Below are 115,159 nucleotides of genomic sequence, written 5' to 3' on the forward strand. Positions count from 1 at the left end.
TCACCAAGTATTAAAACTGATTGACTGGCCAGGTCAGGGTAGAGAAGTTGTGATAATAAGGCAGTTTCCCAGTAATTGGCATAGACTAAGAAAAATCCTTGTGCCAAGCACCCCGTGCAATGAAAAGGTACAATATATTCATCATCCGCTGGGCCAGGGCCAGGTTAGCTGAACAAAAACTCTCAGCACAGGACAGGCAAAAGTAGGCTTGGCCTCCCTTTGGTAGGACCATACGAAGCCAAACCTGAGCAGCTTCCAGAGCGTGGCATTAAATTCTCCTAAAAAACAAACTGCAGATCTCTCCCTCCTCCCCTGTAACTAGTTCCTGTTCCCGTGCTATGAAAAGTTTGGTTGTCTTCTCCTTTTTTTTTCTGGCTGAATCTTTCCACAGCAGTTAGCTGCCATGGTGATGGAAGTTACAGAAATTAGTAAGAAGAAGAGTCATAATTAACAATTGACTGACAGTCCCATCTGACCTGAGACAGCAGCTGAAAGCTGCCTCCCACTTCAATCTGCTTGCCACAAAACAGCCAGGAACACACAGATCTGCTAGCCAAGGTGGCTTGGCTACTTGGCTGTGTTCCTGCAGTGGCTGTCCTCGGCTGATTTGGTGCTCAGAGCACTGGTGGGGATGTGGCACCATTGCCCTCTTCTGGATCCACATCCCAATTTGCTCCCAGTTTTGGGGGATGTTGCTGTTTCACAGCGACAGCACAGGGTGACCCCAAGGAGGATGTTTCGTAGGTCACCATTGGGACCTCAGGCAGGTGCCCTGCAGGATTTCACCCCAGGATCCTGAAGTTCTCCTGTGTTTCTCCTCCCAGCATGGTGACTACGCTGGGTGCAGCTTTACAGATTCAAAGGGATGGAGAAGGGAGAAAAACTTCACCACTTAGCCACCAAATGCACCGCTGTTAGCGAAGATGCTGGGGCTTCAAAACCTCATGAGAACAGGGAGATTTCAGTCTCAAATGGCAGGAGATGTGTGGTTAAGCTGAAGGACTCCTTGCCACAGGATATTGCGTGAGCCAAAAATGTATATAAACTTAAGGGAAGTCTGGAAAACTTTGTGGAAGAGAAATCCATAGAGGGTTGCTAATTACATAGAACTTCTGCCCATTTATATAAGTTATAGTTCCAAATGAAATGCATATTTATGGAAGAAGAGTCTTCCTGGCCCTTCCTGGGTACCTGCTTTTGGGTTATATATGACAGGATACTAAATCAGACGGCCCTTTGCTGACCCAGTATAAGCACACTTCTTATTTTATGAATATGGAAAAGCACACAGATCTAATCAGGGGTCAGGTCCTGAGCTTCTGATTCAAGGTTTTATTCAGCTTGAGGCAGGCAGAGACTCAGTAATTGCTCAGCGACACACTTGGGGCCTGGCCCACCATCAAGCTCTTGAGATCTGGTGTTTTTGTAATGCACAAAATTATGCAGAAACTGCACTGTTTTATATGGGGAAGAAAATTAGCCAGACTCAGCGAAGCATGCTACTTACGGACTGAGCAAGGCAGTTTTTCACACTCAGCTGGAAAGCATTTCTCCCCTCGTCTCTCTGCTGGAGTACATGCAATATGGCAACAAGGAGCATCAAACCTAATTGATGCCCAAAATTATGGGGCCGTTGTCAGCATCCAAGGACTGTAAATAGGCAAAAATTGGGGTGCAGAGCCCCAGGAAACTGGTGAGGAGTTTCAGCAGCTTGTCCCAGCTCCATAATAGACTTTAGAGGCAAGAACAGGTTGATGATAGCTGTTAATGTATTAATGTATTTCCCAAACTGGGAGGAAAATGGGAGTGGGCATCTCCTCCTCCCCTCCAGAATGGGGGAAAGGAAAAATGGGGAAAATGGTGAGTCTCTGGCAGAGAAGTACAGAGAATGATGGGTGAGAGAGGCAGGGGATGTGCGAGTGCCTGACACACAGAAGGAGAATGGTAGACCCTGAGTGAGTGGGGACTGGTGGGGACATGATAGGAGGGCACATATATCCCCTATCCAAGGATATAGGGAAAAGGAGGGCACACAGACCTCTTGGATCAAGGGCTGGATCAGAAGGTTGTAGAGTGTCTCTGATATTGGACTGGCAGACTGGGACTATTCAGAAAAATATGAATGGAAAGCATAGTACTCCAATTCCAACACAGTCAGCCCCAGCATGAAGCTCTAAGTCTCAACGGTGGGTTAGAAAGAGAGAAACCCACAGCTGGGGTATCCCAATGTATCCCGATGGGTCACTGCCAGATGAAGACCCAGACACTGCACTGCAGAGCTCTGGAGAAGAACCTGTGAGATGGAGATTTCCCTGTTCATTTTTTAAGGGTGATAAATGGAATACAACACAAGCAGCACACAGCATAAAAGACCCTCGTTAGGGTCAGGATGACCGAAAGCGTGGCAGATAGATCGGGGGCCAAGAGTCAGAAATCCTGACACCTGTTTAAGCTTTGGCACGTGCAGATTTACATAGGACAAAATACGTGCTCTGTTCCACTTTCCTGCTTTCCAGTGAGCGTAGCAGTTGCTGCCTGCCCTAGCAAAACAGCATTCTCCATTCATGTTTGGGGAGCTCCTGGATAGCAGAAACCGTGCAAGTGCAGAGCATTATCTCGTCAGCATCCTGCAGGAGCACACCAGCAACACTTAACCTCCCCTCAAATCCGGTGGCAGGTCACAGCGATTGGTGGGTCTCGCATGTGTGTGACTGTGAGTCACTGAGCATTACTGATCTTCATATTAATCTATTGTTGTAAGTGACTTGGAGCTGCCTACAGACAATCCTTCAGAATACGGAACAATGGAGAGCCTGCACATCTGAAGAAAGCCTCCTCTGCATGGCATCTTATTGCCATCGTAACCAGCATAAACAAGAGCAATTAAGACAATTTCAGAGCATCACCTCCTCCCTCTGGGGTCTTAATGAGAGCACGCTCAGAAGGGGGCTGAAGAAGAAGCAAGCAAGGGCTGGGATTTGGCTTGTGTGGGAAAAGAAGGGTAAGAGAGTTTTAGATTCAGAGGGTTGCTTCCTCTCCACCCCATAGCATAACGCAAAGGGCAAGGAGGGGGAGAGATTAAAGCATCTCTGTGGTAGATGGAAAAGCTTCAGAGAAGCAGAGCTTTGCTGCTGCCTAACCCTCAAAACAGGAACCTGCATCTGGAGAAGGAAATTTTTGCTGACATACCCAGGTAACTAGAAGTAGCTAGGATGGGTGAGTGCCATGGGCATCACTCCGTATAATGTATAACAGGGTTCAGAGCCAGAGGTCTTGGTAGAAAACAGGGTAGGATTGGACTGACGGACTTTATAAGCAAAGCGTTAGGAAGAAGCTCTTCTAGAGATGCTGATTATCCATCCCAGAAAATAAAGACAAGCCTCAACACGGTGCTGTTGGATTAGCATTTGGGTTGTTTGCTCATGCTCTGTAAAGCTTTGCTATATGCTGGTGATCTACAAGCATTCAGATGACTGAAAAGCTGTTTGTGGGTGGCTATGCAGTGAGGAGAGAAGGGAAATTGGGACACTCTCCTATGAGGAAACTGCCAGGCAATGAGAGCTTATGTATTAGAGGAATTAATAAATACTCCAGGGAAGGAGAGAGGATGGCTCCTATCAGCTTGGTGATGACACCTGTTCTTTTGGCAATCTGGCTGCTTGCAAGGCAGAAGAAATGGATGGAGCTATAGAGCAGAGCTTCTCTTAAGGTACTGATGTGATCTAACACTGCAGGAACTATATGATTTTCAATTTACTCTTCTCAGGTTTAAGGCAGAAGTCAGAAACTAGGCTCTGGCATTCTTACTGTGTATAAATAGCCCTGATGGAAGTGTAACAGGAGCTCAGTTAAGTTTTACTCAGCACTGCAAATGATATATCATAGAGTCAAATATTTTGAGGATCACACATCTGGTCTGATAACCTGTACATAAAATAGCCATAGGATTTCATCCAGCTACTCTTGCAGCAAGCTCCCTAGCTTCTGTTTAATGTGTATGGAATGACAGCCACCCATGCCTCAGATGGATCACTGAGCTTACCCTAGAGCCAAAATGATTCCTTCCATTCTCTGCAGAGACAATCTTTTCCTCTTATCTTGAAATTTGTTATCACAGATTTGATTGTCTACTAAAAAAAAAAATAAAAATGTAGCACTTTAACTTGCAGAGAGAAGAGAGGAGCTAAATCTGAGACCTCTTATCTGAATCTTCCTGATGCCTAAGTGCTGGATAATTGGAAATGCTGTCTGAACCATAAACGCTGTTTTGCTCAGATTTTGCCAACCTCACACAGACTTCTCCTTTCTGCTTTCCTAGTACATCAGAACCCTGGTTCTGGGATCTCAGGAGATACCTGAAATTTTCTGACCTTCAACAGAGAGAGACTGTACAGAAAATTCCTATAAGCCAGCAGGAAATTAGTTGCAGTTTGAGAAACCCACTGGGTCTGTGGTCAGGAATTGTTCAGAAGCAAAGCTTCATGCAGCCAAACTACATGGACCAATTTTCCCTTAGCTAAGATTTTTGACAACTGTATTTCAAACCCTCTCAGTAAAAGACTTGCTATCATCATGTGGGTCTTTTGGATGGACATGTGAAATAGCCACACCACTGTTAATAGCAGTTCAGGAAACTGGAGCTATTTGATGTGGTCCTCCTTGTCCTGTGCTGGCTCTGTGTGCATCAGACTGGATGGGTGTGCAGAGCTAGAGTCCACCTGCAAAAACATGAGTGCACAAGTAGGAATAACTGTTAGAGGCTGCTGATGTTCAGGACAAGACAGCTTTCCCCCATGGATATCTTGTTTAGGTACTGCCTGGGGGGGAACTAGTGAGCACTCAGCAGTTCTGAACATCAGGTTACATATTTAGGAGCCTCGTTTCAAATGCCTTCCACAAAACAGCAAAAATGTCATTTGACAGAAAAACGGTGAGATGTGAACAGCTGAATCTGTTCTCTCCCACTGACTCACCCAGGGACGTGGAGCAAGTCACCTTATTTCTCCATGACTCAAGTACTCCTTTGTGAAATAAGGCCAACAGAAGAGCGGGTGCAGCATTTTCTGTAGCGCCCTGGTTTGTACCTGCTGATGTATGTGTCTGGCTGAGCTGGAGTACACAAGAGTTTTCAGTTCAGAAGAGAGGCCTGTAGAGACATCTGTGTTAATTAACCAGTGCTTTATAATTTGCTGATATCTGGAAGGGCAGAGCAATGTTTTTGTTGTTGGGATGGTGACCACTGTTTTCCTTATTAAAAGGAAATTAAAAATAAGAAGCGGTTATAATTATCATTTTGGACACCGTTCCAGTGGCATTATTCTCAACAGGGTGTCAGGATCATAATGTAGTAGCCAAGTGAATGCCACCCTACAATTCCTTTATTCTCTGTGAGCCAGTAAGATCCCCGCTATCTCCTCCCCTGACATCCAGCCGCGCATTTCCCAGTAAGGCCAGCTCCCTCTCTCTGAGGGCCATTGTAACATTAACAAAGGCAGCCAAGTGGTATTGTTAACATCCAGATGATGGAAGGGGACATGGAAAAACTCCCCACTTCTCTAGAGATGAAAACACTCAGCTTGCACCATTCCAGAGGAAGTGAAGAATTTCCCAGATAAAGATTTATCACCGTCCCCGTCTCCTGCTCTAGGGCCAAGTGCTGTTGCTTGTTCCAAGCTCTCCAATTTTGCATGCTGCTCCACGCAAGGAGGAGAGAACCTGCCTTTGAAATCTGCTAGCCTTCTGCATTGAAAACCAAATGAATGTTTTTGTTTGGGAAAGGCGTTCGCTGGGATTCATAAAAAGCCATTGTCGACGTGACAGGCCTTGTTATTGACTTGGAGCCAAACCTTGAGGTCCTTGCCTGAAGGATCAGGAGGGCTTGAACCCAGAACTGTTATTAGCCTTGACATCATCAGCTCCTGACATGGGATAGTTTTCCAGTGAACTTGCTTGAGATTGTTTAGAAATGTCAAGTGGCCGAGCCACAAGGGCACAAGAACGAGGTGTCAAATTCGCCCAATTGAACAGGAGAATTTCACTCCTCCCCTTTGCTCTCGTTGGCGATGGCAGCGCTGCTGACAACGTACATCAGGGTTACACGGCGTTATCAGACCTCCTCTCGGCGCAGCCATCCCTTGTCAGCACAGTCCACGTGTGAGATCCCTGCTAAGCAGGAGCAATGGGATCCCTGCAGAGCCTCAGAGACCCGTGAGAGCACTTTTTCAGCACTAAATGCGTCGTGGTGGATGGAGTTTGTACCAAACCTGTTTAAGCAGAGGATGGACTCTGTGTCAGCTGGACAGGGGCCTACAAGTTCTGGTTGTGTGGTAGCATCTTGCCAAAGGACACCCGGTATCATGTCATACTGCCAGCTTTGAAGTCAGGAAAGGAGAAGGGCAGAGGAAGCTAAAGAAGCCAGATAGCTGCAAGCGATCTGGCCTACAGGTGCAGCAATCCCTGCAGGTTTTCTCCTACTTCACAGAGGCAAGAGTTCAGTGTTTGAACCCCAGCTGAGGGAAGAAAGTGTGTTAAAACCTCTGGCCAAACTCTCCACACTGGGACCAAGCACAGCGCTCTCTGTAATACTTGCAGAGTACTTCAGCTCACCAGGGTTTAAATCAACCTTCTCAACATCCTTTTCCTTTCTCCACAGTTTTCACTGCCTTCAGTGCTGCCAGCTTCCCCTGGGTACACCCACAGCCTGCATTAGACAGCAGTCTTACCCCTGTGCTCATGGTCTCAAACCACCATGTTGACACTAGTCAAGGCCTAACAAATCTACCATCCACACCTCCCAAAACCTTACACCACAGAGGTGCCATTAGCTGGTGACAATCACATCATTTCAGGCAGTTAAAACCAGTTCCACTAACAAAAATGATAAGGGATCAGAACAGTTTCTGTATTGATCATATACCCACCTATCCATCCCGCCATCTCTCCGCATTTTCTGCAATCCTCGAGGGCACCACTTGTTTCTGTGCTACAGGAACTCATCCAAAACGCTTTAAGACCCCTAAACTAACCATGGAGGATTCACCTCCCTTTCCATCAGGGAAAAAAAAGTTTAAAATTCCAGGGGAGGGCTGAAATCTACCCAGCCGATTGGCTGGAAGATGCCTTCTCACCCACACATCCCGCTCGGTAACATTTCCAAATATTTTTGAGCAAGCAGAAAACAATTGTGTTGGAGGGGCAGAGAGGGCCTGCTAATACCCTATCGGTTTCACATTCCCAGGAGAGTTCCCAGCCCACCGATGTGCTGTCCTATATCAGGCAATCAGCCTTCAGCTGGAAACTTTACCCTGGCTCTACCTATTGTCCAACGTTTTCCTTCCTGCCAGATGATTGGAATCGCACCAGTTGTTAATTTTACACCTGCTGTTTGTTAATATCCCTGGGTGACCTTTCCGAGGACAGCTAGCAGAGGGGATTTCTCGGTGGAGAGATGCACATACGTGCATGTGGGAGCAGACAGAAAGGGAACAGGAAGGGGCCTCCCGATGAATGATGAGGGATTAAAATAGTTCTTGCTGGGGCCAACGTGGGATATTGGACGGCAGGAATGGTGAAGCGGATGTTTAAAACAGATTGAAGTGTTGATCTAAGCACAGAGGGCAAAATAGTGTTATCAGATCCCTTCCTCTTTGCAGCTCCCTCCTTGTGCCCAGTCTGCTGAGCAATGCCACCCATGGAACTTCTTACAAAAGAGGAATGTCTCCCTGAGATGCTGAAGCCAAGGTCTGGACAGCCAGAAAAGTTTTTAATTTGGGAAACAGAAAGGCATATCTGCCCTACGGCCCTATTCATCTCTTCCTTACCTTGGTGTAACTGATCTTACTGCTATCTCTGGAAGTTATTAATCACCCAGGAGAGGGATGTGTCAGTGCAGCATGAACAGGAAAAACCATTGGCTTCACAGTCCTGAATTCTAGCTGGTCTGAGGAAGTCACAGGTGCTCAGATATCACTGCAACCAGCTTTGGTACTCAGATTAGGTTAAACAGATCCAGCCCACATTAGAACTGCACTCTGGTTATTAAAAATGATTTACAGGGCCAGAGATGGATCAGTGGAGAAATTGGCCATGGGCCGTAGCCATGTCATCTCAAGGTCTTCTACAGCAGACAGGCTCAGGCCTAGCAGGTACTTGGCTGTAAGACATGGAGTTAATATATATGCAGGAGCAGGAGATGGCACATTTCTCTCTGAGGGAATACTGAGTATTGCATAAACATCTCAACACAGTGGTGGAGATCTGCTGAGTGGTAGCAGATGCTCAGGGACAGGCAAGCCTGACCCTTGCGGAGGAGAAATCACTGATGTATCAACACGATTCTGGGTGAGTGCTGCTCAGTCTCAGGCCTCCATCCATCCTTCCTGGTACAGCAGCAATCAAACAGCAAATCAAAGAGCAAATCTTGCTGTTCACACAGTTCCTCTGCCCTCTAAACAGGTCAAGCACAACTCAAACAGAAAAAGCCTTCTCAGAGCTGAAGACCAGGTCCAAAGCAAGCTGGAAGGGCCTGTGGCTGCAGCCCACAACTCCTGTAACTTGTCACAGCGACAGGATGAGGGCACCCTGTGCTCTTCTACATGCCAGCTTGCAAGTGAAGTTCTAACCACACCTAAGCCAGCTATCAGCCTCACCGCATCTTGTGCAAAATGGGAGATTTGGGAGTTGGCCACTTCCCAGATTGAAGGGCACCATTCCAACAATCTAAATTCCTGCTGTTTTTTTGACCCCAGAGGACATCACTCACATCTCCTCACCAGGTGTGGAAGACAGAGCTGTACCCTCAGAAAGCCTCTCTACCAGGTGAGTGATCTCAACTGACCTGTGATACGGCTCTCAGAAGAAAGGATGTTTCTGACTTAATTGTTTTGCTGTGGAGCTCTTGTGACTCCTGTTCCTGTGACTTTCAGGCCAGCAAACCATGACTTTCTAAATGCTTTTGGCCAGAAACTCACTCAAATGCACAGGCAGCTGCAAACAGTACAATGCACCACAGGCAGCATTGGAAGCAGTCTCCGTGTCAAGTTTCTCCAAACGCCAAAAAAAAAAAAAAAAAAAAAGCCTTCAGCTCAGTGAAACCCATCTTTGAAGATCAGGGATGGCAGATGAGCTTCTCTACACAGCCTTACAGATACACAAGCAGCCATCTGCATCTCTGGATCCAGTTCTGTCCTTGGCCAACTCAGTTTAGGAAAGATTTTGTTTTTCTTGGGCTGTTTTTGTTTACAGCTGCTTGACCGAGGCAGAGAGTTCACCAACAGCTGAATGCAGCCCAGGCTCTCCCAAGTGTAAGTTCTCCAGTGAAACATCTGGCTACAAGGCAAGGTCAAATGGGCCTGAAATGGAAGAGGGCCACAGTCTCTCCACAGAGATGCAGCCAGCTGGGAAAAGAACAGGCTTTTCTGGGTATGTTTGAGCATTAGGCTGGGAAAAATAAAAGAAAAAGAGGGAAGGATACTGCAGAAGAGCCAGGGATCAAGAGGTTGGTTCTTTTATTGGTTAAAAATCAAGACCACCCAAATTGCTACATGAATTGCTGAGTCTTATTTAGCAGGAATTGAGTTGTTCCCGAACTGGCAGAAGGTCTCTTCAAGTCCCTCATTTATACATATTTACCAGTGTACATACATGAGCTTCTTTCTTTCCCAGTGTCCTGGAATTACCTCAGGTAACCATGAAAGGTCAATAACAGAACGAGCAGCTTCTCAAGCAGAAGACCCTCTTCTCACTCTGCTCTCTCTGTTATTTACCTCTCATGATTGCACTAGAGCTGGAAGGACAAAGAAAGGTCTTGACCTGCAACCTACCACAGATCCTGATCCCTTTTTCTTTTGATCCTAAGTTCCTTAGGACAAGGACCACCTGGTTGCTCTGTGTCTGTACAGCATCCAGCACTGCTGGTGCCCATGTCAATGTCTGGTTGCAATAAGGACACATATCAACATTGTTCTTGGATGGCGCAAGAGAACCAAAGAAACCATTCAGGAAGCATAAAGAACGAATCCTTCCCTGCAGCCCCAGGGAATGTTAACAGCAATCTAACATCGAGGTTTTCTTTGTTTTTAAAAAAGAGTCTTGTTGTTCCTCTGAAGGAGAATCAGGATAACTCCCATGTGAACCTAATGACCAGGCAAGCACACACAACGCCTACAGAGAAAGAGCTTATCATGGAGACACAGCAGGAACTGTTTGGTGTGATTGATTTGTGGACTACCAAAAAACAGCAGAAAAGACTAAATTCACATTATAGTGCTTCTACTGCACAAGCCGACCAATCATAATAACAATAATCCCTAGCACATGATTTTCACAGAGAAATAGGTGAAGAATAATTGTCTGTTTCTGAGCTCTGCCTCCTTTAGGTACCTTCACTAAATCTCTCAGCCTTTTTTTGTGCTTGAGCATCCTTCTCTACAAGGATAAGGACAATAGCAGACACTCACCTACTTCACCGGGTAATGAATGATTCAGATAGCTCTCATCGACCTCTTCAAGTCCTATACACAACATCCGATGTGTCATGCAGCCGTTCGCATCAGCCAGAAAGCTATCGGTTCTTAATGGGACTGAGTTTCAAGGGTGATGGACAGGGCAAAGCCTGTGGAAGGACCTGGCCTCTGAAACTTCTTCCTCTGCCAGCTCTGTCCAAGCTGGGACTGGTTTGCAGCAGGATCCACTTTCCTGTGGGGGGAAGGAGGAGGGGAGGAAAGGGAGACAGCTCGCACTGAGCGTGTGACTGCTATTGCATCCGGACGTCAGGGGCAGAAGCATCTTTTGAGGCACAGCACATCAGCTGCTGCCTTCCTGCACCAGAAATACAGGGCTCCAAATCCAAACCTGGAAGCCAACCAAAATACCGAATGATCGTCGTGCTTCTCATGTGCATAATCTGATGCCTAATTTGCACTGCTTGTGTATCTTAATCCCAGTTTTCCAGAGCTGTCCCATCCCTGATCCCACCAGCAGATGGATTACATCTGCCCGAATGAAAGCCACAGTTTCACCCTACTCAGATGTTTCACACCAAACTGTTGGACTGCAGCTGTTGGGTACAGTTGGATGCAGGCCTCTGCCTTGTACAATCTTTGGTCTGAAGGCACAGATTTCCCTCCACAAGCTTGTTACCATTTCAGTCACCCTTCAGGCTGCCTGTACTTGAGCAAGCTCTGACCTGGAGTCACCGTGCTCCGGTGAACACAATCAGCAGCTCTGAGCACACAGAATTGCTAACATTTGCCTGGCTTGGAGCACAAATACTGCCCCAAAACTCACAGACTAGCCACTTATTGAGTTGTCTGTAAGGTACATCTGGATTGGAAATTTATTCAGACATGTTTGGGAACCCAATGTAGGCCATTTCTCATTGAGCACCCACCTTCAAAAGCTTGCTCGTAACCCTCCTAAAATCCAACTTTCTACACCCCTCATCCTATAGGTAGGATCCCAAGAAAAGAGGCATTTGCTCTGCCATCTGGTATCTGCAACAGTATTGGTGGAGTAAAATGAAAACCGGTCCCATACTTTTACCAGAAAGTCTCGGGGATAACCCAAGAAACCTATTCCATCCCCTAAATAACAAGAGCAGAGAGAATCCCACCCTCTGCTGCCACCCCTGTGGCTCTCATTCAGGAAGCACCATCCCTGATCTGAGACTGGGATACCTGTGGGTGCCCCTCCATCGGCTACTCGTACCAATGGTTTAAGGGCGATGACAAAACCTCCAAAAAACTGTGACCATGCAGCTGAATGCAAGCTCAGCTGCACTTCCATGGGCTAGGATCACGCTCCTGGATCGCGGTGTAGCCAGCCCTGAGCTTGCACTGGGCAAAATCCTCAGCTAGGGAAACAGTCCCCATGAGCTTGTTCCCTCTCTGGTTATTCACAGCAGGGATAAGTAAGGCCTCATCTATAATCACCTAAAAACCTCACATGATTCATGCTCTCACAGTACAACAGCTGAGCACGCTGCAGGATACACAGCAATATACACTGGTGATGCACCATTACCCACTTTCCCATCGCAAGCCCTGTTGAAATGCTGCCATCAAATTATTTCAACTGATCAAAGTAGGAAAAAAAATAGAATATTAAAGCCCCAGATAACAAATTAATAAGAATAAAAGCATGTAGGTGAGAATTAAGAAGGCATTAACATTCTGATGGCATCTGCTGCCTAAATTAAACTACAGGAAAAAAAAAAAAAAGGAAAAAAAAAAAAAAAAACGAGTTCAGCTGACGCTCAGGATCAGGACAAATAGTTCTCAAATGGAAATTACAGTTTTGAAAATTATGCACCAAAAAAGGATCCAATTTAGGACATTTCTGATTTGTGAAGTTCTTTCTCCAGGTGGGGATCTCAGGCTTGACTGGAGGGCTGGCAACACGATTGGCAAGATGCTGAAGTCGCTCAGTGCCTGCATCCCGCAGCAGGACCAAACTGGCCCGTAGCCCAGCTGGGCCAGTGTCTGGTCACATCTCCAGTCCCCGTGGGGCTCTGTCCCCTTTTGGAACAGGACCACAGGGTTTTGGTGTGTAAAGTGCATTTCATTCATGCAGACACCGACATGGAAAAGGAGGAGGAATTGGGCCTCGATTTTCAAAGGAGCTTAGTGTTAAATTATGTGGATAAGTGCATCTGTAATTTACATGAGCAGTTACTGTGACAACTAATAGTGAATGTCATAAGTAGCCAGTTGAGCATGTAATGACCTGAGTTATATGCACCATCATGTCTCCTTGGCACACCAAATTAGGTGTGCATACATATTTTGCATGCCCCAAAGGACTCCTAGCTCAGCAAAGAGCCCTAATTTCACAGCACAAGCCTGGTCTCGGCAGCCTAGCACAGCACAGACAGTTTATGCGATGCAAAGAGCTGGCACAAGCTCCACGGCCCAGGTTGGAATGGATCCTCAGACAGCTAATTAATTTTTACTGCTCCTTTGTGAACTGTAAATTACCCTTCCTTTCCTAGATTTCTGTCCCATTTTTTTCCCTGCCTTTCTCTAGTGAAGCAGTAAAAAAGGAAAAGTGCCAATAATGGGCTCTCGTCGTGATAAAAGCAGCCACCGCTCACTCGCACTTTGAACAGAGCTCTGCTTCTGACCAGAATACAAAGGCAAGCGGATTTCAAGAAGCTGTCCAGAGATAATGACTTTTCCTGGAGATGGGAGGATACAAGGGGTATTTAAAAAAAAAAAAAAAAAAAAGAAAAGAAAGAAAAAAGAAGGGGGGTCATTGTTTGTTTTTCCAGGACAAACACAACCAAGTTCCTCTCTTGTACGGGGTTAGAAACAAGATAAATAATCCTCACTTAGAGAACGAATTCATCAGTATTGCCTGCGCAAGAGCGAAGGGAAACTGCTTACAACGCTGAACGTTAACAGCCTCCCCTTCCCACTCGGAGAGGAAAGAAAAGCTTCTCTCCGAGAAGGAGTGACCTTCAGACCACACACACACCGCAGCCTTTAGAGCAGCCCCTGAGCAAGTGGTGCCGGAGCAAGGGTGGGCAGCTTCTTTTCACTGCGGCTGTGAGCTCAGCAGCTCAAGCTGCTGACTTTCTCCTTGAATCCTTGCACCCTGCCAAGGGAAGACCGACTAGGATAGACAAGATGTGATTCCAGCGTATTTTCTTTGCTGATGCTGCCGTCCTCCAGATGTGTTACCCATAAGAGGCAGACAAAGCTGCAGGGAAGAGATCATAACACACCTGAGATGAATTGCACAGGCTCTGCTGAAATTCGGGACTGCCTCAGCAGGGTGAGAACCACCACTTCAACCTTGTGTCAGGACACCAGTATCTGCGTTAAATCTGTGATAACAAGAAGATATTACTGGAATTTTCATGTGGTTGCATTTACCAAAAGCCCCTTGAAAGGCCAAGGCCGCAAGAACATATGGAAGATCTCTGGGTCCATGCTGTTGGGATGCTGCAGGAATGAGAACACAGCATTTCTGGGGTGCCTTTACGGGGCCCTCGGCATATTAGATACTTGTATTGCAAAACACCGCATTCCTCAGCTCTGACAGAGCCTCTTTTATCTCAGCTGCAGATTCCTGAGTCGAAATCGCTGCCAGATGACTGTACACAGCGAGTTAATGGCCACAGAACCTGAGCACCTCTTGCCTCAAGTCATTTATCCACAGCATCAGTGACGTTATCATGTTCAGCCCATATTTACTACAGCTACAAACTGATTCAGAGAAACCTGGAGTACAGGATTAATCATTTCTCTTGGGATGTTGAAAATGGATACCAGAACGGACTTCCAAATTAGGCATCTAAAAGTCCTGCATCTCCCAGGAGAGCCCCATTACATCTCCCCACTCGTTCTAATGGAATCTATACTATGTGAGCACGGCTTTGCCTCCCACCAGCCCTCCCTGCATAATTAGCCCCGGCTCAGGCTGCTGCTTTCCTTAATGGCTGGAGAACCACTTTCTTCAAGCTGCTGAGATGTACAGAGGAAATGTTTACTGCAAAGTGCAAGCCAACCACAGCCAGTGGGTCTGGGCCATGGTGGAGGGATACAGAAATGGCTTCATTTTTTTTTTAATATTTTTTTTTTTTTGCCTCAGAAATAGAACTCACTAAAAATAGCAGTTCCTCAGGAACAAGACTGCCTGAAAATAGCTGTTTCTCAGGAGCAGGGCTGGCTGCTTCTGAAAGAAGTAGCTATTAATGTATAATTGTCCCTGAGGCTGGTTTCTGAGAAAATGCTGTACATACAGAGGGCTGTAATGAGATATGTTCACAGGCGGGAAACATAGGCACCCCTCTCTTGTCAGAGGTCCTGTAAACTCCAACAGCTCACATAAGTTCATTTGACTCACAGATCTTAGTCACAGATCCATCACAGCACTGGGAGGTATTTTCCTCCGTACTGGTTACAGCAGCGCTCTGGGTGGCTGTTACTATCTAGACCAGTGAATGACAAAACCTCCATTGGCTCTAATCAGACTACAGTGGTTCTTCTCCCAGGATTTAGAAAGCTTTACAAGGTGGAGCCAGCGCTGTCTTTCCACACCAGGTCCAAGAACTTCGTGGACTTGCGGATTGTGCAACCTACTTCCAATTTTCTGCTCTTCTCGGCACTTAGTTTTTCCAAGCAGATGCTCCAGGGCAATAAATCTTCTGAAGAATGGTCCTACAGTTCTGCCACCATGGTTTTGCTTTATAATGAGAAAAGAGAACTTGCTTGTGAGATTCGTTGATTGGTTGGTTATTCCTTAAAATGTCTCACTCACCCCTCTCATCTCACCAGGAGTTCAACAGTTCATTTCTTGTGTCTTCTTTATCCTTCCTGGCACAACCAGCTGATGCCTGCATAAAGGCCATTCTCCTTCTCTTCTCTCCTTCATGAAAACTCTAGATGACCAAAAGATTATAAAAGAGATTATAAAAGGTCCAGAACAGGTGAATTTTGCAAAGTAACAGCTTTCAGGAAACAGCAGTGCAGATGAAGTTCAGGGGGCTCTGACTGGTTGCTGTCCTCATTTCAATCCTACAACACCAGTGCCAGACACCATAGCAGCCTGTGTTTAGAGCACGCTTGGATCCCAAAGGCTGGGTAGAACTGGGTTGTATCGTCATTAGATGGAAATCTGTAGACTGCCTCTCTTCCAGACTGTGTTGTGTTTCTTCAAGTAGTATCTCTCCTCTGTTCAGTGCTGACATGACACTTTAACAGTCTGGTAACAGCAGAAACAGCCTTCAGAAGGAAGTGTGAGGCTGAAGATCTAGCCACCAAGTAGTCCAAGGCAGCTCGTCTAGCTCAAGAAATTGTTCTCTTTGTCCTGACCAAATTGCAGCAAAGTAAATGGCACTCTGCTCGCAATTACGGCAGGCTGCAATCTTCATTATGGAAACTACCTTTAGTTTTGGGGGGTAGGTTTACATTGCAGTGTGCAACAAAGATGGGCATTCCCAGACTTAATTTTAACCCAGTTTGCTTAGGAGGGAGCACCAGAGAAGCTGCAGCCGCGCTGATTTCACATCCCCACTCTTGTGGGAAACTTGTAAAACACAAACTGTGTGGTGCCAGCATTCTGCTGCCTGACACGGCCAGGCAGAACCAGAGGAGGCACACATCCCCCTGCCACACAGCCGTGACATCTCTGCGAACTGATCTCTCCCTTCCCTGTTGCTAAGTGGTATTGTTATATAATCTAAGCTGCATACACAAAAGGAAAAATCTATAATATATATAAATATATATACACGTATTGGCCATGCCTTTTAATTTGTTAAAAATTTGGAAAATGCCTTGGGACCCTCAAACCAAATAGCCCATGAAAGACAGACTGCTTGGCATCGTTTCTGCTTGGTAGCAGCAGGGCGAGGATATTTTGCAGCTCAGATCGGTTTGATTAAACAAGCATTTTGTTGCAGCCGTCATAGAGCGCTCATTAAAAAATACTCTACATTTGTATAGCATTTATCATCCAAGAATCTCATCATGTTTTACACAATGTAATTAATTAAACTTTACAGCTCCCCTTGGAGAGGGATAAGGAAAAGGAGAGTTGCTTTAATCCATCACTGTAAGGCAGCAGACACTGGGTTAGAGGGAAGCAGCTGTTCAACAGCATGCAGCAGCTCTAGGACAAGAAGAGAAGACTCCAGGCAAAGTCACCCAGGGAATGCACTGCACACCTTGTGTTTGCCTGAATTGTGTGCTTCCACTGCAGCTTAAATCCCAGCTCCTGCAGAAAAAGAGTGATCCCCCCCAGACCTCAGGTTTACATCTGAGACACCTGCAGCGCGGCACGCCTTGTCTCTGCAAGAAGTATGCCACCTATTGAATCCCCAGCACTGCTAAAAAAAATAAAAAATAATTAAAAAAAAAGGGGCACTACAACCCTGGCCAGGACTGAGGGAGGCAGAAGACATAAAGCCACGCAGCCACAAATTGCCTCTCACAGTGCTGGAATGCTGTGCAAGCTGCTGCTTAAAGGGGAGGCAGGGTAAAGTCCCCTTAATCCCTCGCTTACTTCCCTCTCCCCTCCCCACCAGTAAATCCACACCTGTTAAAGGTCACCCTGAAATGAAATATATTCAGGCGCTGCCTGCTCCAGCTTGGCTCCCTGTCCCTGCTGCTCGCAGTCCCCCCCTAGGTCACAGAGCAGGAGGGGGACGGGGGTGCCCTCGTGACCTGCTTGAATGTCAGAGTCGCAGGGCTGAAATCCCACCCGACTCTTAGCTGATCTTTGGAGAGGAATCTCTTCCTCACCCTGGCTTTAAGCTCCTTTCTTGCCGAGCGTATGGGATAACAGGCCCACTGGGCAAGCCCGATTAGACAGATCGGTTGTGCCACTTCCACTACCTTGCAAAAAGCTGGAATCTGAGCTGCTGCAAGTCAGGAAAGGGGTGCAAGGCGTCGCTTGTTTGGGAGCAAAGTATGACAGCAAAAACACAGAGTGTGGGGAGAGAATAGTGAAAAGAACGACATGTGCATCCGCTCTGCACCCCAGGGCAGCACTGAGAAAAGTGGGAGCAGGTAGGCAAGTATCTTACCACCTCACCAACTAACAAACACAGCCGTGAGTCCTGTAATGGTGACTGCACCCTCTTTATTGGAGATGTATTGGAGAAAGAAGCCTGGGCTAACTCTCCAGATGTGCAAGCAGCAGACTGAAAGGCCTGGGATTTTAATATGCAGTGCAGTGACAGACAATTTGCTGGGGGGGGCTGAGCTGGGGCTCGCCCATTGCAACCCCACAAACCTCCTGATTTCTTAGTGTCTTCTCAGAAGATGCTTAGCTCCCTCACTGAGCTTCTTCCAAGATGCAAGCCAGCATCTTGAAAGAAAGAAAGAAAGGAAAAGTACAAGGATTGTGCTGGAGGAAGTGATGGTGGATTCAAAGATGGTAGCAAGGTGATTTTTTAAGCCTCCGTCACGTTATTTAATTGGTCTCCAAATCTTTCCCAGAAAATATGAGGCCTGTTCACACAGCTCTGCTTCTGGGCCATTCACCTGTAGCCCAAAACAGGCACATTGTTAAACTGGGCTTCATCACGTATGGTGCTCATGAACGCAGCTCTGCTTGCACAGATGGGATGTGTTCTTTGGGATTGATACCACCATGGTTCTCCCAGTGGGTACACCTCTTTCCTCTTTTCAGCATGAAGAAACTGATTTTCACTAGTCCTTGGTTTTATTTTCATGTTTGTGTACGGGAAGCAGGCAGCCTCAGATACAGCTGTCGCTGCAGCAGATTTATCTTAGTGAGAATTCCTGCTTTGGCTTTGCAAGTGTTTTAATTAACGTAAATTATTTTACTACACTTTACTACTGATAGCATGTAATTATCTCCCCACAGGTATAAATTTAGCTAACCAGACAGCTGATCAAAGACCTACAAAACTAGGTACTTCTGCAACTGACACCAGATACAAGCGAAGGCTAGAAAGACAGGACCAAAGGAGGAAGGAGGAAAACCCCTCCCCGGTTCCAAACACAGGGCTTAAATTTCCCCATTTAAAAAGATAATCATAACATTAACTTACACATCTTCTCAGAGAAGCATGAAGATGCATTGATACTTAAGTGCTGTGAAGGAGAAAAGAGCTATGTGCATGTTGAACTGTTAATTATTGGTAAGCAATCTCCTTTGCAAAGTGTTTTGAGGTTGACTATGGAAAATGGCTCTGTAATAACACAGAGCAAGCAATCCGCTTACAGTCATAGGTTAATTCTCTCAACTGCTTTTGCTGGGTCAATCCCTAGGTATTATTATCTGTGCAAGGGAATTCGTTTTCCTGAGGAAGTCTGGCCATGGAAGAGATTCCAAACTCCACACCCATTTCTCATCCTATTCATCTCAGCAGCCTGCTTTCCACTGCAAGCACATTTTTGGATGAATGAGGTTGAGACCTATGCAGAGCAGCTGTACCAAACATCAAACTGCTCATACAATTCAAAAATAACAGGTTGGATCAGGCTACCTGAGATGCCTGTACTTTTTCTCCATATTACCAGTTAATAAAACATGCATCTCTCCCTTGAGCTTCTGCAAGTGCTTGTAGCCCGTGATTTCTTCTCTTTGGTGGCTGCAGCCGCCTAACCTGTGAGAGTGGGAGGACACCAGATGGAAATAAATGTTTAGGAGCCAAGAGGCATCCTATGCCAAACCGCGTGTTTCAGAACTTTATCTGTCCACTTGTGTAGGTTTGATCCTTTATTAAAAGCACTGGGTGCTTTGTCATCAGTTTGAGTGGGCGTAGGATCAGTTAGGTAAATCCTCGTCTCTTGACCTTCCTGAAGGCCACTCTGTGCTACTTTATACACCTATGGATAGTGTCTGCATGTTACTTTAACATCACTGACCACCAGTCCCAGGTGAGACCCTTAATTTTCAAAGGGTGGCACACAATGAAAATATGATTCCAGCCTCTAAGATCTTATATTCCAAGGGAGGTTGTGTTATGTTTTTTGTTTCTCTTTTTTTGGCAACTTTAATGAAGAGTGTTACTTAACTTTTCAGCCCACAACTAAATCTTTGGAATGGAAGAGGCAATATTATGTGTTATGTTTGCCATTGGAAAAAGGAAGAGTCTTTCATATTTATTGACGTCCTTTGCAAAATAGTTTTTTTTTCTTCTTCTTCTTTTTTTTTTTTTTTCTCCTTTTTTTTTTCTGAATGACGTACTCCCTATTATTTCCATGCCATTACTTATAAATTTCACAGCATTTTCTGGAGGGGTCTTCAGCAAGATGAAAAAACCTCAGGGCAACAGTCCATTAGGCTTTTATTTTTATAGGTTGGGTTAAACCTTCTTGAAACTGGTATATTTAACTGCATTCTTTATTTAGGGTAGCTGAAGGAGACATTAAGTCCGTATTTCCACCCACAATGCAAGATTGCTCAAGTACCTGAAGGCTCTGAGGGGACGGTTCTCGGGTAGGATGTTAAAAGGAAAGAAGGTTTTGTGTGGATGGACAATATGGTTCAGGTGGAGGAGGAGACAGAAAGAGCATGCTGAAACAGTCAGGGAACGGAAACTCCAAACAGCCTGAATAATCACTGATACAAAACCTGGACTGAATACAAGAAACAGAGGGCTACGGGGTCACGATGCTGCCTGGAACAGGTGTGGAGCTATAAGCAAGGAAACTAGCTCTCAACTGTGTGATTTCTTCTGTGTTCAGGAAAGGAGGGCTGTGGGCATTCTTGTAAGTAAACAGAAATACATCAGAAATACCTTTCTTCATCACCTCGCCTCCTCCAATGTGGATCAACCAACAATACCTTGAATTTTGGCCAGGAGCAGAGGTCAAAGGGAGGAAACATGCTGCAAAACCTCCCACACATCTGTACCATTTAACTCTTACTGCTTGGTTTGGGATTAAAATGGCCTAAAGACTCGTCTCCCTTAGTTGGCCAGAGTGGGCAGTTCAGGCCAAGGTTTAGGACACTGCTGTCCCTAATTGCTTTGGAGTTGTATCCTTTTTATGGACTTCCATTCCTAGCATAACAAATCACACTTCCCCAGGCCTTGCTATAAGCAGTCTGAACAATTCTGTGTGCTCTTCTACTCTGCAGGGAACTCCTTAAAATGAAGCACCTGCCATTGGCTTTTTTCCTGTAGGTGAGTTAATCTGCCTTGCATGAGTAATCCTATTTACAACAATAGGTTGCCTTGCAAGAATGAGGGAAGCAAGTCTGAAGCATGCTTCTATGCAAGTTCTGTAAAAACGCCACACAGTAGTTCACGAGGGGACACTTCTGCAATAAAACTACAGTTACTGGTAAAGTGCAATAACAAAATAAAGAATAATTTAATAAAGGGATTTTTAACTCATTTAACAGCAACTAAATTCAGAACCCTTTCTTTAAGTGACCAGGCACACTGTATTCTCCTAATCCTACTTTCTGTTAATGAGTAAAAGAAAAATAGCAGGCAGTAATCTACTCCTCCTGATTCTATTTTTATGTCACGGGAGAGCATTATTCATGTAAATAAATCGATTTCATTAAGATAAAGGATCAAAATACAAGCTGGACATCTAGACCGGCCTTGGAGTAGGATGCATAATAGAGTACCATCTATATAGAAACGACAGAGGTCCCATGCCACAACTCATTTAATACCAGGTAACACAAACCCTACAGATTAAATGCAAGAATCCCGCAATGGCAGGAGGAAAGCATGTGGAATCAGACTCTTTGACCTAAGGGAAGTAAAAGCTTCAAAGATCGGGAGCTCGGTGTTTATGTAGGAGCCCCGCAGGCCCCCTACAGCATCCTTAATTTAGTCTTTATCATCTCTGATCCATTCTAACGGCACCCCAGCGGGACGGAGATTTAATATCTAGGAGGTTGACCCGCCAGACAGAGTGGTGGATGCCTGCTCCCCGTTTACTGCTGTATCACTTTGCTTTTCGGATCCAGCCCAACGAATGGCAAAACCCTAACGCTGTTTTATGAAGAAAGATGCGATTTGAATAAAGCCTCTAGAGGTCAGGCCGGCTCGCAGCCTCCCTCAGCAGAGGCATTGTGCTGCGTGCCAGTGACACCTGCTGGAGCCCACCCCCGGCCGGCTCCTCAGGTGCCCCTCGCCCCCAAGGGGGTCTGCGGGCACCAGAGCCCCCCCAAAAAAGGCAGAGGGTGGCGTGAAGGGGATCCTGGTGCCCCCTGCCCTCTGCGGGGAGGCAGGAGGTGGCTTCAGCCGCACAGCCTGGTGCTCGGCCACCTTCAGCGCTCTGGTTTGAAGCTCTCCTTCCATAGCCTCCCCTTTTGGTCTGTGACATCCCTCCAGAGGAAGAAGGACCCTTCGTGGGCACTGAAATGGGAGCACGCAGCCGTTTTGGCACCTAAACCGTTGTGTTTCCACCTAAAAGCTGTGGAAAATAGGGGCTGGGGTTCCTCCTCCACCTGACGAGGCCGCATGAGAGGGCTGCTTACCCCAGCGACCCCTCACAACCCACCTTGCAATGTATTGTCACAAATAGGATATATTTGTACGTGTGTATATGTGTATATATTTGTATATCTGTACGCAATGTATTTTAAGTTTACACCCAGGTGTGTGTTATCTCTGAATAAACGTGTACAGCACTAGGGCTGCAGCTCTGGGCCCCACACTGTCAGGCCTCAGCCCCGCGCCCGTGGCAAGCGAGGCTATCCCCGCAGCCCGCACTGCTGGCCACCCTCTATCCCTCAGGAGGCAACACGGCGACTCGGCGACAACGGGCTCGGTCGCGACATGACACCCCCTGAGGGAGGCGGCGGGGGGGGGGGGGGCGCGACACACCCAAGATGGCGGCACCCCCTCCCCCGCTTCCCTCCCGACCTTCTTCCCGTGAGCCTCAGCGGCCCGTTCCCGCCTCTCCCCGCCGCAGCGACAAGATGGCGCCGGTGCCGGGTGAGTGCCGCGGGCCGCCAAGGTGACCGCGGCCCCCGCCCGGCCCCTCGGCCCCTGACCCTGCCCTGTTTCTGTGTCTCTGTCTCTGTCCCGCAGTGCCCCTCAAGGACATGAAGCTGCTGGACGTGAAGCTGGGCCAGCTGCCCACCTGGCTGGCCATGAGGGACTTCACCCCCGGAGGCATCGGGGGGGCCCTGCGCAGAGGTGAGGGGGGATCCGTGGGGCCGCGGTGGTGGCAGTGTGTATAAACGTCGTTTATAAGTGTATAAATATCGTTTATGGGTGTATAAACGGCATTTATGTGTGCATAAACGTCGCCTGCTGCTGCAGCAGGTGTTCGCGGTGGCAGGCTGCAGGGGCTGCTTCACAATTTTTGTGTTGTTGAAACCTCGCCTCACGCAGTGCCTCGTTTGGCCTTTGTAAACCTGCTGCTCGCCTGGGCTGTGTGTGCCAGAGGTTTGTTTTCAGTGACCCTTCTTCTGTAAGGAGGAAATAAGGTCACCACATTCTCTGAAGATAAGTAGGGACAGAGGGCTCCTATGGATCATTTAGCAAAAATTTTGACCAATGCCTTTGCTATAGATGTAGATACGCCCTTTAGGCAGACTTAAAAATACCAAATACAAGTATCTATGTACTGCATGTATAAGTATTAAAGTATGTGCTGCATATATGTTCGTATTAAAGCATGAATTAATTCCTAAGCAGCTTGAGCTTGTAAAGTCATTGTAATGTTTTTGGGAAAATGATAAATAGCTCTATGTTAATTTTGCTTAACAAACACACTGGTTGCCTTTTCTCTGACTTGATTCTGAGACCTTTGCATGTTTCATCTGAAACACTTTTCCTGAAGCCCTGTGAATCCAGCGTGCTTCTTTCTGACACAGAAAAGTACACAGCCCCTCTGGCTGCTATGAAAACCGCTTTTCTCCTACACAGGGTATGAGAGGTATTACAATAAATACATCAATGTGAAGAAAGGGGGCCTCGGTGGTATCAGTATGGTGCTTGCTGGATACATTGTCATCAGCTACATGTGGAGCTACAGTCACTTGAGTAAGTAAACGCTGTACACCTGAGTGTGCACAGGGCAGCTTGGAAGGTTGCTTGGGGCAATTACAATTAAGTGAAAGACTGTGCTAACCATTGCCACTGCAATCTGAGACTGTCTGTGGGCAGGCAAAGCTTGTTTAGCTCTAGAGCACCTGAATAACTTTTAATAGATTATCAAATAGCCACTATTTTAGTGTGATGAAGAAAGCGTTAATCTTGCCTGTCTGACCTGATGGTGCTTAGAAACTGCACTTAAATTTCTTGTAGAGTGCTTTCTTTCCTGTAGTTTCAGTATTATTTTTCTTGTGACTTCAGTAAAATTGACTTGTTTTACATCGATACAGAGCATGACCGTCGCAGGAAGTATCACTGAGGCATGAATTTCAGAAAGTGAAGGTGCAGCTCCTGACTCTAGACTTGGCTACTGGAACAGTTACCCAACAGGAGACATCAGAACTGTTCATAACAAACTCTGTACTATTATGACCAATAATAAAGTGCGTACACTTTACACCCACTGAGCTGAGACTCTCCTAACTCGCTTGTTAATTGTACTGTGTGGGTTTGTCTTCTCAGCTTTACGTCCCTCGAGAAGTTTAGAGATGGCTGGAAAATGGTCGGTGTGCTATCTCGGCTGCAATATGAACTGGGAAAATTACTACAGCTGATTCATCCTTAACTATGTGATAAGAAACAATCCAATGCTTTTTTACTTCTAATGACCTAAGTGTTACTGATTGGACAGCTAGCTAAAAGGTTATATTTTAATTTGAAAGAAGAATAGCTGAGCTTTAAGTTTTCTTGTGGCAGATAATTTCTGATTCACAGTCTGGCTGTCACTTGGAACTGGAGGTATTAGAACAATTTTTCCACTGCAGAGCACTTTCTGAGATCAGTTTTAGCTTTGTTACCTCTGTTAGCCTATCCAGCTACTTTCCTTACTAAGAGAAGCTGGACAGTTATTCTGAGTGGGTATAAGCCTCAAAGACCACTAATGTAAGTCCATGGAAAAAAAGGAAAATCTTTGCTTACTGACTTAAAGGCAGGGGTGGGAGTACATGTACAAATGCAAGTTAGAGGAGCAGCTGTGTATTTGTCCTTCAGCTTCCTTGTGCACTTCAAGCGAGGGCACCCGAGTGCCACAGCACTACCTGCTGAAGCTTGTGACCAGCTGGGTGTTGCAGGTAGGACCTGCAGTGTGCTTCTGGCAATAGGAGCAAGAATGAAAACCACTTGTTACGGGATACAAAGAATCTCTTGAGCTTTATCAGTAACAGGAAGGCTTTCAGTTTCCAAAAACAGCAGTTCAGGGAGCGAAGACCTTAAACTTCTCTGGACTAGATGGGAAAGGGAGCTAGACACTGAAGGGTTTGTTCCTTTTCAGACATAGAGGTAACACATCTCAGTGTGGCTACTACTCAGCATCTGGGGGCACAAGATGTTATAAAAACTGTTTAATGGTCTGTCATACCATAGTCACTTAGTCTTGAAACTTGTATTTTGACTGACGTAATATCCACAATAAAACAACAGCTGTCATTCAAACCAACATAGGCTCTGGTCACCTCTCTTATATAATCACGTTACTCTGTTTAAAAAAAAAAAATCATAGCTTTTTCGATCAGTACATTTCAATAAAAACAAAGTATAAAGGCAGCCAGCAAATAAGAGAGGGGTTAGACTCAATAAGGCTCACACTGTAGGTGCAAATTTTTCTTTTTTTTTCTTTTTTAATTCACATTTTGTCATTGGCCCTTTTGAAATACTCTCACAAAATGAATGGGTTTTGGCTTGGAGTTTCTCAGAAGAATGTTCTACCACTTCTAGATGCAGTGTTCCATAAAAATACAGAGCTCCACTTCTTGAGTCTTCTCTTGGCTATGGAAATACCTGCTCAGTGTGAGCTGAAGGGTGGGTGCTGAGAAAAGGCTCCCCTATTCCTACACTTTAAGCTGTGTTCATTTCCTACCTGCTTTGCAAATGGAAAACGAGCACAGCTGTGAGTTTCCTAAAATCATTGCTCCTCATTGTCTGGCTAACCACAAGAGATGCCAATTTAATATCCCCCAATTTGTTTTCACCCAGAAGATTAACTCCTAACCTCCAGTATAGCAAGAAACATAGAAACAAAGTTAAGTGGATGAGAGTTTTGCAGCCTGGTGTGTGTGAGGCCTTAAGTCAGCCACCAGGACAGGTTTATCGGGATCTAGGAACACGACTTTGCTTTGTAAGATTTACGGGACAGCAGAATTCCTGCTTCCTCACTGAAGGGAAGGCATTTCAAGTATTAATTTTCCCAGTCAGTCTTCCTGCTTCCACAGGGAGGGCTGAAACGCTGCAGATTCTCCAAAGAGAAGTGGCAGAAGGAAAACACTTTAAAGAAACACTGGAGTTAAGATGAGTTTACGTTGAACGCTGCACCGGTGAGGGGTTTGCGTATCTATTTGCTTTTAGATCTACCTTTCAGCAGGGCTCAATGAAAGTAGACGGAGGCCAAAATCTATTTTAAAAAGGTTAAAACATAAAAAAAAAGTTGTGGACAATTACAAAAATCTTGCTTAGCAGCAACCAGCCTCTGACCAGTTCTTTCCAGTAATGGCATTAAAAAAAACAACCTGATTAATAGTTCAAGAAATAGTGCTAGGCAGAAACCTTTTCTCAGTGTTAATAGCTCCCTTGCGCTCTTCTTTCTGCTCTTTCACTGTCCACTGAGAAAGGCCAGATGTCCTTTGGTGCATCTGTTGGCATAATGACCTTTTTCACCACACTAAAAAAAGAAAGAGAGAGGTAAGTTAGGACGGAGCTACAGCTTTTTCCTCCTGCTGCCTTTAATAACATAGCCAGCAACTGTTCAATTCCAGAACTTTATCACACACAAGGAGAATTTCAACATTTGAGGCTTCCAAGACCACTCCACCTGATAAGCACTGCGACACAGATACACTGGGGGCTCTGCTGATCAGCTATCCCAGATTAGATTCATGACTCTGCACCTCAGGGCTACTCAGAGAGAAATGTCAGTATCTGATATTACAGCATTCTCCACATACGTAATTTATTTGCTTCCTTAAGTCCTAGCTCTACGCTGCTCATTTACTGGAGATGAAGTACAATAACATAGCCTCGGGCAGAGATGTGACTTTTGAAACCTGCAGTTGCAAAAAACGGGAAAGGCAGGATGAAAATTCTCTGTGCTTTCTCACTCACTGTAACATTTTGCTAGTTCCAGTTATAGGAGCTCACGTCTCTGAGGCTGTCACTGTCACAAGATGCCTTCAGTGGAGTGGGTTTATGTTGTCTGCATTTACTAAAACTTTGTTTTGGAACTGAATAAACAGCTACTAAAGGTTTTCAGTGAAATGGATCCAGCTTCTTAAATACCCTTGTCTGGTCGCAGTAACTTCTACCCAGACAAGCACATAAGACACAAAGTTGGCACACACAATGATGTAACTGTCAAAGATGATGGGAAAGAAAGGTGGTTGTTTTTTATGTTTGTTTGTTTTTTTTAATCTTTTCTAGTGGCTAGGGTTGTGGCTTTTGGGGAAAAATGAGCTGAGATGGAAACCCGATTGTGTCAAACTATTTCCCATGATCCTGAATGAGAAACCAAGGTGAACAGTTTATTTTTTGGTTTGACAGTGAGGGCTTGCTGAAATTACAGCTGAAACACTGAACAGTCTGAAACGGAACAGAAATTTCTGTTCATATCTGAAATTGAAATACTCAGTTTCTGTTACCCACAAGGACCTTCCACACCAAAGTCATTCCCCAGTCTCTGGGTGTAAGCAAATTAACTTGGCAGATAAAACTAATATTAATCCTTATTTTGAAGCCTACAGTTTGGCAGTCTCCTTTAACCATCGCTGTGGTAGGGATCCTGTTTATTAGCAGACAAACTTAAGTGTGTCCTCCAACAGTCTTAACTGCTCACTGCAAGCCTCTGAGCTGGCAAACCAGCTGTCTCCAGGCTTAAGAACTCAATAATAATTCCCACAGCTATATCCACTCACTAAAAGTGTGATGTTTAATGAGCAGGGCACATTTCACTGTGAAAAACCCTTTGCAGGACCAAGACCACAACCACACCAGTCCATTTCTTTTCCTGTGACAAGCAACAAGCAGCAAAGCAGCCTGAGGCAGTCCAGATGAATTACCTTGTAACAGGTTACTTGCTCCAACGGCCGGGGTCCTCTGTTCCCAGTGTTGTTATTTTGAGACTGCATGACTCCGATGACTTGGGGCGTCCTCTGTTGGTTGGGAGAAGAGTTCTGACTCGTTAAGTGCATCAGGCATGATGACCTTTACGGTTGTTATTTTGTTAAGAAGAAAAAAAGAACACCCCACATATCGAATGATCAATTTTCTTCCAAATCTATGTGTGGGTGATCTGCCAGCTGGAGCACCAGAGAGAAGAAATCAAAAACTGAGGCTTACAAAGCCCAGCAATCCTGCTTTTTCTCTGAAAAGCAAATTTAGAGTTGGTTTAGGCTGCTAAAATATCATTGCCATCACCGAGAGATGTCATGCAGATTCCAAAAACTGGCAGATTGTTGCACAACCATGTATGATGTGCTTCTAGGTAATGCAGGAGTGTTCTGTGACTAGATTTTTATGCAAAGTTGGAGCAACCTTCATGACTACAATGGCACGCAGGGCTGCTAGCTGCTTAATTGTTGTGTAGCACTTCCCCTCCTTCCAGGCAGCCCCCTAGGTAACAGAACTGCCACTGCTGGCCTCTGAGCTGAAGAATTGTAACAATGACTGAGAAAGTTGGCCAAGTTGAGGGGAGAAACAGAACAAAGCAAAACGTCACACTCCCAGGACAAAAGCAGCAGCAATCTGTCATGATCAGATGGCAGACATTAGAGGGCTGGGAGGAAGGCAGAGAAGGGGCAGTGCTTCGTGGTTCATTAGGATTTTTCTCTAAGTCCTTATTAAGTATATCACACACATAAATAAAATAGGAGAGGTTTTCCCTCATTTAGTGAGTGTTTCTCTACGTTTTTCCAAGCAAGTCAGATCCAAGAGTCCAGGTATCCTGTTTTGACCATTAGAGACCATAAATTCTTCTAAAACACTGTGGGGAATGCTTTGAGGGTGGGTATGAAGGGGAGGCAGAGAAATTGTGTACCTTTTGCTGTGTTTGTGTCGGCTGAGGCAGTGGTGGTTGCTCTGTGGTTCCCATAGGCAGTTCAAACCGAGGGCTGGTTTAGACCAAAACAAAAAGATTGATTCTCAAATCTTATGCCAACATTTTACCATCAGCTCAAAAAACACCGAAAAAGAAAACAAACATTCAGCTAATTAACTTAGTTTCATGGGAAATAGGCCTCCCCTCCCCACTTCTCTTCGCATTTTGATGCTCAGTACTTACGCATACTAAAATGCTAAACCAGTACGCAGCATCTCCCTCTAGCTGTGAAGTCTTCTGGAACCTAAACCCATGCAATCTCACTGCACTGATGGCATCCGAGCAGCACTCCAGAGGCCTACGGGTAACTAACTCCCTGAGGAGCCCCAGCCCCACACCCTCCAAGTGAAAACGCAACAAACTAAATGTTGGCCAACTTTCCAAAACCATTGGGAAGCACTAGGGCACCCTCATTTGACATATATCAGATCATGGAGGAAACGAGATTACAGGACAAGCCTGGAAACATACTCACTGCATGAATTTACAGGTAGGTCCCTCTGGACAGAATCCTACTAGGTAATTCACACAAATGACTCTTCGAGTGTGTCGGTGTCTGCAGAGGGGACCTGCAACACAAAGCTCCATGGTTCACGTATCATAAATGCGCACAGCAGCACTCACTAGCAGCAGGTACACAAGCAGATCATGCCAAGAAAGAATGGCAGCACCCTACCCTTGATTTACAGCCAGAGAAGCAGCAACTACACAACATACATACCATGTTTACAGAAGCCTCTGTCATACCAGGGACAGTCTTTGATCTTAGATTCCGGGTCGATGTGCAAGAATGGGCATTCTTTGTTACTGCATTCCCCTGTACCAAAGGCAAACACACTTCTTAGTCAATTGTACGAGTTCAAGATCAAACTGCTCCTAAACCATTACCTGGATCGTGTAGCTCCCACAAAGCTGTTACCAACATTTACACGTTCAGGCACAACAGTCTTACTGCCTGCCTTAACCTAGGGGATGAACACCAAGCACTCACCCCCGGTGAGCCAAGTTCTACCAGGCTGGATTGTTTGTGTGTGCTTTTGAAAACAATGTGGAAACTGAATTTGAAAGAGCAGTCATGATAACAAAAACCAAACATATAGTGCACCAAAAGTGTGGAGAAACTACAAATTGCGCACTAACCTCACAATCCAAGGAAACCTACAAGACTGTAAGTTTCTGACAGCAAGTTGCCTCATTATGTCCAGATCTCCAGAGCTGGAAAGCAAGTGCATAAAAGTTTTGCACCCCCATGCCCTCTGCTGCTCATCAACTCCCCAAAACAAGAGTCATGCAAAGACCACCTGCTCAGCCTACTCAACTCATAACCAAAACAGAAAATAAAGAATAACACCCAGAAACAACTTTGAACTTCCCCCCTCTTCCCCCAAGGGACAAGCTCTTGAGAGAGAAGACATCTACAATGCATGGCGGACTTAGGGGCATGAGATGAAGCGCTAACCAGATCTGAAAAGCTCCAGCCTAACAATATCAGCAAACTCAGAAGAACTGCAATGTTCTGAAGACCGTACAAGAAGGATGTACCAGGATCCTCTTCATCAGACTCCCACGCTTGCAAGGAATGCTAAGTAGGAGCTACAATGCCCCTTACCAAATTTGGAGTAGAAGTAACACTCAGGCATCTTGGTCATGTCGTACTCGTGCAGAAACTCGCACTGGTCTCCCTTTTTGCACAGTCCTCGTAGCCAGTGTTTGCAAACAACTGTCTTTTCCCCGCTGATGTGTCTGAATGGGCACATGCCTCCTGCAGAAGAATGGGGTGAGCAGAAGGAAAAAGAACAATTAAGATCTGCAGCACGAGCAGGCACACAGCAGCAACAACACTTCCCTCAACCTCTGCAAAAGGGGCTTTGGAAAACTTTGCTTTTTTTATGACTTTAGCATTTAATGGCAATGACAAAACAGGGACTTGCAGATAAGTCCTATTTTACCCTCTAACGAACTGAGCAGTGTAGTGTCCAGCTCTTAAAGCTGACAATCACAACCCACAGCTACTAATACAGACACAACCACACAGGTCTGCTTGTGGTAAATTCAAGCCTTCCCTCACTGGTAGATTTTCTCATTCATCTCCCAATTCCCACCCCCTCTCCCCCCCAAAAAAACAACACCACCACCCAAACTCCAAAATAAACAAACTATCACTTCACAGTTACTGGAGTTAATCCAGTATCCTTCGTTTTTATGCTCAATCTTCGTTACCTGGTGCTAGCAAATCTAATTATCTTACCCTTCATATGTGTTTAACAATACTGGACAGACTACTTGCCTTTTCCACAGGCCGCTTTTAAAAAAAATTCACAGACAGCTGCACCTGATTCTGTGGAGAGAACAAAGAAATATAATTAACGGCAACGAACTTTCGTAGCAACTTTCAAAACATTTCCTTTCCCAAGAAGCAGTCTGGTCCTCAAACCCAAAAGAAAAGCAACGTTTAGGTTTGGTGAGTTTACTCTCCCGCATGAATGCCTTGTTCAGCTCTGGCCTTCACAAATATCTCTGTTCTTGGTAAATACACAGGAGGGGAACTTGTGTTAGGTTGGTGGTGCCTGTTTGGACTTTCAGAGATTTAGGTTTTGCCTCTGCTCTTTAGTCATTCACTGCAGTGAAACTTGTGCTCACAGTCCTGACAACAACGGCCTTGTGTTCTTTGCCCAGAACGGCCTGAAACAATCACTGGGGTGTCAACCCTTGCTGATCACAACAGGAACCACAGTATTCAAGAGAATTAAAACACAGGAGTATTAGCCTAGCCAGAAATCTTCAACAAACATCTGAGTCTCCCTAGGCTGCTTGTGGCGGGCTATCAGGCTGCAGGACAGCCTTGTGAGACCAGGCCACGAACGCACCTCGAGATGAAGCTTCCCTGCCACCAAAACACCTCAGCTATCTGAAGGGAACGAAATAGAGGGTGCAAAAAGTCGTCTTTATTCATGTTAAAGCCTGAATTTCCATTTTCTAGGCCGGTGCAGTACAAATTAAGGCTTTAATTTGTGCTTCTAAGGGAGAATGGGAAAAAGAGTTGGTGTGAGACAAAATGTGGCCTCACAGAGAAACCTGGGGGGAGAGGGCTGAGAGAGGGGGAAGGGAAGGGAAGGGAAGGGAAGGGAAGGGAAGGGAAGGGAAGGGAAGGGAAGGGAAGGGAAGGGAAGGGAAGGGAAGGGAAGGGAAGGGAAGGGAAGGGAAGGGAAGGGAAGGGAAGGGAAGGGAAGGGAAGGGAAGGGAAGGCCCCCCGAGCCCCCACGCACTGTCCATGCCGGGAAAAGGCAGCGGCTGCGCCCCCAGCTGCTGCTCGACGGCCAGCTCCAGGTCGAACTTGATGTGGTCCACGCTGGCGATGAGCTCCTGCATGGTGGCAGCCGGGGGGCGACGGCAACGGGAAGGAAGGGGGGGAATGGTGGGGGCCGGCTGCGGCCAGGCCCGGCCCGGCCTGGCCCGGCCCAGCCTGCTCCGCTTCGGCAGCGCCTCGGCTGACGGGGAGGCGGCGGCAGCGCCGCTCCGCGCCGCGCCGCCCGCCTGGGGATGCCGGGAGCCGGCCTCTGACCCTCGCCTCACAGCACCGGGGCCGCCCCTTCCTCCTCCTCCTCCTCCTCCTCCTCCTCCTCCTCCTCCTCCTCCTCCTCTTTCTCTTCCCGCGCAGGCGCCGTGAGGAGCCCGAGGAACCCTCCCCTACCTTCCCCCCTCCAGGAAACGGGGCCGGTTCTCGGTTCCCGGGCTCCGTTTTCCCCTCAGGGTCCCCCCGCCATGAGGCGCGCGCCGCTCCGGTTCCTCCTCGCCATCGCCCCGAGGGGCCGCGGGCAGCCCCGCGGTGTCGCCTCAGGGTCCCCCGGTGTCCCCTCAGGGCCTCCCGGTGTCTCCTCAGGGTCCCCCAGTGTCTCCTCAGGGTCCCCCGGTGCCTCCTCGGTGCCCCCCGGTGTCCCCTCAGGGTCCCCCAGTGTCCCTTCAGGGCCCCCCGGTGTCCCCTCAGTGCTCCCCGGTGTCCCCTCAGCCCCTCACAGGGTCCCCCCCAGTGTCCCCCCAAAACTATGGGGTCACAGGGCACTGAGTTCATCGCCCGGACCCCACCACAGCAAGGATCAAGGGGAAGGAGAAAGCTTGGGAGGCTGCAGGGAGGACGATGAGGATGATGATGATGATGAAGGTGTGGAGTTCGGGACGCTCTCCACCAGGTTTTCCGCTAGGAAGTTCTACCACAAAGCCACATCGCGGAGCCGGGACTTAAAGCTGGAAGAAGAGGGAGAGGAGGACACAGGAAGGAAGCCCCGGCGCGGGCCCAGGAACACCCCGTACTGGTACTTCTTGAGGTGCAAGGCGCTCATCAAAGAAGACAAGGTTTGCTCTTTGCTCGTTTTTGGTAATAATATTTAATTGCTGCCAAACAGCACACTCTTGGGTTAGGATTAGAGTAGTTTTGTTGGAAAGGACCTGCAAAGTTCATTGATTCCAACCTTCTGACTGCTTCAGAGCAAGAAGTTGTAATCAAAAGACGTGCTCGCATCCTATTTACCTGAGTTCTGTTCACACCACCTTCCTACCTAATTTTTCCCTTTCCAAATAGGAATGGTGTTAACTAATCATTTTTGATGGTGTCCAGACAGTGACTTCTAGAAATTCAGCCGCTCCTCAGTGCTGTCTCCGCTCAATTAGACCAGTGTCCCCTCTGGCAGTCATGGCTTTAATATTTTTATGCCACCACCTCTCATCCCAAATCCCTGCAACACCATCTGTATCATCTTACGTGCTTCATTCATATCTTTACAGGAAGAAGCAAAAATTTGTGAGGAATCCTGTGCTCTGTAGGACTTTCACCACAATCTGACTACGGCTGAGGATATTGATATATTGTGACTGATTCTGTTGCTGCCTCGTAATGGATTTTCCTTTTTCCCATAGCTGGCAGAGGCTCTGGAGCTGTTTGAGGTGCAGATGCTGAAGGAAGAGCGAGTGCAGCCGGAAGAAAGCAATTACACCGTTCTAATTGGCGGCTGTGGCAGGGTTGGCTACGTGAAAAAGGCATTCAAGCTCTACAATGATGTACGTAGGTTTATGTTCTCTGCTCTCTCAAACCTTAACTTTTCTCAGCTAAAACTGTTTCTAACATTTGGTGTGTTATTCTCTCTCCAGAATGCCTTTTAGTGTTTACGTCTTCTTAGCCTGAAACTTTTAAAACCAAAGTAGGAAATTCTAAAACTTTTTTCCTAAAAAGTTAGTCCTGTGTTTTCTTGTCTTCTCTTAGATGAAAAAACGAGGCTTAAGTCCCACCGAGCCCACGTACACAGCCCTGTTCAATGCCTGTGCTGAATCACCGTGGAAAGACTCAGGCCTGCAGAGCGCCCTCAAATTACGGCAGCAGCTAAAGAGCAAAAACCAAGAGCTGAATCTGATAACGTACCACGCGCTGCTGAAAGTCTGTGCCCTCTGCTCAGATCTCAGGATGTGCTTGGATGTACTGAAGGTAAATACGTGACTTTTCTTTTGTCAAGTGTATTCTGCTCCAGTTACAGCTCCTGGGCTATTATCTGTAATTATCTATACTTAAAATGTTTCTATTTCATTGGTCTTTGGTTTAAAATCACTTAAATCAACCTGGCACATAAGTTTGACTAGATAAAACAAGGCAGCTACAGGCCTAAACAGAGGTTGGCTTTGAAACTCTGGTCAGGTGTGTCAAGAATTTATTGAACAGTTTTTCTGGGGCTCACAACTACTGTCCCCCTTTCCCTCATTTTGATGTATTCTGCAGCAGCTTTTCTCAGAGAGGCCAGTCTAGGAGTTGCTAAAAGGCTTGCTATCCCTGTGCCCAAATTCCCCATAGCTCCCCTAAGGGAGAAGCTAGGATCTATGCAGGCATTTCAGTTGTTTGTTTTTTGTTTTTTGTTTTTTATTCTGGAGCAATCGTTCTGCTCAGTGCTGGGAGCTCCCCCTATGCTTTGTTGTTACTCTGTCCCCAGAAGATAACAGCAGCATTTGAGCTTCACAGCTGGCTGCAATAAACTGGGTAACTGGGAAGTTCAATCCTCTCTCTGCTTTCTCTCCTTTTGTAGGAAATAGTGCAGAAGGGTCATGTTCCCACAGCTGAGACCTTCAGCTTCCTTCTCATGAGCTGCATAAAGGACAGTGAAAGCGGCTTCCGATACGCCTTACAGGTTTGTCTTCATGGACTAAATAAGGAAAATGCGCTTCTGTACAGTAACTTGTCACTTCAATATACAAAAAGCAGCAGGTTGCAACGAGCTGATGAAATCAGGAGGAGCTCAGCACCTCCTAGGACAAATTCTTTAAACTAGACTTCCATCAGGACATCCTGTAAGCCGGTGAGGTGCCCTGAATGATGTCTCAGGACCGTACTAGCTTGAGGTGGCTGCTCACTGCCACTTCACCTCTTCATGCTGTAAACTTTCTCCTTTTCTGCAGGTAGATACTGTACCAGTGGGCACTGTAAACGTGCTTACAACCTGCTAGAAGTGCTCCTGCTGTTCGCTGTTACTTACATTTGATGTTCATCTTCCCCTCTGCAGGTTTGGAAGCAGATGGCTAAGCTTGGAATAAAGGCCAACATCCACACGTACAACTTGATGCTGCGTGCTGCTAGAGACTGCGGAATTGGCGATCCGGTTGTGGCCTCCCAGGTACTGCTCAGCCCTGCCGATGGGAGCTCACCTCAGCTAAGGCTCGCACCTGGCACACAGAAGGTGAAAAACCAGAGAAAGAAGGGATCGGAGGGAGCGCCTGCTGTCCAGCTGGATGTGGAGGCCATGGAAAAGCAATTATTTCAGCAGAGTTTGGTGCAGCCTGAAGAGCTGATCAGGCAACAAAGGGAAGATGTGAATGAGGCCGAAATGAAACTAGTACCAGCTGGTCTCAACAACAGCACTGAAGCATTGGTGAGAGATCAGAATGAGCTAGAGCAGGACCAAGCATGCCTAAGCCAGAAACTGCATTTGTGCAACCTGCCCAACTTGCTGGATTCGGGGGTTCCTGATGCAGCCGTGGTCTCCTTGGGGACGGTGGCCACGCCATCCCATAGACTGGCTCTGATGGGGGATGTGGAGGGCTTCTTGAACAAAATGAAAGAGGACAACGCAGAACCCAACATTAAAACGTTCACATTACTGGCTGAGCTGGTGGAATCCCAAAGCCCGTCAGAATCCTCTCTTCTGGCACTCCTGGATGAGCATAAGGTGAAAGTAGACGTGACTTTCTTTAACGCTTTAATAAGGAAGAAAAGCAAACAGGGAGACCTGGAAGGAGCAAAGGTAAGGTAAAACCCAGAACCAGCCTCGTTGTTGCCTTCTTGTTTCGGGCCTCCAGTTGTGCTGTGTTTCATTGTGACACCTGCTTCTCTGTCCACAACAGAAACTGGGAATTTGGCACTGCTTTCCACTCAGCAGTGCTACAGCGAGGCTTTCTGGAAACCGATGTCAATATTTGTATCTTGCAGAGCCTGCTGCCAGCTCTGGCGAAGAAGAGCCTCTCCCCTAACCTCCAGACGTTTTGTAGCTTGGCAATTGCTTGCCACCGAGAGAAGGATGGGTTGCAGCTGCTCTCAGATTTGAAGGTAATAAAAATAAACCACTACTGCTTAGGGTTCAAGCTGCAAAAAGCAATAGAACTATTAATGCTTCTATAAAGTCCTGCTGAGGCTTCTAGGGTGTGATTTAATTCCCTAGACACACAGCTCTAGAGCAGCTGACAGCCTGTAGCTGCGCTGGGATAGGAGAGGTGTCAGGGGAAGAGAAGGTGCTGGAGCAAGAGCTGTGCTCCTTGTGTGAGAGGTGCCAAAACAAAAAAGGCACACAGGAAACCCTGTGCTAATTGGCAGCTAATTTGTTGTTTCCAGATGTCCGGAATAACTCCCAACAAGTACATCTACAGCGCCCTCATCGGTGCCGCCGTGAGGCAGCTGGATTACAGCTACCTCACAGAGATCCTGCGAGACATGAGGAATAACGAAGTGCCTCCTAACGAGGTCATCATACGCCAGCTGGAGTTTGCAGCGCAGTACCCACCAAAATTTGACCGGGTGAGTGGCCGTGACAGTCTGCAGGGTGAGAAACACCACCGAGGGAGGGGAGGTGTAAGTGCCCAGGCTTCTTCCTTGGGGTTTGTTTGATCTGGTGGCATTTTCTCAGCAGCATTTTACCTAATAACAGCCTGTAGCTGCTGCATGCTGGTATTATGAGCTCTGTTCTAATCAAATTCTTTTTTTTTTTTTTGTTGGTTTTCTCTTTGTAGTATAAGTCAAAGAACCCCTACCTGGCGAAAATTGATGGCTTCCGTGGCTACTACCACCGGTGGTTAAAAGTCATGGCAGGAGAGGAGACGCCCCACCCCTGGGAGAAATACAGAACAGCCAAACGGTCCGTGGGGGAGGATAAGGAAGAGGATGTGCAGGGGAAGCCACGCCAGGAGGCTGCAGCTGACAGCTAGGTCCTGCGTGTTCCGTGTGCTGGAAGAACTCAGAATTCACTCCCTTAAACTGCCTCCATGTAGGAAAGCTGTTTTGTAGGTCCAGGAACCCAAATTCTTATGATAACCACTAAATAAAATATTATTTGTCCTCTGTTCCAAGGAGAAGCAAACACATTTCCAGTGAGCTTCCTTAAGATACTTAAACAAATCACCTTAAAAAACAAACGCACAACCCCACATCCAACAGGAGAAGAGGGGCACAGATGAGTTTTGCCAGAAGACTGCTCCGGTCTCTCAGGAAAGCAGACTTTATTTTAAAATCAATGGCTACACAAAAAGCTACTCCAAAACAACATCCTTTATACCTAGCATCCAGGCGAGCACGTTGCTGGTTTAATCGCAGTACAGAGCTATCCAATCACGCAGGAGGTGGGTATAATTGCACTCAGAGTCCACGGTGCAGGACGAATTCAGAGTTCAAAAGGTAATATTTGGGTCTCGGTGCTTCACCCAGAACAACCTCGGCATCCGCAGTGAGTGCATTCAATGATTCTACCCTAGAAAAGAGACACGACAGCGATATTTCAGCCAAGCTCTGGTGGGCAGGCAGTCCCCCTGGCCTCAGCCTTGCTGCAGAGGCTGTGTTTTGAAGGGGTCTGTGTGAAAAGGCTGCCTACAGCCCGATTTTATATAGTTTTCTACACTTTAATAACTTGGAGCAACCACACGCCAAAGCTGCCAGCAGCTTTAAAGCACCCAGATATTAAATCTACCGGCAAAAGGTAAAAATTATTAGAACTAAAGGAAATTACCAGAAGGAAGAACATTCCCTCCCCTGCTGTCCCTGACCAGGGTGAGGTTAGAAAGAGCAGAAGGGCAGGGAGAAGCTGAGAACTTACCACTTCCAGCTTGCTTTTGGGGACCCTGCAGATGCAGTTGGTCCCGAAATTGGTGTCCCGCGTCTGGATGCAGCGCAGGCAGCAGAGGTTCTCGTAGCCCTGCTTCTTCCACTTGGCAATCAGGTTCTTGTCGGCGTATCCTTCCTTGATGCAGTACTCATAGAGCTCTGCAAAGAGCAGACGTTATTAGCACAAGTAGCTCCCAGGAAGTGTTTTTGAAAACAGCACGAGGAATTTCTAGCAGTGCTCACGAGCTGTTAGAGCTACGCAGGGGCTCCCTCCACCCTCCCTCCCTTCATCACCCCGGTTTGGGTGCACCCGCAGGCAGACACCTCACCGGGGGGAGGCATTTGTCCTTCTCACCTCTGCTGATGGCTTTTCTTTTGTAGAAGAGGTCAAAAATGTAACGTGTCTTCTGGTGGTGGATTCTGAAGATGGGCCAAAGCGATTCCACTTTCCTCTTCCCCTCATGGGGCTCAGTCTCCGCTGGGAAGGAACAACAAACATCAGATCCCACCAGATTTCAGCTGATTCTCCCAGATTTCCACCTTCCTCTGTAAGATTAGAAACTGCTCCAGGAACATTCCTGACTTTAACAACTTGGAATTAGGAACGAGCTTAATGGGAGAGGATTCCAAGGAGAGGGACGTGGCCTGGCAGGGTCCCTTTAGGAAATAAAAGCTAAATTATGAGGACAGGGGGAAGGAGGTGACCTGCGGAGGGACGGAGCTGACTTCATGGCTGATGGATCTCGTCGGACCAGAGCAACAGCACGGGCAGGAGCTACCGGTCCCTCTGCACGCATTGCTCACAGAGCACCCCACAACAGGCGCACCCCAGCCCTCTGCCCGGTGACCCAAACACACCCAAAAAAGCTCAGGACAACCCAGGACAACCCGGGGCTTGCCCCGTGTTTGGGGGGTGCCCAGGGTGTCAGGGACGGGCTGGTTTCAGGGCCGTTACCTTCCCGCATCTTCTGGTCCAGCTCATCCAGCGTGGGCTCGATCAGCTCCCAGCCGTCGGGGGGCGGCTTCCTGCTGCGCTTCACCTTCGGCATCGCCGCGGGGACGGGGGAACACCGGGGGCTGCCACCTGTCCGCTCCCCTGAGCGGGCGCCTCGGATCCCTCGGAACCGCTGCAAAGAGGCACGGGGGAGGCTGCGGGGATCCCGAGGGGCTCCGGGGCGCGGCCGGTGCCCCCCCGGTGCCTCCCGGTAACCTCCCAGTACCCTCCTGGTGCCGCCCTGGTACTCTCCAGGTACCTCCCGGTACCCCCCAGTAACTCCTGGTGCCCACTGGTAACCTCCCGGTACCCTCGATAACCCCCCGGTACCTCCCGGTACCCCCCGGTACGCTCCCGGTGCCCCCCCGGTACCTCCAGGTACCCTCCGGTACCTCCCAGTACCCCCCGGTGCCCTCCTGGTGCACCCCTGGTACCCTCCAGGTACCTCCAGGTACCTCCCGGTACCTCCCAGTGCCCTCCGGTGCCCCCCCGGTACCTTCAGGTACCCTCTGGTGCCCTCCCGGTAACCCCCCTGTACCCTCCGGTGCCCCCCGGTAACCCCCCGGTGCTCCCCCTGTACCCTCCGGTACCTCCCGGTACCCTCTCGGTAACCCCCCTGTACCCTCCCGGTGCCTCCCGGTAACCCCCCGGTAGCCCCCCGCGGCCTGGGGCTGATACCGGGACGGTTCCCGTTGGCCCCGGGCCTGGTTCTGGCCCTACCCTTGTCCCGCTCTCGGTCCCGCTCCGCTCCCGGCCCCGCTCCGGTCCCACTGCCGCCCGTGGGGTCCTCTTCCCCTCTCCGCGCCGCGCTGAGGTGCCCACCGCAGCGCCTGAATAAAAACCTCCTTTCTCCACGCCCTTCTCCGCCGTTCTCCCCTCCCTCAACCGGGACACCGTAAAAACTCCGCCTCAGCGTCAGGGCCGCGCGCTGTCTTCTCGTTTCGCACCGGGAAAAGACGCGGAGCGGCGGCGGACGAGGAGGCGCTGAGCGGGCAGCCCCGCGGCGGGGGCCTCGCGGGGCGGGCTCTGAGTGGGCGGAGCGGGCTCCGAGTGGGCGGGGCGCGAGGGGGGCGGCTTCCGCTTCCGGGTCGGCGCTGGGGGCCGGGGGGGCCGCGCTGCAGCCGCCATCGCCGCGATGCCGAAAGGAGGTGGGGGCGGGGCGGCCGGTTCGGCTTTTATTTCATTTTTTTCCCTTTAATTTATTTATTTGGGGTCATTTATGAGGCGTTGGGGGCCGGGCCGGGGCAGCAGCCGCGGGTCGGGGCCGGGCCGGGGCCCCCCTGAGGCGCTGGGGCCTTGTGGGGGGGGGGCTGGGCGCTGGGGGCTCCCCTGGGATGGGCTCAGAATGCCGGGTTTTGGGGTTTTTTGTTATTTTTTGTTATTTTTTGGGGTCTGTGTGGAGCCGGGAGTTGGGCTCGGCGAGCCCGCCGGGCGTCCTCCAGCTGGGGCTATTCCATGGAAACAAATACCGGATTATTTCAGCTTTTCCACCCGTTTTAATGGTTTTAATCGGAATTTAATGCTCCGGATTGACTCTGCAGGTGCGGAGCAGCCGCCCCTGTCACCGCAGCCCCCCCAGCATCTCGCTGTGTTCAAATAGTGCCCAGTGCGGGGGGCTGGGCGCCTCCCCGCTGTTTCACTGAGGTGCCCGGGGGGCAGCCCCACGGCTGATTCTCTCTGATTTGTTTGTTTGTTTTCAAGCTTTTCTGTAAACTAATTCATTTTGAGCTGCTTTTCCCCCTTGTATGGCTATATCCAGCAATCAGAGTTCTGTCTTCTCCAATTCTGGTCCTGGTGTAGGGTCCGGGCAGGGGGGCTGCCGGCAGCTGCTGAGCTTGTAGCGAGCGCTGAGGCAGGCCAGGTGGATTTTCTCAGCACCACGTGGGGTGTCAGGTACCCTGGCGGTGTTCCTTTCGGAGCGATGGCACTTGCTGGGCAGGGACGTGACGGTTCTGGTGCTGCCTTGGAGCTTGATTTCCCCACGTGTGTCAGTGGTGCCACGTGGGGCGGCTGGGAATGGGGAGAGCAGGGCTTGGGGGGCAGCAGTGCCCTGGTTGTGCTGGTGGGGGAGTGCCCGTGAGCTTCCAGAACTGATTGTAGAGAGTTGTGCTCCCTGCCCTTCCCCATTTAGTGCCAGAAAACCATCTCGGGGGGGCTCAGGAAGGCTTCAGAGGGGCGTTTTGAGAGAATTTCCTTCATGGCTCAGCTTTTACCAAGCTAAAACATACGAAAATTGGTCTGTGCTCATTTTCTGAGCCAGAACTGGTCAGAAAATGAATTCCCAAAACTCTCGGGGGCTGCCTCAAAGAGCCTGACAAACGCAGCCAGGCGTGGCCGTGACGCAGGGTCGGGCAGTGATGGGTCGGCCCCGTAAGGAGGGACATCGACGCCGTCCCTTTCCCCTCTCCACGCCGTTTGGAGGTCTTGTTGTCCTCAGCAGGTGGGAAGGGAGAGGAGCAGGAGGTTTTGCGGGCTGCAGGATGCCTGCAGGAGCAGGGCCCCCTCACACGGGCTGCTGGGCTTTTGCTGATCTCACCCAGCGGCTGCACCCCGCGCTCTCCAGCTTGCTTTTGCCAGCAGCTCTCGGCTCTGACGACAGAAGCAGAGCAGCCGCCTGCAGGAAGCATGAAGGGCTTCGCAATTCCACGGCAAAACCCCCAGCATCGTGCTCTGGAGAGCCGAGCGGGCCGCCCAGCCGAGCCCCCTCTCCCTTCTGCCTGATTTCTTCCGCTCGTTTTAGTGCTTTATAAGGGAAACCAAAAACATGGAGGCTCCTTTTACGAGTTGCTCTCGCTCCCATTCCCGAAGCTTTTGTCCAATTGGCTCCCCGGGCTCCCTTGGCACAGCCTCAGCTCAGGGAGGGGCCGAGGAGCTGCTGGGAGCTGCTGCCACCACACGAACGCACCGGGATCCCTGCCGGGGAGGGAACAGGAGCAGGGCTGGGGCTGGGAACAGCTCAGCAGCCCGGGAAGGGAATCAGAGAAGCCACAGGCTTCACCGAGGGTGGCAAATCCACTGTGACTCTTTTTTTTTTTTCCCTTTGGATTCTGTTTGGGCTTGTCCTGTGTGTGCTGAAAATGCAGAGCGTGTGCTGCAGGAGGAGCCAAGCTTTTTGGAAGCTCATCGCCAAACCATTTATTAATTCTTTTAATTTTTTTTTCTTGTACAGGTAGAAAAGGAGGCCACAAAGGCCGGGCAAGACAGTACACGAGTCCTGAAGAGATCGATGCGCAGCTCCAAGCAGAAAAGCAGAAGGCAAGGGTAGGTGCTCACTGTGAGAACTCCAGGCTTGATTTGCAGCTCACGATGTGAATTCTGAATACCAGTGCCTGGGGAGGCTGCAAGGTGGGATCCAGTCGAGCTCCTCATGGAAGTGAGGCCAGGCTGACCGTCTGTCAGCAATCTGAAGGTTAAAGGATGAGGAAGATGGTTGCACAGCAGCTCTAGGCATCTTTTCCTCCCGTAATTCATCGTTCTGGTCTTCAGCATAAGCTTGTTCCTCACTCCTGCTCTGCAGCTTGGCTGTGGAGAAAAGGGGCTCACACCCTGACAGCTTTCATTTCTTGAAAACAGCATATTTGACCCTTTTCTACTTTTAATGAACTAAATTCCTTTAACTTCTTTCTTTACACAAGGTTTTCTTGTTTGCCTCCGGGAGAAATACCAGATTTTTCTGGTGTGAGCTTTTTTTTGTGCATTTTAACCCCTAGCACGGGTTTGTAAGTCCGCCTTCCCCTGCAGCTACTGGGCTGGCGTTACAAAAACCACGACTGCTTTCTGCAGCACTTGCTCTCTTGCGTTGCCAAATTATCCCATGAACGATGCCACTCACTGCTCTTCTCTGAGACTTCCTGAAAGTGCTGCCTAAGCCTGAATTCACGATTCCAGCTGAAACCTCACGGCACTGACTGCAGCGGGATAATTATACCCTGTGTAGGAAACACTGATGAGTAAATCCCAGAAAAAGATTACCCATCCAAGCTGTTACGAGCCATATTGTTGACTCCTTTTGAATGTTTTGACCAGCTGTAACTCGAGATGATTGCGTGGTTTGCTGCTTAGCCAGATATTCCGACTTTGTGTCACATTTCTTACCCTGTAACTCCTCTCGGTTTGTTTTCTGATTCCACCTTCCTGGCTTCATGCCATCCTTGCAGTTACTGAAGCCACTCACGGTTCTGATCCTGTTTTCCAAAAGGAGTTCAGCTCCTTGCTTGCACGATGTCATTCACAGACTTTGAACTCACAAACCTTTCCTCCATCCAAGTCATTAATAAAAATACCAAGTGGGAACAGAACAGAACGAGCCGTGGCAGGGCCCCATGTGAGATGTCTGTCTGCTTTTATAAAAACAAAAACACTACAGCCCTCAGAGGACTGCTTTTTGAGGATTTTTTTCTGCTGTGATCATCCAAGGCACATAGTGATGGTTACATCCAGCCCAGTTTTATTAGGGGAAGTTTGTAAACACTTAAAATTAGTCCTCCTCCTGCCCATAGCCCCTCTGCTTTGCCAGTTGCTCTGATTAGGGATATTTAATAATGGTAAAGCAAGCTCTTCACACCCATGTTAGTTTCCCTAATCTCATCTTCTAATGATTTACAAATTAATTCCTAAATTATGATTAGCAAAAGCTGTGCTGGAAAGGCTGCAATTTCTTGTATTTCCACTAGAAACACCGTTCTAGTTGATGGCTGGCAATTTTCTCTTTATTTTTTTTTTATCTGGACCTAGGCTGGGATCCATCATGCCACATCTGAGTAGCTTCTGGTCCCTCAGAGACCGTGCAGTGAAAATTCAGGCCAAAATTCTCCTGGAGATCCTTCATTTGGGGAAAGTAAAGTGCTAGTTCTGTCTTGTACAATGGTTTTCCTGGCCTGTTATGTAGGGAGAGCAGCAGAATTGCTTGGAGGAGATTTGTTGGGGCAGGTGATGCTCACTGAACCATGGTGAGAATGAGCTCTCGTTCTGATAGAGCGAGGCAGCCTTGGTGGGCCGTGTCAGGAGCAGCAGTGCTCGGAGCTGCACATCATTCCCCCAAAATGATCTCGTTTAAGAGTCCCTGGGAATTTTATTGACGTGTTTTCTTCCTGTGATTTCTGTAGGAAGAAGAGGAGCAAGAAGAGGGAGGCGAAGGAGCAACAGGGGACCCCAAAAAGGAGAAGAAGTCTTTAGATTCAGATGAGAGTGATGAAGATGACGAGGACTATCAGGTAGTGAAATTCTCAGGGCATGAAATGCATTTGCTTGGAGTTCTCTTTCAGAGCTATCTACGGTAAATCTTCTATGGAATAACTACTTTAAGAAGCCAAAAAAAAAACAACCAACAGACACCTTACTTGACTCCGTTTTGTCCTCAGAGTGATAATTTTTGTATTTTTAAGTGAAATGTAAAGGCAAAATCATCTTCAAAGAACAGCGAAGAAGTTTGGTAGTTATAAATCCTGCCTCACAAATGGTTTTGCTGTCTGGTGGTGAAACCACTTCGAATTCTACTTTTGGGGTGTGGTGCAGGGTATTTGATGCCAGAATATGGCGGGACAGAGCTTCTTACCTTTCCTCTTCTTCTTAAACCTTAGCAAAAGCGCAAAGGCGTGGAAGGGTTGATAGACATCGAGAATCCCAATCGTGTAATTCAGACAACCAAAAAAGTAACTCAGCTGGACCTGGATGGACCCAAGGAACTCTCGCGACGAGAGCGGTGAGTGTTCCTGCTGCCTTGGGGGGAGCTGGCGTGGTCCTGGGGTTTCACACGTGCTGCTGGCAGCAGCTTAGTGTGGAGAAGTGTCTCCCTGCTGCCTGTTCGTTGGTGTTTCAGGGAAGCCCTTCATCCGTGTTGCCCTCTAAAGCTGACACTGAGCAGCAGCAAAGTGTCAGACAGGATTCACTTTGTCTCACCGCTTTCCTTACAAACTTTTCAGAATTCCTTTGTTTTCTGGGAGTAGCTGTGTCTACCCCGGGGCCCAGCAGCTCGGCCCGATGTGCTGACTGAAGTTTGTTGCTGTGGAGCAGACACAGGCTGTTTCTCTCCTGAAGATTTATGCCAAAAATCAGGTGTAACCAAAATCCATTAACCAAAGGTCACGCTGGGGTCTACTCTAATCTCGCTACAAGAGGTGCCCTAGTGGCAGGTGGCGGTTTCCCAGACTCCTGGGTTCGTGCTGAAATTTGTGCCTGATGAATAAGATGAGAAGCTAAATTTAATCTCCTGGTTTCATTTATTTGGAATAGATCGTTTAAGTTTGATTAGTTGGGATAGATTCCTTCAGGAGAAGTACCCTTGAGGTGTACTTCTGGGAAAAATGTTACAGTGCTGCGTAGCCTGGGGCTAATTCATTTGACCTCGCTGTGTATCAGTGCTCATATTTAGCTGAAGGTAGAAATTCCTCGGCTTCTCATCATCCCTGCAACAGATGTAACGCCCTTCAAAACTGGTGACAGGGTCCCCCAGCCTCTACAGGCAGCCCAGCTCTGTACTCAGCTTCCTCCCCAGTCAGAAAACCTCCCCTGGTGTCTGTCAGTGCCTGGATGCTCACCGGGGCTCTGTAATCGTTGGTGTGTTTCGCTCAAACAGGGAGGAGATCGAGAAACAAAAGGCAAAAGAAAGATACATGAAAATGCACCTAGCTGGTAAAACAGAGCAAGCGAAGGCAGATCTCGCCCGACTAGCCATCATCCGGAAGCAAAGGGAAGAAGCTGCCAGAAAGAAAGAAGAGGAAAGAAAAGGTTAGAGAGTAATTAATCCTTTTACTTCTCTTTTTTCAATGGCTGTGCTGCCGTGAGGTATGGTTTCTGCTATCACATGTCGTGGTCCCTCATCGCCTGAGACCGCGTGGTGTTGCTGAGTGTCCTTGTGACTCCTCTCATCAGAACCAGGTTCAGCTGGTTCACTCTTATCAAGCTCTAGGGTGTCTGAATAGGGAGCAGGCAAGAAGAGAAGGGAATTGCTCGATACCCACATTGTCCTCAGCCTCCCAGGCAATGCTAGCTCTGATTTGGGGATTTATCAAGTTCCTTCTGGCGGATGCACGCTGGGGATCCAGGCTGCACGGTGAATTTGCAGCTCTCCTCCCCTGTTGGGATTTCCTCTTCAGCTCTGATAGACGAGAACCAGAACCCTGATGGCTGTGTTCCCAGTGACCTCCACAGGGAAATTTGTGCGTCAGCATCGGGGTGGTTTGGGGAAGCCTGAAGGGAAGCCGGGCACAGGGAGGGCTGCTCCCGCTTAGCCTGGAGGGAGCAGGACTTAGTGGGGAGGGTCAAAACTTTTCCCCAGTTACTTTGCTGCACGTGGCTAGCAAGAATTCATTCTCCAGGGCTGCCACCAGCCCTGATGTGCGCCGTGAGATGCTGACACCTCTGTTCTTTCCCTCCTCCAGCAAAAGACGAAGCGGCGATGGCAGGTAAAAGACTGCAGTCCCTGTCCCTTAACAAGTAAGCGCGGGACGTGCAAGAGGAGGAATCGCCAGGAAGCCGTGCCTGGTGCCTGCCAGGAACTCTGTCGTGTTGCACACCACAGGTGCCACGCAGGGTACACTGCGGCACCGAAGCCACCTCCACCTCCAAGAGACACTGACGATGTGTTTGTCTTCATCCTGGCACAGATTTCCATTTGGGGTTAGGGGCAGCTGCTATCTTCGGTGCAGAACTGTGCTGAACAGCAATTCTCTGTAACAGTTTGAAAACCTGAATGTTTTTGCTGTTTTTAGGATTAAGAACTCATAGATTGGGGGGGGGGGTTGGGGGGGGGACGGGGGCAGGGGCGGGAGGGAGCTGTGCGGGAGGGGAGATGCTTTAAATATTAGATCGCAAGAAAATAGATTGTGGGGTCATTGCGGGGTGGGGCATATGGGGTGGGGAACTTTGACTTGCTCATGAAAACCCAAAGGATAACGTATCTGGGGAATCCTTTCGGGCAAACAGCCCATAAAATTTCGCTGCAGGGTGTTGCAGTATAACCGAGAGCCTGACTTCATGGACATCTGGAGTGCTGTTCCTTCCCGTTTTCATCCCTCCTCTCTTGCAGCCGGTCTCCCCCCTTTTCCCTCCTCTTCATTATTTTGTTTCTTCTCCTGATTAGGGATAGTGCCAGTTTTTAACCACATCATCCTTTGTTTAAAGGAAAAAAACAAAAAAAACACATCATTAATTGTATCAGACCCAGATGGGGAAAAAAAAAAAAAAAGCAGCTCGATAAAGGTGAAAAAGGAAAAAGAAACGACAAAACTTGTATATTTGGCTGATTAAAATGTAAATTATAACTGCTCTCTCCTTGTCTCGTGTGTGTGTGTGTAAACGGTGCCGCGTGTTCAGGCGGCTGCGATGCACGGTGCGGTGACAGCCTGGTGGTTTGGTGACTTCTGTGGCTGCTGCTTTGCCTCTTCTCTGCTCTCGATGGTGGTGAATTTGGCTCAGGGTTCGGGAGCTCTATCAGCGGGTGCAGCCTGAAGGCAAAAAGCTTTTCCTCTCCATCTCCTCTTGCACAATCTGGTTGCGGCGGTGGAGCAAACGATTTTACCTTCGGGCTGCCGCCTAGCCCAGTCAGTGTGGCAGGAGGGACAGCTGAGGATGCAGGAGGACAAACGCTGCCATTTATTGTGTGTGACCCTGCCGTGTCTGCAAGGACTCTGCTGGGAGGATGTGGCAGAGAGATGTGCCGTGGGGAACCTCACTGTGAGCTCAAACCACAGGGGGAATTTGCTTTCTTGGTACAGGGAGGCTGGGTCAGCTCTGCACGGGGATAAAGGCAGGGAAAGGCGTAAACCCAAAGCAAGATTTGAGAGGAACTCTTGCCTGGCCAACTTTTCCAAGCACTTAATCTCTACTTGATGCCCTGTGCTCATTGTTTAGCACCTGCAATCAAACCCTGTTTTGAAATGCACAAGTATTTATCCACTTTTCTTACAGCTTCTGAAAAGGATCCCATATCCTTGGCGCTCAGGAACAGCAGAGAGGCTTTGTTTTCCTGCTGTGATGAGGGACTGCTCGTATCCTGAGTGAGAGCTGGATTTAGCAGCTGGCCACACTGCAACCAAAGGTGCCAGCCGGCCCGTGATACCGAGCTGAAAAGGGCCGGGTTGGTTCAGCTTAAAAAAATTAAAAAAAGGAGCAAAACCATCGTTGGATATACACAGGAAAAAAAAAATCTCTGCTTTATTTTTTTTTTTTTTTACTTCTTTAAGCGACGTATGACCAGCATCAGTTAGGATGGTAACAAAAATAGTAAAAAATAACAAATGAAACCACCTTTATCTTCGTGTCAGAGCAGCCGCGGGGCTGGCTGGCAGCCGGGGGAGCGCGGGCGGCTCGCGGGGGGCTCGCGTGGCGCGGGGACAAAGCAGGCAGAGCAGCGGAGCAGGGGGGGGCTGGCGGCCGGACACCTTCCCGGCTGCCTCCTTCATTTGATCTTGAGGTCCTTCAGCGCCGACTCCAGGCTCTGGAACGAAACGAGGGGTCGGTGACCGCCTGCGTGTGGCTTTCCAAGGCAAGCAGAGCCCTGGGGGTGGGTGGGGGGTAAAAGGGGGCTGTCCCCTAGGGTGGCTGCTGCTGGTGGAACCGGGAGGTCCCAACTTGGTCTTGTTTAAGCCCATTTTTCAAGCCCTGAGGGCAAAAATTGAAGCCAGGAGAGGGTGCTCGATCCCTGCGCAAGGGGATGGATGCCCCAGCCCGGCTGGCTACACCCCCCCTCTGATGGTGAGCAGGAAAGTGCCCCCCACCAAACCCCGGCTCGAAGGAGATCCCAGCCAGGACCCCAGGGACAAGACGCCCCCTTCCTGAGCGCACCGAGGGGGCACTGGTTGCAATTAGAGCTCCGCCTGATGAGGGTTTGGCGCTGGATGCTCCCAGCTGGGGGGGGGGACAATGGGGACACCTCACCTTGACGTCCCAGATGCTCATGCCACCGTCCATCCCCGTGGTGCAGAACTGCGAGCAGTTGGCTTTCCCCCCCACCAGCACGGAGATCTGGCTGTGGGGCACAAAGAGGCAGCGGGGGGGTCAGCTTGGAGCCCTCGGGGCTGCCCAGACCACCCCAAATCCCCCCAGGGCAGAACAGGAGCACAGCCAGGGGATGATGCTCTGGTTTCAGCACCCTCAGGGTGACCCAGAGCCAAATCTGTCCCCCCCCCAGCCCTCCCCGTCGTGCACCTGATGCTGTTCTTGTGCACGGTGTCCAGCGTGGCGTTGGAGGTGTCCGAGCTCGCTTTCTTATCCAGGTTCTGGAAGCGCTCGCGGGCGGTGAGGCCACGCTGGGAGCTCTGCTTGGGGACGTCCAGCTTCCCCCCGAAGGTCAGCGTGCCCTGGCCCTCCTCGTAGGTGAACAGCATGGGGTAGCAGTCGTGGCCCTGGTAGGGGGGGAGACGCAGCCCCGCTCAGCACCACCCCGGTGTGGCGCCCGCCCTCAAAGCCAGCCCGGACTCACCGCGGCCACCAGGCTGTTCTCGGTGATGAAGGTGACGGCCAGGAGGGGAAGGGTCTCGGTGCAGAGGGAGGCGACGCTGCGAGGGAGAGCAAGCCGTAAAAAGGGAGATAAGGCCCTGTGCTGAGCCTGGCACAGCTTGTGACACGGGTGGAAGAGCCTTCTTCTCCTCCTCCTCCTCCTCCATCTCCATCCAGCACTACTCAGTCCCTCCCCACCTCCCCATGCCACCTCCATCTCCCCATCACTTTGGGGTTCACCCCAGCTCCCCAAACCCACGCAGCCACACATCCCCACGCCCCGTAGCCCACCCCGTGGTGGCACCCACGGCAAAACTCCCCCCACCAGCTCCCCCCCGTGCCCCCCAGCCCTCCTTACGCCATCTTCTTGTTGGCGTCGGCGAGGCAGAGCGTGCTGTCGTGGCTCACCCAGGCCACGCGGGCGCCGCTGGCCGAGAAGCAGATGCTGTGCACCCACCCGCAGCTGCTGCTCGACTCGAACATCAGCTCCCCAAAGGGCATCTTGGAGCCCCACGGCGTGGGGCTCGGCCGCTCCTCCACCTCCTTGATGTAGGCGGAGAAGATCCTGGCGAGGGGAAAGAGAATGAGCCGTGAGGTTCCCCCGGCCTCTGTCCCATGCTGTGTCGGGATGGGGACCCCCTGCACCACCCCTGGGGTCCCCCCCTCGCTGTCTCCCTGCCCCTCACCGGCACTTGAAGTCGCAGGAGCCGGCGGCCAGGAGGACGTTGTTGGGGTGCCAGTCCAGGCTGAGCACCGTCGAGCGGATGGGCTTCTTGATGTGCTTGCAGACCCACCTGCGGGGAGAGCAGCGGCGTTGGTGCCCTCCCAAAATAGCCCCCGGGCACCCCCCCCTGTGCTGGCGGAGGGCTGGGGGTGGTCAGGGCTCCGGGTGTCCCCCCAGGAACTGCTCTGGGCCACCAGGCTGTGACAGCAGCCAGGCACGGGGAGTGCAACAACCCCAGCAGTGGGTTTTGGGCACCTCCTTCCATCTCCCCATCAGTCTCCTCATCTACGTCCTCCTCCATCTCCCCCATCTCCTCCTGTATCACCTCCACATCCTCGTGTCTCCTACCACCCAACCCAACCCAACCCAATGAAACCCAACCCAACCATCCATCCATCATCTCCTCATCCACCCACCCCTCTCCCCACCCACCTATTTCCCCCGTCCCACCCCAAAGGACCCCACGAGCCCCCGGCCGAGCCCCACCAGTCGTTCTCCTGCTCGAAGTAGCAGATGGAGATGAGCCGGGAGCCGCTGCCCACGGCGAATTTGTTCTCCTTGGGGGACCACTTGACGCAGCGGGCGGCCCGGTTGATCCGCAGGATGACCAGGGTGGGCTTCCAGACGTTGCCCTTCAGGGTCCAGACGTAGGCGTTGCGGTCGGTCCCGCAGGTCACCAGCCGGTTGCTCTCAGGGGCCCAGTCGATGCCTGGAAGGCAGAAGGGGAGGTGGTGGCACGGGGGGAGCCGTGGGGATGGGATGGGGACAGGCCACGTGGGGATGGAGGCCACCCGAAGGCAGAGATGTTCTGCCTGCTCTCTGACCCCATGCCGTGCCTCCCACCTCTTCCCATCACATCCATCCCGTCCTGTCCCATCTCATCCCATCCCATCCCTCCCACCTCTTCCCATCCCATCCTATCCCATTCCATCCATCCTGTGCCATCTCATCCCGTCCCATCTCATCCATCTCTTCTCATCCCATCCCATCCCTCCCACCTCTTCCACCCCACCCCATCCATCCTGTCCCATCCCACCCCATCCCATTCCATCCATCCCGTCCCATCTCTTCCCATCCCTCCCCAACCCATCCCATTCAATTCCATCCCATCTTATCCCATCCTATCCCATCCCATCCCATCTCATCCCATCCCTCCCACCTCTTCCCACCCCACCCCATCCCATCCCTGGGCACCCTCTGACCCCCCGGATCAGGCCCCAGGAGCACCACACTCAACCAGCTCCCTCTCCACCCTCTCCGCCACCCCATCCCGAATCCTCTGCTGCCACCGAGTGGGGCTGGGACCCGGCCGTCCCCATCCCCATCCCCATCCCCTCAGCCCCCGGTTCTCACCCGTCACCTGCCCGTTGTGCTCCTTCAGCTCATGCACCTTGCTCCACTTGGCGCCGTCCTTGCGGTAGATGTGCACCTCGTGGTTGTTGGGGCACAGGGCGATCTCTGGGGAAGGAGGGAAACAGTGGCCGGGGCAGGGCCCCCACCGGGGTCACGGCTCTGCTGGTGACGGGGACAGGCTCCCTGTGTCCCCAGTGTCCCCGTCACCCCGGCTCGGTGGGGTTTGCCCGGCCCCATGGGCCCTAAAGCGGCGATGTGGTCCCAGGGGACCCGTGGGATGGGATGGGACAGGATGTTTTGGGATGTTTGGGGATGTTTTGGGACATTTTGGGATGTTGTTTTGGGATGGCTGCGGGTGCTCATCGCCTGCCTGGCCCCATCCTGCCCCGCCTGCCCGGCACAGAAAGCCCTTTTTGTTCTCTCCCACATCCCCCGCTCCGAGGCCGGGAAATGCCATCGGCCATGAATCACCCACAGAACTCCTCCGCTCCTCTCCGCTCTCCTCCTCTCTCACCATCCCTCCCCATGCTGACACCCCCTGCGTGGGCTCCGTCCCATCAGCGGGTCCAAGGCGGGGAAGGGGGGACACCTCCCATCCCCAAAATCCATCCACAGCAGGACCCACATCCCCAAGTCCAACCCCACACCATCCTAGGGGACATTGCTCAGCCCCGGTGGGGATGCGGGGTGCCTGTGCCCACCCCGGTGTATCTGACGATTCCCTGGGGATTTGGGGATTTGGGCCTTGGTGTGAGGAGGTCCCAGTGGGGTTGGGGTCAGTACTTACGGGTCCGATCCTTGTTCCAGGCGTGGCAGCTGATGGGCTCCAGCAGGAAGCTGTGGTAGGCCATGGCGAGCTCGCTGCGGGTGGGACGAGAGCTCAGGATGCTCCTCCGGCCACGGGGACAACCCCAGCGGGAAACGTCCCCTTTCCACCACCCCAAAAAAATTCCCCTGGAAGGGGCTTCCCAAGCTCACCGCCTGCCTGAGCAAGGCCAGGACCGACCCCCCCCAGCCCCACAGTCCCTGACAGGAGCCCGGAGAGGCTGGAGGAAGCGGGGGCTCCCTGATAACACCCTGATAACGCCCTGATAACGCAGGAAGGTGGCGAGGGGACGGCTCCCGGCCACTTCCTAACCACGTCGGCACAGCCAGCAGCCACCCGGGCACCCCGAGACCCCGCTGCCAGCCCCAAGCCCACCGTGGGGTCCCCAGGGTGCTCAGCACCCCCTCCCTCTGCCTGCTCCACCACGCTCCCTCCCCGCCTCTCATTTCGGGAGAGCCAAAGGCGCCGGGCGGCGGAGGCGCCTCCGTCCCATCCCGTGACTAATCCCTTCCCCTGGCCGCTGCCAGGAGCTGTGGGATGGGGCGGTGGCACAGTGCTGAGCTCCCCGTGCCTCCCAGAACGGTGCTGGGGGCAGCCCCTCGGCCACGGGGCTGGGGTAACGCAATGAATTTAGGGGGCACCCAGGCAAAATGTAAAGGGGGAAGGGTTTTGGTGTTTTGGGAACGCTCCCAGAGCGTTGCTGGTTTTATTTCAGCAGCTAAAAACCTGGCAGGGGAAGGAAAGAAGTCCCTCCTAGCTCCGTCCCTTGGGCGGAAAGGAAATCTGGAGCTCCACCACCTGAGCTCGCACGCAGAGAAATCCCGGTGGCGATAAAGGGTGTGCACCCTGCCCCTACACACCCCAAAAACACCCAACCCCACTGGGGATGGATGTGGGCATCCCCCTGACCCAGCCCCGCGGGTGCTGTGGGGTTTCAGGCACCCATGGGTGGGTGCAGGCCCCCTCCTGGAGCTCCCCCCTTGGTGCCTGCGAGCCTCGGAGGGTTTTTTTGCCCAGCTGAGCACCGCCACCAGCACCCGAGCGTGAGCCTCGCTTGGTCCCCCACAGCACACCCCGGTGCAGCTTCACCCCAAAAACCTCACCCTGAGCCCGGAGGAGACCTGGCAGCCCCCAAGGGGACGGAGCTGCACCACGAACACCGAATAAAACCGATGGACGGGGGCCATGCTGCTGGATTGCAAAAGGTCTGGAGCCAAAAAATGTGCTGCATCGGGCTGACAGCACTCCGGGGCGGGAGGCAGGGGCGTGAGGCATCGATTTCCTGCTGAAATGTGCTGTAAGGAAACAGCAATGCCTTCTTTTTTTTTTTTTTTCTCTTTTTTTTTGGTGGGTTTGGATGCTCCGAGGCCTGGGAAGCTGCCTGCTTCTCCCTCCTCCTCGCTGGGCTCATTTTTCACGCTCAGCCCCAGCTCTGCCGGGCAGGGCTCCGCTGCCGAGCCGTCGGAGCGGGGAGCGGAAGCTCTCAAGAAAGAAACTCGGCTTTCGGCCGCGGCTGCACCCGTCAGCAGCTTACGTCTCCTTCCCGCAGCGGCCGGGCTGGCAGCCTCGCTGCTCCCCTGCTCACGTCCCAGCCAGAGCTGTGCAGGGAGATGCCCCAAAATCCGGGGCTGCCCTCGTCCCCTGCTCCCCCTGCTCGGACGCAGAGGATCTGGAGGGAGGGAAGGGGCTTTTTGGGGAGAACAGAAGGCAGGACTGGGGCTGCTGCAGCTCAGTTATCTTCCCCACTCAGCCCCGAGGCGCCGAGAAGTTGGGAAACATCCTTGGAGGAGATAACCAAACCTTGGCAGGGGCCGAGCGGGAGGAAGCCGCGCGCTGGAGCTGCTCCGTTTTCACTTCTGCCCGAGCCACCGAGCCTGGCGTGCAGCCACCGGCCCCCCCCAGCACCCCTCATCCTCTGCCGAGCCCTGAGGCCGAAGCACGGCCCCCCCCTGAGCACCCTTCTCCTCCCCGTGGTGCCTGTGGGGTGTCACCCATCCCGGTGCAACCATCCCAGGGGGGACACCCGTCCCCGTGCCTCGCTGTCAGTGCGGGTACCCCAGGAGCCAGCCCGGCCTTGGGGAGCCATCGATGCCCCCCAGGCATGCAGGGGGCAAGCAAGGGGCAGCTCCAACCCTCCTCTTCCTCATCCTGGGCAAAGCTGGAGGCTGCTGGTGGCTGGGGAGGCGAGGACACATCGCCCCCAGCTCCCGCTCTGCTGCCCCCAGCCCCTCCGGGGGCACCCTCCCCAGCACCCCAAACCTCCCCAGCCTCAGACAAGACAACAACCCTCAAAACTCTCCACCAAAGCTGGAAACAACCCCCCTAAACACCACCACGGGGACAAAACCCAGCGGCGAGGCGCTGCCTCAACCCACCCCAGTCCCAAATTGGCCCCAATCCCATCAGGGCTTCGCCCCCTCCCCAAATTCAGCAGCCGGGGCGCGAGGTGCCCCCGGGGCGCAGCCAGCTCTCCTGACAACCTCCCCGCTCCTTACCTCGGAGTTCGTGGACTCTGGGCAGTCGACACGAACCGGGCAGCAGGCAGGGAGCAAGCGAGCGAGCGAGGGGGAGTTGCTGGCTGCCCCGCGGAGGCAGCCCGACTTCCCTTTTCCTCTCCGAGAAACGCAACCACTTCCTCAACGTGGGCGTTGGGGGAGCGCGGAGCTGCTCGGCGGCCGCCCTGCCCCTGCCAGCACCGAGGCCTCTCGGCCGCCGCACGTGGACGGGCTGCCGGCCACGCCGCCGCCCCGGGATGCTCCTGGAGATGCAGGAGGACCGCAGCCCACCTCGTGCCAGAGCCCACCCGCGGGGAGAAGCGCGTGGCAGCGTTGCACGGGGAGGTTTGGGGCTCAGCAGGACCTCGCCGTGCTGGGTGCCGGTTCCTGCATCCCGCTGGGCGCAGCGGGACCGAGGCGGCTGCACCGTGCGCCTACGCCCCCCTGCACCCCTTTATTTTTTCTCCTGTTTCAGGGCCAGCTGGTTTCAATCCCGTTCTCCGGGAGACTCCTAATTAAAGAGCTGGGAAAGAAGCGAGGCTTCGGCTTCTTGGTGCCTTGCTGTGAGCTGGGTGAAGTCACGCACGGGGACGCACTCCCCTCTGACCCCAAAAGTAACCAGGGAGGGGTTGATCGCATTGCAGAACCTGGACAGCAGCACATCGGGGTCTCACAGGGGGAGGACAGGGTCCTGGTGGCATTTCCCAGCTGCAAGAGGTGGATGTGATAACCTCGTAGTCGTTAAACCACAGAATTAATCCCCAAGTTACAGGTCTGCTGTAGGTAAAGCTCTGTGGGGTGGCACTGAGCAGGTAGCTCATCTCTCCCCTGATCCTAAAGCCCATTAGCCCCCTTTCTGAAGTTTTTCCTTCTGCCTGCAGATTTCCTCCAGTCCTCGCATGGCTATGAACTGCTCTGAATCTATCCTCAACCAGGAGAGTTCAGGTTTTTCCGGCATCCCGCTGCTCAGCCCTGCAAAGCCTCGTGCCAAGAGCAGCAGCTCTCCTCTGAGCAGGACAGGACAGGACAGGAGGGGACCTCACTGCCCAGCAGAGAGGAGCATCACCCTCACCCCAGCACCTCCTGCAGAGCACATCCTCATCTCCCGTGGCATTTCCTCGTTCCTTCTCGAGGCTGCTCCCGCTGTGGCTCTTCCCTGAGCTGCTCGGAGTCCCACGGGCTCCGAGCGCTGCTTGGGCTTCCCCGGGGTTCGGCCGCCCACGGGGGATTCAGCAAGTGCTGCCGAGCCCGGGGAGGAAGGAGCAGCCCTGCTGGATCTCTCCCCAGCTCCCACTCGAGGTCTGACTAAGCCACGTAACTGCTTTCACCACCGCCTCCTTGAGCAGAAGGATCCTCCTGCGCCCGCTTGTCGTGGAAAGCCTGGGGCCTCTCTGCAGAAACACCCCCTGTGCAGACAGGGGAGATGCCAGAACGTTTTTTTTTTTGCTGGGAATGATTTTGGAGGTGGGAAAAAGGGATGAAAAGGGGCAGTAATTCCCCATCTTTTTGTTCGGAGACGCGGAGTTTTCAGACGGGCTCCTGGGAACAGTCTCTGGCATCCCTGCTCGCGCGCAGCCCCGATCCCTGCCCCTAACAGTCTGCGAGCTGGCGCGGAGCAGCGAGCATATGCAGCCAGCAGCCAGCCTGTAATTAAGACTACAAAACCACCAGCTTTCTTGTGAAGTTGCTTTCAAGGGCACCGTTAACCCCAGCACATACAAGCAAGCACGTGCTAGCGAGCCTGGTGCTGCAGCTAGTTAAAATGCAGGGGTGAATCCTCACCGTGCTGGACACGAGGACACCCCGAGGGGGTTAGAGATGAGGGAGGAAAGTGAGAGAACGGCAGAGGCCAAACAAAGCAGCTGCCCTCACGTGGGGTGGCAGCAGGACATGCTGCCAGGCATCACCTCCAGCCCTCAGCCAGCACACAAGGTGCAGAGCTCTCCCCTCCCCACCCACGGGACAGTTTTAAGGTGAAACACTTATTTTGGAGTTGTTTTTACTCCCCTCGCTCTGTCCTTTTCTAACATAAAGATCTCCGCTCTGTTTTTAACCGCAGATTCCTAGCAGAGCCGTTTCTCTCAGACAGTAACCTAGGGCAGTTTCATCAAATGTCAGTTTGGTGGCTCCTTTTACCTTCTCTGGCTCGTTCATGCAGAAAAAGAACACGGCAAAATGTAGAGACCCATTTTCTTCACCATCTCTTTAGATGATTTTTTTCTCTTTTCTATTATTTGGGCCGTATCTTTGAGAACACAGTTTTTACTACATATCTTGGAAATTAAACTGCACACATTCAAAAATGACTTCAGAAACAAAATCACTACTTCCTGTGAGATGTAAGTGTCTACCACAGTCTGCAGAGATGAACAAATCCAAGCCCATGCCCTCTGTCCATCCTCCAAGGCTGGCAGTGTCACTTTGATCCAGAAGACATTTAACTCCATTAGTGCTGTGTCCTGGCTGATAAACCCAACGTCCCCCATATCATCGTACACAGCAGACCACGAGACTGCAAGCTGAGTAAGCAGTTAAAACAGCCGTTATTTTACATTTAGAAAGGAGAGGAAATTGCAAAGCCACATTTGATTGCCAGGGGAAGAAGGCGGGAGACAAAAGAAAACCGAAAGGAAAATAATCCGTGCCCTGGGTGCAACAAAAGCTGCACCTGAAAAGGATGCAGCTCTGCGAGGGACGTGGTTCACTCAGAACACGAGCAGTTGTCAGCTTTGTGAGCCTGCCTGCCACCCTTCCTCTTCAATCACTCAGAGCTAAGAAATGAGCAGTGTATGAAGAAACACTCCGGTTCCAGAGGAAGTGGTAAAATTTAGTCATAGGGTTGTGGTTTTTTTTAAGACACTTCTGCATTTTCAACAGAAGTGACAAGTCTTAGGCCTTATAAAGCAATGCTCTGAGCCAGGTAATCCCCTCCCAAGCACGGCCTGAAGCGAGCCTCAAGGCAGCAGTACAGTTAATCTTAACTGGACTGTGTGAATAAAATAAGTTATGTGCAGCTGCCTCAGCGAGCTACCAAACTGAACTGAGCTTCAAAAGACTGTCACCTGGAGACAAAGGATCTGTGCAGAAGCCAGTGTGTGCTGTTACCTCTGTTAAACGTGCTTCATTTCTCCACCGGTCATTATAAACACAGAGCTTTATGGGCTGAGCACTCGGCTCTAACACGACGTGCAGGTCTGTGCAGCTTCACGGGCTTACAAAGTGATTTGCTTTTTAATTTGTCTTCCCTAAAGATCCGACTCAGCAGATTTTCGCCTCACTTTCCACACGCAGCCTTCCACACCGTATCCTTGGCACCACGCTGTGAGCAGTCTTTGTACAACTCCCAGAGGTACCTACACACAGTTCTGGTCACTTGCCTTTGTAAAACCACGACCCACTAAGCAGACAATGAAAAAGACATTCAGGTTAATTTGCTATTATTATGACCGGAGAAAATGCCAGGCAGACAGAACTAAGAGTCAGTAGGACAAAACTGCTCATCCTCAAAGATCATCACCTCAAGGGAACGATTCCCCTGAAAGAAGCCTCGCTGAACCTTCACATCCAGATCTTCAGTACTTTAGATCTTCATCTGTTAACCTGAAACTTTCAGTTAAGATGAACTCTTCCTGTTTTAAGGCGATAAAACACCAGTTCAGGGGGTTTCTACACTCTTTATCTGAGTTTATTCCTGTAATATCCTTTTTAAAATAACTTAATGAGCACTGAAACACAAAGGATCTGTTTTTCTTTTTTTTATTATTATTATTATTTCTAGCAGACAATTTACATAAAATTCCCCTTTTAAGTTAGTGATTCATAACGTCCTGCAATAAACTACTTAAGGAGCAGCTTTGGTAAAGAATGGAATGAAACAACCAACTGAAAAAAATAAAAAAGAACAATCACAGCTGATTTTGAAACCAACACAATTCACCAAATTTAGATTCAAAAGAAAATCTGCCAAGCTGTATTTTCTCAGTGTTTCCAAATATTCCACCTTTCTCCTCCCTTTTCGGGTTTGTGCAGATGTGGGAGCTGCATTCTGTCAAGCAGTTTGTCCTGCTAGATCACGGAAATCCATCTTTACATGATTCGTAGACCTTGAATAGAAGACTCTAAGGTCTTGAAAGAGAGAAAATTTTAAATCACAGCCTGCTACAGTATCCGGTGTCAAATAATTCACTGTGAAGGGTGATGTTAAGAAAAATAGAGCAAAACAAACACAATACTTGAGATTACTCTTATTCAAGAGCCAGAAACCACTATAATTATTAATTTCAAACTCACACACATAGACCAATGGTTCCACCCCCTCCCCCTGAAACTGCATTCAGACAGTTCATATATTACTTCAATTTCTTATTTGGCCCCTGTGCCCACCACAGCTTTTTGGCATTATGTATTATAAACAATTATTTTCCTAAAAGCCAGTGCACAGCCTGGGGAGGCCAGCAGAGACCTCTGTTGGCCAGTCCTTGGCAAAGCAAGCAGGTGCATTAAATCCTTTTGAGGTTTTGAATACAATACTTAGCGTATTTTCTAATGCTTTGAGGTAACTTTTAACTACTTTGATGAGTTAATTAAGAGATGACAGGGCCCTGTTCTGCATAAAGACAGTAAGCAGAGTCCAAAAGGACAGGAGCAAGAAGGGACAGTGGGCCTTGTCATACCAATGATCATTCCAGCCCGACTGCGGCTAAGGTATGGGTTGGAAAAGGAAATAATTAGTGGGATTCCTACAGGGACACTAAGAGATCCCATTAAAAAATTAAGTCTGGATCAGCACCATCTGCTAAGCAAAGCATATCTGCATTTACACTGAATCTTGAATCTGTCTTCCTTATGCAATTCACTAATGGTCTTGATATTCCAGGCTGGATTTCCTGCTGCTAATAAAACTCACATTAGGGTTGAGCCCTGGAGGCTGATCCTAGAGATCAAAAAAAAGTCACCAGTGCAACCAGTTCACATAAACATGGCAGTAAAAGCATACCTTGAAATCCCAGATGGTCATTGCTCCATCAATGCCGGTGGTGCAGAATTTACGACAATCTCGTTTGTCTATCTCATAAATAGACACTTGGCTGAAAACAGAGAGCGAGAGCTGTAAGGCAGACACCCATTCCAGAGAGCCAAAAAGCTGGGAAATTTGGGCTGAATTCAACTCCTACTCTTCCAAAGGGAAACATGAGTATAAGAGAGCTTATGCTAGATCTTTGGTACAATGCTTCAGAAAAATAAGCAGAGAAAAAGGATGCTGAAAGCTTTTTTATCGCTTGGTGGCTCTAGTCTAAACATTTTCTTTGGAAAAAGACAAATTGCTTCAGAAACGTTAGCATCCTCTGGGCTCGTGTTCTTTTTTAAATGCAAGGATATTTTACTCGATTAACCTGAATCAGCCCTTTTGATAAATAATGCATACAGAAATAACATCTGAAGTAAGTTGGTATGTGAATTCCTGTTTCAGGTGAATACTCCTGACTGGATTTTGCAGTACTACCACCCTCTTGTGAATTATTTACATATTTGATAAGATAAACTGTGTTCAAGTTACAGAACACATTAAACACGAGCAAACAGAAGTAGCATGCATGCAATGTTAATGATTAACTTTACAAGCTTCCACAATTCCCAGAAACAGGCAGCTGTCAGTGAAAGGCTAAAATGGGAATGGGATACCAGCTACACCCCTATGGTATGGCAAATTCAAGCTCTCATAGGTTTTTTGGTATGTCCTGTGAAACCAAAGCGATGAGGAGAGCATTCCTTCCCCTCATCCTGACGGCCAAGACACTCACGTTATACTGTTTTGGTGCAGTGTCTCCAGGGTAGTGTTACGATCTTCTGTAGTGGCTCTTTTATCCATATTTCGGAAGCGTTCCATGGCGGAAATATTGCGCTGGATGCTCTGTTTTGGAATGTCTAGTTTCGAAATGAAGGTCAGCGAGCCACGGTCATCACAGTTAAAAAGCATCGGGCAGCAATCATGGCCCTGCAACCACACACCAGGAAAGCGTGAGAAGAAACACAACCACCAGAGCTTCTTTATTCTGCTGCTGTTAATTGCAGAAATGCAAAGACTGTCACTACGGGAGATCTTGCTTGTTACTAACTTTACAACGCATGGTGTTTCTCACTCTCCCAAATTCTAAAACGCTCTACAAGGAGGAAATAATAGACACTTACAGCTGCCACCACACTGTTCTCAGAGACAAATGACACGCTCAGGAGTGGGAGGAACTCTGTTTTCAGCTGCGAAACCCTGAACACAAGAACATTTGTTAGAGGACTTCAGTGAAACCTCACATCTTTGGCTCCAACAAAAAAAAAAATTAAAGAGACTGTTCCCACACAAGGATTATTGAAACAGAAGTCAGTGTAGCTCAGTTGTCCTGAGGTGACACCAGAAGGCTGCAATTTCTCATAAAAAGTTTTGACCTAATAAAGTGTCCTGGAAGTTCTATAAATAAAAAAAATCAACTTTTCCAAGTGAAAACATCTAATATTGTACCTAAACTGTGGCCAGAATTTAAAAAAGAATACCTTCCCCCCCCAAGTTTCAAATTGAAAAAGCTATTAGTTTGATTTGCAACAGAAAAGCACTTGAAGTTTTAGTGTTTGACATCATCTTTTGAGGAGGAAAAAGCCTGTATGTTAAATTAGGTCATTTTTTGTGGTTTTTATAATAAATGAAAAAGGAATTCTAGAACTTTATACTTAATTACATCCTTAGCCAGGTACTTACACAGCTATAGCCATCAGAACCACAATTCAAAATTAAGCACAGCAATGCCTGAATGATCCACCAGGTACCTCTGCTACCAAAATCTAAGTGGAAGCTCTTCCTTAGTTAGAAAGCCACAGAGACTGAGAAGTTATCAACATCAAGATGAGGAACAGAAGGAGAAATTGTTAATAAAATGCTTTGCTGGATTGGAAGGTGTAAGTAGAAACCCTGCAGCAGTGTCTGAAGGACAGTGGTTGGAATTAACATTTCATGAAATGAACAAATTATTTCCCAGACCCTGACTGGACACAGGGTCTTAGTTATGGAGCGAGCATGTTTCTGCAGGTCACTCGGATCCATTTACAAGGAAATAATTTGTTTCCAATATCACCAGTAGAACCCTTTTTTTTTTTTCCCAAATGCTTTTCTCAACCCCCCTTTTTTTTCAAAATCAAATGACTGTGCCCTCACTGAAGAATTCCTAAAAGAAACTAGAATTATATAATCTAAAACTCTACAAATTCTACCTTATTTACGTAGGCCTCAAAGAGACTCCTGGAACGTACGGTAAAACTGTCAAAACTGGAAATAGCAGTCACAGCTTCCCTCTTGTAGCTGCGAGCACAGCATTCCACATACTGCTTCTTTCTAGTGTCAAACATTTAATAGCCATCAGAAAGAGCATACTTACATCATATTTTTTGAGGCATCAGCAACTGACACAGTACTATCATGACTGACCCAGGCTAGGCGGTTACCGCTGGCAGAGAAACTGACACTATGCACCCATCCGCCACTTCCAGCGCCCCCAAATTCGGACATCAGCTGCCCAAAAGGCATTTTGGAGCCCCATGGTGTACTGGCTGGTTTTTCATCCACCTCCTTAATGTAAGCAGAAAACACCCTGCAAATAAAAAAAAAATCTGCATGAACACAGACATTAAAAAAACCTCCTGGGAGCTGCATATACATTTCACATTGGGAGCAACTAGACGCATTCTATTTCTACCAAAATAAAATACTGTATTATCTTTCAGCAGCTGGGAGGATTCAGTAGACAAGGAGAGAAAACAACAGTACAAAGGGTGTAACGTGTATAGGTTTCTCATAAATGCTCTATTTTTTTTTACCTCTCCTTGTTTCCAGAAGATGGCACAAAACCACACAATATCCTTACGTTTTCCACTCTGCTAAGATTTTCCCTTTCATCCTTTTGCACTGCTAATAAGCCTCAGAGTCAATTCTTCAGTTAGAGGAAAACCAAGAGGTACAATCACAGAATCATTTAGGTTGGAAAAGACCTCCAAGATCACCCAGTCCAACAACGTATAACTAGACACTAATACAAACACCTAGAAAATTACCCACTTTTTAAGAATATTCACTTCTCAGCAGGATTCCAGTGAAAAAAATTAAAAAAAAAAAAAGATGTTCAAACGCCAAAGGGGCTCTGAACTACCTTAATCTGGCTCATTACTGAAAGAATGCCTTGAAAACCTGAAATACCACCATGTTTTTATAGGTTTTTTCCCAGCACTACGATTTTCGAGATATGTTTAAATAGAAAGCCTCCCCCTTTCATCAAATTCCTTCTGCATGATTCAGACATGCCACAATATGGTGTTCTCCACTGTTACCATGGAAGTTACTAGGACGTCACAAACATAGGATTAGAGTCCATCGAACAGGAGGAACAAGTGAGCTATGCCATACTACTGCCAGAGAAATATTTCAGTAAAAAAGGAAAAAAAAAATAAAAATCAGTCAAACATTCACAGTTGCAGTCAAACACTAAAAGGAATTATTTTATAGTGAGTTTAACGAAACATTGCTTCCTCTACCACCACTCTAGTTGTGTTTTGTTTTATTTTTTTATTTAAATCTTTTACATGTGTGGGGTATGCACTTCAGAAGGTGCCTGTATTCAGTTTATTCAAATACAGCTGATCATTTGGTACATGAAGGGTTTAACTGCAGCTATATTAGGTACAGATTTTCAGAGAATTAAGTACAAAATTATGCTCAGCTATATCAGTTTAAATATAATCTAATGGTAATCCTTCAACAAACTTACTTTTATAGAGCTGTCTGAAAGGATGGTTCTCTTAATGTATGGAAATAGGACAAGATGTTTAAAGCAGCAGCCTTTGACACCAGGCAGAAAAAGCATTCCTAAGTAGTGAGAGACCTTGAAGATAACTATTGGTTTAAAAAAAGTCTCTTCGCTTCCTCAGCTTGAAGGCCCCAGCCTTCAAAGAATATTGGGAAATGATTTTCATTCCTGCAGCAACGTTGTTCAAGCAAGAATATAAAATTCACACCTATATGGTGCTGTTAGCTACGTGTATTACTAAAGACAAATGTAAGAGGAGCTCATCTAGGCCAGCCACCAAAAAAAACTGCTGAATACCTATCAACTTGGAGTCTCTTCTGCCCTCCATTCTTTTTCCAAAATGTCTCCCACTTAGCTGCTTATTAGCTGGCAGTGGCTCTGGCAGATCCATTGCATAATTTTATTCAGAACCACCTATCAGAACAGATGCATACTTCAGGCCCAGATATCTTTATCATCTTTAATATGTAACTAAACATTCCCTAGAACTGGAATTCTGGAGATTTTTATTCATCATTTAGCAGAGACAATATTCTTTCATGGGTTTGGGGAAGCAACAGAAACACAAGCTCAGTACCAATCTCAACTTTCCCTTTCTTCCTTTAGTATTTCTGTATGGAGATTTCTATACTAAAAGCAGCAATATTATTAAATGGTTCATCCTATGGTATAATCTAAATGAGAGCAGAAGGTTTCCCAAATGTTTTAAACCAAGATCTGTTTTAGTGTTTTTTGTTGTTGTTTGTGTTTTAAATATACACCATTTTCAGACAAAAGATGTAGGACAGAATGAGTTCCCTGATGGGAAACAATAGACAAAAGTAAGTCTTCGAGAAAACACACCTAGAAAATTGACAACCATGTCTTGACTTTCTTCAAAAAAAATTAAATCATAATGAACAGAAAATAATTCAATTCCAGTTTCTCAAAGTAGGGAAGAGGAAATAATCAGGGATCCAATGTACATAATAAGCACTGAACAAGGCTTGGAGACAAAACAGCAGAAGTCCAAAGTCAAAGACATATCAGCTGACCTAATGTCAGAATCCCAAGAAGCTTTATGAACACACATGAAAAAAATTCCTCATGTGAATAGCAGCTGCTTCTGGAAGATGAATGACTACTTTTTACATCACATTTTTTTAGTGAAAGGAAGTGAACATTCACAGTTTATTTAATTAAAACTGGAGATAAGGCAGGAAAGGGAGACAACTCTCCTCTTCTTGCCCAGCTGCCATTTAACCTCTCTCCTTACATAAAAAGGTAACAAAGGATTGACTGTAGATGCACGTGCTTCATTCTGAAATAAGGAATGCAGTAGTTGGTCCCACCTCCCCCTCCCACTCCTTCTTAGTCATTTTTAGTACACACTTTGAAGCTTTAAAATTGCCCTATTACATAAAGAATTTAAGAAAAGTGGCTTTCATTATTATTCAAGGTACAAGTGGTTAAGTAAAATATGAATTAAAAAGTCAACCACTCTGCGTACAGTTCCCCATGCAGGCTTTGGTGCAGCATCCCCAGTCACAGAGCACAAAGCAACTCGCAGAACCTATATCCCTCATGGTGTAACTTCACAATCAGCTTGAAAAACTACCCCATCCGCCTCACGTGCCCATCTGCTTATACCAGCCTTCTTCCTAGTGTCCTGCAAAAATGGTGTTTTGTTGCACTGAGTTTCAGGTGGATGGATTTCTTGACCTCACTCAAGATATGGCTGCAAGAATGTTAGCACAGGAGAAGTGGAGTGAACAAGCAACTCAGGAAAGAGAAAGGTCAGGTACCTCCTCTGCAAGCTGCAGCATTAGGATGTTGCTTTTAATACTCTAAATAATTAGTAGTGGTGTTTTTCTACAAGATAGGACCTGTAAGTCTAATTTCAGACTAACAACTCAGCACTCACTGCACATATAAGAGTGGTATTTCTGTGCACTGCTAGCAAAGAAACCCACCAGTTCACCAAATTAAGGTGTACCCCCCAAGAGATAAATGTTAGTAGCCAAATTGTGCATGCAGTAGCAGCCAGGTCAAAATCTCTTAGGCTGAACATTTTATTCTGGTAATGACATCAGTATGTGCTGAGCTGTCTTCTATTTTGATAGCAAATGTGTGATCAACATGCTCGTGTTACTAGCCAGCCCGTGACCTAAACTCATTTACTGGTGCTTTATTCTCTCTCACCTGCACTTGAAGTCACAGGATCCAGCAGCCAGCAAAACGTTGTTGGGGTGCCAGTCCAGGCTGAGGACAGTGGAACGGATGGGCTTTTTAATGTGCTTGCTCACCCACCTAATTTAAAAGAAAGGAGAAGATTTATAGATGAAAATATTTTACCTGATTCCCCCAAACCCAAGAACTGTGCCTCAAAAAGATCACCTCTTGCCAATGACTAAACACATCAGTTTAGCACAAGAACTCACGTTATGCCCAAATCCTTCATATTCCCTTCTACAGCCCACAAACTCTATGTGGTTATCTAAATTAAAATTGTGAATACCACCACCAAATGTTAGATATACACATCTTCCTCTGAATCCTTTTCTCCTTCTAACTAATTTTTATAACACATCAGAGTGAAGTCCTTAACAGTTTTGCACAGCTTTGACTGCGATACTGAGCTAAGGAGCATTATTTTATTAGATCACTGAGTACACTTCCTCTCCAGCTCCTTCCAAGAAGTTTTACAGTCACCTCTCTTGCTTGCCAACTTTTCTACTGTTTAATAGAACAATAGTTATAAAGACCAACACATAAATGGGTGAACTGCCAATGATTTATCTCAATTATTTCAAGTATAATAAAAAATGGTTTTGTTTGAACCATTTACAAAGTAGTAAGGAAATCTGTTATTCACTGGATGGCCTTTGGGATAATGGTGATTTTTCTTTGAATTTACTTCCATCAAGCGGAAGCAGTTTTAAGGATCACATTAAATTATTTGTCTTCAGCACAGGAGGGGTTTGATTCTTCTGCAGGCAAGTGAGGCAGAAAAAGCATTAATAACTGAATATACTGGAAAGCAGAGAAGTCCACAACAAGCTAAAGAGAATTTTGCCAATGGTCTCATTGTTTAACATCTCCATATGGGAGAATGCACACAGAACTCTGGGAACAGAGACCTGTGTTTTTATACATTTACCCAAAATAATAGATACTTAACATACTGATTTCACCTACAGGTGATGCGGTAAACGTAGCTCCAATATGTACAGCTATAGCTGTAGATCCATTAAAGACCAGAAGCACTACATTAGGTTTGAAAGAGGAAAAGAATGTCAATGGTAGAAATTTGTGCTAATCCTGTCTGAAATCTATGAACGGTAACAATAGATGACAGAACGGGTAGGTGACAAGCTTGAACATCTTCTAATAGACCACCCTGGAGATAACTGACAGACTTGAATTCTTTAATGACAATAAATGATCCAAAATAATCAATATGGAAGACTTTACTCATTCTGGAAAGGGTGTGGAGCAAGAGAAAGCACTTCTTTTTTTTCAATCACACAGCTGTGCTAAAGAAATTTCTACTCTGCAGAAATTCTAGCACTTTTAGAACAGCAACATATGTTTATGGCAGTCAATGAGAACACACCCATGCCAGCATGCAAAACCTGAAAACAGGCCAAGTCAAAGGCCTGCAGGTGCTACGCTACAGAAAAGAAGTAAAAATCCTTTTCCCTAGGATGTAGAAGTCTGTGAAAGAACTGATGAAGTCTATCCCCGGCTCTGTTTCATGAAAATTTCAGAATTATTAAAAGAGTAACCTGGTTACTACCACTAATCACCAGGCTTTAGTTTTCCCAAGCTGACCTTAAAGGTATAAATGGAAATAAAGCAGCTCACCAGTCGTTTTCAGATTCAAAGTAGCACACAGATATAAGTCGAGCTCCACTTCCTACAGCAAATTTATTCTCCAAGGGAGACCATTTCACAAAGGTGGCTGCACGATTAATTCTCAGGATCACAAGTGTTGGCTTCCACACGCCATCTTTCTGACTCCAGACGTAGGCGTTACGGTCGGCTCCACAAGTTACGATGCGATCACTTTTGGGAGCCCAGTCAATACCTGCAATTCAGACCTCACGTTAATAATCTTTCCCATTTCTACTGTTTGCTTTATAGTAATTCAAAACAGAGAAAATCTTGTAGCCTTCTCCCTCAGAGACAGTTAATAATGTTACGTTACCATTCCCCTTGTTCACTTATTCTCCAGGTACCATTTCAAAGCATTGTGGATATCACGTTCTCCATCTAGCTTTCATCAAAATCACAGCTCCCGAGTTTCTGGATTCCACAGAGAATTTGCCCGCTAAGGAAGCCAGCTCTGACAGCTGGCCAACAGGTGGAGCTCTGCAGACTGGCTAAAATCCGTCCACTGGCACTCTTCAAATCACTGACTTCTTCTGCAAGAGGCTGCTGCAAACAGCTGAAACCCAGCAATTCTACAGCTCTGCACAAAGCTCTAGCAGAGCTGTCTGCGCAATGCCAGACCACAGTCATGAAAGTTTAGATAACGGGGTGTTTTTCGCCCAGTTAGCAGTTATTGACCTTTATGTACTGATACAATCCTTACATTTAGTCCCTGCTATTTAAGCTGTGCTGTGAGAAAGAAAAGTTTACCAAGCAAAAGAAACACATTCAAAGAATAAAACCAGATGAAACCTTTGATAAACCTGCCATTGCATCCTTCCCTTTCCTCTGCACCGAAGGACATTCTTAACTGGAAACTCTCAGGGCAGCATTATTTTTCATCTTTCTTTAGCATCCGTATTTGAGATGCAGGGTGAAATCCTAAACTCTCCTGCCACAAAATTAGATTTCGACTGTTTTCTGTGCTCAGTATTAAAAATCCAATTCTGAGACAGCCTGAAAACACAGTTCTACAAGTCAGTCTAGCACTGCTTATGAAGGAGAGACCATCGAGCCTCTTTTTATCCTACCACCTCCCCTGCACCAGCACCAGCGTTCTGATCTGTTGGCAAGTTCAGATTTTTAACTTAGCAGGAAACTAACCCTGCAAAAAGAGTGAATAATGTTCTTACTAGAAGTGAACAGAAGCAGCTCACCACCAATCCCTGAATCAAGACACAAGAAGGCCAGATCAGGGACCTCATCCCTTATGATCAGAAGTCAGAGTGGCAGCAGCCTCCTGTCAGAGGCAACAGGCAGTTTCATCAATCTCTCTCCTGTGTCTAACCACAATTTATGTCCACTCTTTAAGACAACACAGCACGTAGTATTCCAAAGGTACATGCCTTGCTGGAAAGCAATGTGAGCTCTTTTCCCAAGCCATGGTTATTTAGCTTCTCTCTAACACCAACAAGTAAAAGAAAAATGCAGAAAAACATCTTTGGGGAACAGCATGTCATTTGTAAATTCAGCCAAGTGGCTCTTCACAAAAGAGCACGTACAGTTGTGCTCTGACAGCAAAAACCAGACAAATTGAATAAAGGTCCTGCAAAAATGCTGTGGGGCAGACAGTTCCGCCCATTAACGAGTTGAGAACAGAATAAAGGATATTGCTGTTTTGGGCAGGTGCTTGTATTAATTACAGTCACTTCCTTAGAGAATAAAGCCCTCATAAAAGGATCTCTCACACACACAGAAGTAATATAAAAGACTACCATAGAACAATGACCTTTTAAAACTAACACCTTGTGACTCGTTGTGGCAGCCCTTCTTACATTTTCATTGGGGCTCTACAGATACCACGGGTCTGAAGTGAAACGTGCTCACTGAGTGTTTGCCTCAAGTCCAAGACTGAGCACTTTGAGTGGAATTATACCTCAGAATGATACTTTCCTTGAAAGACCAAATTTCTAGCCACCAATGACTAAGTGTCAAAATATGAATTATAATCAATACAATCTCTTCCCAAACATGGGCAAAAGAGGCTTTTTTTTGTTATCTTGCTTTTCACTTTGCAAAGTCAAGCCAGTTCTTAGAAGTTTTCTTTCCTCATGCACCTGACTGGAAAGGTGCTCCTCTTTTTGCTCACTGAGGATGCGAATTTTTCTGCATGAGCACAAAGAAAGGGAAAGACCGTTTCTCTTGGCAGCTGCGGTAATTAAAACACTTATCAACCCATTGCCAGAGTGCTGTAGCAAAGACGAAGGAAAAATGTACTGATATGAACTTGGTGCAATGAATCCCTACAAAAGGATATTTATTGCTGTCGGAAACCAGAAACCAACACTTGTATAATTCATGAAGTTTTAAGCCAGCACTCGAAAGGGAGCAGCATGTACCACCAGGAGAGTTTATGACATGACCAAATTACTTCAGGGGACTGAAAGCTTGATCTTATTACGTTATTGGGGATGAAAAATAAGCAATAATTAAGAAAGAAAGTCTCAGTTACTCTAGTCTGGAAACAGAGAAGAGCTTTTCTTCCTAAAGTTCACAGTACGCAGTCCAGGAAAATGCTGCAAAGCTCTCCATAAAGTGGGAAAGCCAACCTATAAAAAGATCTACTTACTCGACGCTTGCAGATTTCCTGTTCAGATGCTCAGCTGGGGAAAGCAGGGGGCGGACGCATTTAAAGTCTGGCACAGCGCGTTGTTCTCTTACCTGTAATGTGTCCATTGTGCTCCTTTAGCTCGTGAGCTTTTACCCACTGGTTCCCACTCTTCTTGTAGATGTGGACTTCATGATTATTAGGGCTAATGGCGATCTCTTGAAGAAGGAAAGAAACAATTTAGTAGTACAGAAGGCTTTTTAATACCATTAGACATGGAAAGATATATCCTTATACTATACACATCATACTTTTCCAGTCTAAAACCTGTCTTCTCAATTTTCAGGACAATTACGTAGGTCTTGTAACCAAACAGCTATCATCCCTGGATAATATCAAATAATCACAGTTTTAACAAGATCAGGAGTATACTGAACAAAAATACAGAGCATTTTCATCCAAATTTTAGTAGAAAAATATGCTATTAAGGTTAAAGAAAGTAAGGGCCAGGTCAAACTCTCATGAGCTGCAGACCAATAGGCACTAGCAAGTCTCTAAAAGCTCAGATTTTGAAGATTGTAGCATGCTTTTTTTGATTATAAATGGAGCGCTTAACATGCAGCACTGTACATCTGACCCCACCTTCCTTAAACATGATCCAGAACATTACAAGATCAACACACTGACGAAGAGGTAACAACAGGTGAAAGACTAAATTAAACCAGCATAGTACTTACGAGTACGGTCTCTGTTCCACGCATGGCAGGTGATTGGCTCCAATAAAAACTGATGCAGAGACATTCCGAGTTAAAGATGTTCCTATGTTGCAAAAAGTGAAAAAGCTGAAAGGTGTAAAAGTGAAAACAAAACTCTTCAAAATTTAATAGTTATCAGAACAAAAATCACTCTTCATCACAAGGTTGCTCCAGCCCAGCATAATAATTCAATGACACTTGCTCAGTAAATATGCTAAGACCTCTAAAGAGCTCCTTTTGCCACACTTTGATACCTTCAATAGGCCGATAAATTTTAACTGTTCTGCTCACTATAATTAATTTGCAACTGCTCTAAGATGCCCTTGCTTCTTGGTATATCCTTAGAGGTGAGAGAAGAGGTTCTTATGAACAAAACTAAAATTGTGGAACTACAATATTATAAATAAATAGATCTAGTGCCTTATCTCAGTGAATTGAATCAAAATCCTGATATGTATCAAGGCTCCCAGCACTACGGTGATATCTACTTTTGATAGGAAAATAGGGAAGTTAAACTGATGTGTCCAGAACACTGATGTGTAACTATAATCTGCTGATATGTTATTTGATTTTACATGTATCCTAGGGAAAAATAAGTAAGATCAGAAATAAATTAATTAGTAATTTCTTCAAATTAATCCTAGTACTTCACTGTTTTATAGTTAGGATTTTGCCCCCAAGAGATTCAAGCAGTGGAAGAACAAGCTGAGTTCTTCTCATCTGTAAATATATATATATATAGTTTTTTAATCTAAATACCTATTTTTTTCTTTAACCTATGGCTGTAAAAGACAGTGCTGAACATCTGCAATCAGAGGTGCACTGCCAAGCGACTACAAAGCTGTTTAAAATACCGTATCGTGTTCTATGTCCTGTGTTAATCAAGGGCAGCACGCACATATGGGAGATAACTCTGTAACGACTCAAGGTCACCTGTAATAATTAAAACGCGCGTAGCTCGATGCATACAACACAACTCGGATTTATCAATTCCTCCTTCCCTATATTCCACTCATTTTCAGGGCAATTTCTCCTTGGCTGATGGTACAAAGTCTTCTTCCCCCTACATATGCATCTAAAAAGAAAAATCTCTGTGATGTCACTCCAAGACATCCACACCCATTACAGCCTGAAATTACAACATAGCCAAGTATGGCCATGTTAGCAGAGGGTGGAGACTTCAGGACAAGGTAGGAATTTGGAAGCAAACAGGAAATGAGTGGCAGTCCAACAGAAACTCAGGAGTGAATGAGAGATGAGTAAGCCCGTAAGGAGCCGAGCAGTTACTATCACTCCGCTAGTTTAATAAAGAAGCTGAAAGTGCTGAGTCTTGGGGTCAGATGATACAATACCTCACCAATGCACACAACTGGAAAGGTTTTTTTCTTTTTTTTCTTTTTTAAAGAAATCGAGCACTGTTATTCTAAAGAAATCTGACTTACAGTTACACACTAAATGTATTCTAAATATAGCTTTTAGCTATGTGAGCTTGAAGTCCAGTTCATGATTTTAACTGGCATGGTTTTCATTTTTCTTCTAATCATCACGTTCTACAGACCAAACACAACTAGTAACTACACGCAGTCCTAAGCAAAATTATTATTATTTTTTAATTAGTGTGAGAACACTGACATAATCCGAGTTACCTCTGACCTTGGGCAGCCATGATTTGGGATTCCGTGTGTTAATATAAGCAAAACACGACTGCAAATTGCGTTTTCCACGATCTCGCTTTAGCACATGCCAGCATTCGGTAGCAGCACATTTCCATATACAGGAAAAGTTGAAGAGCTGGGCGACCAACAAGGAACGCTCAGCCTTTTCTACTCTTTCTGAAATAAAATGTAAAAATATCCCATCTCCCCTCCCCAAGGAATGCAGCTATTTCAAAACACTTTCTAATACAACCCTGGTATTTATTTCACAGGCTGGCCCTATGAACACCACTGTCCCACCCCAATAACTTCTAGCTCAGAAATTTGTAGTCCCTAACCCACAGGCTGTTCCCAAAGCTTCCATCTAGCCAAGGGACATGACCCCTTCTTGTCTCAAGCACCAGAACCTGTGGCAAGCTGTCTTCTGGTTTGGTAACAGGTTCATAGAAAAAAAGCAGTGATGGTAATCGAAAAAAGCACAATTTTTTCCATTCACCTGGTCTGACAGTTACAACAGGATTTTCTTTGGGAAGATAAATCTTTATGAAACCTTACAAACTGCATTTCACTAGAAACGTGAACTCACATTTCACTAGAAAGCGCAATTGGCTGTATAATTCTTGACATTTCATCTGTGGTAACCCCCCAGTATTTCCCTATCAGCCAACCTCAGCATCTCATTTAGGAAAGATACTGTTATGACAACTTTGTTAGCCAGGTATTTAATGCAGCCATCCCCGATCTTTTTTCCCCTTTTCCAAATGCAAAGCTAACTGTCCTTGAATGTCAATTGCTTTTTTAAAAGGGGAGAGAGCAGAAGCCTTGCACCTTCACACAGCACAAGCGTTTTGAGCATGCAGGCCGAGAAGCTGGAGGTCGGGAAGCACAGGACTCAGCTGCTGTCAGCTCTCAGCGGGGTGCAAAATCTGTGGCACGAGGCCATCCCTGGACAAGCAGCGAGCAAGGATGCTGATTCAGAATTAGAGACAGCGTACGTGTGTGTGACAGAGAGCGAGGGCAAGAGAGGAAGAGAGGGAAGGGGCTCTTTTTAGACCTCACCTCTTTTCAGAGCACTGACACCACTTTCAAACAGGGGGAAGAGAAGCACCCCTCAATAAAGGGCTGCCTCCTGCTGCTGTCACTCCCTCCCGAATCACCCAGCGCAGCCTTCCCACGGGGGTGACCCCTCGCGGGCCAGCCCCACAGCAACCTGAGTGTTACAAAGCTGCTTTGGGATGGGGTGGGGGCCGGCTGGCTGCGGCCCTGCCCTGCTCCCACAGGAACCGGGGGTGAAATGGGTCAGGGGGGCTGAGCTAAGGCAGGAGGAGAGGAGCAGGGATGGAAACCAAGGCAGGAGGGTCTGGGGGGGGCAAGGAAGCTGAAGCAGGAAGGTCATGGGGGGGGGGGGAAGGACGGTGGCAGCAGGGTCGTGGGGGGAATGAGGCCGAGGCCAGAGGGCCGGGGACTTGATGCTGAGGCAGGACCCGCCCGGCCGAGCCCCCCCCGGGCCCTGATCCCCCCCCCACAGCCCCCAGCCCCTCAGGAGGCCTCCCCCCAGCCCTCCCCTCCCCTCTCCTCTCTTTCCCTCAGCGGCAGGGCCGGGCCCGGCCTCCCCCCAAGGCCCTGAGGCGCCTCCCCGCCGCCATCCATCCCCCCCCCCCCCCCCTCAGCACCTGGGGGGGGGGGCCGACAACCGCTCCCCAGACACCGGGACTCACCTGAGGCGACGGAACCGGAGCGGGACTCGCGGACTCTGGGCAGTCAACGCGACTCCGCTCCGGGAACCGAAAAAAAAACCGAAGAAACCGGGACGGGGGCGGCGGAGGCCGGGAAGGGGGGGGGGGCGCTGGGGGGGGCGGCCCGGTCCTGACAAGGGAGCCAGGAAACGCGCTCTGCGCATGCGCGCCCCCCCGCCCTCCGGCCGCGCGTGCGCCGCCGCCGCCGCCGCTGCGGGGGCGGGGGCAAGGCGGGGAGCGGCGCGGTGCTGCAGTGCGCATGCGCGGGGTGGAGTGGCGGGGGGGAGTGGGGGGGGTTGGGGGGGGTGCGCGCGCGCGCCGTGGCCGCGCCTCATGCATAGACACAAAGGGAGGGGGCGCATGCGCAGTGAGGGGGGAGAGCCCTAATGTTAATTATCATAGAATCATAGAATTATTAAGGTTGGAAAAGACCTTCAAGACCATCTGGTCCAACACCCCACCACCAGTGTCACCCACTATGTCCCCAAGCACCAACCTCTCCTCAAACACACCCAGGGACGGTGACGCCACCACCTCCCTGGGCAACCCGTCCCAACGCCTGGCTGCTCCTTCTGAGGAGAAATATCTCCTAATTTTCAACCTAAACCTCCCCTGGCTCAACCTGAGGCCATTTTATTGTTGATACTTTTCAGGACACTTTGCTATCCAGAACACCAGCATCCCAGCTATGCGGCCAGCATTAAAGTAGCGCATGTTTGTGATCTCAACAAGCATTATTCTAATGGTCACTGCAATGGGACAAGGCAGCAAGGTGGAGATTTATGGGTGAAAATGCACTTTGGATGGTCCAATTCGTCTGACATTATTGTTGGCTGATGCTTGCACTCAGCCTGTGTCAGGGGAGTTCTGACACCTGGTTAAGCCAGCTACTTAATTAAACAAATAACCCCTCGCCTCCAGGTTTATAGGATTGGACTGGTTAGAAATGAAAATAAGTTTCTTATAAAATACTGAAGTGGGTCTGGCAATGCTTTTTTCTGATCTCTGAGGAAAATAAAGAGGTGAATAAAAAATAAGGAGGTGAATGCCACCCAGTGTGGCCTTGTAGTGAATGAACTGAGCCAATCTCATGTCCTCTTCTGGCACCATGACTGGGCTTGCAGACAGGGGTGAGGCAGTGCACGTCATATATCTTGATTTTTTTTTAATTTTTTTTTTAGTAGGACTTATGACACTGGCCTGCAGGATGTTCTAATAATAAACTGGAGAACCAGTTTAGGTGATACCGCTCTAAGGGAGTTGCAAAACTGGTTGAGGGAAAATGTACCTGATGCCAGTGCTTGTACGGGGAGCTACCCTGGCTCCATTACTCATCCGCAACGAAACAGGCAGTGTAATTGCTGTATTTGAAGGTGGGATCGAGTTTGAGGCTGTATCAAACAACTAGAATGCAAGATGGGAAGTCTACAAAATAAAAAAAAGGATGCAGTTATTGACAGGTGTGCTGCTGTGTACTCCAATGTCACTTCACGGTTATGAGATGAGGAGAACTGGGCAGCTGGCTGTGCTGCAAGGAAGGATGGAGGGGCTGCTGTGGGTTGTGAGCTGAATAGGCATCCATTTCCTTCTGCTGGAGAAGGTTTGAACACTGTGCAGGTCCCTATAGGTATGAAATCTACCAGCAAGATGCGTGCAGGAAGCCATCCTGCACTGCTGACCTGTGTTGGAAGCGTATGTCCAGAACTGGGCTCCACAGGAGATGAAATTGGGATCACTTGGAGGAAAAAATGGCAATAATGATATAGTTTTCGAGCACATGACTTTTATAGAGCCTGTTCAGAGAACAGAAAGCTGCGGAACAACGTGGTAAGTCTTCAAATAGATAAAAGGCTGTTGCCATGAGGAAAGGAACGATTTGTTCTCTTGTGTCCACTGGGGGTAGGGTGAGAAGCCATAAGCTAAAATAACAGCCAGGCAGATCTGGGTTACAGCAAAAAAATGTTTCGGTGATTCCTTTGAACTAGTCATGCGCTGTGTTGGACTGCCTTGGCAAGACGTGGGCTCTTCTTAGAGGCTTTTAAGAACAGATCAGATAAATACGTGCCATAGCAGCTAAAGCCCAGTATAAGATCTTACACTGAGGAAGGAGGTTAGATTCGATGGTCCCCTAAGCTAGAGTTACTGTGGTTCTGTAACCCCAAGATACGTAATCATTGCAGCCCTTATTGGCTTAACAATAAAACTAGATCAACTGCACAGATTAAAGATACTCAACTAGGCCAAGTAAAATTATGTAACAGGAATGAAATTGCGTTTAAGCATGGTTTTATGTTTTGCACCAGATGGGGTGAAAGTATCTAAATGAGGAACTCTGCAGAGCTTTAAAGCATTAAAGGCTAAGGCCTTGTCTCCAGCGTAGCTTTCCAGAGAATTTTCCACCTTTGTTCTTGCTGTATTGCTGATGCAATTAAGTGGTGGTAATCCAGAAAGGATGCCCATGTTTCTTGAGATTAAGGCCTCACTGGCTAGGCTGAACTGATCTTTGTAACAATAGTTTAGATACAAGCTGACCTTAAGATATACCTGGAAAAAAAAAAAAAAAATGAAATGGAACATCCTTTCTGTTTCTTTGTTATTTTTATTTTTTAAGCAGCAAGTACATGCAGTTGGTAGCAGCTAGTCAAAAAGAGGTATTTTGTAAGCGGGCTGTTAGATAAGTGAACTTGTATTTGTGGATTAAAACACTTGCCTTGAGAGGCATTCTAGACGTGTATTATCCACCCCAGCAGTTTCCAACACAGAGTATCATATCGTGCCTGGTGCTTAAAAGGAGGACAGAAGAAACGTCACTTTTCCTAAATGCATTCCTTGCATCTCTAGAACTGCCATCTAGATGCTAATAACTTATCAAAATTTAATTTGCATCAGTAATATTCTTGAATTGTCGAGAACATTTGTCTTAAGATCAGATGAAGCCACTGGTGATCTAAACAACTGCAAATTCAGGATTTCTAAGCATGGAAAGTCAGTGTGTCCAATTGTCCTGCTGGTTTTGCTATTAAATACGACGTCCTGCCTGACAACTGTTTTACCTTTGTGCAGTTTGTGCAATGGTCATAATGCAAACAGAAGGAAGGCAGGCTGCTTCCACTGCTCGCAGCTTGATCGGCCTTTCACTGTGCAGTCTTCCTGCATGCTGGTTTTCTAGGAAATGCCGAGCTTGATGCTGACTGCTTTTTCCTCCCTGCCAGAGGAGATCTGCAGTGAAGCAGGTAGGAGGCTGCGTGCTCAGGCTGGCTGCCCCGAGGCTTGGGCTCAAAGTGACCACCTCTAGAGCAAAGTGTCAAGTGTGTGATGCTTGGCAGCACCTGCCCTGCTGTTAGCCTGCCGTACAAAGGTTATGTGCCTAAATGCATTTGTTCTAGCTGTCCAGGCAGGGTTTGGTAAATAATAACAAGGTGATAGTGTTCACAGCACTGTGAACAACTTCATTTTTTTTTTCCATACAATAAGCTTTATTAAGACTATTAATGAGACAAATAATTTGCAAGAGACATTCCAGATCACACCTTCTATCGTTGCCTTAAAATCCAAAGATCTGTGTTACTACAGATACTTTTCAAGTAGTGATGATGTCCTCTGTTATTCAAGATATACTTGAAGTCTCAGGTCTCACACAGGTAACTTCTATCTGCAGGTTGTTGCACACTTTTTCAGTCTCTCCTAGTCTCCTCGTGCAGGCTTCTTTGCAATCTCACACCTGTTGCTGTAATCTCAAGCAGTTTTTCAATGGGTGGCTCTTGGCAAGGTGCTCAGTACTCTGGAAGAAACGAGATTAAAGTTGTATTGCAGCAGCATCTCATTTATCTTTCAAAATCTTGCTAGAAAGAAAGTAAAATGCTATAAAAGTTGTACTGGGTCTGGCCAGGACGGAGAACTTTCCTCACAGCAGCTCTCGTGGTGCTGTGTGTTAGATTTGTGACCAAAACAGTGCTGATAACACTGATGTTTTAGCTGTTGCTGGATGCTGTGTGCACAGTATCGAGGCCTTCTGTGTTTCTTACTCTGTTCCCACCCAGTGAACAGACTGGGGATGTTCAAGAGGTGGGGATGGGACCTGAAGGTACCAAAGAGATGTGCCGTGCCATGTAACATTGTGCTCAGCAATAAAAAGGGGAAGGAGTGGGTTTAGGAAAATCAGCCTTTTGCTCAGGAACTTTCTGTGCCTTGGTCTGCCTGGGCAACGTGGTGAGTGAGTGGTTTTTCATCACTTGTTTTGTTTTCTTTCTCTATTCTTCCACTTCTCGTTTGCTTATTAAACAAGCTTTATCTCGACCCACAGGTGCTCTTGCTTTTGTTTTTCCTTTCCTCTTCCCCTGTCCCACTGGGAGAGCGTGGGGTGGGAAGGAGCGTGAGCGGTGCTTGGTTGCCTACCAGGGTTAACCCACAACAAGTGTGTAGGCACGTTCCCATCAGACCTCACCATGTAAAGAAATCCATTCATTAAGCAACGATGTGGAACCCCTTGTTTTTTTCCCCTGCAGGAAGGCAGAGAGGGAGTAGGAGTTAGGTGGTACTTGCTTTGTGTAGTTTTGTCCTTTCCTTCCCTGCTAGACTGCTGGGGTGTAGGGAAGTGCCCAGGAGAACTGTGCCCCCCAGGTGAGGGGGACTTTTTCCTAAGAGAGGTCCTTGCCGTGCAATTCTGGTACCCTTAAGAAGATTTAGCTCTTAATGATCTTTTTTTGCAAGTAGTAGGATGCTGCTCATTTCCCCTTTCTGTTTTACTGTTAGGGAAAATACATCTGTACCACTCACTTGCCATTTCAGAGCTTATTTCCATGCATGAAAAGTGACAGATCTTGCAAGTCTGTTTATAGGGAACTGCATGAATCAGTTTCAAGAACACACCTATGCTTTCTTCATCTCAGTTCCACGCCCTTTTCTGCTCTAATAAATTCATGACAGGGGGTTCAGATATGAGCTCCAGCTTCAGAGCCGATTCCTGAACAACTTTAGGCACTTGGATGATCTCCCCAGAAGTGAGCCCTTTGCTTGCTGAGGCACAATTCCTGGTGTGCAGTCTTAGAGCTGACTCAGCCACCCCATCCCTCTCCTCTGTGTCATCCAATCTGTGTATGATCTTCCCCTACGTGGACAGGCTTTGGTTGGCCTCTTGTGCCTGTAGCAGAGATATGATTTAAGAAGATAATTGTTTGCACGAGAAAAAAACTGTCTTGGAATACGTCTGCTGTGTTCCTTCAGTACGACAGCAGGGTGAAGAATATGATCATGGCCCTAAAGAATGGTAGCTAATTGCTGTGATTTATATGCCCAAGTATGAGCACAATTACTGGAGACTGTGTTTGAGGTCAGGAAGTGGCTGCGAAGAAGGGAGGGGAGAGGAATTCTTTGTGAAGAATGCTGCATGGCTTGGGGTGAGCGTCTCCACAGGGGTGTTTGAGGCCACAATGGCCCTTATGCCTACAGGGAAGCTATCAAAGTGGACTGAATGTTGACGTCCTGCAGTGGGTGTTGTGGAGAGAAAGTGCCCATGGGGCATGAGGTGTGATTGTGTGATGGAGCAGTGAGCTAGAGCAGGGAGTAAATACAACTGTCTCAATTAGACTCTCCAAGTTTTCAGTTGTGCAGCTTCTCCAGCTATTCCTGCACGTGCTGGTTGGTTTCATTGCCGTGTTTTTGTGGAAGGTCAACTCGTTGAGAGGCCTCTTGTGCAGAATTTTCAGTCTGCACATGGTGTTTCTATTCAGAGGAGTCTAACGCGATATCCAGTTCTTTGATCTGAAAAGGAGCAGTTAGGATAAATAATCACAGAAGGGGCCTGAAGTGTTGATATGGAATTGTGAGAATCAGAAAATGAAACGGAAAGATGGTGTCTACCCCGGGAGTTTGGAGGTGCTCAAGCTCTAGGATTTTGTTGCAGCTCAAAAATAAACAGCAAGTCCTACCACTGCAGGCAGTACCCCTTGCAAATCTTCCTTTGTGGCTGCAGATCAGCTGCTGATACCAGTAGCTTGTTCCTGCTGTGTTCCAGTGCTGTAAAGCTCGTGATTGATGAGTTCTGCACAGGGCACAAAGTGCTGAAGTTCTCTTGCGCTCCAGTGGACTGAGAGTGTCCTACGTGCATCTTTTCTGCCTAGTCTGGTTTTCCTTTTCCCATTTTCCTTCGGGACGTGTTGGTTGTTAAATGGAAACATTCCTTTTCAGATATTTGTGCTGAATGTGGAAGCTGAGGTGCAGGAAAGAGTTTCACAGTTGCTCAGCTGGAATGAGCTGTCTAATATATTTGTACGTGTTTTTCTTAGCCTGGAGTTTTGTGACGGTTTGCTTTTCTTCCTTTCAGGCCTACCTGCTCAGCCTATTCAGTATTAAATTACAGATTTTTGTATTGCCATTTAATAGTTCTTAATTTCTTTCAGGTTCTTGCTGTGGTCCTGCTCCTGACATGGCTCTTTTGCCGTAGAGGAAGCCCATGAGGAAGGTATGGAACAGACTGACAGCACAGCTATTTATACAGAGCATTGAAAGCCAGATATGTAGACCCAATACCTGTATGTTGCTTTCTGAGATACTTTGCCTCATTACCTTTTCTGTGTCATAGGCTGCCTTTCTGAAGACTGGATCCATCGAACTCAAGGGAAGTAATCCCAGCTGACTTGGACAGCTCTAAACCAGGTGACAGCATGCTCACTGGAGGTAAGCAAAGGCATTATCCCTGTCTATTAAGTCAATAGCTTTGGTTCTAATAATACTTTGAGCTTTGATTTCTACCCTTCAATGGAAAGAAGGTGGCTTCAAATTGCTATAGATGGAAAGTAAAGATATTGTCTGAATGTGCTTAAAGCAGAAAGGCAGGAGGCTCATCCTCGCTCAGGGAGGAAACTGTGCATTAAATCCATAGCTAGTTATGATATTTTTGAAGTGCCAGCTGTCAGTACAGTGCCAACGGAGCAATCTGCTGAGTGCTGGCAAGTTTTCTCCCCTCTGTGCCAGTTATGAATGCCATTGACTAGCTAGAAAGGGAAGCCTGCCTACTCTTGTGTTGGAGGCCTTAGAGGTGTGATGAGTGGAATTGTGCAATAAGTGAAAGAAGGGATAACGAGAGAGGAAATGGAGGAATTCCTCAGGGTGCCATCTGTGATGTAGATTACGAGAGAGGCATAGAGGAAGTAGATTTCTTTTGTAGATTAATTTTGCCAAACTGCAATCAGTGAGCTAACAAGCACTCTGCTTTTTAGGATCATAAAGAGCAATGCAACAGCTAACATGTATAATCAGCAGTGTGCCCTACAAATAAGCACTGGAGAAAAATAATGGAATATATACCTCAAGGTTTCTAGCTACCAACATAAAGGGCAGAAGGGTGGGGAGGTGACTTGCATCAGCCACAGCTTTCTGTGCTTTCTCATCAGCTTTACAGTGCTTGCTGATGACTTCCTCATGTTCATTAACAGTGTGCTGAAGGTCAGATTCTAGCTTGCATTTAATAGCAAGCAGACTATTTCTAGAGGGCAGGAAGAAGTCCTGGAGACCCAGAATACGTTAACTGCTCAGCTCCCAAAGTGGTTTGCGGATAGGTTTTCTGCAGTTTGTTTTTCTCTAAACTTTTGCACTGTTAAGCCAAGTGGGATTCACCCCCTCTGTATCTGCATTACGGAACATTAGGACCTGCATATTTATTGTCATGTTAAATGAAAGCTAAAATAAGGATGTACCTTTGAGGCAGAGATAGACTCTGTTGTTTATGAAGTCCTCGAGCCTGAGTCTGTTTTACTGGATATTTGTGTGTATGGATTTGATTATATATACCAATATTATTTATTTCCAAGTGAAGCTGCAGTAGCAGCAGCTGGCTTTAGACCTGACTGAAACCATGTTTGATTGCAATCTCAACAAACGAATGTAGTTTCTGCTCCAGAATTTATGATATGTATGTCTTTTTATCTCATGGAAAATATGAGCTCCACAGCTCGTTTAGTGCTTACTGTTTGCTGATATGAATCATTGGAGGACTGTTGTTGCTGTAAAAATAATAATAAAAAAAAAATGAGCTCCACTCTAAGGAAGGAGGACTACAAGGGCTTTAACAGAACAACTGCATTCTAGCAACACGCCGCTCTCTAGCAAAACAACATCAAGTAAACGTGCCATTGTGTTCCAGAACACTGCGCAGGTTCTGAGCTTTATAGGTGCCGTATAACAAAACTTCTGAACTCCAAATTTAGCATGGAGATGGCAGTTCACTTGCTAAAAATGTGTCCTTTCATCATCAGTCAGTTGTAAGTAAATGAATTGATTGCGTTGCTAATCTATTTGAATAAAAAATGCATTTATGACCCAATTTTTATAACTGATGTCCCTTAATTGCGGCTGAGAAACGCTTTTCATGGTATCAGCCCTTTCCAGAAGTTATACTTTCTTCCTTTCAAATGTTAGCAATGTTTCCTTTATGGAAAACAACTGCAGGCTGTAATGGTGAATGTTAAAGTGGCTTCTAAATTCTATGCACACACAAAAAAAAAGACGGCAGGTATGTCATTTCATACTGCAATCTGTACAATTTCACTAAAATGGATCTTGCTGTGGGCTACGTTCCATAGAAGAAATCCCAGCACCATGGAAACAACGAGCAAAACTGTAGTTTCATTGGAGGCAGAATCTTACGCTGTCCTTTTTAAGGTAGGGTTTTCAACCTCGCTGCCCTCCAGCCCAGTCCGTACTGCTTCCAGCTCTGGCTGTAGCAGGCTGAGGTGTTGTTCCTGCAGCTCCCCGTGCTGGCGAGCATCCCCATCCATTTGCTTCCAAAGGTCCTGAAAGCAGATAAAAGATTAATGAAAATAATGAATGGAGAGGAAGCTGAAAGAGGTCTCCCTGCAAAGCTCTTTTTTAAGGTGATGCCTTTTTTTTTTTGTTGTTGTTAAAAGTGCTCGATCCCAGTATTGTGTATGCCTGTCATATGACTGCAGCCACACTGACTTTAAGAGAAGTATTTCAGACTGAGGCTGATGTAACTCAGGATGGGTTAGGTTTGTGTCTGTATATACATAGTGTAATTAGAGGAAGAAAGAAAGAATCTTTGTTACTCTTTTAGTTACTAAAACTGGATTTTTGGCAGCAATTCTATTACTTTATTCCAGCAAAGAGTCTGGCTTTTTTTACTAGTTTATTGGGTTTTATTTTTGAAATGAAGAGCCAAAGGAAACTCCTTAGTTTTACTTCTTGGTTAGTTTCCAGTCTGTTACATGGCTATACCATTCAAACAACAAGTGCAGTGGATCCATTTCCCCTAACAGCACAACTTTTCTTGTTTTAATTACATACAGAAAGATCTTTGGGTTTCTACTTTGACAAAAGCTGACATTAATGCTTATCCTGTATAAGGTTTGTCAGAACTACTGCAGGTTGAATTGGTATGACTGGGAGAACCAGGGCTTTGGAACAAATTGAGATTTTATATTCAAGATGACAGTCTAAACAAGAGTACAAAACCTACTGCTTTGTTGCTTAAGCTATAAAATACACCTGGCATGCTTTCCCATTCAGGTACCTGCTTGCATCCTGTCCAGTTTACCCTGAGATGCTCTTGCAGTTTATTCAGTGTCCTGACAAGCTCACTGTTATTCCCGTTGGCACGATCCACTTGGATTTCCATTTTGTTCTGGTCAGTTGCCATCTCCTTGAGCCTAAGAGCTTCAGCACGCCCTGTCACTTCAGCCTCCAGACTCACCTGCAGAGACTGGGTTGCGTGCTGGTGATTTTCTGCGGAGTCCAGTGAAGCATATGGTGCAACATTCTGTTCTGTTGAGTCTAATCCAGCCTTAGTATCACGTTATTGCCCACCAACTAACAAAAACACAGTAGCTTTCCAAAGCTGTTCATAGCTGTGGTACCAGAATTTTGAACCGAGCCATTTATGAACACATTTTAAATAGAAGAACGTGACAGCTTTCAAATGGCAGCTTCAACCTGAAGCAGTTCAAGCTGAATGAAAATCAGTTTACTTTATTCAGCCTGTAAGGAAATATGCAACAGAAGGATGAATAAATACTCTTTGTAGGGTTATACACACACCACCTTCTGGTGGAAGGTGAGCAGTAGGCATTGGACCTGCCTGCAGCTCTCACATCTGTACCACAGGGCAGACTCTGCCTCCTCCAGTGCCACCTGCAGTTCATCCTTCTCAGTCTCCAGTCTCTTATCTTGTGCAGCTCATGAATGCTGTTCCCTCCCTTCCCCAGCTGATTGATCAGAACCTTAATTTCCTCTAGGGAAGAAAACAGATATTTCATATGATAGGTTTATTTCAGGACCGTGAACTTTACCAAGTGCACCAGACAGATTCTTTGAATGGAAATGTCATGAAATGGTTCCAGTCACTTTACATTAGCTGCCCTTTTTTTCATTGCTAAATATTATCCTGGATTTCTGAATGAGCCACACTAGCTGCATGTGTTTGTGGAGGCGGAAGAATGTAGCCCATTAAGTCACGAGAAATTTCTTCCAGTTTTTAACCCAGCCTTCCCCTCTCCCCCTTTCAGATGGCTGCTCATACAGAATGGAAATGGGACTCTGCATCATCTCTGTGCAGCAGAGTGCGGCTCTGTGCCAGGTGATGGAGGGCAGAGCAAAGGGTTGGGGGAGATAGCCCAGAAAGCCCTGGGGCTGTGCCAGAGAGTCCATCACTGATTTCTGTTGGCTGCAAGGGCAGCAGATTGTAGCATCTTCTAAACATTTACGGTGTCATCTTTCAGCCTCCTGTAGAAGATCAATTTTTGTAATTTACAGAAGTTAAAAAAAAAAAAAAAAAAGGCAGCTGCTCTCCCTATATAGTAAGTGGGGAGAAGTGATGCCAAGAGGGGAGACTCTGTGCAGGAGTTTAACCGACTTCCTTTGAACTGATTTCTGGAGATGCCTAATTGTCCCCACTGAGGTTAAAGGGAGCTTCATCTGCTTAGAGTAAAGGTGGCGATTGTAAATAGTCTTTTGAGGGAATTGCTCAGAATTAGGGAGAATGCTGGCAGCTGGAATTGAGACTGCAGCTTCTGTTGTATTTAAGTCTAATGAAGTAACCAGTTTATTATCACCTTACGTAGCACTCTAGTGATGCTACGTGGCCCAGCTTGGAGTGATGACCTCCTGGTATAACAGTGAGCACAATCAAGCTGCTATTGTGATCTTGCTTTGATGGTGCAGAAAGGATCTTTCCAAGTGTTGTCCCAAGAGTCAGTTCCTGGAGGCAGCACACAGGTGACTGTTAGCATCTTGGGTGAACTGGGTGCTGGGGTGAATGCAGACCCAGTCCCAAGAGCAGAATCTAACTTGTGACTTCAGTGCTTCCAATGTATGTTGCCAGGGAATGAAAAGCACTCCTAGAAATAAGAAAACTGGAATTGGTGCTAGCAGATACCATAGGAGATAAGGAATAGATAAGTAGGAATCGAACGGCCAATGATTTGCAGAGGTTTTTAATGTCAAGCCAGTACTTACCATGAAGGGCCATGTTCTTTCTTCACAGCTTCCAGGTGCTCCAAGGGTTTTTCACAGCCACTCTTAAGCTCAGAGTTTCCAGTCAATGCACATTCCTTCTGCGAAATATTCACTTCCACCTGCAGCTCTTCATATTTTTTGTTGCCATTCCTCCAGCATCTTATCAAAGGCTCTCTGCTTCTTGTCCAGGGCAGCACAAGCGGCGTTGGCCTGGAAAGATGAAGCCAAGCATTCACTGGACACAAGTTTTCTTTTCACTTCACTTCTCTGTGTGTCCTGCCAGCTAGTCACAGTTAAATTGGCAGCCGCTCTAATGACTGGCAGGGTTTCTCTTGGTCACTCTGAATGGGTGATTAAAATGTTTACAAGGCTTTCTTTCCTCACCATTAGGAATTTAACAAGATCACCCAGTTCCCAGCAGTGTGATAGTCTTCCTTGCTCCTGTGGTTATAATGATGCTGCTGTGGAGCAAATGTTTTCCACTTCAGATATTCCTTGTGCAGATGTGCTGTTAGTAATTGCCTGGGTTGATTAGTGTGACTCTATTTCAAAGACGATTCAGTTACAAACAAGATGTTATTCAAGACTATTTTAGACCGTGTTTAACTGCTTGTCATGAAGGGAAAGAATAAAGGTACATTTTTCTTTCCTAGGAGCTTTTAATCACAAATATTCTACATATCTTTATGATCTGCACATGCGTTCAGATACCATGGTGATAAGCACACCACAGGAACCAAAGAATAAAGGACTGCTTCATTAAAGAAAGTGACGGTGAAACAGATTTTCAGCCCACCACTGTAATGCTGTATGTGGGATTGTCAGCTCTTGAGACCTGTTCTAAAGCCAACTGCAGTCACTGGCAGGAACCCAAGGACTTCAGTGGATTTGGAGCAGCCTTTGTGCCTATTTTAAGTAACATTTTTATTCAAATGTCCCACAGTTGCACTGCTATTCATGCTCTTACACTAGCACTAGCAAGAGGAGAAATACTAATTTAATGAAGGAGCATTCATTGCTGGTGTTTAAGCTACACGTTGTTTAGATCTGCTTTGAGCGTGGTAGTTAATAACCAGTGGCCAACCCACTGGTACTGCAACACTGCAAAGTTCAAAGCAGGATATCATTATCCTTAAAAAGAAGATGAATACCTTGCCTTGCAGTGAGGGAGGGCTTTTGCTTCAGCTGCACTCTTGTTTCTGGAAGACAGTTAATGAGTTTACAAGAAGCATGCTGAGTGCTCCTAGGAATTTGCTGCGGCTCTCATCTAGGTTTATTCACGAGGTGATAAATCTTAGCCTTGCTTCTCAGGGCCATACAGATTACTGTGACATTTGATAGAGAGATCTTAAAATACTAGGAAATAAGGGATCAGGGAATTAACAGAAAGACTCCAGCACCAGATCTTGCTCATCAGGCTTGTGCTGGATGCTCTTGAATGGCTGGCTTTCTTGCCTTTTCCAGGTTGATTGAGGTCCTCCGCTTCTGTCTGAAGCCTCTGCTTAGTTTTCTCTGGGCTGCCAACACGGGCTTGGACTGATTCAGCTGTCTGCTCTGCTTCCTGAAGCCTCACAGCCAGCATTGTCCTGAGGGAAGGAGGGCAGAAATATCTTGGTGAGTAAGTAGCTCATGGAGTGAGGAGTAGTAGAAGTCAGCAGCTGTCACCTCCTTGAGCTCTATTGCTGTTTTCACCAGTAATCTTGGAAGCAATCTCAGAAAAGGGAATGAAAACTGCTACTGGGATGTGGCTGGATCTTCCCTTCCGTGTGTGGATGAGACAGATCAGTCTGCAGCTCAGCTCTTTATTGCTGGATTGTTATCTAGTGATAGACTCCCCCACTTCACATTCAGATATCGCAAGGACTGGGGTAGCATCTAAGAGCAAGGCAGCTTCCCTCCCTGTGAAGATCTGTGTAACTAAGATGTAGGAGCTTATTTTGTCTCAACTTGTTTCAGGCTCACAGTGAAGCCCTCCAGGTGTCTTTAATAGCAACAGGAGTTAGGACCATGTGAAAACATCTTTGTTAGGTCTGTTAGAGAGACTGTTACAAAGATTGGCTGAACTTCTAGCCTATAATACCAGATCTCAAAGTCCAGGTTGTAATGGATTTAATCTGCTTTGGTGCTTTTCTTTCTTCTTAGGAAATGCTAGTGGCTTTTGTAGGGCTGTTGGAGTAAAGAAAGGCTATTCAACTACAAGCATTTATTGGAAAGGTTCAGCATTGGTTTTCTGTTGTTAGCATACAAGTGTTAGGTCTCAATAGTCTCTGTTTATTATTGCAAGTATTTATTTTTTCTTTTCTCTTAGCCAGAGCATTCTACTTCCTTTCTCTCTTAGCAAGTTGAGTTCCAACAGATCATGTCTGTAAGCTGTGACTCAGCAGCTAAACTAAATAATAAACCACCTTAAGTCCTGTCCTATTCTTCCTGAAAGCTGAGTGCTCACTTTGTTTCTTCCAGCTCTTTGGCTCTTGTCTTGTATTTAGTCTTCCAGATTGTGATTTCAGTATTGAGTTTAGAGACCAGGAACCACGGTTCACTTTGCCCTCCTCCTTCTCTTCCAAATGCTCTTTCATCAGGTCCAAGTCCTGCTTGGCGTTGGCCAGGCTTACTGCAGCAGCCGTGCAGGATTTGAGATAGTGCAGCCATTACGATGCATCTGTCTGGTTGGATTATGGATGCACTGACCTCACTGCCCTGAGCTGGAGTGTTACACTTGAACAACTCAGTCCTGGACCAGCTAGAAACATTTCAGGTTTCAAAATATCTTCCTGGTCAGGAGCCAAGCGTCTGTTCTCCGTACCTGCTTTTTTCTTTCTTTTTTTTTTTTTTTTTAACTGTACTGCAGTAAATTGAATTGAGTTCATATAACTGAAAACAGAACTTGGCTTGTCATCGTCACTGTTTTCTCTGCAAGTATTTCAAAAGAATTATGACAGTAAACCCATTTGGTGATTGTTCTGAACACAGAGAGAATTCTTGCCAAGCTTTTGATATGCAGGTGCAGCACTTGAATTATTCTTTGGAGATAAGGAAAAATTTCCAAGACAGACCTGTCAGACAGAGACTTGAAATACTGATACATCTTGAGCCAAACACGCGTGACCTATGCAAATAAACTGCTGTACAATCCACTGAACAGACACTGGACCGAGAATCAAGAGGTGTGTGTTCTGCTCTTTGCTGCTGACTCATGGGAGGCTGTCTTATTTCCATATCCATACAAGGCTCATGCCCCCACACACCCCCATCACGATTAGCTGGTGACAAGCCCAGGGATTAATTTGGATGAGAAAGTTTCCCTTTGCGAGAGCTGAAACAAAAGATTTGTTTCTCTGAAGTGGGGAGCGTGCAAAAGAACAGGCACTGCATGTCCCAGGGGAGCAGCAACCTGTGGAGGCAGTTGGTGGTCCCCAGAACCTTTGACTTTTCATCCAGCAGTCCCTTGAAGTTGTATACCACACCTGAGAGTTGAGAGGGATCTTCATGTGGACAATCTGGTTAATCTAGGTCAGATCTTCCTTGTGTGCCTCGCTCAGCTGTGAGAAAAGCTCATAGGGAAGCAGGAGAGGAATTAATTCAATCTGACTCGAGAGAAAGAAAAGCGAAGGTAGAAGGATTGGGCAGATTTGCTAAAGGAGGCAGAGCAGGGCTGCCAGAGTTACAAGAAATGCAGGGGTAGAGTAGGACCCAAGGGAAGTAACATTGCACAAAGCTGTCAAGGAATTTACCTTGGAGCCTGATGGCATTAATTTCAGCTTGGCTCTTCTCCACCTCAGCCAGCTGGGCTTTGGCTTCAGACAGGTTATCTTCCAGCTTGTGAACATGAGTCTGAGTTCAGCTGTAAGAGAAGGCAGTCATATGATGCTGAGTAAGGCTTGAAGGGCCCAAATATCCTCCCTCCGTTGCAAGCTCGGTTTATTCCTGTTGGTTGTAATTAGAAAGGGATGACTAACAGGCAGGGGGAGTGTAAATTGTCCCAATCTTTAGTGAGGGGGACGCCTGCGCCATCAGCCAGGGTGGGCAGTGCTCAGTGCTAGCCTGCAGATCCAGAGAGCTGGATTCTGCCTCGCACTGATGGTTGGAGAAATTCCTTCGTGTCCTCTCCCCCTGGATTTCTGCAGAGTGCTAGCACCGAGGGCACTGATCTTTGCTTTCATGAGCTGTTTGCCCATCTCCAGCTTGGCCTTCACACGGTGAGCTCTCCACAAGCTCTGCCATCTCAGCCACAGCATCTCTTTGCCTCCTGCACGGGGTAGAGGCCGTGGCCTCGCTCAGCAGGGCTGCCTCCTCGGCTCAAGGAGTGACTTCGGCAGCCCAGCTTCCTGCTTGCAATTCTGTTAAAGCTGAGAAGGGGCCAAGTGCATGTTGTCAGCTGAGGTCTGGCAGCCCTAGAGCCTCAGAAAGGCTCTCGGGGATGCTTTGGAAGAAAGGCTTCTGGAAGCCTTTTATTTAGTTTTAATAGGCTCTTTATTTGGGACAAATCCCATCTTTGGTATCACTCCATTAGCAGGTTGGTGAGTGGCATCTTCCAGAAGGATTAACCATTTCTAGGCCTTTCTGCTAAAGCAGAGTTTTCTCCAGACTGCGGGTCATGTATTTCTCTTGCAGAGCAAGAGAAAATGGACCAAACAGCCCTGCCTTGTGTTTTTATGGTGTGCTTCTGAATTGGCAAATCTAACAAATCTCAGATCACCTTCCACTCCAGCTGTAGAGGAACATGAAAGCCCACAGCAAATTTCACAGAGCCATTGGCACTTTACCCCTTCCAAGGTCCGCAGTGTGAGGGGAAGGTTGAGTCAGGACTCCAGGATCTGGCCTGCTTATAAGCATGGAGAAACTGCTGAAGAAGGGTCATCTTTAGAAAGTCCCAGTGATGTGTGTGTCTGTCTGAGGAGAGCAAGATGCTCAGATGCTGGTGTATGGGAAGCTGCCTGACCTCGGGGCAGTGGTTGCCTCTTCCAAGCAGTCGGTGAGCTCATGGGGCAGATCCTTTCCTTGTTTCTCCACCTAGTGGGAAAGTGTGGAAGAAATTCTCCGCCAAAGAGCCGATGAGTACTTAGAAGCATAACCACGTTGGGAACTGTGGCAGTGTGAGGTACAATCAGAGGGGGAACGGGAATTCTCAAATGCAGGCCTCTGATTTACACTGCTGCTTCTTGTGTCACCGGACAAGATCCTCTACCTCCGTTTTCCCATCTGTGCAAGGTGTCTAACAACACCGACCTATCTCCTGATATGGTTGAGAATGAATTAGCTAGCATTTCTAAAGTGAATTGGAATGGAAATGTTACTTATTATTGATGCTATCAATCTGTATTAGTCATTAGAACGTGTTCAGAGCATTATATTAAAATATAACCTTTTGGGGACTAAATTACCTTCAGGCTTTTCCATTGTTAATGAATCTGATTAGATATTTAACATCCACATCCTGGCAATTTGCTGAAGATTTATTAGAGTAGATCCATCCACCACTATAAAACTGTAAAAGTAGGTGGAGTGAGTTGATGGCTGAAGCCCAGAGAAATGCCCATTTTCCCCAGCCTGCTGCAGTCTTACTGGTGGGGCAGACCTCCACAGAGCAGCTGGCTTCTTCAGAGTCTTTTGTGAAAGAAGTAGTGTTTGCAGTTTGTAAGATTGAGTTTGCATAGGCTGAAACTGGAGTTCAATATTGTCCGTCTTATTACTCTTTCATGGGGAATTCTGTTTTTTAATTAGTAGTTTCATGTCTTTAGGCCTTTTCAGATATGTAATCACTTCCCTTTGGAGTTTTTTCTTCCTTAGAAAGACGCTGCTACCTGTGTTCTTACAGCACGCTTAGCTTCTACCTCTTCAATATATGGGCCTGGAGAGCACACCAAAAGCAGAGCAGGGTCTACAAGCAAAAGATGCAAGAGAAATTTGTGCAAATGCAATCAAGAGTTTTAATTTCTTCACTTTCCTCTCTATATGCTACAGGATTTTTTTTTTTTTTTTTTCCTGGGAGAGATCTACAGCTGGGAATACTAAGCCAAGAAGATGGGAAAGGCCTGGCCGTGTGTCTCAGGAGACAACTGGAGTTATCTGTGGTATGGTTAGCTTCATGCATTGTGTTGGGATTTGGCCATCAGGAATATCATCAAGCTGATTTGGTGACTTGTGGGAAAAAGAGGCTCGTTCACAGAAATTGCTGCAATGTAGGTTTGTGGGTCATTTTTTTGTTGCTGAGTTTTTGGTTGAGTATTTGGGCACTGAAATACGCTGGATGAAAGAAATATTTGAAATCAGAATGGCAGCACTTTACTTTCTTTGAGCTGAGGTCCCATTCTTGGCTTTTTTTACCACTTTTTCTTCCATGGTGAGCAGAAGAGTGCTTTGCAGGAGCTGCTATTGAGGAGGGGAGGTCAGGATTTACCCGAGGAAAAATAAATACCGTATCTTAGCTGGTTCTATTACTTAAGGGTTTATGGGTTGATAGGCTCCATTTTAACAGGACAGGTTTAAAAGCACCCCAGAAAGTGGGATTGTCTGTGTGCACCTCTGAAGGACAAACACCAGCACTTTATTTTTTCTTCTGTCCACACTTAAGCATTCCAGTGCTCTTGCTCTGAAGCACAAGTATCTTGTACTCCCCATGCAGCTCTGTGTTAGGATTTATGTCAGCAAGTCCTGCCAGTATGTATTAATGATTTTACATGTTACGGTAGATATTTAGCTTTTTAACTGGGTAGATTAGTGGTTTGGATAATATGTAGTTGTAAATTTGTATTCTGGAAAGTTAATTTCTAAGGGGAAACTTGTCAGAGAAGTACTGGCAGACCCATTACTAAAGTAGTCAATAATGACATTAAAATAAGTTTAATTTGTGACAATATTTTGCATTTCTAAAACAATTTTTATCTGAGGATCATAAGGCCTTACATAAACATGAATCAGTTAAGCCTCATAACTTCCCGGTGATTATACACATTTTTTATGTGGGTGACTGTGGAAGATGAATTATGAATATCAGACAATGAGTCAGAGCAAAACTTCAGAACAAAATCCTGTATTTCTGATTTGGCTTGTCTGAACAACTGAACTGTATTTCTGCTTGTTGTGACGTTAGCACTGAAGAGATCGGGGTATGACCGTGGATTTTCCTAGTGACTTTCTGCTCCAGCAACTTCACAGGTGTAGGGAAACACCAAGGCTACAGTGCACAGAGTTGGATGAGAAACTAAAGCTGTCCTGGCGATGGGCTGGAAAAATAAATAAATAAATAAAAATAGATTTACCTGAGGTGCTTCCTGAAAGCAGTACGAGCCTTGAACATGCATTTTCAACAGGCCTTGAGGGACTTGGTCCAGCAGTGACTATTTTAGAAGAGTCTAGCTCACTCTCAGCAATTCACAAAGCTCTTTTGGGCAGTGGCACAAATTGGCAACGCTTCGCTGTGCTGCCATGAGTTAATACCTAGAAAAACACAGTTGCCTTCCTGTTTGTGCAGCAAGCTGTGGTCTCTAAGCAAGCAGACAATGATTTTTTTCTTTTCCCTAGACTGGGAGAATGAGCGCTCCATTTTTCTTTACTCTCTCCCAGTTATTTCTGCCTGATGAACTTCCTCCAAAGCGCTCTCTTTCTTTTGGAGTTTAGCGACTGAGTCATTCTGAGCAGAGATCTGAAGCCAGAGTTCAAACTCTGTGGTCTAATGCCTGCAGGCAGGGAAGGGAACATCACACGGGTTTCATGGATCTCACAAACTATTGGCGGCATCAGGACAAAATGTCACTGGAAACTTGTATTTCTTTCTAAAGAATTTGAGATTCAGTTAATAAATTCTGAAACATATGAGACATCTGTGAGTTTAACATCCTGTGGATGTTAACACTGACTTCAGAAGAAGCAGCAGACAGCCACATGGTTGCTATAGTACAGATTTAAAACTTCTCCAGTTACATTAAATGAAAACCTATTCAGGTGCAGAAGAGGCAGAAGTATTCCCTAAGGCAAGATGGAGAGCAGTTACTGGCTGTGGAGGAGGAGGGGCGTTTTGTAAGCAGAGGCTTATCAGCACTGCCATGTAAAAGTGGATGTAATTAGTAGGGAACGGAGAGGAGATGCTGCTGTCTTTATGTAGATGGATCCCTAGAAATTACTATGAAATTACTACTACTGCGGTGGTAAACATGTGAAATGTAGAATTAAATCTGGCTCAGGTTGAATGAGATACCAGAAGACAGCATCAAAAATTGTGGGGAGATAGCTGAGTGAGTGTGAGCATCCCAGAGGGTGTTCCCTCTGGTGGAGCTGTAATGGTTGTCAGGGTTCAGTTCTTTGGATAATGAGAAAGGGGGGGAAGAAAAAACAAAACAAAACAAAACAAAAAATACTGTCGTGCTTTATACATGCATTTCCTTCTTGGTTTTAGGCCAAGGTGGTCTCCAGCCCTTTGAAGTCACATTTCAAGTCCCTGAGCTCATCTTCCAGCATCTGTATGCTACTACTGACAGCTCTGTCACAGCCAGGATTTGGCTCAGTAGGTCAGTCAGTCCGTCTTTGATTTTTGTCATTTGGGGCAGGCACTCCTCAGCACCCAGGAAGTTCTCTCATTCTTTATGAAGGGATGGGGATCCAGAATGCACCCCGTGAAACACCTTGCTGTCAGGGGCAGGAGCTGCAGCAGAAAGCCTCTATTTGCAAGAAATGCAAGTTTTGCCTTGTTTGCCGAGTTTGTTGAAGATTTCTTTAACATAACTTATCATAAATGATCTGAATCTCTGTGACTCAGAGCATAGTCTCTTAATGTTTAGGCAATAAAAATGGGGTTTGTTCATTTGTATACAGACGGTTTCTTAAATAAGAGTTCCTATTTTAAAACAATGACACCCTTATTTGCCAAAGACCTCGCTGAGCATCAATGGTTGTCCAGGAAGAGAACTCAGGACTTGTGAAAACCCTTCTTTTGCTTTATCCACGAGGCCTCCTGGTCTCCTCTGTATTCTAGGGACTTAACTGTATTTAAGATACAGACTGGGTGTCTGCAAACCTCACGCATCAATCCCATATGCTCTTTTTTTTTCATTCCATATTCTGAAAATGAGCTTCTTACTGAGTCATTTGAGAAGCTGATTCCTTGCCTAACTGAATTCTAAGCCTTTAACCATCCCCTATGGATAACTGTCATCCTGCAGCTGGATGGTGAGGTCAGTCTCCTGGGTGAGAGTGGCTGTCTTCTCTGTTCCTTGACACATTCTTTGCATTACTGTGTCTCTAGTATGGTGCTTCTCAGTTCCTCTTCCTGCAGTTGCGTTTCCTTCTCCTGTTGGGCCCCATCCAGCAAAAGTTCCACCTGGAAGTAAGGGGTTCAAGCGATGAGGTTCCCAAAACAAACTTTTTCCGTGATGATGGTCCCCAAAAGCTTGAGTATCTTGTTCAACACTTCCTTTCTTCTCAGCAGGAAATCATCTGAGGTATCTAACCTGGGTTTAAGTGAAGAGAATCTGGGCTGGACCTGCCCCTTTATGCTGACAACATGGTCCCACTTCAGAGAAGTGCACCAAACAGCTTTATTTCAGCTGTTAAATGTTAATGAATAGTGAAAGCTTGTATTCCCATGTTCAGAACCTCTCCACCTCTCTGTGCTGTTTTTAGAAGTGGGAAGTCCAGGTCTTGAACTGCTAAGGTGTTCTCTCTCCAGTCCCTGGAGGTAGCAGCTAAGACTCAGCTTTCAGGGCTTTCTCCATTTACTAACTTTCCTGGCATTGATTTGGAAAGCAATCAGTCAGGCCCATTGCCCTATTAATAATTAACAAGAAGGTCACTAGCTTTCAGTGTCTTTACTCAAGTGAACATGGCTGCTCTTTTTTTTTTCCTGGTGCTAATCTTCCCTGCCCAGACGTGCCAAGGTTCTCAGTGTCTGTAATTGTCACTGTTTAATTCCGCAGAACAGGACAACCTCGGAGTATTTTCCTCACCTTACTGTACAATTTCCACCTGCCTCAGAAATGCAGCTGCAGAAACTTCTGGACATTCCTCTGAATTGCCAGAACGTGTGTGGTGTAGAAACAACTGTTTCCAGGCAATGTATGGAGGGGGGCTCAAAGTCTTCGTGCTCAGCCATACTCAACAGAATGCTGGAGTCAGTATATTGTCTAAATAAAATGGGATAGGCTCAGATGCCCCTCAGTTCCTTGGTGTGTAGGAGTCACAGCAGTTTGCAGACATAGGAGAAGGGATGACAGAACCGAATCTGTTTAAAAAAATACTACTATGGTTGTAGGAATTGAGATTTCTCTGCGCTGAAAGAAACAAATGCTGCTCGTAAACAGGAAGCTAATTGAAAGGACCTTTTTTGCTTCCTTCTCTTTCCTCTTCTCCATCCTGCCATTGCAGATGTTAAAGGCAGTGACTAAAAAGTGCACAGACCAAAACCAAAATCCTGTGACTTGTAAACATAAGTATTGTAATTGAATTCCATGGGATTCAATGTATCACCATGTGAATTAGGGTTTCTGGATGGGACTAAGGCTCACACCCGAATTACAGAGATCCTCCAGTTGTTGGCCTTCAAAACCTTTTCCTTAATGAAACCCAAATATGCCTTTGTGCTTTCTTGCAGCAGGAAACACACTAGTTTCAGTAACAATGGAAAAAAAATGCATATTAGTAATCTTGTGGCTGTTGACTTTAAGAATAAGATCGGAGCTGTGTCTGGCCCACTTTAACCTCCATCCATAATTTGAAATTTAAGGATGGAATAGTCTGAAGGAGTGATGAATACTGTATAATTATTATAGAAGCTAGGAAATGCAGACTTTAGGTTCTTGCAAAAAGCAGAACGCTCCATTTTCATGCCTGTTACAATAGATACCTTCATTATGTTATGACAAAAACATATGTGCAAATTGATGATATATGCTGCTAATATTAGACAGCTACAACAGTCTCCTTCCATTTTCCTTTCTAGTCTTAAATTGGATAAGTGATCAGTTAGCAGGATTTTTGCCTGACTAAGGAATAGTAAAGAGCAAGTGAGATTTATCACAAAGCTTAAGGTGTACTCCATTTGCATTATATTAACTGTAGAGTCTGATTAAAAGTCAGGTTTGGGAGCATGTGTAAGAGAGAACATTATATGCATGAGGAAATGGGTTGCTGTAGAAACTCTAACTCTGCAGCTATATCTACACCAAAGGCATGCTGAGTCATAACTGCCATCAATTTATTTAGCTCCATTTGGTAGGAGTAAACAGTACCTTGTTATGTCCAATTCTGTTCTTCTCCCCCAGGTCAGGCGAGTCAAGCGGCAGCTCTGATGACTTCTTACTGTTCACCAACCCTGGAGGGATTGTGCTGGATTCAATCTCTGGTATCTAAAATAAGAAAGACGGGCATAATGATAAAAGAGCTACAGTTGTGCAGAAAGGCTAATCACTGCTTAAGATACTCTCTGGTTTAGCTTCCTAGCCTCACGGCCACGACACTGGCGTACTGGTGCTTGTGGACATTTGTCTATCTTTGCAAAGGGAAAGTTCTCAGAGGGGGATGCAGGAGTGTTAAAAGTAGACATTTCTACCCACTGCCTCTCTTTTTTGTCATGGACAAGATCACTCAGTGCACAGGATGCATATCTCTGTCATCTGAACGTGGAAGACATGGGTTCAGTAATAGTGTTGGAATTCAAACAGCACGACTAACTGCCTTTTCACAGCAGCTTTGTTTGCTGTTCACTGCCCTTCAAGTTCAATATGTATTAGGTGGAAACTTACCTTCCTCTTCCCCTTTGCATCTGTTTCCATGGTTGATCCTGTGGGGGAAAAAAAAGGGTTGCTGGAGACAATGGAGCCGCAAAAATAATGGTGCCAGTTTGTCTAGTTAAAGGTCAGGTATTGGTCATGCATTTCCTAATTCTTTGGGCTTCTGTCACAACAGGAGAAGATTATTAGACATCCTGCCTCTAGTCATGGCACTGGGAGCACCTCTCAGACTAACGTTCCCTTGAAACTCCCAAGATGGTCTGTGAAGCGATGACCCGAGCTCTGTCATTGCTGAAGAAAGATTTCTGTTCAGCCCACCACAGCTTGTGCTGCAGGCACCGTGTGGCTTTGCCTGAGGATTGCTCTACAGTGCTAGACACCCACCAGACTGTTTGAATTCATTTGGAACAATGCAGTGGATGAAATGTGGGCATACACGGTGCAAAGTGTGCAGAACTAACAGGAGTTACCAAGGCTGGAGAGAGAAAACCTCCTCTTTTATAAACTCATTCACATTTCACGACTGAAAAACAAGGAGACAAACAAACAAAGCACAACAAGGTATGAGGTGAGCCCGGTTCCTCGTGGCCCAGGGGAACGTGCTTACATGCATGGTGTGAACCCTGGGTATTCGTCTGTAGAAGGCACTTGAAGCAGTCCAGGTAAATGTCACTTCGTGATTCTGGCTTGTGGTGTTATTTAATGTTTCCTTTGGGGTTACCATCATACAAATAGCTACCAATGACAAGACGTGCCATCCACCAGCAAGCCTGTAGGATGATAACAGCACTTTTATTTGCTGGGTGCACCATCCCCTAGAGACAGAAGCGTGTTACAGAGGACAGGCAGCACGTAATAGCCTCATTTCGGCTTATGCAAAAATTCCTGCATGGCTGTCAGCAATCAAGAGAGGGTGAAGTGGCAGCATGATGCATAATAAAAGCAAAAAAAGAATGCCTGAAAGGACTGAATTGAATTCATCCATACCCATATCAGTTGGCAGTCAGCTTTGGACGCCATAGAAATAATAATGTAGGACTTTCCCTGTAATGTATTTGCTCTCTTCACATGTGATTTTTCAGACCAAGATGTTGACAGGCTTTTTTAGATCTTTCTTGTACTGCTTCTAAGAGTCCTGACAGCTAGTGTAAGTACCATGATACCAGCTTCAGGAAGGTGTACCAAGTCCTTAGGGTGCTGGCCTGCATCTTGAGAGGCTGGGATGTTTTCTGGATGTCATATCTTTTTGCCCCTTGAGGATGTCCCAGATACCCAAGGGCAATTTAAAAAGCTAGATGCCAAAGTTTTGATCACTGAACAGCATCCTTCTCTCTTTCAGTGCTGTATTGGTAAAATCAGGGTACCGGGGTTAGCCAGCCTTGGGAAAGGTTGAAGATAAACTAGGCAGACAGAGCTGCTGCTCAGTACAAAAGCATTGATGGCAGTTTAAATACAAAGGCATTGACAATTGCTTACGCCGTGGAACTTGGAGGTAGACACGAAAGAAGACTCTCTTTCCTGCCTCTCACTGCCATCAGCTAAAATCAATATTATTGTGCAGAATATGTGAGAGAGGCTCTTGAAGAGGAGTCTCGCTGAAGTGGTGTACTGTAGCCTCCAACATAAATCTGTCTTAACTGACTAAAGTTAGCAGTTTGGTCCTGTCTGAATAAACTACAGAGCAAGTAAGAAATATGCGTTACTTTAGCTGCATTCTTTCTTGGTTTAGAGACTGCTCCTATTTTTTTAACTGCTCTAAGGGAATCCTCAGACCAGGATTGAACACAGCCCTTGGAAAAGAAGAGAAGCTGCATTCACAACACTCTGTTGGCATACACGATTCTTTGCACTCTGAGTCAGTCTCCTTGGTGTTATGCTGGTACTGCTTTACCAGCTTAGCATAGGCTGAGATGGAGTTGCACATGCAGGAAGTAGAAATAAAATTTGAGCCCATCTATTTGATAGCTTGAAATCTGAAAAATGGTCTAGTTTTTGCTAGACCATTCCCTATTCACCTTTCAACTGCAGAGCCCTGAGTTGAGCTGATGACAATCCTAGTAGGCAGCAAGTTTTTCTGGTTGATAGAAACCTGACATTTGTCTGGGCAGCAGAAGGCCACTGACTGCCAGGAGGGGATTATTTAGCTTGTCATTAAGCCAGGACTGCACTCATGCTTCCATCTGTGCAAGCATGTTTCTGCAGCAGTGCTTGGTATTGCCTTCGGTGAGCAAAGTGAACAGTGCGCCTCTTTTAGTGCTGGAGGGGCAGAATTTTCAAGGACAGAGCTAGATCGTCTTTCAGCATGGAAGAGAAGCACACACAGGCTGTTACCTGGATGAAGAGAGCATTATGCTGACAGCCTTAATCCTTTCCACAAAGGAATGATGGGGAAGCACTGGGGACCAGAACTGAGGACATTTACTTGCTGACGTTGTGCTGACAATATCGATTGTGCCACATAATGTTCACCCTACCTGCACCTCCTCCTTGAAGAGGACCCAAAGCACGCTGGATTTCTGGGGAAAGCCTGCCACTGCTTCATTCAGGGGATCCTCCTTCCTCTCCAGCCACCCTGCTACATGGAAAGGAGGAGGGAGAAAAGACATGACCAGCCCAGACACACAGAGAGAATGTAGCAGTGCATAAGAAAGCAGATTTCTTCTCGTTAACCTGGCTAAAGAGAGGAAGAAATCCTCTGTGGGTGTAAGAAAAGGAAGCAAGTGAATGCTGGCATGAGAATAACATCAATGCATTCTCTGGAGTCTTGGGACTTGTGGGGGCCCTTGCCATGGAAAGCACAAATGCCCTGAATAAGGGATTCTGCAGGATTTTCTAAGGAAAGGATGTTGTGGAGAGATGATATTTTTACCTTTTAGGCTCGTATGTTTATACGCTGACAGGGGACAATGTGGCTTATAGGCTGGTATAGCCAAGTGCAATCAGAATGTATCTTGGCACAGTCAAATGTCACTTGCAAAAACCCGCTTGGTAGCAAGAAGGGAAATAGCTGCTAAGTGTAAAAAAGAGGGAGTGAAGGGCCTGTGATTCATGCTCTGATCATGTTCTGTCAGGATGTCTGTGCAGCGGAGTCATATGAATAACTAGTGGAGATTGATAATATGCTTAAATACTGCTCCTGCTGCTAAGCATTAGCATGGCTGCTTGACAGCACAGCAGAGAGGCAAGGCACATTCACCAGGAAAGGCCAGGCAAGCTGCAGCGAGCTGCAGGGCTCTGGCTCTTCCAGCAATGCGTGAGCAGCAGAATCAAAAACGAATTTAATCCTTTGGCTACCGTGCTTTTTGGGTAGCTTTCCGACAGCTTAGTGTTACTGGAAACAAGCTATGGCTTGAGTTTTTGGGGTTTTGTTTCTTTTCAGACTATCTGTAAGGATTATATTTTAAGCCAAGGCCAGTGGCAACATGTTGAAGAGTCATGAAACTGCCTTGCTAGTCTTTGTACGTTAAAATGCCCAACTGTTGTGTCACTGTCAGGCATTTGCAGTGTTTTCAATTAATTGTTACTGAAAAGGATTTCGGAGCCACACATTTCTGTGTGGCAGAGCCAGCGTCTGGCTGCAGCACTCCTGTACAGCAACAAAGCCACATTAATTTGCACCAGCAAAGTACTTTTCCCAACGTTTCTGTATGTTAAAACCCATGGAAGTTTGATGTGATCCATAGGGCTTGGCCTCTACACCTTGGCCTCATGTCCAGCCTTGCTACGAGCATGTTCTTAGCATAACACGCCAGCTCAGGGGAGCTTCTGCCCCTTCACGTTTGCCTCCCTTGGGCTGGAGGAGGCTGGGTGATTTGCCCAGGTGGTTATAGCTGGCAGCCTTGGGGAACATGCGCTGCTCTTTCAGGATGGAGAAAATGCCCATGGGCTGTGGGGATGGAAAAAAAAAGCATCAAGGTATCGATAGAGTCATGCCACTGGTCCATTTTTTGCACCATTTTTTGTTCTTTCACCCTGGGCCTGGTGATGCTCTTCTGCAGCTTGCCAGAATTCAGACCACTAGGGAAGCAACTTTATCAGCCACTGTTGATGGGAAGAAAATCACCCTTCCCCTTAATCCATATTCAGGAAAATGGTTACAGCCTCTGCTTTCAGGGACAGGCAGGCTCTCCTAGTAGGAGAGCCCTGCTGGGGACAGACTAGGAAGGACAGAAGGACAGAAGTCTCAGCTCTGGCCCTTCATACACACACACACCATTCTGCAGAGCTCGCTGGATGGAGAGGAGGCAGCAACACCCACCTCAGACAAGGTGTTACAGCAACTGCTCCGAATCTGGGCACCCATATGCTCCGAGAGGTAGGCGCCTCTTTGCTCCAGCATGGCTCCAAGAAACACCTGCAAAGCAGGGCTCTTCAACAAAGAAGGATCCAGTCCTGAGCTGACAGCTCAACCATCTGGCTGGGCCTGCTGCCCCGTGGCAGCTGTGAATGCCAGCTCTGACTCTCAATAGCACATCTGTTCATTTAAACAAAACAAAGAAAAATAAATCAGTGTGTTGTTTAAGGTCATTTTATATTCCCTGGAAACAGAGTCTGGCTTTAGCAGCTTCTCCACTCCTAGCGAAGTGGCTGAGCTCGTAGCACGCTGGCTTTGTCCTGGTGTGTAAGCTCTCAGCCTACCTTCTTGGTGTCCACTTCTGCCTGCTCCTCTCTTGGCTCCTGCTTGAACCTCGTAGCGCTGAAGTGCACGCTACCTCTCGCCAGCTTGTAAACACAGATCTTCTCTTCTGGACCGAAGCCCGGTACATCAAAGGCCACCTGGCAGAAGGGACACAGACCCGCACAAGGGGATTCTTAATCTGCACCATAAACTGGAATCCGGCCCATAATGCTAGACATCTAAAATAATTTTCCAGCCCATTGAAATTTGACCAGCCAGCTCCCTTCAGACTAAAATGGGACAGAGTAGCTTAAAGTTGCTGTAAGCCAGCACTCTGCTCGGCTCTCCTGTACTGATTTATGCAAGCTCAGGACCGGGTGCTTTGACAGCAGTTGTTCTCAGTGCCTCTGCGATCCCACAAGCAAAATGCGACGTATTGTCTAGGGTATCAGCTCGTTCCGCTCTTCACCACGCTTTTTAAAATCAGCAGGACGTGAGCAGCAGCATCCCCTCGCTGCGACCGTCCCACATCTCAGCTGGCACTGATAAGGAGGAGGCGGCAGCTCTGCTGTGCCTTGCTCCCACCGCCTGCCCAGGGATGGGGGAGCTCACGGCTTCCAGAATCCTGCAGACAATGTGAGACTCACGAGCCGTGATTTGGGGCTGCCTGTCTTAGCGGCTAGGAAAATCATAGCTGCTTTGTGCAAAAGGCTTGTTTGCAATGTACAAATCCTGGAAGCTGTAAAATACCAACAGCTGCTAGAAAGGGCACTGTAAGTTCAGCAGCTGGAGACTGTTTGATCTTTCTGTAGCTCAAGTCCTGCTTGTAATAATAGTCTCAGGAGCCAGCAGATATTCCCAATAAACTCTTTTCGGTATCAGATACTCTTCAAAATGATATTAAAAAGGAAAATGTGTGTCAAAACCAGACAAAGGGTCAAGTCTTCCTTTACAAAAGCTGCTCCTAGAGATTACATATGCACGTGAGACGAACAGGTTCTAACCCATGGTCCTTGCCTCAGTTTTCAGATCTGTCAGTTTTCGGGCTTCAAACAAACACCGTAGCCAGCTTGTTTGAAGCCCTGCAAACCCCAGGCCATTGAATGTTAACCAGAAACTCCTACGTCAAGCTCATTTGCTCTGGAGCAAATGTTTCACATCCAGGCTTCAACTGAAAGAGAACTGAACAAATCTTTACATTATTGCTAGCTGCTCTTCCAGTAGTTCATTTATCCTCAGGTTGAAGAAGCTGAATTTTATTATTAGGGGGACCTCAGGCTGGGGGCAGCGTCGTGTTTGCTGCATCAATTTCATCGACGTTTCTGCGGGCTAACATTATTGAGAAGTGGCTCTTCCCTTTGCCCAGGTTGTCTGCTGTGATCCCACCTCGCTGCATCACGGATTAGGATTGGGCACAAGCAGCAGTTTCTGCAGCAGGAGACAGACCAAGAGGTTATTATACCAAATGCCCTAATCAAGGCACAGCGTGAGCTTTTTGGCTGCAGACTGAGGGTTCTTCTAGGTTTCAATTCCTGAGCACATTTTGAGTGTATCACTTTAGAAAATAAAAATAAAAATCCATTTTGGGGATGAGTTGCTCAGGCTGCCGAGATTCTGACATAGCAGCCGCATCAATGTAAGTGGGATTGAACGCCCAAACCTTTTCAACATTTATTGAAAACCTTGTCCTGGCTGTCTTTCCTGTCCTGAGGAGATGTAAGCAATTGACATGAGGCAGCTCAGCCCTTCAGTTTGAAAAGGATCGTTTTTACTTCAGTGGCAGCCCTGCCAGAACAAGAGGGACCTCGCTGTGCATTGATCAAGATACGGGAAGACAGCTTTCTTTCCTCACTCTGGCCTGCCTAAGGAGAAGTCACTTGCAATCCTCTTCTTCCTGGACATGAAGCAACAACCCCTCCACTGCACAGAACCTGTTTCAATCCCTAGCCAAGCACACGGCTCCTGTGGGTAGGTTTCTTATTCTAGAAACAGAGGATCGAGCAGGGAAAGCTGCAGGAAAGGGAGTGAAACACTTGAACACAAAGTGCCATTATCAATAAATTCAGGTTTCTTCTTGGAGATAATCTGGTAGAAGAGGTGATAACCTCTCTCCTCTGCTTCCTGGGAAATGGTACGTGTCTTCTCCGGGTCTGAAACATGGGGACAAACACGTGCAGGTGCAGGTGGCAGCCAGAGCTTGAAAAATTACAACCCTACATCAGTGGGACTTTAGGTTTTGATACCAGTGAAACCAGCAGTTCCCCGATGTCCTTTGGAAGTCCTGTAAGTGCAGCATAGCTCATAATATCCTTCACTGATGCTCTCAGAGAGCGCTTTTAAGCTTCTCAACAGTTCCCTCTGGGATAAGTTTTAGTGCAGCTATTTTGGCAGCTCGTGACGTGGAGGCAAAAAGATGCCATCACTTTTCCAGTTGTATCAGTGCTGGGTTCAGGAGCGGGTCTCCAAACTGACTCATCCCACTGCTAAGCACCCTCTGAATTGCCAGTGCAAGGTTTGGAGATTGATCTGTGAAAACACCTCCCTGTACTGCCCTTTCTTTCTGAGAAGAGCTCTGGAAAAGATGTTTTGTGTGCTGTAAGCTCTCTGCCAATACCTCCTGTCAGGCCCTAACGTGGTTAGTTTGACTTCTGATATTGACAAAAAGCACATGTCCCCAGTCCTCAGGGTAGCAATTCGTTCAGCTGTACCAAATAACCTCGCTGGCTGTCCTAGCTGGGCATTTTCATCTTTGCCTCTCGGCTAAGTCTTCTGCCCACATAGGTGTGTAGGTGAAAGGGATTGTGTGAGTTCTTCAGACAAATTTGGGTTAGATTATTGTTAATTGTTGCTAGTCCAGGTGACACAGATGCAATCCCTGCCAGCAGAGCTCCAGTGAGGGTACAGAGGGACCCCGAGCCAGCGCTGCTGCCTGCACAGAGAGGGTCTGTCCATGCCCTTGCTCTCCTGGCCAGGCTGGAAGGAGCTGCAAGCTGCCAGAAAACAACCTGAAACCTGCCTTGGCCCACGGTCCAGAGAGGCAAACCCAACATATGGTCTCTTGGTGTGATGCAAATCTGGGATGAGTTGAAAGTAGGAGGGATGCAGACAATCCCACATTAAAGAATAACCGGTCCATATGTTTCCTCTCTCCTTTTTCTGCGTGCTGAAGGGCTTTAGTCAGGAAGCATAATGGGGTCTTTCTACCTTGTGAGCTGGGATTTGAGGTTCTCATTTTAGTCTTAGGTGCACGTGTGCAAACAGAGAACAATGCACCTTCCCTGGACTGTTATTTTTAGGATCCTGATTGCAAGACAACTACAATGTTGTGCTGATGAATGTGAGGAATGGTTGCGATGTAATTGTAGAAGGAAAAGTGCACAGCTTTGGGGGCAAGCATTGTGCCCTTTATGTGTTCACACGGAGCCTCAGAGTCAACTAAAGAAAGAAGAAATAAATTTGTCATCATCTAAAGCACGTAACCCCACTGTGGAACCAGATTTGGGGTTCATCTAGAGCAGTGCAGATTCCTCCAATTAACAGAATTAGTTTCAGATTTTCTTGAGCCTGATGTAATCAGAACAGGGTCCGTTCAACCCCAGAAAAAATCCAAGGCAAAACGAATATAAAGAATTTTGTGGTTCCTCAGAGCTCTCAGCGCTAGCCCTAGCCAGCCTGCTTGTGCTACCAAAGTGAATTTGGATAAATTTGCCCTACATGAGAAAATAAAAGATGAGTCTGTTAATCAAGATTGCAATATCGGTAGGAAAACAGAAAGGAGCTGAGAGGTTCTGTGCGTTCATCAGGGAGAGACAGCAGTGCCCGTAGGGGCAAATTTGCAAGTCAGTGAGAGGAAATTTAATCTTTTCAAAGATCAGATCTATAAAAAAACTCTTTCTTCTTGGATTCTGTATTAGAGCTTAAAGAAATCCTCCTTCTCTGCAGCATATGGCAGAAGTATGTAGCACACAAACAGAGAAATGAGACTTCAGTTGAAAACCCCAGTGTTTTCCATTTTCACTGTCAATTTCAAATTTAAAAATAATAATCTGGGAGAAAAAAAAATGAAAGCATTTTGAGTCTGCAGAAGTAAACAGTGAAAGGGCATTGATTTGGGATTGATCAAAACAATTTTTTTCTTTTGACATGTAAGAACATGAAGTCGAGACGAAATCCACTGAAACACTTGGTTCAAGGAAATGTGAGATCTCAGAAAATACACACAAGCCGTAATGCTTTAGGAAGCACTCGAAACAAATTTTTGTTTTTATTTTTTTGATAGGGAATATCTTTGTATGATTTGCCAGTGACCTAACGGTGAAATCCAGAGACCCGGTACTTACAAAATGGGAGAACTGTTGTTCCTCTTAGTCTTAGCATTACCACAGGCCTCCAGAACAGGTTTGCTCGGATGATCTGATTTTCCAGTGATCCCTCTAGAAGCAAGCAGATAAAAGTCAGTGTCAGCAGGATGCCGAAGACTTTAGGCTTTGAGCACAGCTCCTCCTCACCATCCAGAGCAACCCAGTAAGTACATTTGCTGTCAGTCGGCTCCCGCTGAAAGCTGCCGTGCTGCTGGGAGGATCTCTGCAGGCTGTGCTCCTCCATCCATCCGGCACCTCTGCCTTTCCATCTGCAGCCTGCTTGCCAGCACTGCTGACAGCAGCAGAGCACCAGATGACCTTCTCGTTTCCTTCGCCTCGCCAGCTCCAAATTCTCCACTAGGCAAAGTGAGTATGGAAAACAAGTATTGTGTTGGCACAAAAATAAAGCAAATAAAAGGGCAGATTGTACAGCAGCAAGGGGAAGAATTCAAGAGGCAAGCACTGCAGTTTCCATGCTCTGTGTCAGGCACGCAGAAATTGCTTGAAAGGGGTTTTGATGCACCCTAGCCCTGCTGTGGATCTTGGCAGGTATCGAGGTCACCTTCAAGACCTTCTCAGGTTCATCCCTACTAAAGGCTTTCCCCAAAAGTCTTGTGGATTTGGGGCAGGCAGGAGTCTGGTTGATCTCCCCCGTTCCAAGAAGCAACACCAAATGCAAGGCACGATGCAATTTTCAGTGCTCAGTGCTTCACCCTTCCAGAAAAGGTTTTTTGGGACATGCCAGGAGTGAGAAGTCCACAAGGGAATGGCAGGGCAAGGCTGGGATGGGCAGGCAGAAAGCCTGGAGAGAAGGGTGAGCGTCATTGCTTGCAGGAAGAGGAAGGTTATTCCAAGGATAGAGGGCAGCATAAGACAGGCTAGGAATGCGAGTGCAATCGGGACAGCCTTGGGGGAGAAGTTGTGGAGGAGGAAAGAGGCGCAGAAGTACAAGCTGGGACACGACAGGCCAGAGCTCTGGTGGTAAGGAAGCTGGAAGGAGAAATAGGAAGCCACTGAAGGAATCCCACAAGGCTAGAATAACAGGATTTTTGCTGCAAGGCCAAATGTAGTTGGTATTGATGTTTGTAGGTTGTGAACTGTGTTACTGACCCCCCACAGCAGAGTCGGAGAGGAGAGGAGAGGAGAGGAGAGGAGAGGAGAGGAGAGGAGAGGAGAGGAGAGGAGAGGAGAGGAGAGGAGAAAAGGAAAAAGAGAAGAGAAGAGAAGAGAAGAGAAGAGAAGAGAAGAGAAGAGAAGAGAAGAGAAGAGAAGAGAAGAGAAGAGAAGAGAAGAGAAGAGAAGAGAAGAGAAGAGAAGAGAAGAGAAGAGAAGAGAAGAGAAGAGAAGAGAAGGAGAAGAGAAGAGAAAAAAGAATAAAGAAAAAAAAGAGAAAAGAGAAAAGAGAAAAGAGAAAAGAAAAAAGAAAAAAGAAAAAAGAAAAAAAAAAGAAAAAAGAAAAAAGAAAAAAGAAAAAAGAAAAGAAAAGAAAAAAGAAAAAAGAAACGAATGCTGTCAGCTATGGAAGCTGCAATGCCTGCGGGTGCTGAAGCAGCCATTAGCACGGAGGGCTTCTACTTGCTCCCAACTTCATTGCTATTATGAAAAAAAGGTCGGGTTTCCTCCCTGCTTATTGATGCATATGCCTCTCTTATTATTTGGACAACTTGCTCTTCACGTTTTACCCAGATAAAACACTTTTTCGACAGTTTGTTTTTGCAGGTGGCAGGAAACAAACTGCCGGGAAATCCCGCCTGGCCCCGGATCCCCGAGGCTGCTCTCCAGCTCCGTGCTCTCCGGAATCGCCATGTCTCTGCAATCACTGTGATTAATCCTCCCACTGCTATTTATTTCAGTTTCCAGACCACCTGCGAGTCCCCAGAGCTCTGTGTGAGGGTAGATCCGTGGCAGCCACAGATCAATATCACCCTCTGTTTTATGAATGAGAAAAAAGAAACGCAGGGAATTCGTCTGAAGGCAGAGCAGAGCAAAGCAGGGAACTCAAAACGTCCTGGTGCTTTGCTGCTTGCTTTTAACAAGCGACAGCCGGGCAGAGGGAAGGGACCAGGACCTGATCTGGAAGATTTAAGCCACACACACACAAATCACAGCAGCACAGACTGGCCAGGTGCTGCTTTGCTGTTTCTCTCTGCCCTTGCCCATGCAGACCTGTGGGTGTAGGGCTGCCACCAGCTGTCCGGGGAGCTGGCCCTGTTGAGGAGGGTCCCGTTGGCCCTGCCATCCATTTGGTGAGCTTGGGCATGTTCTTCTGCTGGACATCCATCCGTGTGCTGGCCATTCCTCACCGTGAAGGTGTGTTGGGGAGCGGGATGGAGCAGGGGAGTGCACGGACGTGGGTCATGTCCCGGGGCTCTGCATTTTCGGGGACCTGTCCCACGTCAGGAGCAGACTGTCCCACACTCCACAAAGCTTTCCTTCGCAAAGCACCTGAACCAGCTTGAACGTTGTCAAGGCAACAGCCAAACTGCTGATGCTGAGCTGTCTCCGGCACTGTCCGGCTGCCTACAGACTCCTGGGCTGCCTCCTGGGGACCTCCGGGACCTGCTCAACGTGTTGCTCCGTGCAGAGACGAAGCTGATCTTGTCACGGCTATTATTGCCTGTGTTACCTAGATGAAAGGGAACTCGGGCTGTGCTGTGGCTTGGTTTCGCTGTGTGGACACGCTGCTCAGGCCAAGAGCTCCTCTCCTTTCCACTGCTGCCAGCCCCAAGCCCTGCTTTGTGCCAGCCTCCTGAGTCACGGCGTCTGCACAGGGGGAGAGCAGTGGGAGTAAGGAGAAGCCCCCGCTGTGGGCAGGGGGCTCTTTGCCATCGGGGTCTGGTTTTAGAGGCTCCTGCTCAGGCTGAAGTCAGAACAGCCTTGCACTGGCCAGGGACGATGCTAGCACTGGCTGCTCTGGTGATCTCGTTTTCCCTGCCATCCTCCTGAAGATTTGGGTGGTCTGAAAATACCTGTGTGTGTGTGTGTGTGTGTGAGTGCAGGGACTCCCAGGCAGCAGTGCTGCACCTTTGGAAACTGGTTTCAAGGATCAGCAAAGTCCTGGTGTAACGCTATCAGTTGTGGTCTGCTAGTCCGGGATGAATTTCACCTATAAACCAGGAAGGAGACACTTTCCTCTGTGCGTTTCCGCTTCTGATCAGGCAGAGATAAGGAGCTATCATAGCTCAGCAATCACTTCCCCTTTCCACCTGTCCTGTTAAATCTGTAGGTTTGAGATGCCCAGATTTGCAGTGTATATTCGGGACTTGATCCTGCAGCCCCTTCCCACCCAAGGCCCAGGACTGCAGGCTGTTGCTCCCCTGCCGCACATGGACTGGCGTGGTCTCTGAAGCAGATCAATGAAATGTTAAACCAAACTCCTACAGAAGATAAACGCCTGTGAGTAAAAATAGCTCGTACACACATCAAACAGAGCTTTTTGGTGCAGGTCTCAGAGCTTTATGAATTTGAAATTCGTAAATTTGTGTCTCACCATCCTTCTGCAGCTGGGGAGATCGAGGCACAGCATGGGTCAGGGAAGTGGTAAGGCCATGCCAGTGAGGAGGTGAGTTAAAATCCTGAAATTTAATTTCCCCCAAATCACACGGAGTTTAATAAACGTAGAGTTAAAATACCCGTGGGTTCAAGCCTGCCTGATATAAAACACAGTGAATATAAACCCGGGCTGGCTTCATGTAGACCAGCAGGCTCCATGCTTTTGTCTTTTTGCCTCTGCTTGCAGTTTGTGCCCCATGGAGGTGTACGGTCCTTCCTGATTCCACCGCACACCTCTTGCAGCAGTCACACACAGCACGTACCTGCTGGGCCAGGCCCACGATCCTGGAGGACGTGTGTGTGTTTACAAGGGCTGGCCGGGCTCTTTCATAGCTGTCCAAAGGGCCTGAGCCAGCACTCAGGTTTTAGCCAAGACAACACGTTCCTTATCCACGAGTTCAGCAGGCTGTAGTGCTGGGAGGCTGACGGGGAAAGCTTGGGTCCCTCGGGTGAGATCAGATAATGCCTTGTTTCTTGGGATTTCTTGTCTTTCCTTCCCTTACAGGGTGCCTTGGGAACTCAGCTGCTGGTGGATAAGGATGAGAGGCTGCAATAGAAAGATCATCTAATGAAGGCTTTGTTCAAACCACGTCTCCAGCTGCGCCCTTCTTGCCAAGGTGGACAGGCAGATTTCAGCACTGAGAGGAGCTTGGCAAAGATCAGACTGAGTCCTCGGAGGGAGCAGGCAAGTTGGTGACCTAACTGGCTTGTAGCAGAATAGAAGTTTCATTTTAAAACCATTTCTAGCCCCCGTGTTTAAGATGAATAAATTCCGTGTTTGCTATGAGCAAAGAGGATAAAGGCTATTGGTGAGTGACAGTCCTGCTTGTTTCAGTTGCTCAGTGAATTGTGAACTTCCCGAGAAGACAATTGCTTTGTATCAGCTTCAAGCATTTCTCTGCTGTGCTTGCCTCTGCTGGAACGTCTGGGATGTGGCTGGTTACTCTGCAGATATTGTCAGCGTGAGTGTTGCAGGTGAATACGCTTGGGATTGGGTTTCCAAGCAGGAGGATTCAGAGAGACAGTCCCTTTGAGGTGAAAATTAGAGAGTCCGTGTTACACCCACCTTGAATTTGTAACCGGCTATTCACACCAAAAATCTGATCCTAAGGACTCAGCATGTCCTGTCAGGAGCAGGATAATACCGCAGAAACCGTGGCCAGCTTGAGTGCTGAATATTGAGAACTGTGATTAACTCCCCAGGAATGCATCTGCAGCAAGTCATATTTTCTGGGCTTTTTTAGGTAATTATTTCAGACCTTGAATCTGTGAATGAAGATCATAAACAGTTCTCAGGCAAACATCTTAAAGAAGGGCATGAAATGCATCTAAATAATGGGTTCTGACCTGTTCGCTCATGTGTAGCACACAGAAGTGTCTGTTTTGGCTGCACAGGAGGAATCAGCTGCAAAGGGAGCAATCGTGTCTCTTGGAGGAGCGATACAGGTCAAAATGTCAGATGTTTAATAGACACGAGCTCACCCAGCCCGTGGACAGATCAGCACCGGCTAGAACTCAGCCAAATTGCTTCCTGAGTAACTCAGACACCTATTTATTTATAAATGCAATTTATAATTTAATTTAATTTATTTATAAATGCTGAGTTTAATGCAATTTCTGCAATTTCTCTAACCCCGTCCTGCATCTCATCCCTGGCTGCAGTGCTCCAGCACAGCACCACGCTGCAGAAATCCCGCTGGGACAGCCTGGAATGGACGGCAGCTCCAGCCACATCCCCTTAGAGCCACGCTGTTACCCGGGAGGGAGCCTTTTGGAGGATCTCTTAGAAAAGGAAGGAGCCGTTCAGCTTGCTGGGTCTGGACAGCAATGCACAGAAGGCAGCAGATCATGGGGAGGGAGCTGTCGGCTAGGCAGGATGTCTGCCTGCCACACGGGCTCAGTTTCTTGCTCTGACACTGATTTCTTCATCGTAAAGTGAGCCCGAAAGTCCAGCCTTCCTGCCTGAAGGGACCGAGAGCATCACTAGGTTTGAGATTGGAAACTGGTCTTCAGATAAAGGCGCAAATCCGTCCCTACAACACAACCCACGCAGAAGAAAGGTTCTGGCCTCTTGCCCCGAGGTACACCAGGGTTCCCAGGCTAAACAGCGACCCAGGTGTCCATAAGGGCATCCCCAGTTCCAAAGCAGGAGGTTGTAGCCGTACAGAGAGCAGGGAGAGGAGCAGCCTGTACAAAACCGCTTGTGATGGCTCACTGCACAGCTTGGGCCTTTGCACTGTAGTGGCAAGCCTGGGAATAACAAGGAACTCCCTTTCAGATGCTGCCTTTCAAGGCTGCGTTTAAGCAGCAGCCACAAACCCATCTCCGGTGCTTAGGGGAGGAGTGGCACTCGGGTCAGAGAGCCCCGAAGGATCCCAGGGTTATACAAAGATCTGGCCCAGAAGGCAGCAAGAGGTTTGTGCGTTTGTTAATCGTTCAGAAAACGATGCTGGTTCTGTAATGAAAGCTGTATCCTCGTCCCCAGCTGGTGTCTGGTCCAGGCTGGGGAGGATCAGCATATTCCTGTGAGGGCTGGAGGGGCACTGGCTGCACGGGGATGGGGCTGGTCTCTAACCAAAGCAGGGGAGATCGCAGTTCCTGGGGCAAAGAGGAAGCTCTGAGCCCCCTTCTCCCCTCGTTTCCCTTTTTCCTGGGAGAAAAAGGGAGGTTTTACCTCAACCTCAGAAAATGGGGTACACGAGGACCTCACAAACTACCTGCCCTGCTCAGAGCACCGTGCAGAGTGTGAGCACACGTTTTTACCCTCCGAGTCCCAAAAAACAGGCTGTCCTAGTCCCCACAGCAGGCTCAGCATCCTGCCCACGTCCAGGGGAGCAGAGAAGAGCAGGGGCAGAAAGGAGACAGCACAAATGGATGCAGCGATCCCCAAAACCTCGTTACCAAGCTGTCTGAGATGTGAAGCAGTTGAAACAGAGATGATTATCACCCCCAGACACAGCAAAAACTACCTTCGGCTCCTAAGGGTCAGCTACAATACGCAACCTGAATCTTCTTTTTAGCATTTCCTAAGCAGGGCTTTCAAACAAAGGCCCCCAAATACACATTTTGAACAAAGACACCGATTTCTGGGGGAATGCTGTCCTCGGCTGCAATGACCAGGGATGCCTGAGCAAGGAGAGCCCACGTCTGGGCTGCTGGGGGATCTCAGCTCCCCCTCGGTTCCCTGGCAGCAAAGAGGCATCCAGAGGCCGGACACCCTGTGATTTATGTGTGTTTTTTTTTTCTGATATTTTTGTTGGGCTTTTTCACCTGACATGATTACAATATCCTCCACTCTTTTAGGAGTGCCTCAGCCTTTCCTCTGCTGGGTGTCACCTGGCGAGGTCACGCAGGATTTTTCCGCACGTCCAAGGTTTCTCCAGCACCCCGTTGTGCCTCATCCCCAAATTAACCACTGATTCTTTTTCTGTTTCAGTTCCTTGAGTTACAGATCCAGGGGCTAAAGGAATAATCATTACTGGGCCCCCATTAAAAAATAAAAAAAAAAACTGTGAGATTTTTGGCCATAAGTGATTATAGTTTCCGCAGCTGAATAAATCAGTGTCCCATAACTGACAGAGGATAATGGGTTTAATAAATAGCTATGATTAAGTCTGATGTTATTTTTAAATAATTTCAAAAACTGTTACTCTAATCCCTCCGTGGCTGGCAGAAAGGATGCTGCTTAGAAGTTAAAATTAGTTCCTTAATGTTCAGCCTGGTGTGGAGTTACAGGCCCTCCAGGGCTGTGCTAGTTTTCGGAGGCATCCGCTTACGCTGCCTGCCTAATGGACGTTAACAGCTGCACTTGGCAAGCCTTAAAGGCCTCCCACAACTTATTCTCTGCTTTTTTTCTTCTCACTGGGGCTCGATGAGCTTGTCGGGAGCTCCCACCGACCGGTGGTGCCCAGCGGATGGGGTAATTCTTGGTGTTACCCTTCATCCGTTAGCCACTTCACAACCCAGAGGCTCCAAATCAGTGTTCGCGAGCTCTCTTCCAGCACAGCAATTCCCTTGTCCCTAATTCCCGGGGAACTCACAGCCCTGCCGGGTCTCTTTATCAATAAATGCGGATCCCTTTTGTGGGTTTTATCAGTGGGGCTTTCCAGCTCTACCTTTCTGAGTGAGCGATCCTGCTCTTGGCGGGGAAATGGTGCCTCATGGAAGCGTTAGATGTGAACACTGAATTTATTCAACCAAATACAAAGTCCTAGAAGCGAGCTTGGATGTCCCACGGTGCAGCAGTGGGACACCACGGAGCCACAGCAGGATCGATCTCAGCCAAACTGATCAATGTTTTTAGGAGGAACTTATTAGGAGGAACGACAAGCTGCACCCTGAGCCTCGGGAAATCCAGCTGCCGTGCTCGGCTTTGCCGCTGGCTCAGCAGTAAGACAGGGATAACAATAAATCCCTTCTCCCACCTTCCTTCTGCACGCCCTGATTAGACAGGCTGTAACGGGCAGGGGCTGTCACTTATTATGTGTGTGCTTGGTGCCCAGCACAACGCAGCTCTGACCTCGACCTCGATCCGTGGCGGCTGCAGGAACAACAGGACCGCAACGAGCCCCGCGGGATGGATTTGGGGACGTCACCGGCTGAGGGACCTCTGTACCCCCGGCAGGGATCGGGGCAGGCTGCTGTGCCAGGAGGAGGCTTCCCAGCCCCAAAAGGAGGAATTTCCAGGCTCCGTCCCCTCTGGGGCATCACCCTGGGGGTGCCGTGCATGGGTTTGGCAGGGTAGGAGGAGAAGAGATCCGGGCGCGTTCACATCCAGCAGCCCTCACCCTGTGTGAACGCGGCTGCTGCAGATGGGCCGGGCGGTCCACACGGATGTTGCCTCGGTTGTACTGTAACTAATAAGGGAAATTAATTTGTTGATGTTAATTTAATGGGCTACGTGAGAGCTGACTGAGAAAATACGCCGTCGGAGAGCGGGCGTGTAGGGTGTTGGCAGGGATCCCTGCCCGTGGCCTCCCTCTGCCAGGTGAGGGTTTCCTCTCGGGAAGGATTGCCCCGAATTGTGCCTGCAGCTGCACAGCCTCAGGTGAAGGAGCCTGAGGGAAGGGGAAGGGGAAGGAGAAGGAGAAGGAGAAGGAGAAGGAGAAGGAGAAGGAGAAGGAGAAGGAGAAGGAGAAGGAAAAGGAAAAGGAAAAGGAAAAGGAAAAGGAAAAGGAAAAGGAAAAGGAAAAGGAAAAG

The 115,159-nt window shown here is 47.4% G+C and overlaps 7 protein-coding genes across 8 annotated transcripts; 3 read left to right on the forward strand and 4 right to left on the reverse strand.

Annotated features, from left to right (window-relative positions):
• The first annotated feature begins 22,328 nt into the window (after window positions 1–22,328).
• ATP5MF (ATP synthase membrane subunit f) lies at window positions 22,329–23,955 on the forward strand. Its single transcript, XM_032197439.1, has 4 exons — window positions 22,329–22,381; window positions 22,478–22,585; window positions 23,321–23,437; window positions 23,779–23,955. The coding sequence occupies exons 1-4, from the start codon at window positions 22,366–22,368 to the stop codon at window positions 23,805–23,807; spliced, it is 270 nt and encodes an 89-aa protein (XP_032053330.1). The 5' UTR covers window positions 22,329–22,365; the 3' UTR covers window positions 23,808–23,955.
• Window positions 23,956–24,910: 955 nt separating this feature from the next.
• On the reverse strand, window positions 24,911–32,180 carry CPSF4 (cleavage and polyadenylation specific factor 4). Its single transcript, XM_032197437.1, has 8 exons — window positions 31,895–32,180; window positions 30,916–30,966; window positions 30,238–30,390; window positions 29,350–29,445; window positions 29,104–29,197; window positions 28,569–28,641; window positions 27,592–27,684; window positions 24,911–26,201 (listed from the first exon to the last, which is right to left on the reverse strand). Exons 1-8 carry the CDS (start codon window positions 31,995–31,997, stop codon window positions 26,133–26,135), a joined length of 732 nt encoding a protein of 243 aa, XP_032053328.1. The 5' UTR covers window positions 31,998–32,180; the 3' UTR covers window positions 24,911–26,132.
• Window positions 32,181–32,390: 210 nt separating this feature from the next.
• PTCD1 (pentatricopeptide repeat domain 1) lies at window positions 32,391–37,215 on the forward strand. The gene is made up of 8 exons (XM_032197750.1): window positions 32,391–32,978; window positions 33,540–33,680; window positions 33,883–34,101; window positions 34,691–34,792; window positions 35,165–35,902; window positions 36,088–36,204; window positions 36,487–36,669; window positions 36,882–37,215. Exons 1-8 carry the CDS (start codon window positions 32,391–32,393, stop codon window positions 37,074–37,076), a joined length of 2,283 nt encoding a protein of 760 aa, XP_032053641.1. The 3' UTR covers window positions 37,077–37,215.
• Window positions 37,216–37,326: 111 nt separating this feature from the next.
• On the reverse strand, window positions 37,327–39,701 carry BUD31 (BUD31 homolog). Its single transcript, XM_032197438.1, has 5 exons — window positions 39,680–39,701; window positions 38,921–39,092; window positions 38,321–38,443; window positions 37,958–38,124; window positions 37,327–37,615 (listed from the first exon to the last, which is right to left on the reverse strand). Exons 2-5 carry the CDS (start codon window positions 39,012–39,014, stop codon window positions 37,565–37,567), a joined length of 435 nt encoding a protein of 144 aa, XP_032053329.1. The 5' UTR covers window positions 39,015–39,092; window positions 39,680–39,701; the 3' UTR covers window positions 37,327–37,564.
• A 337-nt stretch (window positions 39,702–40,038) lies between these two features.
• Window positions 40,039–46,689, forward strand: PDAP1 (PDGFA associated protein 1). Its single transcript, XM_032197609.1, has 6 exons — window positions 40,039–40,107; window positions 42,129–42,220; window positions 44,065–44,172; window positions 44,539–44,660; window positions 45,534–45,685; window positions 46,339–46,689. Exons 1-6 carry the CDS (start codon window positions 40,095–40,097, stop codon window positions 46,395–46,397), a joined length of 546 nt encoding a protein of 181 aa, XP_032053500.1. The 5' UTR covers window positions 40,039–40,094; the 3' UTR covers window positions 46,398–46,689.
• A 1,426-nt stretch (window positions 46,690–48,115) lies between these two features.
• On the reverse strand, window positions 48,116–54,925 carry ARPC1B (actin related protein 2/3 complex subunit 1B). Its single transcript, XM_032197611.1, has 10 exons — window positions 54,795–54,925; window positions 52,261–52,334; window positions 51,474–51,578; window positions 50,607–50,829; window positions 50,083–50,190; window positions 49,755–49,961; window positions 49,380–49,455; window positions 49,106–49,302; window positions 48,836–48,926; window positions 48,116–48,395 (listed from the first exon to the last, which is right to left on the reverse strand). The coding sequence occupies exons 2-10, from the start codon at window positions 52,322–52,324 to the stop codon at window positions 48,357–48,359; spliced, it is 1,110 nt and encodes a 369-aa protein (XP_032053502.1). The 5' UTR covers window positions 52,325–52,334; window positions 54,795–54,925; the 3' UTR covers window positions 48,116–48,356.
• Window positions 54,926–58,534: 3,609 nt separating this feature from the next.
• Window positions 58,535–74,358, reverse strand: ARPC1A (actin related protein 2/3 complex subunit 1A). 2 transcript variants are annotated; one of them, XM_032197615.1, is made up of 10 exons: window positions 74,226–74,358; window positions 70,835–70,916; window positions 70,211–70,315; window positions 67,484–67,706; window positions 65,819–65,926; window positions 62,216–62,428; window positions 60,984–61,059; window positions 60,596–60,789; window positions 59,791–59,881; window positions 58,535–58,919 (listed from the first exon to the last, which is right to left on the reverse strand). In XM_032197615.1, exons 2-10 carry the CDS (start codon window positions 70,896–70,898, stop codon window positions 58,881–58,883), a joined length of 1,113 nt encoding a protein of 370 aa, XP_032053506.1. In that variant the 5' UTR covers window positions 70,899–70,916; window positions 74,226–74,358; the 3' UTR covers window positions 58,535–58,880. The 2 variants fall into 2 exon arrangements, with proteins under 2 accessions (XP_032053506.1, XP_032053507.1); XM_032197616.1 differs by having other exon boundaries at window positions 70,835–70,939.
• Between the last annotated feature and the right edge of the window lie 40,801 nt (window positions 74,359–115,159).

The sequence above is a fragment of the Aythya fuligula genome, chromosome 15 (assembly GCF_009819795.1).
Source record: "Aythya fuligula isolate bAytFul2 chromosome 15, bAytFul2.pri, whole genome shotgun sequence".
Lineage (NCBI taxonomy): Eukaryota > Metazoa > Chordata > Aves > Anseriformes > Anatidae > Aythya > Aythya fuligula.

Coding starts and splice junctions, on each gene's coding strand:
- BUD31 (XM_032197438.1), bottom strand. CDS start 39,014: ATGCCGAAGGTGAAGCGCAGCAGGAAGCCGCCCCCCGACGGCTGGGAG. Junction 38,444..38,920: donor GGACCAGAAGATGCGGGAAG/GTAACGGCCCTG, acceptor GTTCCTTCCCAG/CGGAGACTGAGCCCCATGAG. Junction 37,616..37,957: donor CCAAAAGCAAGCTGGAAGTG/GTAAGTTCTCAG, acceptor TCTCTTTTCTAG/GGTAGAATCATTGAATGCAC.
- CPSF4 (XM_032197437.1), bottom strand. CDS start 31,997: ATGCAGGAGCTCATCGCCAGCGTGGACCACATCAAGTTCGACCTGGAG. Junction 30,967..31,894: donor GCCTTTTCCCGGCATGGACA/GTGCGTGGGGGC, acceptor TTCTCTCCACAG/AATCAGGTGCAGCTGTCTGT. Junction 28,642..29,103: donor CCTACCTGTAAATTCATGCA/GTGAGTATGTTT, acceptor GGTCTAAACCAG/CCCTCGGTTTGAACTGCCTA.
- ATP5MF (XM_032197439.1), top strand. Junction 22,586..23,320: donor CGGGGGGGCCCTGCGCAGAG/GTGAGGGGGGAT, acceptor TCTCCTACACAG/GGTATGAGAGGTATTACAAT. Junction 23,438..23,778: donor GTGGAGCTACAGTCACTTGA/GTAAGTAAACGC, acceptor ACATCGATACAG/AGCATGACCGTCGCAGGAAG.
- PDAP1 (XM_032197609.1), top strand. Junction 44,661..45,533: donor GAACTCTCGCGACGAGAGCG/GTGAGTGTTCCT, acceptor TCGCTCAAACAG/GGAGGAGATCGAGAAACAAA. Junction 45,686..46,338: donor GAAAGAAGAGGAAAGAAAAG/GTTAGAGAGTAA, acceptor TCCCTCCTCCAG/CAAAAGACGAAGCGGCGATG.
- ARPC1A (XM_032197615.1), bottom strand. CDS start 70,898: ATGTCTCTGCATCAGTTTTTATTGGAGCCAATCACCTGCCATGCGTGG. Junction 70,316..70,834: donor GTGGAACAGAGACCGTACTC/GTAAGTACTATG, acceptor TCCTTCTTCAAG/AGATCGCCATTAGCCCTAAT. Junction 61,060..62,215: donor GATGCCTCAAAAAATATGAT/GTAAGTATGCTC, acceptor TCTTGTGTTCAG/GGTTTCGCAGCTGAAAACAG.
- PTCD1 (XM_032197750.1), top strand. CDS start 32,391: ATGAGGCGCGCGCCGCTCCGGTTCCTCCTCGCCATCGCCCCGAGGGGC. Junction 35,903..36,087: donor GAGACCTGGAAGGAGCAAAG/GTAAGGTAAAAC, acceptor TGTATCTTGCAG/AGCCTGCTGCCAGCTCTGGC. Junction 36,205..36,486: donor AGCTGCTCTCAGATTTGAAG/GTAATAAAAATA, acceptor TGTTGTTTCCAG/ATGTCCGGAATAACTCCCAA.
- ARPC1B (XM_032197611.1), bottom strand. CDS start 52,324: ATGGCCTACCACAGCTTCCTGCTGGAGCCCATCAGCTGCCACGCCTGG. Junction 49,962..50,082: donor TCCTGCGACTTCAAGTGCCG/GTGAGGGGCAGG, acceptor TCCCCTCGCCAG/GATCTTCTCCGCCTACATCA. Junction 48,396..48,835: donor TGAGCATCTGGGACGTCAAG/GTGAGGTGTCCC, acceptor GTTTCGTTCCAG/AGCCTGGAGTCGGCGCTGAA.